Source organism: Amblyraja radiata, chromosome 23 (genome assembly GCF_010909765.2).
Source record: "Amblyraja radiata isolate CabotCenter1 chromosome 23, sAmbRad1.1.pri, whole genome shotgun sequence".
Taxonomy (NCBI): Eukaryota; Metazoa; Chordata; class Chondrichthyes; order Rajiformes; family Rajidae; genus Amblyraja; species Amblyraja radiata.
Window position 1 is genome coordinate 25,361,742 of NC_045978.1, and position 144,179 is coordinate 25,505,920.

The 144,179-nt window shown below is 44.9% G+C and overlaps 2 protein-coding genes across 4 annotated transcripts in view; both read left to right on the plus strand.

Annotated features, from left to right (window-relative positions):
* Nucleotides 1-368: 368 nt before the first annotated feature.
* dhx35 (DEAH-box helicase 35) lies at nt 369-69,081 on the plus strand. Its single transcript, XM_033041871.1, has 22 exons — nt 369-411; nt 12,324-12,457; nt 16,588-16,680; nt 20,000-20,077; nt 23,212-23,316; nt 25,015-25,076; nt 28,851-28,920; nt 31,484-31,543; nt 34,433-34,545; nt 35,612-35,708; nt 39,603-39,761; nt 42,039-42,249; nt 45,482-45,606; nt 48,739-48,793; nt 51,033-51,128; nt 53,443-53,537; nt 57,018-57,095; nt 59,552-59,681; nt 63,539-63,620; nt 65,442-65,513; nt 65,616-65,727; nt 68,219-69,081. Exons 1-22 carry the CDS (start codon nt 372-374, stop codon nt 68,255-68,257), a joined length of 2,106 nt encoding a protein of 701 aa, XP_032897762.1. The 5' UTR covers nt 369-371; the 3' UTR covers nt 68,258-69,081.
* A 13,629-nt stretch (nt 69,082-82,710) lies between these two features.
* The window catches only part of zhx3 (zinc fingers and homeoboxes 3), a 71,212-nt gene continuing 9,743 nt past the window's right edge, over nt 82,711-144,179 (plus strand). The window contains exon 1 of one of the 3 annotated variants that reach the window (XM_033041869.1): nt 82,711-82,781. The gene's annotated coding sequence lies outside the window, so the exon portion shown is untranslated. Of the gene's footprint in view, nt 82,782-82,880; nt 82,953-83,117; nt 83,775-144,179 lie in introns of those variants that run through there. The other 2 variants (XM_033041870.1, XM_033041868.1) reach the window with 2 other exon arrangements.

Genomic DNA, 144,179 nt, shown 5'->3' on the forward strand with positions numbered 1-144,179 from the left:
CTCGAAGGGCCGAATGGCCTACCCCTGCACCTATTATGTATCTATGTTTGTGTATGTAGAAGTGTGTGCATGTATGTGTTGTACATATATATGTACATACATATGTACATGTACGTATGTACATATATATATATATATATATGTATATGTATATATATATATATATATGCTGTTTTTATCCATTTATTATACTGTTTACAGAATACTATGTACATATACAGAGTATATATGCAATGCACAGAGTGCATGTCTTGGTGGTGCTGCACTAATGCTCCTGTGTGGGACATTCCTGCCTGTTGCAAAGTTGCAGCTGCCCGCTCTCGGTGACGCGCCGGTGACGGACAGCTCCCCCCGTGACCTTTCACACCAAGATGGCGGCGCCCATGACCACTCCGAAGTTTTGGAAACCAGGTAAAAATAAAGGCAGCCTGAGGGGAATGAAATGACGCCGGGGCCTGGAGCGGCGGGGGAAACCACTCCGGAATAACCGCCTCCCCGTACAGGGGACGAGGAGTTAAAAAAATAAAACGTCGCGTTTTATACCCAAGGGCAGCTGCGGGCGGGAGGGGAAGGCGATGGCGAGAGTGGCCGCATAGTGTCCGGGGAGACGGGCGCAGGCACATCCATTCTCCCTATTTTATATTTAAAGCGCCTTGTGTCATTTTAAAATGCATTTTTTATCGCCGTGAAGCGCGTGTGGGCGGCTCCTGTGCCGAGCACTTGACCCCGCTGCCTGCAATAAAATCCATCCCCCAGAGGCTGCATTTACACCCAGGGCAACATCTCACTCTGCCCCCCAACTCCTTTCAAATAGAAATAACCCCTCAATTCCTTGGCGTCACCCCCCAGTTTATCTGTGCGCTAGAAGACACCCACACACACACACACACACACACACACACACACACACTGAGATAAACGACTGTGACATCAAAAGACATGAACATTGAATTCTCCAATTTTTAAAAACATTACCCTCCCTCCCCAAGTGCACATCTATTTATCACGTTATCCCACCCCACGTTGTCCCCATTTGCCCATACCCCCTATCTCCTTATCCCCTATCCCTGACCCTTTATTCCCTTACTCCTTATCCCCCAACGGCTTCCCTCCCCACCCCATAATCTCCCACTCCTTATCACCCCTATCCCTCTTCCACATAAACCCCTTCCCCTGCCTTTATATTTCCCTCCTTTGCTTTTATCTCTTCTAACACCCTTTTGTTCCGTTTTCACCTCGTCTTTGGCATTTACTCCACCCATCTGCCAATCACTCTGACTCCCCCCCATCTGTATCCACCTATCACTTTGCCAGGAAAGGACAGAAAGTGCTGGGGTAACTGGATCAAGCAGCATCTGCGGAGGGAAATGGGACAGGCAACATTTTGGGTCAGGACTACTTCAGACTGAAGGAGAGTCCTGACCCGAAACACCAACTGTCCATGTCCTCCAGAGGTGCTGCTTGACCCGCTGATTTACTCCAGCACTTTTGCTCCAGTCTTACTGCTTTTCTGTAAACCAGCATCTGCAGTTCCCTGTTTTTTTTATCACATGCCAGACTTTGTCCCACCCCCACCTCTCTTTAACAACCTTCTTCCCGCATCCAACATCAATCAATATGATGAAGGGTACCAACGAGAAATGTCGTTTGTTCATTTTCCACCACAGATGCTGCTTGACTCATTGAGTTACTCCAGCACTTTGTGTTTTGCTCAAAATATTGCAGATGTTGGAAATGCTCAGTAGGTAAAGTAGCCTCTCGATGCATTTTAACATTCTGGGTCACAGCCCTTTCATCGACAAGTGGTTATAGAGGAGGAAGTGGGAAGGGGCAGAATGGCCACAAAGAACTTTCTATGATAGAACGTTTAGGGTATTTGATCTTCCAGTGCGGATTGAAAAGAAACACATAAGTACAGTAGAGAGATACTTGATCCTCTTCTGATGATAACTTGGATTTCTTATAGTACTCAAGGGAAGGCTGCAGGGATGAAAAATAACACTTCTGACAATGCTGTTCTTTCGAATTGCTCCACACTGTAATTCAACGGTAACCTAGAATTTTTATTCAGCTACTCACAAGGGAAACCCAAAACTTTATAATGAGAAATAAAATGTTCCACTTGGCCTTAATGACACATGAATCATGCTGGAGATAATTTGCTATTCCATAAGACAGAGCAGATAAATGTATCAGCTCTTTGACGCAAAGTGTTTGCTGGCTTCATGTAAACCAGAGCAGCTCCACAAATGGGTTTTCAGCAAGCCTTCGCTGCAATGATAAAGTGGCCGCTGTTTACCATCTGGACTTGTGGAATTCTCTGCCTCAGACAGCTATGAGTCATTAAAGATAGACACAAAGTACTGGAGTAACTCAGCGGGTAAGGCAGCATCTCTGGAGAAAAAGGATGGATGACGTTTCGGGTCGGGACCCTTCTTCTGACTGAACATAGGGGATGGGGGCAGGGAGGACGTGAGGAGCTGGAGACGAGAAAAGACCACGGTCCATCAGGGCCAGTTATAAACCACCTCAAGCAGGGTAGTATTTGGCAAGCTCATTGTTGGCTTGGGAAGGTGTGATCTCAAGAGGGAAACAATGTGGAGAAATGTAAAACTGGTAAAACAACTGGGATGGAGAAGGAAAGGAAGGAAAGTCAAGGAAAGGAAAGTCTTTGTGTCCAAGTCTGAGATAGATACATTTAGACTACAGTGATTAAGAGGATTGGCAGACAAATGGAATTAGGTACCAAATCAGATCAGCCATGATCATTGAAAGCCGAGTCTAAAGGGTCCTGACCTGTAAGGTCACCTAGTCAATGTACTGCAACGATGCTGCCTGACCTGCTGAGTTACTCCAGCACTTTGTGTCTTTTTTGTAAATCAGCATCTGCAGTTCCTTGTTTCTTCATTGAAAGGTGGAGCAGGCTTGAATGACCTTGTATCCTCCTCTGGCTCCTAGTTTTTACGAGGTTATGAGGTGTGTGTGTGGGTATTTTAGCAGATGTTACTGTTTGTTTTCTAAAACCAAAGCACCACGTGCTTGGCGCTGACTACTGATTATGTCAGGCAGAGGATAGATCCAACAACTAGAGCTCTACACCGGCCAGTGCTAAACTGCGCAATTGATCGACGCCCAATTAATTCCCCTCCCCAGACATTCATTCCCAACACCAATGGTGTAGAATGCACTGCAGCAACTCCCAAACTGATAAACACAAAAAGATAATGGCAGCTGGCACCAAAGTCTGCAAATTCCACTTTAAGGGCAGCATGGTGGTGCAGCGGTAGAGCTGCTGCCTTACAGCGCCCGAGACCCGAGTTTATTCCTGACTACGGCTGCTGTCTGTATGGAGTTTGTTCACTGTGCCCGGGTGAGTTTTCCAGGTTTCCTCCCAGACGCCAAATACGTACAGGTTTTTTAGATTAATTGGCTTCAGTAAAATTGGACATTTTCCCTGGTGTGTAGCATGGTGCTAATGTACTAGGTGGTCGCTGGTCGGCGGGAACTCGGTGGGCCAAAGGGCATGTTTCCGTGCTGTATCTCTAAAGTCTAAAGTATAGTCAAACATCACTCTGACCAGGAAGTAAATTATTCCTTCATCGTCACTGGATCTAAGTATTGAAGCTCCTTGCCCACCAACTCTATGCTAATACTTTCACCATATGGGCTGCAGTGGTTCAAGAATGCAACTAGCCACCTTCTCGGGGGTTGGAAGGAACTGCAGATGCTGGTTTATATCGAACGTAGCCGCAAAATGTTGGGGTAACTCAATGGACCAGATAGCATCTCTGGAGAAAAAGAATAGCTGATGTTTCGGGTCGGAACCCTTCTTCAGACTTGGCAATTGAGGAATCGTGGTGGAGAAAGTCTCTTTCTCTTTCCCAGAGATGCTATCTGGCTGAGTTACTCCAGCATTTTGTTTCTACCTTCTAAGAGGTAGTTAGCAAAGGTGGCGATTTGCATTCTTTGGCACCTATATCATGTAAGGACAGCGGACATAGGTTTAAGGATGGTGGGTGTATGGAACAAGCTGCCAGAGTTGAGGCTACAGGTTTGGAGGGATATGGGCCAAACATAGGCAGGTGGGACTAGTGCAGCTGGGACATGTTGGCTGGTGTGGGCAAGTTGGGCCGACGGGCCTGTTTACATGCTGTATCACTATGACTATAAATGAATAATCCACTGTAACAGTCTGCTTATCTTGTTACCATACTTATTTATCACTTTGGCCGATATAATTTTCCGAAGCTTGCTTGTATTTGTTTCCTGACTGGTACAGCATTTAATGAAAGAATTGCCTGAGATAATTGCACCTCCAGGGTTTAGTTAAGGCCGAAGCATTAGCCTTCCCTTAGTGGAAACAAAGAACTGCAGATGATGGTTAATACACAAAAGGTCACAAAGTGCTGGAGTAACTCAGCAGATCAGGCAGCATCCCTGGAGAAAAAGAAGGGTCTGGACCTGAAACGTCACTTAACCATGTTCTCCAGGGATGCTGCCTGACCAGCTGAGTTACTCCAGCACTAGTGACCAGGAGAATATTTATTCCTCAATTCCCATTCCATTACAAGTAGAACCCAGTTTGATATCAGCGTGCTGCATTATATTAAGACAATAGGGCACTATTTCCCCCCAACCCCCTCCTCTTTAGACGGTTCCCATGATAATCAGTGGAGTTAAGCCTAGCAGTAGAAGACACAAAGTGCTGGAGCAACTCAGCGGGTCAGGCAGCATCTCTGGAGAACATAGATAGGTTCCTGCACTCTATAACTTAATGACTATGCAGATGGAGCAAGTCACGGAGCTGTCGTCGTGGGCAAGTCAGGTTGAAGGGCCTGTTCCCACGCTATAACTCTAGGTGATGTTTCAGGTCAGGACCCAAAATTGCATCTGCAGTTTCTTGTTTCTACAGTTGCATATAGCACTTCTGTTAAGGCAGAGTTTTAAAAACATGTATAATAACCATAAATAGATGTAATCTGGTCAATACAATTACTTGGCATCTCCACCTCCCTCTGCAATTGGACACTGGATTTCCTCACCAACAGACCACAGTCTGTTAGGGTCAACAACCTCACCTCCTCCACTATAACACTGAACATCGGCGTGCCACAGGGCTGTGTGCTCAGCCCTCTCCTCTACTCCCTCTTCACCCATGACTGCATCCCTAAGAATGGATCCAACGCCATCATTAAATTTGCCGACGACACCACGGTGGTAGGACTGATCAGTGACAACGACGAGTCAGCCTACAGGGATGAGGTCCAGCACCTGACAACCTGGTGTGCCAACAATAACCTCGTCCTCAACTCCAAGAAGACGAAGAAAATTATTGTTGACTTCAGGAAGATCAGAGGGGGCAGACACACCCCCATCCATATAAACGGGACTGAGGTGGAGCGCGTCTCCAACTACAAATTCCTCGGGGTACACATCTCGGAGGATCTGTCCTGGTCCCTCAACACCTCCAAGCTGATCAAAAAGGCGCAGCAGCGCCTTTACTTCCTGAGGAGGCTCAAGAAAGCTCACCTGTCCCCACAGATCCTGACCAACTTTTACCGCTGTACCATCGAAAGCATCCTGACCACCTGCTTCACGGTATGGTACAGCAGTTGCACCGTAGCGGACAGGAAGGCACTACAACGGGTGGTGAAAACCGCGCAGTACATCATCGGTGCCCCGCTCCCTGCCATGGATGCCCTCCACCGAAAACGGTGTCTGAGACGGGCCGGGAAGATCATCAAAGACCCCTCCCACCCCAACCATGGACTGTTTGCCCTCCTCCCATCAGGGAGGCGGTACAGGAGCCTCAGGTCTCGTACTAGTAGGATGAGGAACAGCTTCTACAACAACACTATCACATTGCTGAACTCGGAGTCCCGCCGATAGATTTCTCCAGTCTCTCCGTCCACATTGTTTGCTTATTCTGTATTTTTATTTCTATATTGCACTATTACTACGGACTGACGCTAAACTGCATTTTGTTGTACCCATACTTGTATTTGTGCAATGACATTAAAGTTGAATTGAATTGAATACCACTTTATTTGCAGCAGTTTGCTGTTTGGTAAAGCATTTGCAATATTATTACTATGACAACACTGTGACTGTACTTTATTAGCTGTGAATAACTTCTTGACATCCTGAAATATTGGAAGCCTTTATATAAATAGAAGCCTATGTATTTGAAAACTGGAATGACAGATAAATATTGGAAAATGTCCACTCGCAGTTTATACATTCTCTCTCTTCTATTTGTGTTTCTTTGAGAGGTTGGAATGTGCAGAGCTCATTGCAAACTGATGCTGATAGATGTACAGGAGCAACACTAGACTTGCTGCTTATCTCCTTAGTCCCATGTGACACCCTGTAGGTAAATGCCCTAGATCTACTTTCCACTAGTGATTGATTGCATAACCATGAAGCTGATTTCTTTGTGGAATTTTATGAGGAGGATAACATTCCTCTTCTTCTATCCGAGGCTGTCCCCAGTGAGTTTGGTTGCTGAATTTCTAAAAGAAGATCTGTCTGAAATTGCCATTGTTCTGACTGGCTGTGAACCTTGGTGCGCACAAGTGAATTAGAAAAAAAGAAACAAGGAACTGCAGGTGCGGGTTTATAAACAAGGACACAGGCTGCTGGAGTAAGCGATCCGACCCAAATCATCACCTATCCATGTTCTCCAGAAATGCTGCCTGACCCACTGAGTTACTCCAGCATTTTGTGTCTGGAAACATGGAAACATAAAAAATAGGTGCAAGAGGAGGCCATTCGGCCCTTCGAGCCAGCACCGCCATTCAATATGATCATGGCTGATCGTCCAAAATCAGTACCCCGTTCCTGCTTTCTCGCCATTTCCCTTGATTCCTTAGCCCTGAGCTAAATCTAACTCTCTTTTGAAAACATCCAGTGAAATAGCCTCCACAGAATTCCACAGATTCACAACTCTCTGGGTGAAAACATTTTTCCTTATCTCAGTCCTAAATGGCCTACCCCTTATTCTTAAACTGTGACCACTGGTTCTGGATTAACCCAACATGGGGAACATTTTTCCTGCATCTAGCCTGTCCAATCCCTTAAGAATTTTATATGTTTCTATAAGATCCCCTCTCATCCTGATCCTTCTAAACTGCTATCTGCTGAGTAACTCAGAAGGTCCGTCAGCATCTCTGGAGCACATGGATAGATGACATTTTGGGTTGGGTCAGTCTGAAGAAAAGGTCCTGCCCCGAATCGTCGTCTATCCATGTTCTCCAGAGATGGTGCCTAGCCCAGTTGTTCCCAACCTTTTTTAGTTCTTGGGCTCTTTAATTTTTCTGTGGTCCCCCCTGACATTATTAGCGTAGAAATGTGGCCCCCTTCATCGAACCTGTGGCCCCCTAAATCCCCAATTTTTTCTGTGCCCCCCCCCCCTGAAATTTGCCATGGCCCCAGGTTGGGAATCACTGGCGTAGCCCACCAAGTTACTCCAGCACTTTGTGTTATTCATTATGAAATAACTTGGGTACATATACCTTTCATATTCTCAGCAACACCTTTAGTGTTGAAATGTTGTAATGAAAGAAAGAAATCAGTCTAGCTACCCACAGCAAGTTCCCTAAACCAGCATTGCTTATGAAACATTTATTACTATGTTTAAGTCACTATATGATAAAAACTGTCCAATCAAAGAATATAACAGAAAACCAATAAATACTAAATGTCCATGGATTACAAAGGGATTACAAAATGCTTGCAAAAAAAAAAATGCACTATACAGAGATTTCATAAGACAGAGAACTAAAGATGCAGAAAATAAATATAAAAATTACAAAAATAAGTTAACTTATATTATAAGAACAAGCAAGAAAGATTATTATAAGAAAATATTAGATGATAACAAAAACAACATAAAAAGAATATGGAGTATACTTAATAGTATTATCAGAAATGGCCCGGGGAAAACAAACTACCCGAAGTATTTTATTAATAAGGACAATGAAAATTATAATATGGAGGATGTAGCTAATAGCTTTAATAATTTTTTTGTAAATGTTGGACCAGACCTGGCTAAACAAATCCCTGATCCAGGGACATCTGGAGAAACTCCTGAGAATTTATTGGAGAGAAATCCCTGCTCTATGTTTCTTATGGCAGTAGATGAAACAGAACTGTTGGACATTGTTAAAACATATAAAAACAAAATGTCTACTGATTTCAACGACATTGACATGTCGTTAGTTAAGATGGTCATTGAGGGGATTTCCAAACCTCTAACATTCATCTGTAATTTATCTTTCCAAACCGGTACTTTTCCAATCAAAATGAAAATAGCAAAAGTCATACCAATATACAAAACTGGGAACAAGCATCATTTCACAAACTACAGACCTGTTTCTTTACTCCCTCAATTCTCCAAAATACTAGAAAAAATGTTCAACAATAGACTAGACATATTTGTAGAAAAGCATAAACTAATCACTGAAAGTCAATATGGATTCAGATCAAACAGATCAACATCACTTGCAATAATAGAATCAATTGAAGATATCACAAACGCTATTGACAATAAACTATATGCAGCTGGGATATTTATTGATATAAAGAAAGCATTTGATACGATCAATCATGATATTTTATTAAAAAAATTAGAAAGGTATGGCATCAGAGGTCTAGTACTGGATTGGATAAAAAGCTATTTAAGTAACGCAACAGTTTGTGAAGCTGGGCAGCTACAGTTCTACATGTTTGGACATTGCTTGTGGTGTCCCCCAGGGGTCAGTGTTGGGTCCAAAACTATTCATCATGTATATAAACAACATTTGTAATGTGTCCAATGCCTTGAGGCTGGTCTTGTTTGCAGACGACACAAATATTTTTTGTTCTGGGGAGAATTTAAAACAACTACTGGACAAAATAACAAAAGAAATGGGCAAACTGAAACATGGTTTGACAGGAACAAAATATCATTAAACTTGAGCAAAACCAAAATAATGTTATTTGGTAATTACAGAACAAATACACAAGCAAATATAAAGATAAATGGGGTTGAAATTGAACGAGTTCATGAAAATAAATTTATTGGGGTTATAATGGATGATAGAATCAGCTGGAAATCACACATTAAACATGTACAATCCAAACTGTCAAAAAGCATTTCTGTATTACACAAAGTTAAGCAGGTTCTGGATCACAAATCACTCCGCATTCTCTACTGTTCACTAATCTTACCCTATTTAAATTACTGTGCAGAAGTCTGGGGCAATAACTATAAAAGTTCGCTACATTCATTAACTATTCTACAAAAAAGAGCAATACGTATTATTCACAATGTCAGGTATCTGGGTCACACTAATCCATTATTCTTACAGTCAAAATGATTAAAATTAGCAGATTTGGTTGCATTTAAAACAGCACAGATAATGTTTAGGGCCAAAAATAAAAACTTACCTGGAAATATACAAAAATTATTCAATGAGCGAGTGGGGGGTTATAATTTAAGAAGAATATTTAATTTTAAGGTACAAAGAGTCCGCATGACCAGGAAAACCTTTTGTATTTCGGTCTGTGGAGTAGGATTGTGGAACAGTTTGAATGTGGAGTTAAAGCAATGTCCAAACATGAACCAGTTCAAAATGACATACAAAAAACTTTTTTTCACAAGGTACAGGGAAGAAGGGGATGGTTGACAAACAGGGGTTAATGTTTATTTATTATTTTATTTATTATTTATTTATGTTTTTTGGTTACTTCATACATATTACTTGTATGTGTATATCAGTTGTATGTATATATATGTTTGTATGCATCTCTAAAAATTGTCTGGGGTATTATTATTATTAATTAATTAATTATTAAATATGGAAGAAGGGTTTAGGGAGAAGGGGTGAGATTAAATAAGTTATTCTTCTTCTCACTCCTTTTCGAGCTTGTAAAGAAAAAGTGTTGGACATTTAAATTTTGCTTTAAGCTTTTCATTGCTTTGCAAATATTGCCTGGAATGTCCAATTGTTTGACTATTTCGATTTTGTTGTTGTTATTTATTCCTATTTATGTCTTTACTTCTTCGGAACAAATAAATAAATAAATAAATAAATAAATAAATTGGTGATGAACCGATTTAAAAAAACACAAGTAACAGCACAGCATCTCTGGAGGATATGGATAGGTGATGTTTTAGGTCCAGACCATTCTCCAGTCTGTCCCGACCTAAAGCATCAATCTGAAGAAGGATCCCAACCTGAAACGTCATGTATCCACATCCTCCAGAGATGCTGCCTGTCCTGCTGAGTCAATCGAGCACAAAATATATATTTTTGTAAACCATCATCTGCAGTTATTTGTGTTATAATGGTCAATGGTCCCTTTATGCTGTTTCTGTACACTGTGGACGGCTTGATTGTAATCTCATGTATAGTCTTTCCGCTGACTGGATAACATGCAGCAAAAAAGCTTTCACTGTACCTCGTTACACGTGACAATAAACTTAATAATCTAATCAAACTAATCTAAATAATCTATTTCAGCAATTTAATTGAGTTAGGTAGTTGCGGTTGCATTGAGAAAACTTTCCAGCTCTTCACATAATAACAACGGGATCTTTTCAGGCATCTTTTATGAAAGATGTCGTCAAGCTGGAAAGGGTGCAGAGAAGATTTATGATGCTGTTACCCGGATTTGAGCTGTAGGGATAGGTTGAGCAGCCTAGGACTATATTCCTTGGAGTGCAGAGGATGAGGGGTGACCTTGTAGAGGTGTACAAAATCATGAGAGGAATAGATTGGGTAGTCTTTTGCCCAGAGTATGGGAATGAAGAACCAGAGGACATTGGTTTAAGGTTTGAGGGGAAAAATTTAATAGGAACTGGAGGGGTACCTTTTTTACACAAAGAGTGGTAGGTGTATGGAACGAGCTGCCGGAGGAGGTAGTTGAGGCAGGTACTATTTCAATGCTAAAGAAACATTTAGACAGGTACATGGATCGGACAGGTTTAGAAGGATTTGGGCCAAACGCAGGCAGGTGGGACCAGTGTAAATGGGACGTTGGTCGATGTGGGTAAGTTGGGCCGAAGGGCCTATTTCCATGCTGTATGGCTCTATGACTTTGTGACAATTAACTAAACCAATCTAATCTAAGTATTCTAGATTATCTATTTTAGTAATTTAATTGAGTTGGGAAGTTGTGGGGGCATGAGGAAAGCCTCCAGCATTTCACATAATACATGGGATCTTTTAAGGCCAGACAGGGGTCTGAAAGGGTCTTGGATGGATGTCACATCTGAACAATGACAGCTTCTTTAGTGCAGGTCTCCCTCAGTGCTGCACACACAGAATGTGTCAGCATAGATTTTGAGCTTGAGGACTCTGAAGTGGGACTTGAACTAAAAACCTACTGACGCAGAGACATGCAAATACCAACTGCACTTCAAATAATTATCTCTAAAGGATTCCTGTCATCCACTTACCATCCCCAGTTGACAGAGTGCAAGGCTAGGCTGTTAAATTAAAAAATCTGGGTTCATTTACTCTCCTGGCCGAAGGAGTATTAAAGTCTAGGCCTGTTTCTGAACTGTGACTACGGGTGGTTTGTGTGAATGCGAGATAAGAATGGAATGGCCTTCTGTCAACATTAATTTTCCACTTTATAAGCCAAAGACATCCATGTAGATCCTTACTTCAACACGACTCTGAAAGGAAGCCCATGGAAACGAGAAGGCATTCATCAACTTCTTGTATCCTTCCATCAGAGTCACAGATGCTCCCACTGGCGAGCACAATAATAGTTGGTGAAATAATATTTTTGGACTGTAAAAATTGCAGAATATTTATTTTAATTTCAGGGGCGGCACAATGGCACAGCTGGTTGAGTTGTTGCCTCACAGTGCCAGAGACTCGTATTCGATCCTGATCTTGGGAGCTGCACGTGTGGGGTTTGCACGTTCTCCCTGTGACCACGTGGGTTTCTTCCGGGTGCTCTGGTTTCCAAAGACTCGTGGTTTTGTAGGTCAATAGGACCTCTGTAAATTGCCCCTAATGTGTAGAGAAGTGGTTCTTAACCTATGGGGGTCGTTTGGGGCTTTGCCGGGGGTCGTGAAGGGGACACAAATAACATGTCAATTTGTTGAGCCCATGTTTAGGAACCTAACAAAGGTACATACCACATACAGTATTTTGTTCACGTATGCGCGTACTGGTGCCAAAGAGGTTAAGAACCACTGAGAGTGGATGTGCAAAGCGGAATAACATAGAACTAATGTGAACTTGGTGGCCTGAAGGGCCTGTTTCCATGCTACATTTCTAAATGAAAGTAAGCTAATGTTTATTTTGCTGCATCTTATGCTTCAGGCACTGAGGGTCCTGGTCTGGGTATATCCGAAGAAAGAATTAGTTCTGCAGAAGCAAGTGGAACTGCAGTGATTCACAATCGATATGCTTCCCTCTCCATAGAGCAGCAGAGGCAAAAGCTGCCAATCTTTAAGGTACAAGTACATTGATTTTATTTGCGTATATTAATGATTAAGTTTCTTGTTATTAGTCTCATTCTTTATACCTTTTCTGTGATCTTTTATTTATTTGATTTTAGGTTATTTTCCTCAATAAGGTTGTATATTTTTCCGTGATTTTTCAGCAAGAGTAAGTTTATAATGTTATGTAAAGATAATTTTTTTTAATAAAACATAATATACTCATTGCTTCTGATCTAATTCAATTTTTTGGATGTAATAACAAGGAACTGCAGATGCTGGTTTACAAAAGAAAGACACAAAATGCTGGAGTAGCTCAGTGGGTCAGGCAGCATCTCCGGAGAACATGAATAGGTGAGGTTTTGGGTTAGGACCTTTTTCGGACAGATTGCAGGGGGATTGGGAAAGAAAGCTGGAAGAGAGGAGGGGCAGGACAAAGCATTGCCAGTAACAGGAGAACACAGGCAAAGGGGTTTATTGATAGGCCGATTGTTGGATAAAGGTCAGAGATGAAAACAACGTGTAAGCTAATCGGATAAAGAGTTGCAAATTGTGAAGTTCAAGGATAGAAAATGTGAACATTTTGAAGCTGGAGGAAGGAATGGAGGGGAGGGGAGTAACCGATGCAAGGTCAACCAGAGTTCAAGGGAGAGGAGTGGGGGAAGAAAGCAGAGAGGGAAGAGAGGGGGGGGGGGGGTTTGTAGAAGTTACCTAAATTTGGAGAATTTAAAAGTGGAGAATTCAATGATCAGTTGAACACCTACACTCAGTCCGTCTTGGCCTATGCAATCTCCCAGTTGCCAAACATTTTAACTCCCCTTCCCATTCCCACACTGACATTTATGTCTTGGGCCTCCTCCACTGGCAGAGTGAGGCCACACGCAAATTGGAGGAACAGCACCTCATATTTTGCTTAGGCAGCTTAAAACCCAGTGATATGAATATTGATTTATCTAATTTCAAGTAACCCTTGCATTCCCTCTCCCTCCCCCATCCTAATTGTTCTGCTAGCTTCACTGTTCGTATCCCTTCGTTATCACCTCTTCCACGGCCAACAACAAATCATTGTGCGCTCCGCCTTTCCTTGGTCATCAGTGCTGGCTCTGATTTGTTCGGAACCTTCTCATACCTCCAGTTTCCCTCTCCCCTGACTCTCAGTTTGAAGAAGGGACTCGACATGAAACGTCACCTATTCCTTTTCTCCAGAGATGCTGTCTGACCCAATGAGTAACTCCAGCACTTTGTCTCTATCTTTGGCGTAAACCAGCACCTGCAGTTTCTTCCAACTCAATGATCATACCATTAGGTTGTGAGCCAGCCAAGCGGAGATTTTTAAAAATGTCGATGCCTAATCAGTGTTCTATATAGAGGTGTAAACAACAAGCTTTGCCTATGTGCACAGCAGTTTAACAATCAATGGTGAGATTGCTGATATTAGTATGGAAATTAGGAGAATTCCCTGCACTTCAAATAATGCTTTAGATCTCAACCATTTGACTGATCGGAAAGACCTTGACTCAACATTTAATCTGTTATATTAATTAACCTAGAATCTAGATTAAAGGTGCCTACTCTGGTTCACCTGGTAGCACCCACATCTCAGAATGTTGTGGCTTACAATTCTACTCCAGTGATTTGACCAGAATATTCAAGGCTGACACTTCACTGTGCTTCTGAGAGTGTGCTACCATTTTGTTGAGACGTTAAACTGACTCTTACCCATTGAAGTGCATGTTAAAGGTGTCACGGTATTATTTCGAAGAAGAGTGGGAAAATTATCTCCAATGTTCTAGATCAATTTACATCACCAGAACAGTTTATCTAACCATTATCACATTATTGTTTGTAGTAGCTTGCAGTTTGCAAATTGCTTCACATGTATCCGTCATAACAACAGTGATGCAGAAATGGTTTTGTTTGCTCCACCCTGGGTCATTCTGAGGCTATGAAAGACACTAGATAAAAGTCGTTTTTTTCCTCTTGTCCTCAAATCCTAGATTAGCATCTCAAAACTACCAGTGAGCCCATTTCAAAATGTAAGTTTGAAGATTCATTTCAAGTGGGAGACTAGATTTGAATGCATTCTTTGCAGTGATTGTGGCCCTTTATGGAGTGAAAGAAAATGGTGCAAAGTGTTCTCACATTGTGACGCAAGTACTGGCTCTCTGAGGGACTCTGGTGGGAGATTGTCAATGCTGCATTGATGGATTGATTCTGGTTATGTTTTTACATCATATATTTGTTTTTGAGATAATTGTGTTTATATTTTTTTTTTAAAAGAATATAGAACAGGAGCATAGAACATACATCACAGGAACGGGTCCTTTGACCCACAATGTTTGTGCCGAACGTGATGCCAGTTCTCATCTGCCTGCATATTATCCATATCCCTCTATTGCCTGCACTTCCATGTGCCTATCTAAAAGCCACTATCATATATCTGCCTCCATCACCGCCCATGGCAGCACGTTCCAGACCCCCACTACTCCGTGTAAAAAAAAATGTGTCTCACACATGTCCATTAAATGTTCTCTCTCTCACCTGATAGCTATGCCCTCTTGTGTTGGAAAAAGGTGCTAACAGTCTACTCTATCTAAACCTCTCAATTTCTTATATACTTCTCCCCTCAACCTCTGATGTTCCAAGTCTATCCAAACTCTTAATTACATGTTCCGAGTTCCATTTTAGAATCTATCTCTCTGCTAATGCATGTTAATATCCTAACTAATTGCATATTTCCATGTTTGATGTAGACATGGTCTGTCGAGTCCATGGGTGCTCAAAGTGCAACTTCAATCCCCCAATTATTTCCCTGTAACTTATTCACTGTTACATGCCCCACCTCCAATACTTCTGTCACCCATCTATGTGCAGCGGTAGAGTTACTCCCTTACAGCGCCAGAGACCCTGGTTTGATCCTGATTATGGATGTTGTCTTTTCGTAGTTTGTACGTTCTCCCCGTGACCTGCACGGGGTTTCTCCGGGTGCTGCGGTTTCCTCCCACACTCCAAAGACGCACAGGTTTGTAAGCTAATTGGCTTGGTGAAATTGTAAATTACCCCTAGTGTGTGTACGGGGATCGCTGGTCAGCACGGACTCGGTGGGCCGAATGTCGCTTTACCTCCCCCCTCTTCCTTTCTCCTTTCTTCTCCCCCCCCCCCCCCCCACCCTACATCAATCTGAAAAAGGGTTTCGACCCGAAACATTGCCAATTTCCTTATCGTTCCATAGATGCTGCCTCACCCACTGAGTTTCTCCAGCACTTTTGTCTACCATGGCCTGTTTCTGTGCTGTATCTCTAAACTAAACTAAACTAAACTAATCTAAAGTCAACTCTGGGAAATTTATAGTAGCCCATGAACTTATCAAACAACACAATTCTGAGTATTGGTAGCCACTGAAACATCAGGGGGAAACCCATATTGTCATGGTGCTCATTCCATGCAGAGTCGGAAATCGCATTAGTAGAGAGATGGATTCTAAAATGGAATCCATCTTTAAAGTCTGGAGTAAAGTAACGGTCATGATTGAACCGTGTTCGCTTGAGTTCTGAGACAGATGCAGCACTTCAGTGACACTGCTGCCATCACTGTCATTTCTACATCAGCACTGTAATCCTTGAAATAAGTACATTTTGTCAAAAAAATGTAAACAGAATACTATGGAGAACCTCCAGATGCAAAATTTCACCCCACTTTTCATGTTTGTGTTTCTGCGTCTTGCTGGGTTCTATGGATCTTTATTATCACGTGTAGCAAAGTACAGTGAAATTATTTTTTAAAATACAGATCAGTAAGATTATTGCCACACATATGTACGGTAGTTTTAATTCTGGGAAGCAAACCAAGCTTGGCCTGAAGATGGCAACCTTTGTTGAGCTTTCAGAGTATGAATTTGGGCCATGGGTCCATTAATTCTCAGGCTACCACAACTGAACAAAGTGTAGCCCCCCCCCCCCCACCCCACTTCCTACCCCTCACACAAATCTCCATAGATGTAGAAACAAAGAACTGCAACTGCTGGTTTACAAAAGAAGACACAAACCTGAAATTGGATTTGCACGGGTCGCAAATCTTTGCAGTACAGGTTGGGTTCAATAATGAAGGAAACGTGATGATTTATTGTTTTGCTTTGCTTTTTTTAGCACAGAAATCATGTTCTTTACTTGGTCGAGAACTATCAGACGCTGGTGATAGTCGGTGAAACAGGCTGTGGAAAGAGCACTCAGATCCCTCAGGTTAGTACCAGCATACTATCGCATTTCTATCTTACTTTTCAATTTTAGTAAATCATAAACATGCAAGTAAATGACACCTAGTCCTGTGAAACACTAATCAGTGTTGTTTCATTTCAGTGAAGTGTTGTCAATGATAACATTCTGTTTTAATTGCCCTTGACTGTTGTGGAAGCCATTTTGGAACAAGTGATGTATATGCTTAGAAACTGATTAGTTCCCTGCTTTAGGAAGTTTAGGCTGAGAGGAAGTTTAGGCAGTCAAAATGGGAATCAAATCCTAGATGATGAAGCAAAAAGGAGTGAAGGACTGCTGGTGGCTTTAAAAAAAGGGGGGCACAGTGGCGTGGTTGTAGAACCACTGCCTTACAGCGCCAGATACCCGGGTTCGATCCTGACTCCAGGTGCTGTTTGCACTGAGTTAATGTATTCCAGAACCAGGGGGTCACAGTTTAAGGATAAAGGGTAGGCCATTTAGGACTATGAAGAGGAAAAACATTTTCACCCCCAGAGAGTTGCGAATCTGTGGAATTCTCTACCACAGAAGGCAGTGGAGGCCAATTCACTGGATGTGTTGAAGAGAGAGTTAGATTTAGCTCTTATGGCTAAAGGGATATGGGGAAAAAGCAGGAACGGGGTACTGATTTTAGATGATCAGCCATGATCATATTGAATGGCGGTGCTGGCTCCAAGGGCCGAATGGCCTACTCCTGCACCTATTTTTTCCATGTTTCTACTCTCCCTGTGACCGTGTGGATTTTCTCTGGGTGCTCCGGCTTCCTCCAATGCTACAAAGATGTACAGGTTTGTTGCTTAATTGGCTTCGGTAAAATTGTAAATTGTCCATAATGTGTCGGTGTCATGATCGCTGGTCAGCGTGGACTCTGTGGGCTGAAGGGCCTGTTTCCACACTGTATGTCTAAGCGCTAAAGTAAAATATAATGTTTTGTTCTCGGGCAGCAGTGTAACAGGGATTTGGTCGACAAACGACCATGACCCAGGGTGTGTTGATGTCCTTGGTCAGAAAGCAAGGCTGTGGTTTGAGCTTTGCCTCCATTCAAAACAGGGAGGCTTATCTCTTTGTAAATATCTGTAGCATTCAGAGAATTTAAAAACGAGTACATTTGATAGAAATAATTTAAATAGTTTGTATCTTTCTAAAAATTATAAACTACTCTGAAAGACAAGTGGGGGGGGGGGGGGTGGGGGGGGGGGGGGGGTATCCATTCCCTCCATAGATGCTGCTTGACCTTCTGAGTTCCTCCAGCACTTAGTTTTTTGTAACCTTAGACAACCTTCTTTATTGTCCACTATGCCACCAATGTTGGTGTCATCGGCGCACTTACTAACACTGGTCACATGCCTTCAGTCTAAAAAAACTACCCTCTGCCTCCTACTACCAAGTCCCATGCCATGTCCCTTCCCTCGTCCTTCCACCTTTGCTCCCTGCAGTCGACCTTGAGAGTGCAGTAGGCCAGACCCCGGATCCCGCTCCTCTCCTTGCCCATTGTCAGCGGCTCCCTCCTCCAGGTCTCTGGTCTCGGGGAGGGGGGGATTAGGAGGGCTCCTCCCCATCCCAGGCTGGCAGAAGCCCAAACCTTTGTGAAACTTAAAGGGTAGAACATCGGCAGTTTGGATTTGCTCCCATAGTGGGACAGTTAAAACTGGCAATGCCATGGAAAAAGAGCAAAGGTGCAGAACAAATTGGATATAGACACAAAATGCTGGAGTAACTCAGCCCCAACAGACAGCATCTCTGGAGAGAAGGCGTGGGTGGCGTTTTGGGTCGAGACCCTTCTTCAGGCTGAATAGTTCTGTAAAAGAGCTGGCACAGCCACAAACGGTCAAATAGATTGATGGAGTTACACAGCATGGAAACAGGCTCTTAGGGACAATGTGTCAATGTTGACTAGGTTGGCCATCCAAGCTGTTCCCACTTACCTGCACCAGTCACATATCCCTGCCAATCCATCCCATCCATGTACCTATCTAAGTGTCTTTAACATGTTGTAAATGGACCCACCTCTGCACTTCCTCATACACTTCACGCCATCCACACACTACCCTCTGTGTGAAAGACTTTCCCCTTGGCTACCCTTTAAATCTTTCCCCTTAAACCTATGCCCTCTAGTTTTAGACACCCCTGCCCTATAGAAAAGGTTGTGCTATTCACGTTATCTATGCCCCTCATGATATAGGTGTCCCTATATTAGGTCACCCATCAGCCTCCTAAGTTTCAGGAAAAGAAAACCCAGCCTCTCCTTATGGGTCAAAGGCTCCAGTCCAAGCAAAATCCTTGTGCATCTTTATTTGCACCCTCCACCCTCTCCAGTTTAATGACATCCTTGATATAGCAGGGCAACCAGAACTGTATGCAGAACTCCCAATGTAGCCTTTCCATTGTCTTGTATAACTGTAAATGGCCCCTTTCTCTGCACTCTAAGAGTAGAACTTTACAGCCCTTTTAAGGTCTCCAAACTAAATTGAATCCTGAAGATTTGCCAAATTTGGGCCTCATACCCGAGGAAGGATATGCTGGTGTTGCAGAGGGTCCAGAGGAGGTTTGGGAAAATGATCCCAGGAATGATTGGGTCAACAATGATGAGCGTTTGATACCAATAGGCCTGTACTCGCTAGAGTTTAGCAGGATGAGGGAGGACCTCATTGAAACTTACTGATTAGTGAAAGGCTTGGATAGAGTGGATGTGGAGAGGTTTTTTCCACTAGTGGGGGAGTCTAGGACCAGAGACCATAGCCTCAGGATTAAAGGACGTACTTTTGGAAAGGAGATGAGGAGGAAGTTCTTTTGTCAGAGGGTGTTGAATCTGTGGAATTCATTGCCACAGAAGGCTGAGGAGGTCATATCAATGGATATTTTTAAGGCAGAGATTGACAGATTCTTGATTAGTAAAGGTGTCGGGTGTTATGGGGAGAAGGCAGTTAAGAGAGAAAGATAGACCAGCCATGATTGAATGGCATAGAACTGATGGGCCAAATGGCCTGATTCTGCTCCCATAACTTATGAACATGAAAATAATTTGATATTAATGTAATGCTACAGGACAGAGGGAATTTGTGGCAAAACTTAAAGTTTGGGCAATCGACTCTGCCTTGAAATTCTGGCAGCATTGAGTTACAGTTAATGAGTCAGTGATTGTTTAAAGGGAGGAGGATATTGATTATTCAATTGGGTAATGATTTTCATTGGGGAAGCTTTCGTTATGCCTTCCACAGTAAGTCATCAAAGTGCATGTAAAGAACAATCTTTCACAGAGCTGTCATTGTAATGGCAAATCTTACTCACTTCTCTCCTTTGTACACAGTACTTATTAGAAGCTGGTTGGACAGCGGAAGGCCGAGTGATTGGTGTGACACAACCTCGTAGAGTGGCTGCAGTTTCGGTAAGATGATGACTTGTGCTTTTTTGGGTTACATAACTACAGACCTTTATCAGAAAATATAGATTTTACCGTATGATACCTCCAGTAAACTCGCAGACACCATCTCACTGGCCCTACACTCATCTCGATAACATCTATTTCAGATTCCTACTTAGTTTAGTTTAGTTTATTGTGACATGTACCAAGGTACAGTGAAAAGCTTTTGTTGCATGCTACCTAGTCAGCGGAAAGACAATAAATGAGTACAATTGAGCCATCTCCAGTGTAATGATACATGATAAAGGGAATAATATTACTGAAAGATAAAGTCCAGTAAAGTCCGATTAAAGATAGTCCGAGGGTCTCCAATGAGGTACATCGTAGTTCAGGACTTCTCTCTAGTTGTTGGTAGGATGGTTCAGTTGCCTGATAACAGCAACGTATTGATTGTGGCTCTGCCATCAACTCCATAATCCCAACAAACTCAATTCAATGCTGATGGAACTAGAAAACAGCTCCCCGCTCTGCCAATGATTCCGTGACTGCCTTGACTGAAAAGGTGACAAAACATTTTCCTCGATAATTCTCAACACGTAGTTGCACAACGGTAGAGTTGCTGCTTTACAGCACCAGAGACCCGGGTTCAATACTGACTATGGGTGCTAAGTTTGTATGTTCGTTTTGTACGTTCTCCCCCTGACAGCGTGGGTTTTCCTGGGTGCTTTGGGTTCCTCCCACACTCCAAAGACATGCAGGTTTGTAAGTTAATTGGTTTTGGTAAAGATTGTAAATTATGTCTAGAGTGTAGGATAGTGTTAGTCTACAGGGATCACTGGTTAGCGTGGACTTGTTGAGCAAATTCCGCGCTGTGTCTAAAATTAAAAACTAAAATGAAACAATCAGTGCCCACAAAGATGTATTCTCAGTCCCTTACTATATTCCCTATACACTCACGACTGTGCGGCCAAATTCTGCTCACTCCATGCACATGTTGTCAGCTGATGCCATCATAATGGACCGGTTCTCAAACAATGACAAAACAGAGTATAGAAAGGAGATAGGGAGCTTAGTAACATGGTGTTAAGACAACAACCTCTCCCTTAATATCAGCAAGACAAACAAGCTAGATATTGACCAGGAAGTGAGGTGGAGTACCGGCCCCAATCTGCATCAATGGTGCCAAAGTGGAGATGTTCAAGAGCTTCAAGTTCATAGACATAAATATCACCAACAATTTATCCTGGACTAACCACACTGAAGCTGGGCCAAGAAAGCACACCAATGCCTCGAAGACAAAGGAAGTTTAGTTTAATTTAGAGATATTGTGTGGAAACAGACCCTTTGACCCACCAGGTCTATGTCGACCAGCAATCACCCATACACTAGTTCTATATTACACACTTGGTACAATTTACAGAAGCCAATTAACCTACAAACCTGCATGTCTTTGGTATGTCTCAAATGACTCTTATGAACTTCTACAGATGCCCTGTAAGAAAGCATCTTATAGGGATGCATCACAGCTTGGTTTGGCAACACCTCTGCCCACAATCGCAAGAAGTTGCAGAGAGTTTTGAATGTAGCCTAGTCCAACACGAAAACCAGCCTCCCACCATCAACTCCATCCACACAACACATTGCCTCGGGAAAGCAGCCATCATTGTCAAGGATCTTTTTCACCCTGTTCATTCCCTCTTCTCCCCTCTCTCGTCAAGCAGAAGATACAAAAGTTGATAGCACACACCATCTGATTTAGGAACAGTTGCTTCCCTGCTGTTATCAGGCAGCTGAACTGTCCTCCCATAAACTAGGGTGTAGTTAAGATCTTCCAACCAAGCTAATTGTGAACCATTCCAACCGACTAACTGTAATGCTATAGTGCTGTAACATTATATTCTGCACTCTGGTATTTTTCTCTTTGTACTTCTGCATGGCTTGATAGTTCATGTAAAGTGTGATTTGACTGGAAAGCCCACAAACAAAAATATTTCACTGAACCGCAGTATACATGATAAATATAAACCAATAACAATACAATAATCTCTTGGGCTGAAATCTTACAGATTTGTTAGGTTTCATAAGCATCAATGGTTTTGTGCATTTATAAATTGCAATAATGTCTCTGAAAATTTAGCATTTAAAATGTGCTGCTGCTTATTATTTATGAATAAAGCCTTGCAGTCGTGAAGTGCAATATAAAAGTTTATGGGCGGCAAATACAGTTGTTTCCTTAAAACTGAGGATATTAGTGACAGCAAGATATTATGCATTGCCTAAAGGGTGGTGGAAGTAGATTTAATAACAATTGAAAGGGAATTGGATAAATACTTAAAGGAAAACATATCAAGGTTACAAGGGAAATAGAGAGTAGGATGTATTAGATGGCCTGTTTAGTTTAGAGATATAGCACTCAAACAGGCCCTTCGGCCCACTGAGTCTGCGCCGACCAGCGATGCCCGCACACTAACACTACCCTACACACACTAGGATCAATTTTCAATTTTACCAAGCCAATTCGCCTACAAACCAGTACATCTTTGGAGTGCGGGAGGAAACGGGAGCTCCCGGCGAAAACCCACGCATGGAGAACGTACAAACTCCGTACAGACAGCACCTGTAGTCAGGATTGCACCTGGGTCTCTGGTGCTATAAGGCAGAAAATCTACCGCTGGGCCACCAGGGCCAAATGGCCTACATTTATGCGACATCATTCATGCAAATACATGTGCTATTTGACCAAGAAGTGGGGGACTTAACACCGATTGGGGGAAATTGAACAGAGATGACCATCTCTTAAATGCTTTGGAGACCTGCATCCTCATTTTTAATCTGACTTCTGTTTTACTCGGTCAATGCCTTTCTCGTTGGTGACATGAAATTATTTGTCTGATGAAGTGCCTGTGAAACATTAATAATCATTTTTTTTTTAAACTATTTGCACTACAATATAATTGCCTATATCGGCCTAGATAACAACTTACAATGGAGTGACTTAGAGCTGGGAAAAAAAAGCATCTTTACCAGTAGAGTGCCAAGGAACTTCCTGAGAGATTCTGTATAAATGCATCTTTCTTTAGATATTGTGAAGTTGCACCTTGGAGAGTGAGACCTGCAAGCAGTTTAATCCTGTTAATCTTTCTTCCTTTCATCTCTAGGTGGCGGGACGGGTGGCAGAGGAGCGAGGTGCAATGTTGGGTCACGAGGTCGGATATTGCATCCGTTTTGATGACTGCACAGATTCCCAAGCCACCAGAATAAAGGTACAATTTACTGTCAATGTGCGCCATTGAGATTGTAGCCAAGGCAGTGCCGCACGATACCAGAATATTCACAGGTTTGGTGCATAAAGAGTAACTAGGTCAGTTAGCATGACTTTGAATGATTAGGGGTGGCACAGTGGCGCAGCAGTAGAGTTGCTGCCTTACAGCACCTGAGACCCGGGTTCGAGCCGGACTATGGGTGCTGTCTGAATGGAGTTTTCACATTTTCCCTGTGACTGTGGGTTTTCTCCAGGTGCTCCAGTTTCCTCCCACACTCCAAAGATGTACAGGTTTGTAGGTTAATTGACTTCGGTAAAATTGTAAATTATCCATATTGTGTAGGATAGTGTCAGTGTCGCGATCACTGGTCTGTGCGGACTCGGTGGGCCAAAGGGCTTATTTCCACGCTATATCTCTAAACTAAGCTAATCTAAACTAAAGCCATACGGCATAGAGAACTATTGCTATCCCATATGTGTAGGAAGGAACTGCAGATGCTGGTTTATTCCAAATATAGGCACAAAATGCTGGAGTAACTCAAAGGATCAGGCGGTATCTCTGGAGAAAGGAATTGGTGAAGTTTCGGGTCCAGACCATTATTTAGACTCGCGTCCTGATCCAAAACGTCACCCATTCCTCTTCACCAGAGATACTGCCTGACCCACTGAGTTACTCCAGCATTTTGTGTCCATCATTGCTACCCCATAGTGCATGACATTTCTACATTATATTTACCTTACAGGAGTTCCACTTCAGTATTGTTGTAATAAATCCTAATTGTCCAAGAGTGTCCAATGACTGAGATTCCAGGGAAAGTCTGGTCAAATTTCCAGTAGGACACAAATAAATCTGGAGTTGATGGGAATATGTGGAGAATTTAATGGGTTAGGGTAGACTTAGTGTTAAATTGGCATATGATGGTTGGCATGGACTCAGTGGGCTGAACACATCTTTCTGTGCAGTGTCTCTTTGGTACTGTTTTACGTTCTACAGGTTGAACTCCGATCTTCCAGCAACTGATGGTTCTTCCCCCTCCCCATAATCTGGACAAAATTACAAAAGCCCAGTTATAATTCCCTGAGCGGCCACAGATGGCCTGGTAAACAATGTAAATGGTATGACTTGTCGACCCATCCCCGGCTCCCACCATCTCCCCGGCCGTTTAGAGCCACGGCTTCCGACCCCACTCCCAACTCGCCAGGTGCACCAGAGAGCCCCTCTCACCTGCTGCTGCTTCATGCTGTCGGCGGTGGCTTCATCCGCTCCCCGCTCGACCACCGTCGCCTGCTTCTCCCGTCGCTCGCTCTGTCCAGTCGCCCTCTTCTCCTCCCCTCCACCGCCTCCTCCTTCTCCCCCGGAGATGCCCACATACTCCACCTTGGAAGCAGCAGCAGGTGAGAGGGGAGGGAGCCCCACAGTGACCGGTCCTAGTTTTAAAGTGCTGGAGTAACTCAGCCAACAGAATCAGTCTGAGGAAGGTCCCGATATCACCTATCCATGTTCTCCAGAGATCCTGATCCGTTGAATTACTCCAGCACTTTTTGTCCTTTTAACCATAATCTGCAGTAATCAGCAATAACGGACACCACTCCCTCGACTATGGTCCATTATCACAATGGTTTATTGTGCCGGAAAATCGGCGTTCAACCAGTCTTAGTCTGAATTAAAATATTGAATAATCCTGTACCACTGGCTTAGTTCCTTACAGATGGGATGCTCGTCAGGGAAATGATGGCTGACCCTTTATTGAAGAAATACAGGTAAATACTAACAGAATATTTCAACAATGTTACTGTAACTCAAACTTCTTTTAAAATACCAGTATTTATTACATTTTACTGCAAGTAAAATGAAGCAAAGCCAAGCTGCTTGAACCTTGCTGCTTTTAAGGTGACTCTGTCTGATGTATATTGGTCGTGAAGTTGTTGGCAAATGCTCGTAGTTAGTTCAACCAACTGAGAATTATATTGAGCTAAGCACAATTTGGATCAAATTTCCGTGCACCATTGAAGTGGTATAGAATGTAACATTGCCCGGCTGTGAATAAAAAAACAAGAGAGGAATCTATTCCAGATTTATTTTTCAAAAATCTCGCTCACAAATAAGCAGTGACGAATAAGAAGAAGTTATCTTGCACTAAACATTATTCACTTTACCCTGTATCTGTGCACTGTGGACGACTTGATTGTAATTGTGTATAGTCTTTTGGCTGACTGGATAGCACACAACATAAAGCTTTTCACTGCACCTCGGAAAACGTGACAATAAACTAAACTTATCTAAATTAAACTAAATTAAATTAAAAGAGAATGTGGTACATGCTGTAATTTTCTTTTCTCTATTGTGTATTTTTTTGTTGAGGTATATTCTGCTGGTAATTAACAATATTTGATAAAAAATACTAATTATGTTCCAGCTGTTCAACCTTAAATGTCAAAGACAGCACATAGTGACAGGAGAATGTAAGTCATGTTATTGGAGCTTTACAGCAAATTATGTAAACTGAAAATTGATCTAAAACCATGCCTAGCTGTGAACATTAAGAAATGTTCGATCCTGACTACGGGTGCTTGTCTGTATGGAGTTTGTACGTACTCCTCATAACCTGCATTGATTATCTCTGAAATCTTCGGTTTCCTTCCACACTCCAAAGACGTACAGGTTTGTAGGCTTTTTGGCTTGGTATAAATGTAAAATTGTCTCTAGGGTGTGTAGGGTGGTGTTCATGTGCAGGGATCACTGGTTGGTGCAGACTCGGCGGGCTGAAGGGCCTGTTTCCGCGCTGTATGTCAAAACTAAACTAAATGTAGGTGAGGCTATATTCGTTTAGTTTAGAGATACAGCATAGAAATAACCCTTCAGACCTCCAAATCTGACCATCGATCACCTGTTCACACTAGTTCTATGTTATCCCACTTTCTCATCCTTGGGATGTGGGAGCAGGTTGGAACATATTGTCGGCATATTGGCGTAGTTGATAGATCCGCTGCCTCATAGCATCAGAGACCCGGGTTTGATCCTGATCTTGGGTGCTGTCAGTGTGGAGTTTGCACGTTCCTCCTGTGACTGCATGGGTTTCATCTGGGTGCTCTGGTTTCCCCTCACATGCCAAAGACGAGTGGGTTTGTTCGTTAATTGGCCTCTGTAAAATTGCACCGACTGTGTTGGGAGTTGTTGCAAATGTAGTATAACATGGAACAAATTTGAACGGGTTCTCCGATGGTGGGTAGGGACTGGGTGGGCCAAAGGGCCTGTTTCCATGCTGTCTCTTTCAATTAAAAAAATAAAATAAAAAATTAAATCAAAACCCATATAGGGAGAATGTGCAAACTCCACACAGACAGCACCCATGGTCAGTGTCGAACCTGGGACTCTGGCACTGTGACTCAGCAGCTCTGGCAACTGAGCCATTGTGCTGCCCCTAGATGGAAGGATCAAAAGTTCTCAACCTGGCAGAGTGTCATCAAAGAAAGACATTCTAGGTGGTGTAGGAGAGGGGGGAAATGCCAATGAGAGTCAAGAACAAACTGCTATTAAGTTCATAAGTTATAGGATCAGAATGAGGCCATTCGACCCATTGACTCCACCATTCAAGTATGACTGATCTATCTTTCCCTCTCAACTCTATTCTCCTGCCTTCTCCCCCACCCGTACTAATCAATTATCTGCCAATCTCTGCTTTAAAATGTGAGTGGACTTGGCCTCCACAGCCTTCTGTGATAATAAATTCCATAGATTCATCACCCTCTGACTAAGAAACATCCTCCTCGTCTCCTTTCTAAAGGTAGGTCCTTTTATTCTGAGACTATGCCCGCTGATCCTAGTCTCCCACTAGTGGAAACATCCTCTCCATATCCACTCTATTCAGGCCTTTCACTATTAATAGCGATTAATAGCTGGAATAAACTTCCTGAAGATTTAAGACTTGCCTCAACTTTGACCACTTTTAAAACAAGACTGAAAACTTTTATGTTTACTTTAGCTTTCAGCTAAATCTTAACTACATTGCACTTTTAACTTTTGCACTTTTTATAATGCATTTTTAATTTTGCTTTTCTTTTCTTTTAATTCTTCTATTTTATTTCATTTTATTATTTCATTTTATTGTATGACATGTTTTTATGTGAAGCACTTTGAGTCTGCCTCGTGTATGAAATGTGCTATATAAATAAAGTTGCCTTGCCTTGCCTTGCCTATTTCCTGTTCAAAAGTGCATAAACTTTACCATTAATTCTGCACATTTCTCATGCAGTGTCTTGTGAAAAAAGACCATATCCTTTGCTGCACTGTAACACTGATACTATAATATATTTGAAGCTGTGATACTCCCGCCACTTGAGTTCAGTTTAATTTGTCTACCGAGGTACAATGAAAAGCTATTGTTGCGTACTATCCTGTCAGCGGAAAGACAATACATAATTACAATTGAACCATTTACTATATATAGAAACATGATAAGGGAATAACGTTTAGTGCAAGGTAAAGCCAGCAAAGTCCGAACAAGGATAGTCCGAAGGTCACCAATGAGGTAGATAGTAGTTCAGGACTGCTCTCTGGATGTGATAGGATGATTCAGTTGGCTGATAACAGCTGGGACAAAACTGTGCACGAAGGAACTGCAGATGCTGGTTTAAACCGAAGATAGACATAAAAAGCTGGAGTAACTCAGCGGGACAGGCAGCATCTCTGGAGAGAAATAATGGGTGACGTTTTGGGTCGAGACCCTTCTTCAGACTTCAGACCCGAAACGTCACCCATTCCTTGTCCCCAGAGATGCTGCCTGTCCCACTGAGTTACTCCAGCTTTTTGTGTCTATCTTGGGAAGAAACTGTCCCTGAATCTGGTGGTGTGCGTTTTCAGGCTTCTATACCTTTTGCCTGATGGGAGAGGGGAGAAGCGGGAGTGGCCAGGGTGCGACTCTTCCTTGATTCAGCTGCTGTTTGACGACAAACAGACTTAAATTGTTGAAATTCGCAGTTCAGATTCTGTTTTGCTTTGTTTTGTTTTTAAATTTATTTTATTTTTATTCTTATTTTATTATTATTAATTTTTTTTTCTCTGTAGTTTAGGGGGGTTTTGTTTTTTCCTTTTTTCTTTTTCTTTTTGTCTTTTTATCTTTGTGGTTTTTTTTACATTTATAAGTTTCCTTTTAAAGATTTAACTATATTTACATAGGGACCGGGGAGGTCTATATTCATTGTGTATTTTGACACTGGTCTCATATTAGGTTATACCTGTTATTAATGTAATCCTGATCCCTTTATATCAATATCATTGTTATGTTTATCATTATTCTTGTTGCTCTGTTTTTTATGTTTTATTTTTGTTTTTTTGGGGAAAAAAACAATAAAAAGATTGTAAAAGAAAGAAAGATTAAGCTGCTGGCCTTGCTGAGGCAGCGTGAGGTATAAATGGAGTCAATGGAAGGGAGGTTGTTTTGTGTGATGGGCTGGGCTGCGCCTGTGATCAGGAAACATTGGTAGTTTTACGAGCTTGCCTGTCTAATGAATTCTGTTCTTATGCTGCTATTTCAGTGTTCTTCTCCTCGACGAGGCCCATGAAAGAACTCTGTACACCGATGTGGCCATTGGTTTACTAAGAAAGGTGTGTAATCCTTGTGCACTTGTTTGTCGAAAGAAAACTGCATGATGCTTTCCTTTTGAAAGATGAAGTCTGGGGTTGCAGAAGAAAATCCCAGGAATATTGCATTCGCATTCAAAAAAGAAACACCAGATGCCTATTTTATGTGCTTTCTCAACATTTGCAATTTTACTTTTATACCGCTGTTATTTCCTGATGCTTTTAATGCCTTCCACAAACCAAGCTTTCTCTGATATGTTTGAGTGGTTTTATTTCTGGCTGTATTTTTGCATAGTATTTAGCTCTCAACATCTCCCGTCAATGATTTAGAAATGGTCTATTGGCAATGGTTCTCCTCAATCTGTGCCACTGCGAGCTCTTTCCTGGTTGTATTTAGTTTAGTGTAGACCGTTTGGCCCACCGAGTCCACATCAACCAATGATCACGCATTCACACTCTTTCTGTGTTATCCCACTTTCTAATCCACTCCCCACACATTAGGCGGGATTTTACAGGAGGGCAATTAAACAACAGCCCCGCACGTCTTTGGGATGTAAACCAGGTACATCCTGGAGGAATCCCCACACGATCATAGGCAAACTCCATACAGACAACACCAGAGGTCTGGATCGAACCTGGGTCTCTAGCGCTGTGAGGCAGTAGCTCTACCAGCTCCGCCACTGTGCTGCTGCCCATGCCATGTCCTCTGAAAGCTTACCTTGTCTATCGCGTCCACTTTGTGTTCCCTTCGCCCCCTTAGCTCCTGAAAGGGTGGAAAATATTTTCTTCCTTGTCTTAGAATCTAGAATCAGTGGCCGTTGTTTGAAAATAACAGGACTTGTGAAACATTGCCTGCCTGGGGTGTCCTTTTTTATTCTCTCAGCTGGTCTTTGGATGTGGAAGCAGAATCTTCAAATATTTATTAGGCAGAGATAGATTAATTATTGATAAGCAAAGGGGTGATATGTTATGTGGGGTAAATGGATAACCATGGATGATCAGTTCAACCATGATCTTATTAAAGGGAGGAAAGGCTACAGTAACAGACTGACCTAATTTTGTTCCCAACTCGCAAGTTCACGTTCATTCCTTATTAAACTCCAGTCCAATTCACTTTGTTTTCAGCCCATAGTTCACCTTATATTCTTTACATTTACTCATAGAGTCATACAGCATGGAAACAGGCCCTTCAGCCCAACTTGCCCCTGGCAACCAACCTACACTAGTCCCATCTGCCTGCTTTTGGCCCAGAATCCCTCTAAACCTGTCCTATCCATGTACCTGTCCAAAATGTTTCTTAGAGTTGTGATAGTACCTGCCTCAGCTACTTCCTCTAACAGCTCGTTCCATACACCCATCACCCTTTGTGTAAAAAAATACTCCTCAGGTTCCCATTAAATCTTTCCCCCCTCAACTTAAACCTATATAGAAACATAGAAACATAGAAATTAGGTGCAGGAGTAGGCCATTCGGCCCTTCGAGCCTGCACCGCCATTCAATATGATCATGGCTGATCATCCAACTCAGTATCCCGTACCTGCCTTCTCTCCATACCCTCTGATCCCCTTAGCCACAAGGGCCACATCTAACTCCCTCTTAAATATAGCCAATGAACTGGCCTCGACTACCCTCTGTGGCAGGGAGTTCCAGAGATTCACCACTCTCTGTGTGAAAAAAGTTCTTCTCATCTCGGTTTTAAAGGATTTCCCCCTTATCCTTAAGCTGTGACCCCTTGTCCTGGACTTCCCCAACATCGGGAGCAATCTTCCTGCATCTAGCCTGTCCAACCCCTTAAGAATCCTCTGGTTTCCGATTCCCCTACACTGGGCAAAAGACTGTGCATTTACCTGATCTACAGTAGTCCTCTCATGATTTTGTATACCTCTATAAGATCATCCCTCATCCTCCTGCAGTCCAAGGAATGCTCAACTTCTAGCCTGCTCAACCTCTCCCTATAGCTCTTCAAGCCCTGGCAGCATCCTGGCAAATCTCAGAACCCTTTCAAGCTTGACAACGTCTTTCCAATAACCTGTTGACCAAAATTGAACACAATGTTCCAAAATGACCTCCCAACTTCTATACTCAATACTCTGAATGATGAAGGCCTTTCTCCTGAGAAACTGCCTCAGACCGTACATTATCACATGCGCACACAATCATCATCTTCAAAGAAAATTTCATGTCTGAGTGGTCCCGTCCCAAAATGTCGCCAGTCCATTCCCTCCACAGATACTGCCTCACGTGCTGAGTTTTTTTCCCAGTACTTTGTGTTTTGGTCAAGATTCCAACATCTGCAGTTTCTTGTGGTTCTCATCCATGACTGCCTTATTCTTGAAAACTGCTTTTCCGTCTGAAATTTCTGTTTCCTCACCAAAGTACTTTAATGGTTTTTTCTCCTCTCCCCAGTAAAAGAAATCTAGTTGGTTTAGTGTCGAAGGAAAGCTGATGAAAAATGGGGAACTAAAGCAGATTTTTGTTTTCTTTCCAAGAGAAATGAAACAAAAGTCCTTGCAAAAATGAAACAAAAGTCCTGCGCTGTGTGCTACCAAACAGCATTATATTGTCAACATTTTTTACTTTCTTTTAGATTCAGAAGAAAAGAGGCGATTTACGACTGATTGTATCTTCTGCTACACTGGATGCCGAGGTTTGTACATTGCCCACGTCATTGTTGTGCTGACGAGCTATCTGAATTATGGCCACCCATCATAATAGTGCAGATACACACAGAGTGCTGGAGTAACTCAGCGGCTCAGGCAGCATCTCTTGACAAAAAGGATGGGTGACGTTTTGGGTCGAGCCCCTTCTTCAGACTCTGAAGGGTTCCGATCCAAAATGTCATCCATCCTTTTTCTCCAAAGATGCTGCCTGACCCGCTGAGTTACTCCAGCACTTTGTGTCACTCTTTGATATATATCAGCATCAGCAGTTCCTTTCCACACCATCATAGTGCACTTGCTTTGTTGTGGGATCTTGTGCTTGCACTTATCTCTGTTATCTTTCAAATTTGCAACTTTTAAAGAACTTCACATTGTTTAAACTCTGGCTTCTTCTGCGTATCACTACTTTTCTCCACATCATGATTGCCTCTTCCAAGGCCACAAGAGGTGGAGATGCAAGGAACTGCAGAAATCTGTTGGAATCTGAGTAAAACACAAAACGATGGAGTAAAAGGCTTGTCCCACTTTCCTGAGTTACTCACAAACTCTCCCGAGTTTTCCCTTTGATTCGAACTCGGAGAATGTCGGGGAATGTCGGTAGCGAGCTTGTAGAAGGCCGTAGGAGTCCTTAGATGTTTCGTAGCAGCTCGTAATACCAGCCGTAGGAACTCGGGGCATCAGGTAAGTCGGGACTTTTTTCAACGTTGAAAAATGTCCACGATTTTAAAAAAATAGCCCCGAGTACCTATGAATGGCTATTCTGTAATTCTCCTAGTTCGAATCAAGGGGAAAACTCGGGAGAATTTGTGAGTAACTCGGGAAAGTGGGACAGGGCCTTTACTCAGCGGGTCAGGCAGCATCTCTGGAGATCGTGCATTGGTGATGTTTTGGCTTGGGACTCATCCTCAGGCTGATATTTGGGGTTGGAACCCGTCCTCAGATTGAAGAAGGATCCCGATCCGAAATGTTGCTTATCCATGGCCTCCGGAAATGCTGCTTGACCCACTGAATTAGTCCAGCACTTTGTGTTTCGTATAAGTTGTGGAATTTGCTGCCAAAATCTGTCTGTCTCCCAGCCTCACCCGCCTCCTTTGAGATGCTCCTTAAAACCTACCTCTGATCGAGATTATGATCTCTTGTTCTAATCTCTTTGACTCGTCTACAAATTAACATTGCTATGACAGATTACTGAATATACATTGTTGCATTTCTGGAAAGGGGCTGGTCTCAAACCAGAGTCACACATAAGGCAACGACAGCAGGGTCATTATTTTTACATGCTCCGAAGGTGTAGTAGCAGTGCAATGAAATACTTGGTTTTGTCTTATTTAGATTCTAGACTTTAGAGATACAGCATGGAAACATGCCCTGTGGCCCACCGAGTCCACGCCGACCAGCAATCACCCCAGACACTAGCACTATCCTACACACTAGCACTATCCTGCACACCAGGGGCAATTTACAATTTACAGAAGCCAATTAACCTACAAACCTATTTGTCTTTGGAGTGTGGGAGGAAACCAGAGCACCCGAGAAACCCACGCAGTCACGGGGAGAACATACAAACTCCATCTCAACAGCACCCGTAATCAGCATCGAACCCAGGTCTCTGGCGCTGCAAGGCAGCAACTCTACCTCTCCACCACCGTGCCACAGTAGTTATTATGAAAGAGAATTATGGATAGTTCATTCCGCTGTATTCATCAGTATTCTCTGCGTATGGAACCTATACTTTACGTGGTTGAAGTTTCATGGGAGTTCCCCTAATCATCAATCTTAACCAGCAGAAACTCTGAAAAAATACTATTAGGGGTTTTGTGGAACTTCACTGAGGTTACAGCAGAAATGCGATTCCATCTGATTTTGAGTATCCTCTGAGCTTGCTCGGGCAGCATAATAGCACAGCTGCTGTTTCACAGCGACAGAGACCCGGGTTCGATCCTGACCCTGGGTGCTGTCTGTATGGAGTTTGCCCATTGTCCCTGTGACTGCGTGAACTTTTCTCTGGGTGCTCCGGTTCCCTCCCACACTCCAAAGACTTACGGGTGTGTAGGTTAATTGGCCTCCATAAATTATCCCAAGTGTGTAGTGGGATAACTAGCGTGAACGGGTGATCAATGGCCAGCATGGACTCGATGGGCTGAAGGGACTGTTTCCATGTTGTATCTTTAAACTAAACTAAACTTGACAAATTCACCTGGTAGATCATTAAATAGCCACAAAACCTCTGAGGGGAAATATCACTGCAGCTATTAATAGTCATAACAATGATTTCACCCCACTATGAAAAATATTAATGGCAAAATGTTTCACAATATTTAATTTTGAAAGATTCCGGAAAGCTTTTGTTCATCTCTAGCAAAACACAAAGTGCTGGAAGAACTCAGCAGATCAGGCAGCATCTGGGGAGGGACACTTCCGATTAACACGGATATCGCCCGTCCATTCCCTTCCTGGATACTGCCTGACCTGCTGAATTCCTCCAGCAATTTGTGTTGTGGTCAAGATTTTAATATCTGCAGTCTCTCTTTAGTTGAGTTTAGAGATGCAACGCGGAAACTGGCCTCAGAGCCCACCGAGTCCGCACCGACCAGCCATCCCAATACACTAGCACTAGGGTTAATTTACAATCTTTACAGTTAATCTACAAACCTGGATGTCTTTGGAGTGCGGGAGGAAACCATAGCACCCGGAGAAAACCCACGCAGTCAGGGGGAGAATGTACAACACCCGTCGTCAGGATTGAACCCGGGTCTCTGACGCTGGAAGGCAGCAACCCTACCGTTGCACCGCTGTGCCACCTTCTATGTTCATCTGCAGTCGGTTACTCTTTTGGGTCCATTTTGATCTTTTTTTTCTTACTTTTTATCTTGCAGAAATTTCGAAATTTCTTCAATCTGAATGAGACCAAGGACCCCAGTAAGGACACATGTGGTATCCTCACCGTCGAGGGCCGGATGTTTCCTGTTGATATTTTTTATACATTAAGGTACATTTAAGCTACTCTCAGTAATGGTGGCACTATGCTATATAGGCTTATGGCAAAAAAAGTCTTGGCGAGAACAATATTGACAAGCCTTACCTGTGTAGGGTGATTGTCCCCACAGCACTGTGGCTGAATCTTAACAGGCACTTGAGTGAACCAATCATTGAAATGAGGATTAGGAAAGGTTATTACATTTTGGTTTTGTCTGTGAGTTACTGTCTTGGGCTATAGGGGTATCTGAGATTGATTAGATAGATCCATCCAAAAATTTGTACCCGCATGGTAGTCTGATTGCCCTGTTTCCTTGTAAAATCATTCTGTAAGTATGTTTTTAAGAGCTTATTATGTTCTACTAATTTGAGGTTCATTAATTTATTGGTATTTATTTTCAATAATCTTGCTGAAATATTTTTTCTCTCACATGTTCCTTTATCCCCCAACTTAGGGCGCATGGGAATGACCCATCAATCCTCTTCTCTCCCTCTCCCTCGCCCTCTCCCTGTTCCCCTCCCTCTCCCTTCCCCTCCCCCTCCATGCACACACACGCACTCCCTTCCTCCGTCTCGCCCTATATCCTCCCTCTCTCTCTCCCTTCCTCTCACTCATTCTCTCACACTCATTCTCTCTCTCTCGCACACACACACACGCTCAATGCACAGTGAAGCATAGTGAACCGTGAGGAGGATGGTGATACACTTAAAGGGAATATTTGACTCGCAAGTGATCAGATGTTGCAAAAAAAACAAAAAAACTGCAGGAACATCAGGTCTGAAGAAAACACGACCTGAAATATTGCCCATTTCCCTCCACTGATGTTGCCTGACCTGAAAACCTAACCTGACCTGGCCTAAATAGCATTCCATTCCATCCATTCCATTTAACCTCTCCTCTGGCTCTGTCCCTTTCCAGTTCCATAACCCAGAACAGAAATCTCACATGGGGAAGGCGGGGAGGCAGGGACTCAGGCATATCAACGGCATAAATTGTTAATTTTTTCCATACTGTCACTAAATTTCATGTACAACTCTTCAAAGCTTCGCTGACAATGTTGTCGCTCTGTTCCTTTCAGCCCAGTTCCTGATTATCTGAAAGCCACAGTTGACACGGTTACAAAGATCCACCAGAATGAGGCCGATGGGGATATCTTGGCGTTTCTAACAGGACAGGTTTGTTTCCCTGCTTTATCTACATAATAACAAGCTAGAACAAAGAATCAGTTGGTGTGAGTAAGAATTACAATTGCTACCATTGGCTTTACGGTCCCTAAATGATTGGCAGTGTTGTGGCTGGAAAGGAAAATGAGAGGAATAGATCGGGTAGATGCACAGAGTCTCTTGTCCAGATTAGGGGAATCGGAGCCAATCAACCTACAAACCTGCATATCTTTGGGATGTGAGAGGAAATTGGAGCATCCAGAGGAAACCCACGCGGTCACAGGGTGAATGTGCAAACTCCGCTCAGACAGCACCTGAGGTCAGGAATCAAACTGGGTCTCTGGTGCAGTGAGACAGCGGCTCTACCAGCTACGCCATTGTGCCACTTACTCGGTTTAATATTTCATTTGATGGATGATGTCCACAACACCAGCATTGCCCCAGTACTGCATGAGAATGATGGTCTGGATGTTTTTCTGTGGCGTGTGTTTGGTATCCAGATTCTTGGGCGGCAAGGTGGCGCTGTGGCAGAGTTGCTGCCTGACTACGAATGCTATCTTTACAGAGTGTGTACGTTCTCCCTATGACCACGTGGGTTTTATCCGGATGCCCCGGGTCCTCCCACACTCCAAAGACATACAGATTTGTACATTAATTGGCTTTGGTAAAATTGTAAATTGTCCCTTGTGTGTTAGAATTTACAATCGCTGGTCGGCGCGGACTTGATGGGCCAAAGGGCCTGTTTCCGTTCTGTATCTCTAAACTGAACTAGTCTAAACTAATTCTTCTATCTGTTAGAGAGACACTTTTAACGTGACTGTGCTAATCACGTAAGGATACTATTGACCTCTTGGACTTGTTTTTCTAATTGCAGTTTGCACTCATATATTTTATTTTGTATTTATATGGAGAGATTTATCTATAATGTGTGTGTTATCTAAATCTATGTGTCTGCGATGCTGCTGCAAGCAATATTTTCATTTTGCTTTGACTTGATTTGAATTTTCACAATGTAAACAGAAATTCCGGAAATATTCTTTATCTGCACACTGTGGATTGTGATCATGTCTAGCCTTTTCTTTGACTGGATAGAACGCTATAAAAGCTTTTCACTGTACCTCGGTACGCGTGACAGTAATAATAAACTAAACTAATTCGGCAGTTTAGGCAGCATCAATGGAGAGAAGCAGAGATAACATTTCTGTTGTGATCTTTCATCAGAACTAGGAAACGGTAGAGATAAAGAAACTTAAAGAGAAGCACAAATTTTAAGAGACGCACAAAGAGTGTGTGATAATAAGTTCAATTGCCAACTCAGCCTAAAGTCTACAGAGCCCATTGATTTTTTTTCACTTGTGCAGACTGGTTGGGGAAAGGTGACTAACAATATTTGTTGCTAGGCAACTAGGTGGTATTAGCCTCTAGCCTCCATTAAGGTGAAGAATGGATCAAATGGCATTTTTTTTGCCGCTTAAAGGTAGCTTTAACTCTGCGGTAAATATTATTTGACAGCGCAATTGTTCCTATTAGTCATCGTAGGCCTGGGTGTAAATACTATTTGAGTCATCTTGTAATCCTCATATTAACTTCCTTGAAATAAAATAGCAAGTGGCGCAGCAGTAAAGTTGCTGCCTTTCAGCGCCAAAGACCCAGGTTAGATCCCGACTACGGGTGCCGTCTGTACGGAGTTTGTACGTTCTCCCTGTGACCGCATGGGTTTTCTCCGAGGTCTTTGGTTTCCTCCCACTCTCCAAAGATGTACAGATTGGAGGTTAATTGGCTTTGTAAAGATGTAAATTGTCCCTAGTATGTGTAGGATAGTGTTAATATGCGGGGATCGCTGGTCGTCGTAAACTCGGTGGGCCGAAGGGCCTGTTTCTGTGTTGTATCTCTAAAACTTAAAACTAAAACCAATTTATATAGCAAGCTCCCAGAGATATATGTTAATAAACATTTTTGCTAAAATTAATAGTTGCTTAATTGCTCTTAATGTTTGAAGTTAGGCCAACGTGCTTGTATTCAGTTTAGTTTAGATATTCAGTGTGGAAACAGGCCCTTCGGCCCAATGAGTCCGCGCCGACCAGAGATCCTCGCACACTTAAACTAAGAGGGAGAAAGTGGAAAAGAGGTGTAGGCCGGACAAAGCCTGGCAAGTGACAGGTGGTTACAGGTGAGGAGGGTTTTTGATGGCTGGGTGGATGGACAAAGACTAGAGGAGAAAAGGAGACAAAGGGGGGAATAAAGGAGACAAAGGGAAAGAAGAGGTGTCAAATGTAAAACCAAAGGGAGGGATGAAGGTGGAAGGGAATTGCCCCAAGTGTGTAGGGAGTCGGGGCGAAAGTATGATAACATAGAACTAGTGTGAATGGGTGATCAATGTCGGTGTGGACTCGGTGGGTTGAAGGGTCGGTTTCCATGTTGTATCTTTACTTCAGAGATACAATGCGGTAACAGGCTCTTCAGCCCACCGATTCAGCGCCAACCAGCGATCACCCCGGACACTAACACTATCCTACACACTCGGGACAATTTACCATTTTACTGAAGCCAATTACAAACCTGGAACTCTTTGGAATGTGGGAGGAAACCGGAGCACCCGGGGCAAAACCCAGGGAGAATGTGCCAACTCAGTACAGACGGCACCCGTAGTCAGGATCGAACCCGGGTCTCTGGCGCTGTGAGGCAGCAGCTCGATTGCTGCACCATTATGTAGCCCCTTGTGCAATAAAACTCTATACCCCGAACTGTATCTCTATACGAAATAAACTAAATGCAACAGGTCATCTTCTATATGATATAATTTATCTTCATGATAATAGGTTTCAGGATATAAAGATAAATTTTAATCAGCATTTTATTGAAGCATATTGCAACTGCCTAGTTGTGATGAAATGTGTATTGTTTCGATAATCGCAGTACACTTGCTAAACATGCATATTTGAGTCTCACTATCTTTACTTATTCGTCTTTTTAACTGCCACTTTGTGGTAAAATTTAACATAATGGATGTTTATGCTTTAGCTTTAATTCCCTTGATACTATTTTTAACACAGTTGTTTAAATTTATGTTAATGCAATTGTTGACCGGCTTATTGGGAATGTTTGAGTTGCCCGGACTGAAAGTATTGCAGCTGCTGTACTTTTAGCTATTTGCCAAAAATAGAGCATAGAGTCATGGAGGCATACAGCGTGGAAACGGGCCCTTAGGCCCTTAGGCTCAACTTACCCACGCTGACCAACATGTCCTGTCTACACGAGTCCGCCAGACCACCTTTCGCCCATGTCTTTTTAAACCCATCCTTTCCATGTACCTGTCCAAATGTCTTTTAAATGCTGTGATAGTACCTGCCTCAACTTCCTCCCCTATCAGCTCATTCCATACACCCACTAGGTGTTGCCCCTGTGGTTCCTATTAAATATCCCTCCCCCCCACCCCCTCTCAGCTTAAATCATTGCCCTTTGCTTTTAGATTCTCCTACCCTGGATAAAAGGCTCTGGGCATTCACAATATCTATGCCCCTCATGATTTTATACACAACATAACATAACATAGGAAGAAGTAAAAGAACCCGCACCAAGGGAAATTATAAAAAATAGCTGAGTATTTATGTTTCGGACCCTTTTCTGGGTCATCGTTCCAGCTCTGATTTGCTCTGAACCTTTTCATACCTCTGGTTTCCGTCAAAACCATGCTCTCGGTCTGAAGCAAGGTCTCGACCCAAAACGTCACCTATCCCTTTTCACCAGAGATGCTGTCTGACCCGCTGAGTTACTCCAGCATTTTGTGTCGATCTTAAGTGTTTATGTCGGTGTGAATTGTTTTGACATAGAGGAGCAAGGGATTGCAGACCAACATTAGCAACTGCACTGAAATTCCTTTTTAACCAGTATTTTCTTTTTTTGCAGGAGGAAGTGGAGATGGTGGTTTCCATGGTGATCGAGCAAGCCCGTGCTCTTTCCCGCAGTGGGATGAAAAAGCACCTCCGTGTTCTTCCTATGTATGCAGGGTTGCCTTCCAGTGAACAGATGAAAGTCTTTGAAAGAATGTCCCCGAACTGCAGGAAGGTGGGACACAGACACACTTCTCTTGTTAGAAAGTGTCAGCTACAGCCAGTTCCTCCACTACCTCCCCATTAGTGCTGAGGGCATTAATCGGTAGAGTTACCTATTAATGCTCCAGTCAGGGTGAAAGTCTACCTCCCCTATCAGCTCGTTCCATGCACCCACCACCCATTGTGGGGGGAAAAACGGTTGCCCCTCAGGTTGGTCAGGGTGAAATATTGTAGTCAAGAGTGTTTGTCATTTGCATGGGATGTGAATTGGAATAATGAAAGACTTACCTGCCGCAGCTTTACAAGCACCTCAGACGCTAAAACAAATCAACACAGTAAACCCTCGTTATAATGGACCATCGAAGGGGGAGAGAGGGGAAATGTTGTCGGTTATTGCCAATTGACTACTATAACCCTTTGATATCATGGCCCAGTGTCCAGAATTCTGGAGCCATGTCACAGAGAGCACAGTGGGACCTCGATCACCACATGGAGTGCAGCGGCCCAAGATGGCTGCCTGGCACCATCTTGTCCAGCGCGGAAGGGGAACGCCAATAGCCGCTGCCCCTTGCTGCTGATACTCAGAGATTGAGAACAAAATGGGAGGTCTGTGGCGCAGCAGTGGTAGGATGAGGACCCATGTTCAGCTTGATGTGAGTCCTCCCCCCGCCCCCCGACTACATTCAGTCCCGACCCACAAGGTCACCTATCCATGTTTTTTCGAGATGCTGCCCAACCTGCTGAATCACTCCAGCACTTTGTGTCCGTTTTTGTAAACCAGCATCTGCAGTTCCTTGTTTCTACCTTAATTTGTTTTGTTTTTTTTATTATTTTCTTTCTTGACCAAGAATTGTGAACCGTTTCCAGCTACAATAGGTCAAGGAAAATTAAAATGTAGAGGCAGGAATAGGTCACTCGACCCTTGCAGTTACTGCGTCAATCAGTAAACGCATAGTTGTTCTTTTACCTCAGCAGCACCATTGTGTACTAACTCCATATCCTTTAATCCTCTTATTCTGTTGCAAAGTGTACCGTTGTAGTAGAAAATGGTGCAGTACCTTTTAATCCTTAAAAATATTAACAGAAGAAAACCATCAGAGAATCGTAAAGTTGCAGCACAAGAGGAGAGTTTTTTTGCCTAATGTGCCTGTGACAGTTTTTTTTTTAAAGAATAATCCAATGTCCCATTCCCATGCTCTTTCCTTGTAGCACTTCAATATACTTCTTCCTTCACAGTCATACAGCGTGGAAACAGGCCCTTTGGCCCAACTTGCCCACACCATCTATACTAGTCCCACCTGCCTGCGTTTGGCCCTTATCCCTCTAACCCTATCCTATCCATGTACCTGTATAAATGTTTCTTAAACGTTGCGATAGTACCTGCCTCAACTACCTCCTCTGGCAGCTCTTTCCATATATCCTTTGTGTGAAAAATGTAAGTATTGCATTTTGAAAGTTGCTCATGAATATGATTCCATCGCTTCCAGACATTGCATTCCAGGTCAACAACTTGCTACGTAAAGAAAACTCTCTTGGCAATTCGCATTAATCTCTAAAACATTTTCTACTTATTTATGCCATCAAAATCCTTTAAAAATTTGAACACCTCTTTGAAAACCTTCTCTTTGCTCGAGGGAAGGTAACTCCAGTTTCTCCAGTCATTTCACGTAGCTACAGCCACTCATACTGGTACAATGTTATTAAATTTCCTCTGCACACACAGTAACACTGCATTACCTCCTTCTTGTTTCTGTTTGTCCCCCTTTTGTCTTCCTTTTGTCTCCTTTTCATCTGCACCCCTTGTCCACCCTTCTGCCAATCAAACATCCTCCTCACCTGTAACCACCTATCACTGGTAGAAACAAAGAACTGCAGGAGTAACTCAGCGGGTCACAAAGTGCTGGAGTAACTCAGCGGGACTGAGGTCTGAAGAAGGGTCCTGACCCGAGGCGTCACCCATCCTTTTTCTCCAGAGATGCTGCCTGACCCGCTGAGTCACTCCAGCACTTTGTGTCTACCACCTATCACTTGCCAGGCTTTTTTTCTACCACTTTGCTAGCTCTCTTTCCCCTACTACAATCAATCTGAAGAAATGTCCCAACCTGAAACATTGGCTCTCAATGTCCTCCAGAGATGCTGCCTGACCCGCAGAGTTACTCCAGGGCTTTCATGTGTTACTGCAGTAAACCCAGTGAATAGATTTTAAGGTGGAGTATGACTTTATGGTTTGGCATTCTTTGCTCTTATTTACAAAGGTACAACACTAGTATATTTTCATTTCTCAATCCAGATAGTGGTGGCCACGAACATAGCAGAAACCTCGATCACTATCAGCGGGATTGTTTTTGTCATTGACTGTGGCTTTGTGAAGCTGAGAGCCTACAATCCCAGGACAGGTATCGAGTCTCTTGTGGTAACTCCTGTATCCCAGGCATCTGCAACCCAGCGAGCGGGTCGTGCAGGTCGAAACCGCTCGGGGAAGTGCTACAGATTGTGCACAGGTAAGGAAAATACCCATGGGCACCATCCATTTCCACTAATACCTTTACGTGTAGGTTTTAGCTTAAACTTAACGGGGTAGGTTTATTATTATCACATGTACCAAGCCACAGTAAAAAGCATGCTGTCCAATCTGATCAGATAATACCACACAATCAAGTCACACTCAGGTACGATAGGTAGAGCAAAGGGTGCAGAATATAGTTCCCAGCATTGTATGGCAACTGTTCCAGAGGCCAAGTCCGATGTCCCAAATGGGGTAGAGGTGAATCGGACAGATCCCTGTTTTATGGAAGGATCGTTCAGAAGCCTGATAACAGAGAGGCCCACCGAGTTCATGACGACTGGCGATCACCCCATACACTCACACTATCCTACATACGGTGGACAATTCACAATTTTATAGAAGCCAATTAACCTACAGACCTGTAAGTTTTTGAATTTGGGAAGAAACCAGAGCACCTGGTGTAAACCCACGCGGTCACACGGAGAATGTACAAACTCCGTACAGACAGCACCAGTAGTCAGGATCGAACCCGGGTCTCTGGCGCTGTAATGCAGCAACTCTACCCGCTGTGCCACCGTGTTGCCCCATATATCACCGTGTCTGATGATATATGCTCTCAAGTTTCTGCACCTCTTGCCTTACGGGTGCAAGGAGAAGAAGGAATGACTAGAGTGGGACAAGGTTTTGATTATATTGGCTGCTTTTCCGAGGCAGCTTGAAGTGTAGATGGGGGTCAATGGTGATGAGTCTGGTCTGAGTGATGGTCTGGGCTAGATCTGCAACTCTGCAATTTCTTGCAGAGAAATATTATCTATGGATAACAACAATTCTGAAGTTCACTTAATTTGAAAGTTGAATGGTATATTGGGTAATATAAGCCGGCAGGTTAACAACGACAAATAAGATGTTAAGAAAAATCTATTGATAACAAATGAAAAACAAAAAAAAGATTCACTCATTGAAACACACCTGAATTATTAAAAATGACATTAAAATAAAGATTTGGAGGATTTTTTTTGAAGGAATGTCAACAATCCCTTTCAAATGAACAAACACAGAAGAAAGACACAATGGAGTAACTCCGTGGGTCAGGGAGCATCTCTGGAGAAAAGGAATAGGTCATGTTTCGGGTTGGAACCCTTCTTCAGACTGAAAGATAGAGAAGGCCAGAACAAAATAGGGCCGGCAACAGATGACTTCAGGAAGGGTGGAAGTCCATAGTAGCCCATTGCTGGCTGGGGAAGGTGTGCTAATGACAAGGATACAAGGATACGAAGTGGAACTAGTAGAACGACTAGGGTGGGGGAAGGGGGTGAGAGAGGGGGAGAATAGGAATGCAGGAATTACTTGAAATTAGAGAAACCAACATTCATAACACTGGGTTGTAAAGATTATGTGTGATCATGCAAACCAATGTAATGCTTTTCAGACTGATCACAGTGTTCCGTCTGCAGCTTTGAAGTTAACAGGTACACCTTGTGTCGTTTCGGTTGTACTTGGTTCAGTAGCTCAGTTCAGTATGATGAAAGTTCCTGCCTCCACCCCACATTTAGGAAGTGAGTTTGAGATCTCTGCTGTTATCTCTACAATATTGTATATAATATTAAATATCTGTACTACATTTAATGTAGTCCGTTCTCCTCAATGACCTCAAATCCGTGCAACCTAGTTTTGGCCACTTTGTTCATGTTCATAGGTTATAGGAGCAGAATTGGGCCACATGCCCTATCAAGTCTACTCCACCATTCAATCATGGCTGATCTATCTTTCCTTCCCAACCCTATTCCCCTGCATTCTCCCCAAAACCCCTGGCACCCGTACTAAACCAGATTCTGTCAATCTGCCATAAAATATATCCATTGTCTTAGCCTCCACATCCGTTTGTGGCAATGAACTCCACAGATTCACCACCCTCTGACTAAGACATTCCTCCTCATCTACTTTCTAAAGGTACGTCCTTTTATTCTAAGGTCTGGTCCTAGACTCTCCCATTAGAGGAAACATCCTCTCCACATTCATTCTATCCAGGCCTTTCGCTATTCGGTAAGTTTCAATGCGGTCCCTCCCATCCTTCTAAACTCCAGTGCCGTCAAGCACTCATCATATGTTAACCCAATCATCGCTGGGATCATTCTCGTAAACCTCCTCTGGATCCTCTCCAATGCCCGCACACCCTTCCTCAGATATGGGGTCCAAAACTGCTCACAATACTCCAGTTGCAGTCTGACCAGCGCCTTATTAAGCCACAGCATTACATCCATGTTCAGGGAATGGGTTCTCCATGTTCAATCTATGCAGGCCTATCCTACTTTTATATACTTTGATGATTACATTTCCAAACTGATCTATGGCAACTTACCCCAAAGTAGCCAATCTCTCTACCTCACTTAAGTGGAGTAACTCAGCGAGTCAGGCAGCATATCTGAAGAAAAGGAATAGGTGATGTTTTGGATTGGGACCCTTCAGCAATCCCAGGGATTTAAGTGCAAGGTTATGAATTTTTGATATCACTTGTTCGCCTCTACTCTTGGGGAGTGTATCAGGCTGCTGAATGTATAAAGTACTACACAGTTCCCCTACACATTTCTGTGTACATCATTCAATTTTCTTAAATAGGTATTGAGATTAAAACAATGAAGTAATTCACTTTGGTGAGAAAACAAACCAAGTCTGTCCAACCTCCCCCCTGTAGCTAATACCCTCCAATCCAGGCAACATTCTAATAAAACTCCTCTGCAACCTTTCCAAAGCCTCCACAATCTTCCCATAATGGGGCGACCAGAACTGCATACAATATTCCAACTGTGGCCTAATCAAAGTCCTCTAGGGCTGCATCATGATAACATAATCTCAATGCCCTGATTTATGAAGGCAAGAATACCATATGCCTTCTTTATCTATCTACTTGTGTTGCCACTTTCAGGGTGCTATGGACTTGGACCCCAAGACCCCTCTGTACTTCAATGCTGTAGATTATTCATAAATTGTACATTAAACTGCAAAGCAGTGAAAAGAAAAAGACAAAAGTGCAAAAGAAACAAAACATTAATGCTAAAATACAACATTAAACAAATTCATGATAGCTGAGGTAGGGTTAAGGCCATGATAACAAACACTTCATAGAAAAACTTGTTGTTATTTCACATCTTGAAGAATGCAACGTGGCAGAGTTTGAATTGCAGTCTTTAGAACATTAACTGTTTTTTTTCTTTCTTGTGCAACTTTAGAAGAAACATTTGAGAAGCTTCCGGAATCCACAGTGCCAGAGATGCAACGCAGTAATCTTGCCCCAGTCGTACTTCAGCTGAAAGCACTGGGCATTGACAATGTGCTGAGGTTTAATTTTCTGTCTGTAAGTAATTACCGTCTCTCAGCCTAACCCGAGACCAACTCGGGTTCAATCCCGACTACGGGTACGGAGTTTGTACGGTCTTCCTGTGAACTGCATTGGTTTTCTCCGGGTGCTCCGGTTTCCTCCCACACCCCAAAGACGTGCAGGTTTGTAGGGTAATTGGCTTTGGTAAAATTGTAACCGGTCCCTAGTGTGTGTAGGATAGTGCTAGTGTGCGGGGATCACTGGTCGACATGGACCATAGTGTGTCGGATGTGAATGTAGAATAGGTGATCGACGGTCAGCGTGGAGTCAGTGGGCCGAAGAGCCTGTTTCCGTGCTGTATCTCTAAACTAAACTAGGTGAACATAATGTGTATGAAGGAACTGCAGATACTGGTTTAAACCAAAGATAGACACAAAATAACTCAGCGGGCTAGGCAGCATCTCTGGAGAGAAGGAATGGCTGACGTTTCAGGTCGAGGCCCATCTTCAGTCTGAATAAATGAATAACTTCAGTCTGAAGAAGGGTCTCGACCTGAAACATCACCCATTCCTTCTCTCCCGAGATGCTGCCTGTCCCGCTGAGTTACCCCAGCATTTTGTGTCCATCTTAGGTGAACATAATGCTGTGCATGAGGCCTGAAAACTGAAATGTGAAGCTCATGGATTAAGCTCCGATAAGGAATTTGTTGCAGCTCGGAAGATTAGCTTGGGAGCAGCCTGCTGCATTTCCACTGGCTGATTGTACAAGATGGCTTTGACAGCTAGGAATCAGGAAATATTCTAAGAAGCAAGAGCCCTATTTCGAAGGCAGCCGTGTCTTTAAACTCTGGCAGAGGCCATTATAAAACTGCCCTCTGATATTAAGGTGTTGGCATTGGCACTTCTGATGTGCCAATGTGTGTTGAAATCTTGCAGTCTGTAGGACCGAGGAATAGCTAAATATAAAATGCTCTCACTGCAGATTTGTGAATACAGTGAATTCAAAAGGGTTTAATGTGCTGGGAAAAAGAAATAGCATTTAGCAGCAGTCAGTCATTTTAAAGAAGGTAATGAAATACAATTTTGGATAACAGTCAGCATTAGGGCAGTGGAAAAAAGGCTGTACCAGATAGAGGTAGGAAGCAGCATTGCCACATAGGGATTGAAGTACAAGGTTAGGAAATGTAATTGTCATTTGTTGGACCCTGTCCTTAGGAGATAGTCTCAGGCTGCTGAATGTATAAAGTACTTTACAGTTCCCCCACACCTGGAAAAACACCTGGTGGCGCAGCAGTAGAGTTACAGTCTCACAGCGTCAGAGACCCAGCTTCGATCCTGACTAGGGGTGCTGTCTGTACGGAGTTTGCACGTTCCCCCTGTGACCGCCTAGGTTTTCTCTGGGTGCTCTGTTTTCCTCCCACATTCCAAAGACGTGCAGGTTTGTTGATTAATCGGCTTCTGCAAATTGTCCCTGGTGTGTAGGATAGAACAAGTGTAACTGGTTCACTTCCTACGCACTGGGGGCAACTTACAGAGGCCAGTTAACCTACAAACCTGCACGTCTTTTGGATGTCGGAGGAAACCGGAGCGCCCGGAGGAAACCCACTGCAATCACAGGGAGAATGTGCATCCACACAGACAGTACCCGAGGTCAGGATCGAACCCGGGTCTCTGCTCTGAGGCAGTAGATCTATCAGCTGCGCCACCGTGCTGCCTCATTTCCACGGAGAAAGATAGACCAGATAAGAAAACATTGCTGAGTGGTATAGATTATATTTGAGACGTATTATAATGAAAAATGTGAGGCTGATAGTGATGTGCCCTAATGAGGATGAAAGGCACTTCGTCATTGAACAGTGAGACTGACTCCTCTCCTAACGCAAATTGCAGCAAGCCAGGCTTGCAGAGAGAGAGGCAAGTTATATCAGAGGGTGCTGGATGTGGGAGCCATATCAATTGTAGGGTATATTGCAGGGTGTTATAGCAGTGGATACAAAGCATACCAGAATATCACAATGAAATGGGTGCTGTGTTAAAAATGAAAGATTTGGTGCAGATTACGATCTCACAGTGAGAGGTGCAGGAGATATCACAATGTTGTGGTGAAATATGTGGTGTCTATCTGCTACAGGTCCACCACCAATTTTCCACCAATCATATCCAGACCAAATCCCCCCTCCCCCCCCCCTCCCTTCCTGGCGGTCCCCCCCGAAATTATGGCACATGGGTCGGGTGAGATGGTCGATCTCATCGGGACTTCCACGCCGATTGAATATGCCCCCTGCGGCCAGGGCTCTGGAACCCCGGACCGGCTGGGGCTGGCAGTTCCGTTCCCATAGTCGACTTCCACGGCTGACCCCTGCGGACCGGTATCTCAGCACCCACCAAGGCCGTGACCTCAGCACCCACCAAGGTCCGGCAAAAAAGGATAATCCAGAAATGCGCTGAAACCAAAGGTGTCGGAAAATCGGTTGGACCCGTATTATGGGAGGTCCATTGTATTATGCTACATTGCGGACTATGATGCAGATTATAGCATGCTGAGGGGTTGATGACGTTATTATTCACTACAAAAAAAGTTGTTACCACTCTTATGTTTGGCTGCAAACATGAGAGTTCTGCTAATTAGTATAGCTGACTTTAAACATGGATGTACTGCTATATTACTTGTCAGGTAGTAATAGCCACAAAGCAAGGCAAACATCAGAGTATTCACCACACCCCTGCTCCTGCTCCCCCTCCCCCCGAATGGCCTACTCCTGCACCTAATTTCTATGTTTCTATGTTTCTTTCTGCCCCAACTGGTTTTGCATCCATTTCTCCCCTTCCCTGTCACCCCCCCCCCCCCACAACCCCGTCTACCTATATCCCCTCCTCTGGCTTCACAATTCATTCCTCTTCTATCCTTATCTCACACTTACTGTCTTTTCAATTCTGGCCTTTGTTCAATCATCTGCCTCACTTGTATCCACCTATCACTCACCAGGTTTTGTCCTGCCCACATCTCTCTTCCAGCTTTCCGCCCCCATTCTGCAATCACTCTGAATAATGGTCCCGACCCGAAACATGTCCTATTTTATGTTCTCCAGAGATGTGGCCTGACCCACTGGGTTACTGCAGCACTTTGTATCTTCTTGTTTTATTAGAGTATTCTTTGTTCTGTTCACAGCCTCCTCCAGCCCAGTCAATGGTTCAGGCTCTGGAACTGCTCTATGCGCTCGGAGGTAAGGATATGCTTGTATTCAGAATATCGCCTTCACCATCAATAATTTTGATAAAGAAATACAGGAGGAAATATAGAAACAAACAACTGCAGATACTGGCCTGAAGAAAGTCCCGACCCGAAACGCCACCTAACCATGTTCTTCAGAGATGTTGCCTGACCCGCTAAGTTACTCCAGCACTTTGTAATTTGTACTGACGGAAATATGCGACTCGATATCATTCAGGGTAGTCATTTAGTTCTTGCACCTTGGAAGTCTAATAAACTGCAGATGCTGGATTTCTGAATTAAAAACACAAAATGCTGGAAAATTCAGCAAACAAAACAAAATCTGTTCTGACAAAGGGTTGTAGACCTGAAATGTTAACTATTTCTTTCCACAGATGTGTGCTCGAATTGCTGAGTTTCTCCAGCATTCTCTGTTTTTGTTTCAGCTTTGGTACCTATCTGTTAACTGCTGGCCATTGAATCATCTTCTCGAGGTGCGACAAATAGAGTCTGTGATAAAGTAGAGTGGCTTTTACTCTGTTTGATTATCAGTTGGTTTATTTATTACTGTCCACGATCTGATTAAAACCTGATTGATTCCTGGGATAAGGGAATTGAACTGATGTTGAGTCAGGTTGGCCTACATCCACTGGTGTTTAGAAATGATCTCATTTCATAGATCAGTCTTCACAGCCACTGATCAGTTGCATCCTTCTGAGTTACAATTTTATGGCTATGCCCTTGTTCAGTGAGCAGATTGATACTCCATTGTAGGAGAGAGAAAGTACAGCATTGCTGGATAAACCGAGACACTATCTGATCCAGTGGAAAAGATCCCATGGCACAATCTTGAGGAGAAGTAGCAGTCTTATCATTGCTATTCTAGCTGTTATTTATCCCGCAATCAGTATTGCTAACAGAACTGACTATCAGATCATCGTCACATTGCAGTGACTACACTTCCAAAATGCTTCACTGGCTGTAAAGCACTTTGAGATGTTCTGAGCTTATCAGACAGGCTGTATAGCCCCTAAAGGGCCTGTCCCACGAGCATGCGACTGCATGCGGCAAGCGCGACCAAACCGGAAGCGGGGGCCGCGTGGATGTCGAGTGATCCCGTACGAGTTGACGTGAAGTTCGAGCGAAGTCCGTGGGAAGTTCGCGCTAGGCGTAAGCCGTCAAGACGCTGCGTTGCGTCGTGCGTTTACGGCCTCAATGCGGCTGCGGGCCGACAGGCCGTTGCCGCGCGGAATTTTTGAACTGTCAGTTTTTCGGAGCCCCGCGCGATATAGGGACCAGCTCCGCACAACTCCATACGGCTCTGGCGATCGAAGTGGGACCGGCCCCGCGAGGCCGTACGGCTCAAGCGACCATTTTAGGTCGCGCTTGCCACATGCAGTCGCATGCTCGTGGGACATGCCCTAAAGTCTTTCTTGAACGTTGTTTCTAAAAATTCAGTACAGGAACATGGGCTTAGTTAAGTTTAGCTTAGAGATACAGCCCAGAAACAGGCCCTTTGGCCCACCAAGTCCGCACCGACCAGCGATCACGTCGTATACTGTACTAACACTATCCTACACACTAGGGACAATTTACAATTTTTAACTTACAAACCTGTAAGTCTTTGGAGAGTGAGAGGAAAGCAGAGCACCCAGAGAAAACTCACGCAGCCACGGGGAGAACATACAAACTCCGTACAGACAACACCCGTAGTCAGGATCGAACCCGGATCTCTGGCACTGTAAGGCATCAACTCCACTGCTGCGCCACTGTGCTACCCTGAACTCATTTAAGTTTATATCTTAATGCCAAGACACTTTCTGGATGGAACGAGGATCCCAGAAGTCAGTAGTCTGTCATGTTGTCATGTTAATAGGGTCAAACGAAACTGTAGATGCTGGAGTCTTGAGCTAAACACACAGGGTCTCGACCCAAAACGTCGCCTGTCCATTCCCTCCACAGATGCTGCCTGACCCGCTGAGTTCATCCACCATGTTGTGTTTTACGCATTGTGATGCTGTTACATGGGGCGAAGGGAATATCCAAAATCTGTTTACAAGGCTACACATACTTCTCATATGTCGCACTTCTGCCAAATACAAGGGAATTGGAAGCTAAGTTATTATTTTTCAGGGTGTTTCGAGAACCCCTACATAGTTGAATATAACAAATGTTGGCCACATAACCTTCGATATGTTTGTGGGTTGTGAATCGTTTTATTAATTGCAGGATTTTTCTGTGCCTGTTCACAGGTTTGAATGATCAGTGCTTCCTCACTGACCCCCTTGGTCTACGCATGGCTGAATTTCCTCTAAATCCAATGTTTGCTAAAATGCTGCTGGAATCAGGTAACCTTCTGGGTCAGAACAATTAAATGTGTTTGAGTAATTTCCAGAAGAGTGTAGGGATAGAATGGTGGTCGGTGAGGATGGTGGAGAGTGGTTAGCGGTGGGAAGAGGAAGAAACGCTAGTTCAAAGTTCTCGTTCTGAATGAATACGTTATACTTTTCCTGCTCATTGTTCTGAGTCTTTTGCCCAGAGTCGAAGAATCGAGATCCAGAGGACATAGGTTTATGGTGAGGGGGAGGAAAGATTTAATAGGAATCTGAGAGTTAATTTTTTCACACAAAGGGTGGTGTGTTTATGGAACGAGCTGCTAGAACAGGTAGTTTAGGCAGGGACTATTTCAATATGTGAAAAATAATTAGACAGGTACATGGATAGGGCAGGTTTAGAGGAATATGGGCCAAACACATGCAGGTGGAACCAGTGTAGACGGGACATGTTAGTCTGTGTGGGCAAGTTGGGCCGAAGGGCCTATTTCCATGCTGTATGGCTCTATGACTGTGTTGAGTTGCTGGGCCTGTTTCCATTCACTATGACTCTATACAATTCAGCATTATTTTCTATCCTTTTATGTCAGTTCTTCCATGCAGTTCTGTGTCATAGAGTCCTACAGCACGGGAACAAGGCCTTCCAGCTAGTCTATGCCTATCATGATGTATCATCTAAGCTGGTCTTATTTTCCCATGTTTGGTCCCTATCTCTCTCAACCTTCCCTATCCATGTATCTCTGGCTGATTTTACTTTATTTTGAAAGATCTCTAATGATCTCCTGACCAGCCTCCCCCCTCACCACTCCATAAAGTTCCCTCACCACTCCATAAAGTTCAGCAAAAGTAATTCTGTTCCCCATCAAGTGATGCACAAATTCCTGGCCCCTTGGGCGTACTGGTCTACATTGGCTTCTGACTCAACAGGTCCATGAACTTAATCTTCATCCTTTCCGTACCTTCACTCTGTCACTTTCCCCTCTGAGACAGCTGCACTCCTCCATTTCTGATCTGGGACCAATCCCAATTTACATTGCTCATTCATCAGGAGACATGAATTCAACTAGTGATACCTCAAATTCCCCCTTGAGCGCGCCTGCTCATCACCATTTTACCTCTTTTTAAGACTTTCCATAAACCTCTAACACTTTAATCAAGTGTTTGGTCACCTCTGGGCTTCTTTGTATCCAGCATTCAACGTCCAGTATTAGATAGGCTAAATGTTTCCCCAAATATTGGGTGGACTGGTTATTAATTTCAGAATGTGACACAATCCCCAACCTGCTGGCTATCTCCTCCTTGGCAACAGATTGGTCAGTTAAGTTTTATTGTCACCTGTGCCAAGATGAAAAGCTTTTCTGTTGCTTGCTATCCAGTCAATGGAAGACTATATGTGTTTACAGTCATGCGTCCACTGTGTACAGATACAGGGTAAAGGGAATAACTTTTAGTACGACAAAGTCCAGCAAAATCTGATTAGAGATGGGCCGTGGATCTCCAGTGAGGTAGATGTTAGATCAGAACCGTTCTCAAGTTCGTGATATGATGGTTCAGTTGCCTGATAACAACTGGGAAGGAAACTGTCCCTGAATCTGGATGTGTGCGTTTTCACACTTCTGTACATCTTGCCTGATGGGAGTGGGGAGAAGAGGGAGTGGCCGGTGTGAGACTCGTCCTTGATTATGCTGGTGGCCTTGCCGAGGCAGCGTGAAGTGTAAATCACGTAAATGGAAGGGAGGTTGGTTTGCATGATGGTCTGGGCTGAGTCCATAATTCTGTGCAATTTCTTGCAATCCAAGAAAACAGCTTTCCCAAACCATGCTGTGATGCATCCCGATAAAATGCTTTGTATGAGATTGGAAGTGAAGTTAGCTATTGGCGGCTTTAGCTGTCATATTTGACACCATTGCTAGATCAGGAAAGCACCTTGGTTGGCGTGGACGAACTGGGCCGAGGGCCTATTTCTGTGTGTATACCTCTGACTCTATGCAGTTTCTGTCAATTGCCACGTACTTACAAATTAACACCATTTCGCCTTAAGCTGTTTTTTTTTTTAATCTGCAATCAATTAATTCAGAGAAATTGTAACACACATGTTGACACACACATGTTGCACATTTTTATTGGACTGTTCTTCCAAATGCAATTGATTAATACATCCAGGAAGAGCTAATTATATCTGGCACTGGTTCAGCCTGGTGATTGCATTGAAGAGCAAAATCTGATGTTATTTTTAAATGGATGCATTTATCGTTGATTAATTTGTAACATTATTGTCTAAATAGAAAAAGTAGCTATTACTAATCATGTTTATTTCTTTTAATCTAAGGGAATTTTGGGTGTTCGCAGGAGATCTTGAGCATAGCGGCCATGATGCAGATACAGAATGTGTTTGTGGTACCCCCAAACCAGAAAAGTGCTGCGGTAGGTTTAGAACATTTCCAATTTGGGTCACAACCACCTAGACATCGCTCCTTCTTCACGGGAGAAGTAGATTTTACACTAACGATGCATTACAGGTAGTTCTGCTATAATGCACATTCCCGTGCACAAATTCGATATAACTCAAGTGATAAAGTAGGGAACCCTTCATATTACGTGTGTCAAATTAGTTATAACGTGATTCCGATCAGTAACTAGAGAAGCACTTAAAAATTACTTTGGAAATAAAAAAATGGAAAAAAAAGCTGTCTTGGGACTAAAAACAGTCTGGGGGAAAAAACTGTCCATGTTACCTACCCACAGCACTGTATCTTAAGAACACTGCTGCTTTTTAACTAGGGGTGGCCCATTGGAATTGACATGTTGTGAGGCAGCAGCCACAGTGCCGCCCTCTTGACTCTCTCTTTGACTCTTGACCTTGAGGTCGTAATGCCCTTCCAATAACACACTATGTGCTGGAGTAAAGATTGGTTTCTCCTCCAGTACCTTGTGATCATCTTGGTGGTGATCATCAACTGGCTATTTGACTGTGAAGAGCATTGCAGTCAATTCCGAGCTACAGTGAAAAGCTTTTGTTGCGTGCTAACTAGTCAGTGGAAAGACAATACCTGATTACAATCGAGCCATCCACAGTGTACAGATACACGATAACGGGAATAATGTGAATAACGGTTACTGCAAGATAAAGTCTAGTAAAGTCCGAGCAAAGATAGTCTGTGGGTTTCTAATGAGGTAGATAGTAGCTCAGGACTGCCTTCTAGCTGTTGGTAGAATGGTTCAGTTGCTTGATAAAAGCAAGGAAGTAACTCTCCCTGAATCTAGAGGCATGTGTTTTCACACTTCTATACCTTTCGCCAGAGGGGAGAGGGTGGCCGGGTTCCCACATGCTTGATTATGCTGGTGGCCTTGCCGAGGCAGCGTGAGGTGTAAATGGAGTCAATGAAAGAGAGATTCTCCCTTCATTAATGAGGCCCAGGTTTATATCAGGACACTTATTGCATTCCCAGCTTGAGATCAGTGGAAGCAGCAGTTTCCTTGAACCAGCTACTCACTTGAATTAAGCATCAGTGAATCCTCTCAGTTACTCTAATGTGACGCAGAAGCTTCAAATCGTATTGCAGTCAATGAGCTTTATAAATATTTGTTCATCTGATTTGCTAATTACCAATTGGATCATTATTATAATTTATTTTTTGATTTTATGCAAATGTGTTTGGAGTTATGCAGCGTGGAAACAGGCCCTTCGGCCCGACTTGCCCTCGCCGACTAATATGTTCCACCTGCACTAGTCCCATCTGCCTGCGTTTGGCCCGTATCTGCACATCTCGTATGTGTATGTGACAAATAAACTTGACTTGACTTGACTTGACTCTAAACATGTCCTATCCATGTACCTGTCTAAATGCTTCTTAAACGTTTCGTGAGGTTTTTCACTTTCACTTGTCCCAATCATTATTAACCAGAAGCAGGCTAGCATATTAACATTACTGATTTTCATTCGGCTAAATTTTCAACAGCTCTCTTGAAAACATCTTTTTGGCAAACAATGAAGAAAAGATAAACAAAAAGATTTATTATCACGTGTACCAAGATAAAGAAAAACAAAACGAATCTTAAAGTCATAGAGTTGTACAGTGTGGAAATGGGTTCAGTGGCCCAGCTTGCCCATGCCGACCAACATGCCCCTTCTACACTGGTCCCACCTACCTGTGTTTGACTTGTATTCCTCGATCCCAATCCTGCCCAGGTACCTGTCTAAGTGTTTCTTAAACGTTGTGGTAGTACCTGCCTCAACCACCTCTTCCAGCAACCACCTCTTCCACACACCCACCATCCTTTGTGCAAAAAAGGGTTATTGGTGCATTTCTCCCATTATCTTGCCCCCTCTTTCCCTTCCACCCATCCCCATCCACCTATATCCCTCCCTCTGGCTTCACATTTCACCTCTCGTCACTCTTACATCGCACCCTTTTGTCTCTTTTTCATCTCTAGTCTGCACATCTGCCAATGAACCTTCCCCCCCCCCCCAACCTGTATTCACCTATCACTTGCCAGGCTTTATTCTGCCACCACCTCTTTTCCAGATTTCTGCCCCCCTACTCCAATCAGCCTGAAGAAGGGTCCAAAATGTTGCAAATCCATGTCTTTCAGAGATGCTGCCTGATCCGCTGATCCAATCTAGCCCTTTTATTTATTTATTTTTGTCAACCAGCATCTGCAGTACCTTGTGTCTCCTTGTTCCCTTCTCTTATGCTTGCCATTAATTTTTCAGTTGCTAAAAAAAAGGCAGGTATTGTGTTTTGAGTTACGTTGATGTAACTTGCTGATGTCCCCTTCATTATAAACAGCACAGGTTGCAATTTTTATTTTATTTTATTTTTTATTTTTTTACTTGTGTTTTAATGTTGCTTTTTTTACCTGCACTTTTAAAAAAAACTATTCGTACTGTTTTTATCAGGAACTGGATTGTTTTTATTTATGCGTGAAATGTTTAAGTTTTTATGTGCGATGCACCGGTATTCCCTGAGAAACGTCTTCTCATTTTGCACTGTACAATTGTTGCTTTGCATGATGACAATAAAAGGATGATAATGATCATGATAAGGTTGGTGGTTGTTTATTGTGAAAGGTTAAAAGCTTACGAATGGAGTGTTTTCCAGCAAACAGGGTGAGATAGTTCTGATTGTTTTATAAGCCCTGGGGACATAGATTTAAGGTGAGAGGGGGAAGACAGATAGACACAAAATGCTGGAGTAACTCAGCGGGTCAGGCAGCATCACTGGAAAAAAGAACAGGTGACATTTTAGGTCAGAACCCTTCTTCAGACTGACCTTTCCAACCCGAAACATCATCTATTCTTTTTCTCCAGAGATGATGCCTGACCCGCTGAGTAGCTCCAGCATTTTGATATCTGTTTTTGACATAAACCAGGTATATGGGTATATTGAATGATCTGCCAGTGGATGTAGTTAAGGCAGGTAGTATAACAACATTTAAAAGACATTTGGACAGGTACATACATGGATAGGAAAGGTTTGGAGGGATATGGGCCAAACAGGGGCAAGTAGGACTAGTGTAATGGGGCATCTTAGTTGGCATGGGAAAGTTGGGCTGTGGGGCCTATTTCCATGCTGTATGGATATGTAACTATGAATCTATTTGCATTCAGTTATACACTATTGTGAGCTTGCACAGGATATCTCAACCCATTTTTCAATTAATTACATTTTTATTACAAAACCAAAACGTCTTTCAATAAAAAAAATAAACAAAGTGCTGCAGGAACTCAGCAGGTCAGGTAACATCTCTGGAGAATATGAGTGGGTGACATTTCAGATCGGGATGCTTCTTCAGACTGTTTGTAGTTGGGGAGGAGACCAGGTTTTGTCTATTCCTCTGGTTGATTTTGGTTCAGCTGTTTGCTCTATATCTTATTGTGTTGTTTTAACATTCCCTTTCAAGGCAAGAGAACACAGGAAGTTTGCTGTTGCTGAGGGTGATCATCTCACAATGCTCAACATCTATGAGGCCTTCATTAAGGTTTGAATCCAATGATCTCATCAAGATCAAAGCAGTTACAGAATTTCTTTCCTACCGTTTATGAAACCAATGGAAATTGATTACTGACCTATATATTGTATTAAATAGAACTGCACAATTTGTACATAAATACCACTTATTATAATGTAACAAAGTCACTTTCTAGAAGGATCAATAAAAGCTGAAAAGAAAAATCTGAGTTATATAAAAGAGAAATTAGGACAGGACACCAAAAGCTTGGTCGAGTAAGACATGTTTGAAGAAGCAAGTTGAAAGAGAAAGCAATTGTAGAGTTTCAGGGAGGGGTTTCCAGATGTGAGGGGCTGAGCAACCTGAGGCAAGGTTGTTTAACGGTTCTTTGTTTCATTTATTATCACGTGTACCAAGGTCCAGTGACATTTTTTTTTGCACACCATATTATTGCCAAACATAAGTACAATTCACAATTAAGTACCAAATGCAAAGAAACAGCCCACTCAGTCTATATGCAAGAGTGCCCTGAGTGGCACGGTGGCTTACAGTGTCAGAAACCCGGGTACGATCCTGACTGTGGGTGCGTTCTCCTCGTGACCTGCGTGGATTTTCTCCGGGAGTTCCGCTTCCTCCCACACTCCAAAGACATGCAGGTTTGTAGGTTAATTGACTTTGGTATAATTGTAAATTGTCTCTAGTGTGTCGGATAGTGCCAGTGTATGGGATGATCGCTGGTTGGCGTGAACTCAGTGGGCTGAAGGGTCTGCTTCCACACTGTATCTCTAAACTAAGCTAAACTAATCAGCTGAGGTAATGTCAGAATTCATTGACATTTCAGAGGCGGAAATAAGTAGTGTTAATTATAGCACAGATAGCCTAACTATTATTAAACCTTGCCCAAGAGTAATTGTTGCGTAGGACTAGCCGAGCAAGTTTGCAGCCCTTGCAAGGAATCGTGTCAAAGCAATTCCCAATAAGTTCATAAGTGATAGGAGTAGTATTAGGCCATTCAGCCCATCAAGTCTACTCCACCATTCAATCACGGCTGATCTATCTCCCTCCTAACCCCATTCTCCTGCCTTCTCCCCGTAACCTCTGACACCTGTACTAATCAAGAATCTATCTATCTCTGCCTTCAAAATATCCACTGACTTGACCACCGCAGCCTTCTATGGCAAAACATTCCACAGTTTCACCATCCTCTGACTAAAGAAATTTCTCCCTAACTCCTTTCTAAAAGAACGTCTTTTAATTCTGAGGCTATGACCTCTAGTCCTAGACTCTCTCACTATTGGAAACATCCTCTCCACATCCACTCAATCCAAGCCTTTCACTATTCTGTATGTTTCAATATTGGAATATGCTTTGAGAATTACCCATTTTCTGGGAATGTTTTACAAGTAACTTGTTCCCATCGCATGCTTGTTGCCACCAAGACCTTTCCTGAAAAGTGCACAGCCAGGGTTCAAAGGTTGAATAGCTTTCCCACGCTCACTGACTCCCTTGTACACTGAATGAAAGACAGGATGTCTGTGGGTGTCTGCGGGACCATTGATCAGAAAAAGACACAAAGTGCTGGAGTAACTCAGCGAGCGGGTCAGGCAGCATTCCTGGAGAACGTGTTTAGGTGATGTTTCGGATCATGACACTTCTTCAGATTGTGCAGGGTGGGGGGGGGGGGAGAGAGGAAAGATGGAAGAGCACTGGGATAGGGGGGCAGAATTCTCCAATTTTAGTTAACTTGAGTGACACAGACACATCTTACTAGATAGATGGAGAATTTGGGCCCCATATCTGAAGAAGGATGTGCTGGCCTTAGAATGGGTCCAGAGGAGGTTTATCAGAATGATCCCAGGAATGAACTCCCTGTACTCATTGAAACTTACCAAATAGTGAAAGGCCTGGTTAGAGTGGATGTGGAGAGGATGTTTCCACTAGTGGGAGAGTCTAGGACCAGAGGGCATAGCCTCAGAGTAAAAGGACGTATCTTTAGAAAGATGTGGAAGAATTTCTTCAGTCAGAGGTTGGTGAATCTGTGGAATTCATTGCCACGGATGGCTGTGGAGGCCAAGTCAATGGATATTTTTATGGTAGAGTTTGATAGATTCTTGATTCGTATGGGTGTCAGGGGTTATGGGGCAAGGCAGGAGAACGGGTTTAAGAGGGAAAGATAGATCAGCCATGATTGAATGCCGGAGTAGACTTGATGGGCCGAATGGCCTCATACTACTATCACTGATGAGAAACATGATCCTGCAGAGAGTGTAGGGGTTACAGGTTTGCGCGGGCAAAACATGGTCAAATTTAGAGATGGGTTTTATGACATTTAAATTGCTGTTCCTATGTAGGTTATTGTTATTGATGTTGATCATTTTAGGCAATATTTCTTTACCTGTTCCTTTGTGCATAATGTTTTTATTTTGGAGGTACCTGGGGTGAGTCAAAAGATTAACACTAAGTATCTCTCTGTCTGTCTGCTGCAGCACAATAAGAACTCGCAGTGGTGTCAGAAACACTTCTTAAATTACAGAGGACTTGTCAGAGCCACAACAGTCCGGGAACAACTGAAAAAATTACTGTCAAAGTTCAGAGTGCCAAAGAAGTCAAGCGAAGGTACGGATGGCGGAAGCATTTGAAATTTGCACAAATGAGTTTCATGATTAAAGGCCTGCTTTTATTTGGTTTATTTTGGCGATGCATAGAAACATAGAAAATAGGTGCAGGAGTAGGCCATTCGGCCCTTCGAGCTGATCATCCAACTCAGTATCCTGTACCTGCCTTCTCCCCATACCCCCTGATCCCTTTAGCCACAAGGGCCACATTTAACTCCCTCTTAAATATAGCCAATGAACTGGCCTCAACTACCTTCTGTGGCAGAGAATTCTACAGATTCGCCACTCTCTGTGTGAAATCTGTGTGCAACATGGAAACGGGCTCTTCTGCCCATTGACACAACTGCCACACGTGATCACCTGTTCACACTTGTTCTATGTTATCCCACTTTCACATTCACTCCCTACACACCTGGCGGCACAGTGGCACAGCGGTAGAGTTGCTGCCTTACAGCGCCAGGGACCCGGGTTAGAAACATGGGAACATAGAAAATAGATGTAGGCCATTCAGCCCTTCAAGCCAGCACCCCCATTCAATATGATCATGACTGACCATCCAAAATCAGTACCCTCTTCCTGCTTTCTTCCCTAATCCCCTGATTCCGTTAGCCCGAAGAGCGATATCTAACTCTCTCTTGAAAACATCCAGTGAATTGGTCTCCACTGCCTATGGCAGAGAATTCCCACAGACTCACAACTCTCTGGGTGAAAATGTTTTTCCTCATCTCAGTCCTAAATGGCCTAACCCTTATTCTTAAACTGTGACCCCCTGGTTCTGGACTTCCCCAAAATTGGGATTTTTTTTTCGATCCTGACTACGGCTGCGGTCTGTATGGAGTTTGTACGTTCTCACTGTGACCGCGAGATCATTTCCCTGGATGCTCGAACTTCCTCCCACACTCGAAAGACATACAAGTTTGTAGGTTAATTGGTAAGGATTGTAAATTGTCCCCTAGTGTGTAGGATAGTAGATAGATAGATAGATAGATAAATACTTTATTAATCCCCTTATTCAGGGGAAATTCTGATGTCTATAGATTCTGATAGTGCTAGTGTACGGGAGTTTTCGCGGGTCAGCATGGACTCGGTGGGCCGAATGGCCCCTTTTTTCCTCGCTGCATCTCAAACTAAACTAAACTAAATTAGGCAAATTTACAGAAGGCCAATTAACCTACAAACCCACACGTCTTTGAGATGTGGGAGGAGACCTGAGAGCCTGGAGGAGATCCACGTGGTCACAGGGAGAACGCTCAAACTCCACACAGATAGCACAAAAGGTCAGGATCTCTTGGGCTGTGAGGCTGCAGTTCTACCAGCTGCTCCACTGTGCCGTCCATTTTTAGACATCGCTGGTGATGACACCATTGGTTCTTCATCCTTAATTGCCCTCGAACTGACTACAAGTGAACCAGTCTGAAGTCTGAACCTGATGAAGGGTCCCGATCCGACCTTCAGAGTTACTCCAGCACTTTGTGTCTACCAATGAACCATATTGGTTTGCCTGGAGTCATATCTGTCAGGTTCAGAGGGTTTGTCTCCATCTCTGAAAAACATTGGTGAACCAGATAGTTTTTTTTAAATAACCAACCAATATTTAATCTTGATCAAAAGTTCATACGTTCTAGGAGCAGAATTAGGCCATTCGGCCCATCAAGTCTACTCCGCCATTCAATCGTGGCTGATCTATCTTTCCCTCTCAACCCCATTCTCCTGCCTTCTCCCCATAACCCCTGACATCCTTGCTAACCAAAAATCTATCAATCTCCGTCATAAAAATATCCATTAACTTGGCCTGCACAGCCATCGGTGACAATTAATTTTACAGATTCTCCATCCTCTGACTAAAGAAATTCCTCCTCATCTCCTTTCTAAATACGTCCTTTTATTCTGAGTCTATAGTCTCTGGTTCTAGACTCTCCCAATGGTGGAATCATCCTCTCCACATTCATTCTATATAGGCCTTTCACTATTCGATTACTGTATCATTACTGTATATTCTAGATTAATTTACTGTTAACTGTAATTTAAATTCCCCAGCTACCTTAGTTGGATTCAGGCTTTGTGTTCAAATCAGTGAGACACCTCTGGCTGTTACTCCAGCAGTTTAGCCAGTTTGCTTATTATACCTTTAGCTGACTGTGCAGAAACAGCTTGCTGTTTGTAGCACATTTGGCAGTCAAGGCAATCATTGCGGCCTCTTTCAGCAACCAAGGGCCTCTCCTGAATGCATTTATTCAGCCTTGGAATTGTGCAGCCCACAGTCCTTGGCTTAGATTAAATAGTAAAAACATCTCCCATTCCAGATTGTTGCTCCTATCAACAGTGCAGAGTGACCAGTTGATGGGAGGGTTGTACAAAAGCTCCAGCTTAACATTTTTTTCACACTCATGGGACACAGCTGGTGTTTGTCAGCTTCCTTTCCCTCCCTCAGCCCCTACAGCTGACTTGCCTCAGGAATTTACTGTGTGTCATGATTTATAGGTGCAGTGCCTTGTTGTATCAGTTTGTGATACAGCTCTGAAAGCACTTGAAATCCCAATAGACCCCTGCCTCGCAGCGCCAGAGACCCGGGTTCAATCCTCACCACGGGTGTGGTCTGTACGGAGTTTGTGCGTTCTCCCCGTGACACCCGGTTTCCTCCCACACTCCAAAGACGTGCAGGTTTGTAGGTTAATTGGCTGGAACTTTCGCTATTGTTTAATTTAGAATTGTGAGATAATATGATTATAGAAAATAGAAGAGTTCCAAGATAAACTCATCTCATCTGCCTGAACGTGACACATATCGCTCCATTCCCGTCTGGCAGAAGGTACAGAAGCTTGAAAGTGCATACCACCAGACTCGGGAACAGCTTCATCCACTCAGTCATCAAGCTTCTGAACGGTCCTTTCATAAGCTGGGGTACTGTCCAATTCACCTCTACCCCGTTGCAGTTATTGCACGTTGTCTATAGAACTGGTGCACTGGGAATTACATTCTGCACTATGTATGCTTCCCATTGCTCTATCTATTGTACTTGAGTTTGACTTGATTGTATGGATGTACAGCGTAGTATAGTAGCTTTTCATTGTACCTCAAGACACGTGACAATAATATACCTAAACTGGGAGGGCAGCGGAGCAGTATTTAAAGAAACAGTAAATTAATTTTTGAAAGGTTTGCGAATCTTTGGCCTTGGGAAAATGGCACAGAATTGGCGATTATTATCGCCACGTATGGTGTGTGTTATCAAGTCAAATCTGTAAGTACAATCAAGCCACATACAAAGACAATATGTAGTGCAAAGGGGAAAATAACCAAGCCGATTCATATTGTGTTACAGAGTTGTAGCATTACTCGATGGCGTCTTGGACAGATCAGTTGTGATCTGCCCAAGAGAGATGGCGATGAAAGCCGAGTCATTGGTTATTGTTAAAGCACAGATTGATAGATTCTTGATTAGTATGGCTATCAAAGGTTACAGCGAGAAGGCAGGAGAATGGGGTTGAGAGGGGAAAATGGGCTCGATGGGCTGATTAACCTAATTCTGCTCCTATGTCTTATGAACATCATCGCATTGAATGGTGGGGCTGTGTGGCCTACTTCTGCTATTATTTACTTGTGTAACTCTGCTTTGGACCTGACTCTAACCCAGCCGATACCACTGATCTCAGCCACAACAGACCACCACACCAGACCGGGTGTATAGTCCCCCCAGTTGTGTGACATGCCATCCACCAGCTCTCGTCCCTTCCCAGCCCCATTCCTCTCCACACCACTTGCTTAACGTTGACACTTTAACTGAAATTCACTGCGAATAAGGGAACCGCTGCATGACCATCAGAATGGAAAGATGACCTGCGATGATTTCTTCCCCAGGTGACCCAGACCCCATCCTCCGATGTATTGTTTTGGGCTTCTTTGCGAATGCAGCAAAGTTTCATTACAGTGGATTCTACAGGTAATGATCATTCTTGATTCTTTTCTGTCTTTCCTTTGTAAACCTCTTTGCATGTAAAGTGTTCTAATATAATATGCACTCTCCTTCCAGTATTGTGTGTGTCACTACTCACACCATCTTAGAGTCATAGAGATACACTGCACAGAAACAGGCCCGTCAGCCTCAGTTGTGCATGCCCCATCCAAGTTGTGCATGTCCCATCCAAGCTAGTCTTATATACCCGTATTTGGACAGACACATGGATAGGAAAGGTTTGGAAGGATATGCACCTGTATTTGGTCTGTATCCTTCGAAATCTTTCCTATCCATGTTTCTGTCCATATGAAGTTTAAATGTTGTTATTGAACCTGCCTCAACTATTCCCTCTGGCAGCTCGTTCCATATACACCTTTTGTGTAAAAATAATTGCCCCTCAGGGAGGCAGGGTGGTGCAGCGATAGAGCTGCTGCCGTACGCTGGAAGCTAAGGGGACACCTGATAGAAGTATATAAAATTATAGAGGCAAGAAATGACAAAGACTAAAGGATATACATTGTCCTCCATAATGTTTGGGACAAAGACCCATCATTTATTTATTTGCCTCTGTGCTCCACAATTTTAGATTTGTAATAGAAAAAATCACATGTGGTTAAAATGCACATTGTCAGATTTTATTAAAGGCCGTTTTTATACATTTTGGTTTGATGTCATTTGCTGAGAGAATGGAGCGACAGGGCTTGTATACTCTGGAGTTTAGAAGGATGAGAGGGGATCTTATTGAAACATATAAGATTATTAAGGGTTTGGACACGCTAGAGGCAGGAAACATGTTCGCGATGTTGGGGGAGTCCAGAACCAGGGGCCACAGTTTAAGAATAAGGGGGAAGCCATTTAGAACAGAGACGAGGAAACACTTTTTCACACAGAGAGTTGTGAGTCTGTGAAATTCTCTAGATACATTCAAGAGAGAGATAGATAGGGCTCTTAAAGATAGCGGAGTCAGGGGATCTGTGGAGAAAGCAGGAACGTGGTACTGATTGGGGATGAACAGCCATGATCACACATTGAATGGCGGTGCTGGCTCGAAGGGCCGAATGGCCTACTCCTGCATCTATTGTCTATTATCTATTGTCGAGAGGCAGAGAATCACCGGAGAAGACGCCCAGCAACTGGTGATGTCCATGAATCACAGACTTCACGCAGTCATTGCATGCAAAGGATGTGCAACAAAATACTAAGCATGACTACTTTTATTTACATGACATTGCTGCGTCCCAAATATTATGGTGCCCTGAAATGTGGGGACTATGTATAAACACTGCTGTAATTTCTACATGGTGAAACCAAAATGTGTAAAAAGGGCCTTTATTAAAATCTGACAATGTGCACTTTAACCAAATGTGATTTTTTTTTTCTATTACAAATCTGAAATTGTGGAGTACAGAGGCAAAAAAATAACAGGTGGGTCTTAGTCCCGAACATTATGGAGGGCACTGTAGCTTTAAGGTGAGAGGAACTAAGCTTAAAGGAGCAAACTATTTCTACAGAGGGTGGTGGGTGCCTGGAACATGGTTATGGTGGAAGCAGATACAATTGTGGCATTTAAGAGACTTTTGGATAGGCGCATGGATGGAGAGAAATGGATCATGTAGTCTAGTGTAGATGGGACATGTTGGTTGGTGTGGGCAAGTTGGGTTGAAGGGTCTGTTTCCACGCTGTATGACTATGGCTCTATGTGCAGGCTTGAGATTAATTTATTTTAGCATCATGCTCAGCAACAACATGGTGGGCTGAAGGGTCTGCACCTGTGCTCACAAAAATACTCACTTTTTTTTTTAAAAGGACCATTCGAGATGATTATGAGCTCCACATTCATCCAACATCGGTGCTATATGGGGAAAAGGAGCCACAGTGGTGAGTAAATGAATATCATTTTCTTCTTTAGTATCTCATGTAATGAAAATTGTTAGCTATTAAGTCCTTATTATTGCGTTCCATCTGCCTCCACCACTTCAGGGTTGTATACAATGAGATCATCCAGACGTCCAAGTACTTCATGAGGGATGTGACTGCAATCGAGTCTTCATGGTTGATAGAGCTTGCCCCACACTTCTACCAGCAGAAAACCGTAAGCATTGCCTATCACTCGTTCTGTTTATTACCTCGCACTGAAAAATGGGCTGTAAAAGTAGTGCCACAGGGAGAAGGCACAAACTGCACACAGACAGCACCCAAGGTCAAGATTGAATCTGTTTCTCTAGCGCTATGAGGCAGCGGCTCTACCAGCTGCACTACTGTGCCAATTACTCAGTTTAATATCGCATTTGATGGATGATGTCCACAGCACCAGCATTGCCACAGTACTGCATTAGAATGTCGGTCTGGATGTTTTTCTGTGGTATTTTGGGTTGGGTATCCAGAATCTTAGGCTGCATGGTGGCGCAGCGGTAGAATTACTGCCTTACAGCGCCGGAGGCCCCTGGTTCGATCCTGACTGCGGGTGCTGTCTGTACAGAATTTATACATTCTCCCTGCGACTGCGGGAGTTTTCTCCGGGTGTTCCGGTTTCTCCCACACTCCAAAGGCATGCAGGTTTGTAGGTTAATTGGCTTCGGTAAAATTGTAAATTGTCCCTGGTGTGTAGGATCGCGCTGGTGTACAGGGGGTGGCCGGTCGGCGCGGACCTGGTGGGCGCTGTAACTCTAAACTGAACTAGAAAAAAAGAATGATTACTGTAGACAGCAAATTCAAAACTTATTACAATTGAGGAAGCTCTGTGGTTGCCAACTAGTATGGATAATGGAGACAAAAGGAACCGCAGATGCTGCTTTACAAAACAAAACACAAAGTGCTGCAGTAACTCAGTGGGTCAGGCCGTATCTCTGGAGAACATGGATAGGCAACGTTGGATCATTAATGATGACCCTCATATTATCAGACTTTCTTGTCCATTATCATCCTCCAAGAACAAAAACTGGCAAAGATTACCTAGTCTGGCCCATGCCAATATGGCCGACTCTTGGCTGCTCTTTGAAATGGCCAGCAAACCGTTTCTTCAGAGACAAATAACGACACAAAGTGCTGGAGTAACTCAAGAGGGTCAGGCAGCATCACTGGAGAACATAGGCAGGGGACGTTTCAGGTCCCGACCTGAAACGTCACCTGTTCATGATCTTCAGGGATGCTGCCTGACCGTCTGAGTTACTCCAGCACTTAGTGTCTTCTTTTGTAAACCAACATCTGCAGTTGCTTCAGTGACAAATAAAGACACAAAATGCTGGAGTAACTCAGCAGATCAGGCAGCATCTTTGGAGGACACGGAAAGGTGACGTTTCAGGTCGGGACCCGTCTTCAGTCTATTTCAGCGAAGGAAATAGGTGACGTTTCGGGCCGAAACCCTTCTTCAGACTGATAGGGGGTGGGGGGGGAGAAGGGAGGAAAAAGGGAGGAGGAGGAGCCCGAGGGCGGGGGGATGGGAGGAGACAGCTCGAGGGTTAAGGAAGGGGAGGAGACAGCAAGGGCTAGCAAAATTGGGAGAATTCAATGTTCATGCCCGCCGGTCGCAGGCTACCCAGGCGGAATATGAGGTGTTGTTCCTCCAATTTCCGGTGTTGCTCACTCTGGCAATGGAGGAGACCCAGGACAGAGAGGTCGGATTGGGAATGGGAGGGGGAGTTGAAGTGCTGAGCCACCGGGAGTTCAGGTAGGTTCTTGCGGACTGAGCGGAGGTGTTCGGCGAAACGATCCGCAAGAACCAAATTCAGTCTGAAGGATCCCAACCCAAAAGATTACGCTCCTCGCCCGCTGAGTTCCTCCAGCACTTTTATTTTTGCTCAGGATTCCTGAATCTGTATTCTCTTGTATCTCCAATTCACCTTTAACTTGTTGTTTGTGGAGGGAATGGTGTTTTTTTTGTTTTGATCTGTTGTTCCTCTAAAATGGCAAAGCCACTGTATTCAGCAGAGAAGTGGATAAAAACTAGCAAATGGAGATACTCCTTGAAAAGTAAATCTCCATGCTTCTGATGCTATGAGGAACAGCACCTCATGTTGATTTCTGTCATTTCAAGTAGCTCTTGCATTTCCCCAATCTACGTCCCTCCCCCACCCTCCTCGTCTTGCTAGTCTCACTGTTAATATTGATTCATTATCACCTCTTCCACACCCAACAATGGACTATTTTGGGCTCCTAATTTCTTGAGTCATCGGTGCTGGCTGTAATTTCATACCTCTAGTTTCCCTCTCCCCTAAAGGGCCTGTCCCACTTGGCGATTTTTTTAATTGCCTGACGTATCAGGTCACCGAAAAATTCCCGGCGTGATGACATATGACGCGCGGTATTTTTTCAAGTGTCGCAACATTTTTTTTGTTGCCGCTGGATTTTGAAATGTTCAAAATCTTTTGTCAACGCTGATATGACGCCGGCAGTCGCCGAAAAAAATCGGCAAGTGGGACAGGCCCTTAACTCTCAGTCTGAAGAAGGGTCCGATGCGAAACATCACCGATTCCTTTTCCCCAGAGATGCTGCCTGACCCGCTGAGTTACTCCATCTTTTTTTCGTGTCTATATCTGTGCATCTAATTTTGTTTCTTTTGTCTGTTTTTTTTTTTCTGCTTCCAGTCCATTTCACAGATGGCAAAGAAATCTCGGATTACCTGATGTTTTGGTCTGCAATTCCACTCACGCCTGCAAGTGACAAGCTACACGCAAAGCCAGATTGTATTCTTTTCCCCCATCTGTGAATGAACTTTGATGCCACCCATGTCATCAGTTTATTTATTGGGTAAACTTAGAAAGCCAAGATCACACTGGAATGCCTAAAACCACAGGGCCAGATCGCTGGCAGCACAGCTTTGGAAAGCGAGGAGTTCAGTTGTACGTAAGCTTTATTCACTGGTTAGTCCAGTTTGATTTTATTCGGCCTGAAAACCTGGAGAAGGCTGTGTTAGCACTGCTTCATCTGTGCGTTAGTTCTAAATCTGAACGCCAAGATCTGCTATAATCAGCAAAGCGAGATATGTATTAATAAATCGTGGGCATGGATTTGAACTTAGTCAGTTATGCTTCCAAGATGCTCACTTTTCTCATTAGTAGGATAAATAGCTTTAGACAAACCTACCCAACTGTATACCTTGTACATAGTCGAGTAACCCACTCCCATTGCCAGCCTGTGGACCTGAGAACACTGTAGATTATAGTGAGAAGCAACTTTCACAAATAGTATCTCTTCAGAAATAAATAAGACAGCCACTAAAGTCAGGGCATCCAGGGCAATCCATGCGTATTTGCAGCCACAGAAAATGCACATTTTCTTGTTCATTGTGTAATCTTCAGCTTCTTCTGTGAAGAATAATGCTTCCAACACGCGAGTGGAGTTGATGTGCTTGTACCTTGGTCGTTGTGTGTTATCACCATTCCTGGCTGTACATGTTGCCTCCTATCATTTTTTTTTTTAAATACAGCAAATAAATCCATCAAGTTAAGATCTTGTGCCGATTTTTACATTTCTTTTACTTCAGACTTTAGAGATACAGCACGGAAAGAGCCCCTTCGACCCAGCGAGTCCACGCCGACCAGCAATCACCCCGTACACTAGCACGGTCCTACACACACACACACACTGGGGCCAATTTACTATTTCACCGAAGCTAATTAACCTACAAACCTGCGCGTCTTTGGAATGTGAGAGAAAACCCACGCGGTCACAGGGAGAACGTACAAACGGAGTTTGTACGTTCTCCCTGTGACCGCATGGGTTTTCTGACACCCTAGTCAGCATCGAGCCCGGGACTCTGGTGCTGTGAGGCTGTAACTCTACCGCTGCGCCTCTGCGCTACCCACTGTGTTGTCCTTTAGGTTGTTTTCCGTCGCTGGGACCAACAGTACTCCAGAGTCCAAGAACCAAAATTATCCTTAGTTTGGCTTATTATTGTCACGTTTACAGTGAAAAACTCTCTGTTGCCTGTCCTCCAGAACGCTATCCAGTCAGCAAAAAAATGTATGCATGATTACAATCCAGCCATCCTCAGTGTGTAGATACAGGATAAAGGGAATAACGTTTAGTGCAAGAAAAGTCCAGTAAAGTCCAATTGAAGATAGTCTGAAGGTCTTCATCCCAACCCCCAACACTTTTCCAGCTTTACCCCCCTACGACAGGCATTTCGAGGAAGGGTCCCGACCCAGAACGTTGCCTATCCACATCCCACAAAGATGCTGTCTAATCCGCTGAATTACTCCAGCACTTTGTGTTCTGTCCAGATCTATTTCTACCTCTTGAAAAACATAATTTTCGGATAAGTTGTTAAATAGAACATGGTGACCATTGTCCTCAGGACTGCTACTCAGGGAGGTTGTGACTCACCTGTGACCGAATTCCACATCCTGATTCCTTAATCAGGGTTAACGAAAACCTCAGATTTATAATTGGGGCTAATGTCAATTGGTGATTATAAATGAGAATTCTAAACTTGTACAATCCTCTACACAAAGATGTGAGTACCAATTGTTCCTGACAGCCCTGCCACGAGTTTTAGATAATTGCTTATTCCACTGATTAATCATTGCAAACTGTTTCTCACGATGTTTTCCTGGAAACCTCAGCTCTTAACTCTATGAATTCCAGAGTATAAAACTCTGGTTTATGTCTTTCCCCATATAATTTAAATATTGGAGAACAAATACCTCTGGTAAATTTACACAATACTTCCTCCTAAATATGCTTCCTAAAATGGGGTGTTCAGGATTGATCAGTATATCAGATCTGCTGTAAATAACATGGGTGGCCAGTGGGCCTGCGCGCACACACATACACCACCAACCCCCATTTGAACCATTTAAGACAAGAGAATGGGGTTGAGAAATCGGATTCAGGTGCAGAGGGACTCGAGGAGTGCAGGTGCAGGATTCCCAAAAGGTTAATTTGCCAGTTGTAAGAAAGGCAAATGCAATGTTAGCGTTTATTTCACGAGGACTAGAATATAAATAACAGGGATGTAATGCTGAGGCTTTATCAGGCACTTCTCAGACGACATCTGGAGTATTGTGAGCAGTTTTGGGCCCCATATCTGAGGGAGGATGTGCTGGCGTTGGAGAGGATTCAGATCAGGGTTACAAGAATGAACCCAGGGATGATTGGGTTAATGTATAATGAGCGTTTGACGGCACTGGGCCGGCCTCTACTCGCTGGGGTTTAGAAGGATGAAGGGCGGACATTGAAACTTACCAAATAGCGAAAGGCTTGGATAGAGTGGATGTGGAAAGGATATTTCCATGAGTGTGGAATCTAGAACCAGAGGGCACAGCCTCTGAATAAAAGTACGTACCTTTAGAAAGGAGGTGAGGAGGAATTTCTTTAGTCAGAGGCTGGTGAATCTGTGGAATTCATTGCCACAGATGGTTGTGTAGGCCAGGTCAATGGGTATTTTTAAGGCAGAGATTGATAGATTTTTGATTCATAGCGGTGTCAAGGGTTACGGGAAGAAGGCAGGAGAATGGGGTTGAAGATAGATCAGCCGTGATTCAATGGCAAAGTAACCTTGATGGGCCGAATGGCCTAATTCTGCTCCTTTGACATGAAATCATGAGAGGGAATAATAGATCAGCCAAGATTGAATGGCGGAGTAGACTCGATAGGTTGAATGGCCTAATTCTGCTCTTATGTCTTATACTTTTCCTATTTTATATTTTAAGATATTTGGATTCTGTAGCCCTGGAAATGTAAACATATAGGTGGTTGAATCGTACCTGGAATATCAAGATGTGATGTGAGTATCAGGAATAATTAACCATGATTTGCCGGCTCAAAGAGTATGATTTCTGAGCATAAAAAGGTCATAAGGCCATAAGTGATAGGAGCAGAATTAGACCATTTGGCCCATCAAGTCTACTACACCATTCAATCATGGCTGATCTATCTCTCACTCCTAACCCCATTCCCCTGCCTTCTCCCCATAACCCCTGACGCCTGTACGAATGAAGAATCTATCTATCTCTGCCTTAAACATATCCATTGACTTGGTCTCCACAGCCTTCTGTGGCAAAGAATTCCACAGATTCACCACCCTCTGACTAAAGAAATTCTTCCTCATCTCCTTTCTAAAGCTTCTAAAGGCTCTGGGATTACTCTTTAATCACCCCCTGTAAAACGATCCTAGGCTTTTCCTGTTGGCTCCTACAATCCTCTGCCATATCTAACCGCATTAAAGCCTTTTCTGTTCATTCCCTTTCCTTTCCACCTCGTATGTTGGGGAAGAATAATTGCCACTGTTATAAATAGCTCTTCTGGTATCAAACTAAATTAGAATCTAAAGCAGATGGTTTGCACTGTGTCTCATTTCACAAGTCCTGCAGAGAGAGATGCTTAGAAGAGGTTGTCTTGGGAAAACCATGAAAAGAATCAGCAGTACTCCACAAAGAGGCAGTAATTAATTCTGGAAATATTTGAGTGTGGTTGGTAGGGTTGGCTGTGCCATTAGTATCAGCCAGCATTTGAAATAAGGAAACATGGTCTGTATCATATTATACATACAAAAGATAGGATTTTAATTTTTAAACTGGTGTGATCATCTCATGAAGAGAGAAACAAGGAATCGAAGAGACAAAAATGAAAGTGACGTTTGCTTGGTTAGCTTACAAACCTAACGGTATGAACATGGCATTCTCCAATTCTGTGTAGCTAACCTACAAACAACCACTCTTGTCTGTCTGTCTGTTTGTAGACAACAAAATGCTGGAGTAATTCAGCGGGACAGGCAGCATTTCTGGATAGATGGAATGGGTACGTTTTGGGTCAAGACCCTTCTTCTGAAGAAACGTCACCCATTCCTTCTATCCAGAGATGCTGCCTGTCCCGCAGAGTTACTCCAGCGTTTCATGTCTATCGTCAGTGCAAACCAGCATCTGCAGTTCCTTCCTACACATATATTTCTGTTTATTTGTTCTCCCTTTCCCCCTCTCTTCCCTGTGCACCACTTCGATTTGCACCCATTTCTCCCCTTTCCCTCCCCTTCCACCTACATCCCTTCCTCTGGCTCCGCAGTTCACACCTCTTCTATCCTTATCTCACACATTTTGGGGTTTTTCCATCTCTGGCCTTTGTCCAGCCATCGGTCTGTCAACCCCTCCACCATTCTCACCTGTATCCACCCATCACTCGCAAGGCTATGTCTTGTCTGAACACGCTTCTGAAGAAGGGTGCCGACCTAAAACGTCACCTATCCATGTTCTCCAGAGATGCTGCCTGACCCGCTGAGTTACTCCGGCACTTGGTGTCATCTTGTTCAGTTCTGTAATCCTGTCACTAAACCACATTCATGGCCAAGTTAGATTTATTTATCTTCCTTTCAACAGGAAACTAAGTGCGTACCGCCTGTTAGAGCAGGAGTACAGCAGTCAATATTTTAACCATGCTACTAATCATTGTCAGTGTGTTCTTATGTTATCTGCTTTAAATGAGATAGAGCATTAGACTTGGTGTACCATCAGTTGCTGTACAGATTCACTGGAATGATGGCAAGGTTAAACGGACAACTCAACTCGTTGCAAGCACGTGTGCTTTTGTTCAATTAAATAACCCCTTCATTTTCTAAATTTAAGGTGTTTAATAAGATTTTTTAAGTTTTTGGGAAACAGCACAGTGGCGCAGCGGTAATGTTGCTGCCTTACAGCTCCAGAGACCCGGGTTCGATCCTGACTATGGGTACTGTTTGTATGATATAGGCTCAGAGAGAAGAAAGATTTAATAGGAACCTGAGGGGCAGCTTTTTTTTACACAAAGGGTGGTGGGTTTATGGAATGAGCTGCCAATTGAAGCAGGTACTATTACAACATTTAAAAGACATTCGGTCAGGTACATGGATAGGACGGGTTTAGAGTGATCTGGGCCAATGAGGCAGGTGGGACGAGTATAGATGGGGCATCTTGGTTGGTGTGGGCACATTGGGCCGATGGCCTGTTTTATGCTGTATGACTCTATGTAAATATAAAAATTAAGATCTTAATTTTTAAAACTGCCATAACCATCTCATGGAAAGTGGAATGAAGGATCACATTTCACAGGTGAATGAAAGTGACATTAATTGTGAGCATTAATGTAATTTCTCTCATCACAGATGCTGCTTGCAGAGTAAATCCATCGGTCTCAGTCTTCATTTAGTTTGGTTTAGTTTAGACATCCAGCATGAAAACCCACTGAGTTCCAAACTTCAAAACGATGTATCCTTATTGGGCCCCAGCCAACAATCAGCCTCTCAGGGAACCACCCTGCCTGTGTTCATCTGTTGTCGGCCCTGAGTTGTCCTGGTCTTTTCTTGCTTCCAGTTCCTTCACCCTACCACCAGTCTGAAGAAGAGTCCTGACCCGAAACGTCGCCTATCCAATTTCTCCAGAGAAATTGCCTGACCTGCTGAGTTACCTCAGCATTTTGTGTCTATCATTGAAATAAGCCAGTAACCTGATTATGGGTGTGTCACTATACGGAGTCTGTACGTTCTCCCTGTGACCGCGTGGGTTTTCTCCCACATTCCAAAGATGTGCAGGTTCGTAGGTTAATTGGCATTGGTAAAATTGTAAATTGTCCCTAGTGTGTGTAGGATAGTGTTAGTGTGCGGGGGATCGCTGGTCGACGTGGACTCGGTGGGTCAAAGGGCCTGTTTCCGTGCTGTATCTCTAAACTAAACTAAAGCATCTGCAGTTCATTTTTATTAGAACTAATTGGATCGTTTCCCTTGGCCAGCTTTCCATCTCCTATTTTATTATCTTCAAGATGCTGCTGAAAACATATATTTCAGTTGAAATATTTGGACCACTATGGCTTGCTTTGCATTTTTGTCTAATTAAGTTCCTGTGAGGTGCCTTGGGATATTTCACTGTGTTCAGCACTAATCATTGTTTTAGTTCAAGTGAAAACGATATGCATTTTGTTGTAATAATTTTGCCTATTTGGCACTTTTGGTAGTATAGTCTTGTTTGTTTTATTGAATCAACTCTCAACAACTTGCTCGAAATTAGATTCCAACTCAACATATTATGAAGGTAATGTCTTAGCAGCCTATTGACTCTGATTTAGGCAGCATCTCTGAAGGGAACGGATAGGTGACGTTTCAGATCGGGACATTATTGCCTGATCTGCTGAATTACTCCAGCACTTTGTGTTTCACTCAGAATTGCAGCATCTGCAATTCCTTGTGTCTCCATTAAGCAAATTTAGTTTAGTTTAGTTTGGTTTATTTTGTTTAGTTCGATTTAGTTTAGTTTAGTATAGAGATAGTGTGGAAACGGGCCCATCAGCCCACTGAGTCCGCGCCGATCAGTGATCCCAGCACACCAGCATTATTCGAGACACCAGAGACAATTTTTAATTTTTACTGAACCCAATTAAAGTACAAACCTGCACATCTTTGGAATGTGGGAGGAAACCGGAGCACCCGGGGAAAAAACACATGGCCACAGGGAGAATGTACAAACTCCGTGCAGACAGGATAGAACCCAGGTCTCTGGCGCTGTAAGGCAACAGGTCTCTACCGCTGCACCACAGTTCCACCCTCATGAGTCCTCATGATGTGTAGAACCAACTAACTGCAGATGCTGGTTAATGCACAAAAGGACTCAAAGAAAGGACACATTCTGAAGAAGGGTCTCAACCCGAAACGTCACCTATCCATGTTCTCTAGGAATGATGCCTGACCTGCTGAGTTACTCCAGCACTTATGATGTGTGATCACCATTGTAACATATGAACACTGCAGTAATTTTGTGTCCAGTAAGTACCCACCAACAGCAGTGAGATCATGACCAGATCATCTCTATTCTGAAGTGGACTGGAGCATTAACGATGCCCACAACACTGGCAATAACTCAAAGCTACTTTAATTGTCACATGTACCTAGGTCCAGTGAAATGCTTTGCCTTTGCATACAAGCCGGTAGAATCAGACAACAGACCTCACCTCACCTAGGCAGTACACAAAGAGTCACCATATTTCTGGCACTAACACAGTTACAAAAAGTTAATCGAACAGTCTTATTTTCCCTTACATTCTCTGCAGCCCCCCCACTGGGACCCCCCCCCCCCCCCTTATTGTTGGCGGATCCCACCATGTCCCCCTATGGACTCGGCGGCCCCACCACTGGGATACTCTTGGCAGCCCTCCGCACCCCTGGTCGGTTTGGCAGTACACCCCGAGAGCCTTCTAACTCTGCACGGTGCAACCTGGCAGTCGTCTGGGATGTTTTCATGGCCAGCTGGGCCCTAGTGTAGACAGGGCCCTAGAGTCAAGTCTTTAGACTTGACTTTACTGTAGACTTTAGAGATACAGCGTCGAAACAGACGCTTCGGCCCACCGAGTCCGCTCTGACCAGTGATCATCCCGTACATCTTACACACTAGGGACAATTAACACTTTACCAAAATAAAGTGCAACATGTAACAAGTTTACTAGTATAATGTGTAAATTTACACTTTACAAAAGTCAATTAACCTACGAACCTGTACGTTTTTGTCGTGTGGGAGGAAATGGGAGCACCTGGAGAAAACCCACATGGCCACAGGGAGAACGTGCAAAACTCCATACAGACAGCACCCATAGTCAGGATCGAACATGGGTCTCTGGAGCTGTAAGGCAGCAACTCTACCACTGCGCCACTGTGCCACCCTAAGTCGAAAAGAAAGCATCTCTAAAATGGCAGCCCTCTCCAGGAACTTCACTAAAATCTCAACCTTGATTTATTTCTCTTCCTCAAGTCTTCAGCTTAGATCTTAAAACCAGAGCCTTCTGACTCAAGAAACTACCTACACAACCTTGCATGTCATTGGTGTATTACAGCGCTGGAGTGATGAAAAAAACAAATATAAGAGACCTCCTATGAGTGCGGTCTGTACGGAGTTTGTACGCGCTCCCCATGACCACGTGGGTTTTCCACGGATGCTCCTGTTTCCTGCCACACTCCATAAATGTACAGGTCTGTCGTTTTTTTTGGCTTCAGTAAAAATTGCAAATTGTCCCTGGTTTGTATGATAGTGCTGGTGTACAGGGTGATCGCTGGCCGGCACGGACTCAGTGGGCCGAATGGTCTGTTTCTGCACTATATATCCCTAAAACTAAACTAAACTAAAAGTTTACTTTCTTTAACTACAGTAATATGCAGATAGCAGACACATATTCCACTCAGCCGGCAAAGAAAGGAAATTAAACGTTCTCTTTACAACAATTGAGGAACACTGTGCTGTCATAGAACTGGAATGCAAGTTCGAACACTGCCAGGAACAACATGTCAAAGTTCACAAAGCCATAGAATTAGAATCAAGTAACCGTGACAAGAGATTGTGGTGATTTTTCTCATTAACATTGTGATTTGGTTCAGGGAATACTGTGGTTAGCACTGTACATTGGCATGTCCCCCAACAACTCTCACCAACTTCTACAGATGCACCGTGGAAAGCATTTTATCAGGATGCATCACAGCATGGTTTGGGAACAGCCCCATCCAAGACCTCAAGAAATACGCAAGTGTGTAGGATAGTGCCAGTGGTACGGGGTGATCGCTGGTCGGCGTGCACTTGGTGGGCCGAAGGGCTTGTTTCCACTCTGTTTTACGTCCAAAGTCTAAAGTAGCAGAAGATCCAGAATCTGGCAGGGAGACTGAGGAGTGCAATGATGTTGGATGGTTCTAGGGCTGGAGGAGATTCTAGGGTGAAACCTCGAATGGTTCCAGGGTGGACGAGGCTGCAGGAGAATTTGTAAACGTCGATGTCAATTTTAAAACCGAGAAGCTGCTTCCTCAGGAGTCAATGGAAGCTGCGGAGAACAGGATTAAGGAGAGGTGAACGGGATGTATTAAGACAAACTTGAATTGTTAGTTTGTGCAAGGTCCCAGTTGGTTACACCACATTCTAGGCAGGAAGCACTTGCCAAAATTACTCTTCACAAATTCCATCCAGTGAAACACTGTTGAATGAATATTCGGCAAGGACAATGACAGGCATATCTATGGTGTTCCAACCCTCTACAATTGAATAACCTGCCAAAACACAATCTCACACATTGCCCATTGGGTGAGGTAACCTAGTTTATCAACGCCATCCACTGAAGTGATGTGCATTTCAAACAACTGAGCATGTTATCAAATAGTCGCAGAATTAGTTCATGCTCGAATGCAATTAACTTTGTTCTATGACATTTGATTTTTTATAGACAAAGCAGGTGGGACTAGTGCAGATGGGGCATATCGTTCGGTGTGGGCAAGTTGGGTGGAAAGATCAGTTTCCACGATGTATGACTCTATAACGCTAAAGCCAACACATTTGGAGACACTAGGAACTCCAGGTGCTGGTTTACAAAGAAAGCCACAAAGTGCTGGTGTAACTCAGTAGGTCAGGCAACATCCCTGGAGAACATGATTATGTGACGTCTTGGGGTGGACCCTTAGACTCATACAGTGTGAAAACAGCCCCTTCAGCCGAACATGCCCATGCTGACCATCGTGCCAAATCTACACTGGTCTCACCTGCTCGCGCTTGGCCCACATCCCTCTAATCCTACCCTATCTATGTAGCTGTTAAAATGTCGCTTGAATGTTATGATTGTACCTGCCTCAACTAGTGTATCTCCTCCAGCATCTCGGTCCATATATCTACCTCTCTTTGTGTAAGAAAGATACCCCTCAGCTTCATATTAAGTTCATGTTCATAAATTGTTTGTGTAATTCTCTGCCTCAGAGGGCGGTGGAGGCAGGTTCTCTGGATGCTTTCAAGAGAGAGCTAGATAGGGCTCTTAAAAATAGCGGAGTCAGGGGATATGGGGAGAAGGCAGGAACGGGGTACTGATTGGGGATGATCAGCCATGATCACATTGAATGGCGGTGCTGGCTCGAAGGGCCGAATGGCCTACTCCTGCACCTATTGTCTATTGTCTATAAATTATAGGAGTAGAATTTGGCCATTTGGCCTATCAAGTTTACTCCTCCATTCAATCAGGGCTAATCTATTGTTCCCTCTCAACCCTATTCTCCTGTCTTCTCCCCATAACCTCTGACATCTGTACTGATCAAGAATCTGTCGATCTCCGCCTTACAAATATCCAATGACTTGGCCTCCACAGCCGTCTGTGGCAATGAATCCCACAGATTCACCACCTTCTGCCTAACGGAATTCCTCATCATTCTGAAGCAGTGGCCTCTGGTCCTAGACTCTCCCACTAGTGTCAGAGGTCACGGGGAGAAGGCAGGAGAATCGGTTGATTGGGAAAGATAGATCAGCCATGATTGAATGGCGGAGTAGACTTGATGGGCAGAATGGCCTAATTCTGCTCCTATAACTTATCAACTTTTGAATTTAGTGGAAACATCCTCTCTACATCCACTCTACCCAAGCCTTTCACTATCCGGTTAGTTAAATCTTTCCCCCCTCTCATCTTAAACTTCTTGGCCCGAAGAAGGGTCCAGACCCCAAACGTCACCTATCCGTGTTCTCCCAAGTTGGCATGTTTGTTGACTTGAAAGTTGACCATTGACAATAATAAATAGTAACCGTCTCCACTGCAATAGAAAACTGTGCTCCACTGATGTTGATGATGCAATGTAAATGAAGAGTTGTTATGTCAGCTGTATAAAGGAAGCTTTATTACCCGAAAATGCTCAAAGCTTGTGATTTTTAATTACATTTTCAGTCACGGGCCAGAACTAAAATCTGCTTTTAACAACCATAATAAGGAAATGCTCACTAGAAAAAGACCTGGTGCATAACCCTTACTCCAGAAGGTTTATAAAAACTTCCACATTTATGACTTCCCCTGTGATTCAGTGAGTAATAACATTCCACTCTATGGGACTGAGATTAAAACGTTTGCAATTACAATGACCATTTGAATTAGCTGGTCAACAGAGAGGGGCAGTTGCACGGGTTCCACACAATAAGGTGAACCATATAACAGTGGCGCAGCGGTAGAGTTGCTGCCTTACAGCTCCAGAGACCCGGGTTCGATCCTGACTACGGGTGCTGTCTGTATGGAGTTTGTGACCCCGTGGATTTTCTCCAGATGCTCTGGTTTCCTCCCACATCCCAAAGATGTGCAGGTTTGTACATTAACTGGCATTAAGTGGGCCAAAGAGCCTGTTCTCACACAGTATATCTAAACTAAACTAAACTAAACCAAAGGAACTAATAGGTGACTCTTATGACGAACATTTCATAATAGTCTAACAGCCCAGCTTTTTATTATAACCCTTCAATAATATCTGTTATGCACCCAAATCATTTAAAAAAAAACTTTAGACAATAGGCAATAGGTGCAGGAGTAGGCCATTTGGCCCTTCGAGCCAGCACCGCCGTTCAATGTGATCATGGCTGATCACCCCAATCAGTATCCCATTCCTGCCTTCTCCCCATATCCCCTGACTCCACCATCTTTAAGAGCCCTATCTAGCTTTCTCTTGAAAGTATCCAGAGAACCCGCCTCCACCGCCCTCTGAGGCAGAGAATTCCACAGGACTCACAACTCTCTAAGGATTTCTAAGGATAATGTATAGAAGGTGATGCAACCTCACAGCTCCACTTTCACTACTGTATAAATCTACACCTATCCTATTCCATTCTCTCCACATGCCCACCAACTTCCTGAGATTCTACCACTCACCTACTCACCGGGGATAATTTCCAATGGTCAACTAACCCATCAACCTGCATTTCTGTGGGATACTGTATGGGAGAAAACTGGTGATACCCCATGTGGTCGCAGGGAGAACTTGCTAACTCCACACAGACAGCCTGAGAGATTGGGCTTTGAGTCGGAATCTTTGTTCAGACTGATGGGAATATGGGCGAGAAAGATGGAAAAGAGGTGGGAGTGGGTCAGGCCTAGGTGGATACCAGTGGGGGTGGGGTTGGGTGGTTGGCAGATGGGTTGAGATGAAAAGGAGTGTGTCTGGTTATGGGGAGAAGGCAGGAGAATGGGGTTAAGACAGGAAGATAAATAAGCCATGATTGAATGGTGGAGTAGACTTGATGGGCTGAATGGCCTCATCCTGCTCCTATCATTTATGAGCGTGAGGTTCGAGATGGGAGGGTGGAGATGAAAAGGAAACAAAGGTGTCAGATAAGGAGATGTGTGGAATGATGGTGGGTGGGGGGTGGGGTGTGGGTTGAGGTAAAGGGTCAGGGTAGTGGGAGAAATGGTTATATGTCCTATCTCCATCCGTCTAGCTTGAGTTGACCAGAAACATCACCTAAGGTAGACACAAAATGCTGGAGGAACTCAGCGGGACAGGCGGCATCTCTAGAAAGAAGGAATGGGTGACGTTTCAGTCTGAAGAAGCATTTTGTGTCTACCTTCGTTTTAAACCAGCATCCGCAGTTCTTTCCTACAGAAACATCACCTGTATCCATGTCCTGGAGAGATGCTGCCTGACCAGCTGAGTTACTCCAGCACGGTGTGTCTTTTGGTGCATTAACCAGTATCAGCAGTCATTTGTTTGTGCATTTAATTTCACTCCTCATCTCTTCTTATCTGACACCCTTTTGTCTTCTGTTTAAGAAAGAACTGCAGATGCTGTAAAAATCGAAGGTAGACAAAAATGCTGGAGAAACTCAGCGGGTGAGGCAGCATGTATGGAGCGAAGTTTCGGATCGAGATCCTTCTCGCCTGTTTCATTCTCTCCATAGATGCTGCCTTACCCGCTGAGTTTCTCCAGCATTTTTGTCTACCTCCACCTATCACCTGCCTGGTTTTGATCCTCCCCCACCTCTCTTTTCCCGCTTTCTCTCCCCCTACTACAGACAGGCTGAAGAAAGGCCACCACCCGAAACGTCACCTATTCATTTTCTTCTTATGTCTGAAGAAGAGTTCTGACCTGAAACGTCGCCTGTCTATTTCCCTCCACCCGCTGAGTTACTCCAGCATTGTGTGTTTTGCTGAAGATTCCAACACCTACAGTTCCTTGTGTCCAAACCACTGGAGGGAAATCAGTGGGGTGGAAGATTGCAACCTTCACGTGGTCCGCCCTGTTTCGACTAATGCAATCAACTCGACGTGCCCAAACGGAAGATCAAATAGAACAAGTTGTCCAACAACTTTAGGCTGTGCACGCCACACGAAAGAAGAAGAAGAGAGAAATCAGCGGGTCAGCCGGCATCTGTGGAGAAACAAAAATGTTGACGTTTCGAGTCGAGACCCCCTGTATTAGGGATGGCTTCAGGTTGTTTTTTTCTCTCGCAGATGTTGAAGATAGTAAAAAGCAAAGTGCTGGAGGAGCCCAGCTGGTCAGGCAGCATCTGTGGAGGGAATGGACAGACGGCGTGTGGGTCGGGACCTATCTTCAGACTGATAATGCAGACCAAGATTAAGAGAGTGTGCAAGCTTTTGATTCTGTGGCTGTTTCTTAGCTCTGGTTAATAGTTTTTGTTTAGTTTGGTGAGAGTGGACAACACTTTATTTACAGTTGTAGACTGGATCAATTTAGCATCAAGAGTAAAATATCCAGAAGATTGTGGAAACAATGAACTGCAGATAGACACAAACTGCCGGAGTAACTCAGCGAGACAGGCAGTATCTCTGACCCGCTGAGTTACTCCAGCACTTTGTGCGTGTCTTTGGTATAAACCAGCTTCTGCAGTTCATTGGTACACAAAAATGCTGGAGAAGCTTAGCGGGTGCAGCAGCATCTATGGAGCGAAGGAAATAGACGACGTTTCGGGCCGAAACCCTTCTTCAGACCAACACAGTTCATTATACTGGTTTCCAAAAATGACACAAAGTGCTGGAGTAACTCAACTGGTCAGTCAGCATCTCTGGAGGACATGGATAGGTTTCGGGACTCTTCTTCAGTGAAATATCCAGCCAACGATTTTGTTTAAAGGAAGGCTGAGATTGTTTTTGCACAGAAGTCAAAGCTCTTTTATACACAAATAACTCAGGCAAAAACAAACCTCTCGCTTGTTTAAATGTGTTTTTTTTTCTGCACGTTGATACATAATACGCTCGTAACAATATTTCCCCCCCTTTGATAACGATTTCCTGAGCTCATAGCTCTAGGATCTTTGCTGCTAACAATCCTTCAGGTCGGGGAAGGAAGCGAATCAGTGCGGCGGGGAGTGGGTGGGAGTGACTTCTGGGAGGGGAGGAACAGATAACACTCGCGATTACCGAGGAATGTGGAGGACGAGCCTGTGTCAGAGGGGATCCCCGCAGTTAATGGTGAGTTTAAAGTCGTGGGAGAGAGAGAGAGAGAGAGAGAGAAGAGGGGGGGAGGTGGAATGAACAATACCGTAGCAACCAGAGAGAGTGAGACATGACCGTCAGCCACTTGGAGAGAAGGCGATCACCAGCCACTCAGCTGGAAGGGACCATCGGCAAGAAGAATACCAGGTACAAGGCGCTCATTTCAAACACACAACACGCTCTCGGATCGGCGCACTCAGCACTCACGCGAACGCCACCTTGACTCATAAGCGGTTATGACACGGCGGGCAATTTGCAACTCAATTGACATGTTTATGTTTTCAAAGACGCGGCGTGTCTTGACATTTCACTGCCAGAGAGAAGTTACTTTGGCATGCAGCAGTACAGTCGCGGCGTTTAATAAATCTCGGGATGGGCATTTGGCAGGAGGTTTAAAATATCATCCCGGATGGGGATTTGATTGAAATTAAGAGTTTTTGGACTTTTTGTTGGGTTGAAAGACGTGGATTTAAGAATGGGTAGAGGTGTAGATAGTCTGGGGGGTCGTGTATCCAGCCCATAACAGACGTCCCGGATTCTCCTCCACTTAAAACCCCCCCAAGAGTGAAAAACTTCCAAAGTATTTTGCATCGTTCGCAAGACGGTGACGTTGGTCATCACGTGTGTTGGCGTTCTGGCGTCCGATGGGGTTCATTTGGTTGTATGTGTGAATCGTATCGTTTTCGTTTCGTCCTTCGCCCTGAGAGAGAGGGAGAGGGAGGGAGAGAGCGAGAGCGAGGGAGAGGGAGAGAGAGAGAGAGAGAGAGAGCATGCATGCCTTGTGAAAAAAATTGGAAAGAAAATTAAAATCGTCAACTCGTTTTATGCGGCGAGATCCAGAAAGCACAGAGGAAGGGAGCGAATCCAGCAGCGATCGGATCAAAGAAGGGTCCCTCTCTTATTGAAGAGGAGAGGGGAGGGGGACTGTTAAATCCAGGGCAGGAGCCCCAGCAAGGAGGCGGAGACTGGGTGAGTTTCACTGGGAAGCGCCGCCGATGTTTGTTACTTTCAGTCGCTACATTGTGGCCCCGATTGTTGCCACGTTCTAGAACGCGCTACAATGTTGCCATTTCACCCCCTGGTCATTTCCCCTCCCCGTCCCGCGTTTAATCCGCTTCAATACATTTCTCTCTCTTTTTAAAAAAAATATATATATATATGAGCTTATGAGACCCAGGGTGAAAAGTAACCCAAATAAAATGGCGGCACGTCCACAACCGGGGGAGACACCGACAGGGTAAAAGGAACCGAAGGGGGTGAAACGAAACGCACTGTCTCCCATTTGCCTGACAACTTGCGAATGCATGTGTGAGGCACCGCACTAGGCCCGGCCCTCCGCAATATCTTTATTTCTTCTTCTTCCCTCTCCCCACACCCCATAGATTTTTGTTTTGGGGAGAAAAAATGAGAAACAAATTGCACTTATTAAAGTGCACAAAAAAATCCGCATGACTGTCCATTTAGGATTTGACACTTTTCTCCCTCACCCCCTCCCCTTCCCTCACCCACCCCCTTCCCACACTCCCTCCCCGCCTCTCCCTTCCCTCAATATCCTTCCCTTACCTCAACTCCCCTCCCCTCAACCCCTTTCCCTTCCCTCAACCCATTTCCCTCCCCTCATCCCGTCCCGTCCCCTCGCCCCCTTCCCTCACCCCCCCCCCCCCCCCCCTTCCCCTTTCCCTTTTTTAATTGAGACTGTGAGAAGGGAAGGGTTGAGAAGGGAAGGGTTGAGAAGAGAAATTAAAAGGCAGCTAGCGATGTTGATTGGGGATGGAGCTGGCCAGTGCTGGGGTTGGCCGTTCAGTCAGTCGGTGATGTGGGGGTTCTGTATGCGGATTGCCAGTCGGCTCCAGTCCAAACACGCAACATTTTCTGTTGCACAGTTGCGATTAACAGCGCTCGTAACTACATGAAATGCTACAGTTGCTGCTGAACATTGTAACCATTGACCGACACTGCATGTGTCTAAATATTGGTACTGTGTGTGTATGTGTAAATCCTATACACGCTACTAAATAACATATTGGTAAAACCTTTGAAAACATACCAATGACTTTGATTGTCCAAAATAGACACAATTCATTTTGCATGCCCTACTTTTTAATAAGCTGGTTCGTGGATTTTTCAAAACAGTCAGCATTCTATTTGCTACTTTTATTTAAAGGGACAGGGTCTGTTTCTTTGTTTTGCTTTTTTTTTACTGCGTTGGCCTACTGTAAATCAGGACGGAGAGGGGTTTCTGGTAACTGCACATGCGTCTTAAAGTAGCAGTGACTCATGAGGCGGTTGGGCAGAAACCTCACCAGGCATTAGAAAAGTGCGGTGAGAACGGATGTTTGCAGTAACTCCTGAAGCTTTCATTTTAAGTAGCGCACGTCGAAACTTTTTTTGACAGATGAGCAAAGATACTGAAATAGCCAGCCCCTCGTCTTTTTTTTTTTAATTAAACAGTTTCTATAAATAGACTTATTTGTTGATAAACAGAGTCTTCAGTCTTCCCATCTAGCCCAGTCTGCTACACTTAATTAAAACAACATAAACCAGTTAAGTACTTCCTTTTTGACTGGAAATCGGACTCCTTAATGGAGACACTTCACAAATGGGTCACGGGTTATGGGAAGAAGGCAGGAGAATGGGGTTCGGAGGGAGAGAGATAGATCAGCCACGATTGAATGGTGGAGTAGACTTGATGGGCCGAATGGCCAAATTCTGCTCTTATCACTTATGACCTTATGACAAATGTGTTTTTGAATCGGAAGAGCTGGGCGCCAGTTGAGATCTTTTTGATGGTGTACAGGAAGGAACTGCAGCTGATGGTTTACACCGAAGATAGACACAATATGCTGGAGTAACTGACTCAGCGATGGAGTGTCTCGACCCGAAACGTCACCTATTCCTTCTCTCCAGAGATGCTGCCTGACCTGCTGAGTTACTCCAGCGCTTTGTGTTGATCGTTTGAGGGTGTGTGCTTTTTAAGTCGTTGTTTGAAACACCCTGACTGGTTAGACTTTGCTGGTGGGAGAGATATGCTGTTTGTTCTCACCACCTCCACCTTTAACAGTGGCTCATGGTCAGCAGACGTGGATAAGGCAATCCAGCCGGTTACCATGCCTGATCAGTTGCCCTGCCTCTCCCTGTCTTTGGCCCGATCTCGTAATAAACCATTCCATCTGTGAGAGGCAGAGTGGAGTAGGATCTCATGGCTGACATCAGCCTCTTCTTCTTTCATGCACAGCCTAAAGTTGTAGGACAACTTGTTCTATTTGATCTTCTGTGTGTGCACGTCGAGTTGATTGCATTAGTCGAAACAGGGCGGACCAGGTGAAGGTTGCAATCTTCCACCCCACATCAGCCCCATTTCCCGTGGAAAACCTAAATGCAATGTGCATTTTCAAAAGTTATAGGAGCAGAATTAGGCCATTCGGCCCATCGAGTCTACTCTGCCATCCAATCGTGGCTGATCTAATTTTACCTCTCAACCCCATTCTCCTGCCTTCTCCCCATGACACCCATACTAATCAAGAATCTATGCATCTCCGCCTTAATAATGTCAATTGGCTCGGCCCCCACAGCCGTCTGTGGCAATGAATTCCACAGATTCACCTCCCTCTAACTAATGAAATTCCACCTCATCTCCTTCCTAAAGGCTTAGTAGTGAACGAAAACTAAAACGCTGGAGGTACTCGGTAGACCAGGCATCTGCGGAGAGACAAGAATGGAAGTCATGTTTTGCATTTAATGCCCTGAGACGCTAAAATTGGAAGTAGGAAACGTTTTTGAAAGATCAGTGAATTGAAGACTTTGGGGGAACCTGAAAAGCTGTAATCATATTGAATAGTGGGTAGACAAAAATGCTGGAGAAACTCAGCGGGTGAGGCAGCATCTATGGAGCGAAGGAAATAGGCGAACGTTGCCTATTTCCTTCGCTCCATAGATGCTGCCTCACCCGCTGAGTTTCTCCAGCATTTTTGTCTACCTTCGATTTTCCAGCATCTGCGGTTCCTTCTTAAATATTGAATAGTGGGATAGGTTTGAGGGGCCGAGCGGCCTGTTTCTGCTCGTATATTCCTCAATTCACTGTCCACAGATGCCGCCGGGCACTGACTAGTTGGAGCATTTTCTGCTTAATGTCTGTGTATGATCTAAGATGGCGTCCAAGCCAGGCGACTCTGTGTGGGCGGGTCACAGAAGTGGATCTGCAATCACGCATTACAATCGCTTGCTCCACCCTTTTAAACCTCGACTCCAACAGCAGCACTTCTTACTTTAGCTGTGCTCTCCTTAATCTCCTGTACGTGTGTACACTGTGGATGGCTCAATTGTAATCATGTATTGCTTGTCCACTGACTGGTTGGCACGCAACAAAAGCATTTCACTGTACCTCGGCTCACGTGACAATAACGTCAACTCAACTCAAACGTAAAGTTTGCCGTTTAAGATATGACACAAAATGCTGGAGTAACTCAGCGGGTCAGGCAGCATCTCTGGAGAAAAGGAATAGGTGGCGTTTCGAGTCTCCAGACTGAGTTGTTTTCCGTTCTCCACCTCTCGTTCTCTCTCCCTCCCTCTCAGCCTCTCACCCTCTCACCCCCTCCCTCTCCCCTCTCTCTCTCCCTCTCTCTCTAATAACTGTGTGAATAAGTGCCACTGACAATATTCACAAATGCCTGGTTCTAATTTTAAAGTGTCATAGAGGTGAAAGTTCCGTTGCATTTTGTCACGTGTGTTTCCGGGCGTTAGTTCATGTTGTCTATAAACATGTATTGCAGCTGTTAGAGGACCAGGGTTTTTAGAAAGATTTAATAGGAACCTGAGGGGTAACTTTTTTTTAACGCAAAGGGTGGTGGGCGTATGGAACAAGCTGCTGGAGGAGGTAGTTGAGGCAGGTACTATCGTAACATTTAAGAGACATTTGGACAGGTACATGGATAGGACAGGTCTAGAGGGTTATGGGCCAAGAGCAGGCAGGTGGATGGGGCATGTTGGTCGGCGAGGGCAAGTTAGTTAGTTTAGTTTAATTCGTTTAGTTTATTGTCATGTGTACCAAGATACAGCGAAAAGCTTTTGTTGTGTGCTAGCCAGTCAATGGAGAGACAATACATGATTATAATCAAGTCATCCACGATGTACAGATACACGATAAAGGGAATAACGTGAATGACGTTTAGTGCAGGATAAAGCCAGTAAAGTCTGATCAAAGATTGGTCGAGTGTCTCTAATGAGGTAGATAGTAGTTCAGGACCACTCTCTGGTTGTTGGTGGGATGGTTCAGTTGCCTGAAGTTAGGCTGCAGGGCCTGTTTACACACTGTATGACTCGATGTAGAAACATGGAACTGCAGATACTGGTTTGCAAAAAAAAAGACAAAGTGCTGGAATAACTCAGCGGGTCACCTATAAACCAGCACTTTGCAAAAGAGTCTGTGCATTAATCTGGTACATTTCTCTCGTGATGTTATACATGGTGGTGGGTGTATGGAACAAGCTGCCAGAGGAGGTAGTTGAGGCAGGGACTATTCCCAACATTTAAGAAGCAGTTAGACAGGTACATGGATATGACAGGTTTGAAGGGATAGGGACCAAAGACTGGCAGGTGGGACTAGTGCAGATGGGACATGTTGGCCGGTGTGGGCAAGTTGGGCCGAAGGGCCTGCTTGCACACTGTATCACTCACTCAATGACCTCTATAAGATCACCCCTCATCACATAGTAACTGACAGCTCTGCTTAAGGCACTTGTTTGAGGCCCATTTGTGCTTGTGGACTGAGATTGAGTATCTTGTTGCAGGCATGACCTCTCCGGGTGACTGCTGTAGCGCCTTGAGGCGTGTTGTTGTTGTTCTTGTGCTATCTCCATTCACGATGGAGATCATTGCTTTTGGCCTTGGCCCTTACTTTTGTGACAGATTTGTAATTCTTTCAGAAAGGTTACTTAAAAATCCCAGCTGCTGCCGTAATGTGTGCAGATTTCATTGATTCATTCCAGTTACATAATTAAACGCACTTCCAGCTGTTTTGTATTTCATGGAACATTTTAAATCACTACAGAGATGACATAAGACTCAAATTGCTTTCGTTAAGTTTCACTAGTTAAGATTTCAGATCTTCATGGAACAAGGCCAAAACTTTTTTCTAAGGAGAAAAGAAAAGAAAATGGTTTAGGGAAGAGTTTTATTCTCTATTAATCGCCATGTGTCTACTTAGTGAGAACATAGTGGCACGCAACATGCAAGTGGGCCCTTTAGACTTGACTTCAGACTTTAGACTTTAGAGATAACAGTGTGGAGACAGACTTACCGAGTCCACACCAACCAGCGATCGCCCCGTACACTAGCACTATCCTACACATTAGGAACAATGTACAATTTTACCGAAGGCAATTTACTTACAAACCTGTACGTCTTTGGAATGTGGGAGGAAACCAGGGCACCCGGACGAAACCCATGCGGCCACAGGGAGAATGTACAAGCTCTGTACAGACAGCACCAGTGGTCAGGATCGATCCCAGGTCTCCGGTGCAGTGAGACAGCAACTCCACTGTTGTGCTACCCCACAGATAGTTTTGTTATATAATGTTGGGTTAATCCAAACAATGGATGAAACGCTTAAAATCAACCAGGAGCCAGTGACAGCAGGATGGCACTGAAGCATTTGTTGCATAGGGTGGGTTGCCCTCAGTACGGCTGCTATGGAGAGGAGACAGTTGCTCATCTCCTTGCAGTGTGGGGATTTGCAAACAGAGTCGATAGAATGAAGCAAGGGTCCTTGTCACGGTTTATCCCAAACAACTCCGTAACTGAGGACTCTCTGAAGGTCATCAGCTCTTTGGTCTGCCTGAGCCTTGTTGGTCTTCCAGCAGAGTGAGATGTCCATCCGGGAATGTTGCTGACTGGCCCGCTCCAGACTGCAGGAGTCCGTGCTGAGGGATTCGCTGAAGCTCAGTGCAGCCAACGCCAAGGCTCGGTGGGGGAGGACCACAGTCTAGGGTCCTTCCGCTGCTGGACATTGGGGGGCAGGGTGTGGTGGAGACGCCCCTCAAACAAGGGAAGGGATATCACCCCAGGGGGCCACATGAGTGGCAAGGATGCCCTGTACAATGATAGTTCTGTGAACACTACCAAATATAATGCTAATGAATGTACGTACAGCCACTGAGAATGTCAGAAGAGTTTTTGCACCATTCTTGTTTTGTATATATTTATTATTCTGATTTAAGTTTACTTTTGGGGGGGAAAGGAAATTAAAAAATAAAGGATGGGTTGAAGTTGGACAACATTGGTTCACACCACCTCCTACACAAACTGTTGTGGTTCACCCTCAAACCTGTTTCATATTATAATATTCTGTTTAAGTAATGTTTCTAGGCTATTTAACCCACTCTCAGTACATGTAATTATTTGCTTGTGATGCCCATCATTAAGAAGGGGACAGTTAGAATGGCCAGAGGAGGAATTTCTTTAGCCAGAGGGCGGCGAACCTGTGCAATACATTGCCGCAGATGGCTGTGGAGGCCAAGTCATTGGGTATTTTTAAGATGGAGATTGATGGGTGCCTGATTAGGAAGGGTGTCAAAGGCGATGGGGAGAAGGCAGGAGAATGGGGTTGAGAGGGAAAAATAGATTAGCCATGATGGAATAACAGACTGAAGAAGGGTGTCATCCCAAAACATCACCCATTCCTTCTCTCCAGTGATGCTGCCTGTCCTGCTGAGTTACTCCAGCATTTTGTGTCTATCTTTGGTGTAAACCAGCATCTGCGGTTCCTTCCTACACATTGAATGACAGTGTAGACTCAATGGGCTGAATGGCCTAATTCTGCTCTTATGTCTTATGGTTAGGACCTGGTTTTATTTCAAGAGTGTAGTTTAGAGATACAGCGCGGAAATAGGCCCTTCGGCCCACCGAGTCTCCACCGACTGGCAACTCCCGCACACTAACACTATCCTACACACACTGGGGATAATTTGCACTTGTACCAAGCCAATTAACCTACAAACCTGTACGTCTTTGGAGTATGAGAGTAAACCGAAGATCTCGGAGAAGCCCGCGTGGTCATGGGGAGAACATAAACTCCATACAAACAGCACCCGTAGTCGGAATCGAACCCGGGTCTCTGGCGCTGCAAGCGCTGTAATGACCCTGCCCCACTTATGAGACCTAAACAGCAACCTCTGGTGACCTTGCCCGCCACCCAAAAAAAAAAATCAAGGTCGAGGTGACCTGCAACCTCCTACCACCTCCCACACATATGTTGAAAACCTTCCTCGACTATGAAGAAAACCGGCTTCGACTAGACCTGCGACTAAAAAATTATCAATTTTTAAAACGGCAACCTATTTTTAGTCGAGGCCGGTTTTAACCATGATGAAAAAATAGCAGCAACCTAGATGAAGCCTTGACCACGCGGAAACCACTTTCGACCATTAGGGAGAGTGACCAAAACCTCCGGTGACCTCATGGAAACATTGGTTAGCGGGCCAGGTCACCAGAGGTTGCTGTTTAGGTCTCCTAAGTGGGACAGGGGCTTAAGGCAGCAACTCCACCGCTGAGTTTTTCCGTTTGGGCCAGGTTTTGGTGAAACCTCTGTAAATGTTTAACCGTGTACAAATCATATGATACAATATCCTCTTCAGGTACAAAGGGTCAACCATACTGTGCCCTGTAAATAGGAGTCGGGCCAAATATCTTTAACCAGCTACTTTGCTCTTGAATGAAGCAATTGTAAATGTGTTTAACCTTCTCTTGCTGTATTTCACCAAAGTGCTTTAGACTTGGGTCTGTAACCGTTGGTAAAGAAGCCGACTGGTGTCTGGTTTGCAGTTTGGCCTGGTTGGAGCCAGGGTCCGACAGGACAGAGGAGGTTGGAGTACTTGGAATACTACAAGCAGTTCCGGTCGCCCCCGATACAGGAAAGATGTGGAGGCTTTGGAAAGGGTGCAAAGGAGGTGGATGCCTGGATTAATACGTATGAGCTACAGGGAGAGGTTGGACACACTTGGATTGTTTTCCCTGGAATGCTGGGAGACTTGATAGAAGTACATAAAATGATGAGAAACATAGATAAGGTTTGCTTCTCATCCCAGGGTGGAATCGTCAATTTCAAGAGGGCACAGCTTTAAGGCGAAGGGGGCAGAGTTTAAAGGAGATGTGTGGAGTAGTTTACTAGCACAGAGTGTGGCGAGTGCCAGGAAAACATTGGAAGGTAAATTGGTGGTGGAGGCAGGTATGATAGTGGCATTTAAGAAACGTTTGGATAGGTACATGGATATGCAGGGAATGGAGGGATATAGACTATGTGAAGGTAGATAAGAGTTGCTCTTAGCAACATATTCGGTACAGACACTGTGGGCTGAAGGGCCTCTTCCGCTGCTGTACTCTTCTCCGAGAGGAGAAAGTTTATGGATGAGGAAAACACTAGTTTATGTGTTATTGAGCAGTGGGAAAAAATGCCTGTTTTCTGCAATGTCCTTTGGAGAAATGCACAACAATATCAATCAAAGTGCCAATTTAACATCTATGTCGATTCTGCATTCCTTGTCTTTGAAAATAGTCGCTAAAATCACATGTTGATCAATCTCGCCTAACTGCCATTTGTAAGGTCACATTCCACTTTATGTCTTTTTGCCATTAAAAAAAAATCATATATTATCGGAGCAGAATTAGGCTGAAGAAAGATTCGGAACCCGAAACATCGCCTGTTCATGTCCCTCCGGAGATGACCTGCTGAGTTACTCCAGCACTTTGTGTTTTGCCTTTAAGCGGAGGCGGGTTCAGACCACAAGAGGGAAAGTGATCGGCCAGTTGGCAGGGATGAGATAGAGTGAGAGGCTGCCCATAAAATCCAGCACGGACAGACACATTTGGCTGTTTTTCTGCTCCTAAGTTCTATGTAAACACCTTTAGAGAAAAAAAACTAATTTTGGACGGGTATTTTAAGATTAACTGTTAAAACGCAGCGTCGGAGAATGGGCACGAAGCAGGGCCAATTTCGGACTGATTTTTGGAAGGGTTATGAGTTGGAATTGAATGGTCACGGGGAATAGATTTTCATGAAGGCTCGTGAAGCAAAAACCTCACAGCACCAGCGACCTCCGTTTGATCCCGACTACGGGTGCTGTCTGTACAGAGTTCGTACGTTCTTCCTGTGACCACGTGAGTGCTCCGGTTTCCTCCCACATTCCAAAGATGTGCAGGTTTGTAGGTTAACGAGTCAGTCGTGGAGTTATGCAGTATGGAAACAGGCCCTTCAGCCCACACCGACCAACATGTCCCATCTGCACTGGTCCCACCTGCCTGCGTTTGGCCCATATCCCTACAAACCTGTTCTAGCCATGCACCTGTCTAAATGTTTCATAAACATCGCAATAGTACCTTCCTCAACTACCTCCTCCGGCAGCTCGTTCATACACCACTTTGTGTGAAAAAATTACCCCTCAGGCTCCTATTAAAATTTTCCCCCCTCACCTTAAACCTGTGTCCTCTGGTTATCAACCCCCCCTACTCTGGGCAAGAGACTCTGCTCATGTACAAGATCTTTTCCTCTCATGATTTTGTACACCTCTATAAAATCGCCCCATCTCCTACTTCTTGCATATGGCCTGCACAGCCTAAAGTTGTAGGACAACTTGTTCTATTTGATTGTGCACACCAGCTTGATTGCATTCGTCGAAACAGGGTGGACCACGTGAAGGTTGCAATCTCCCACCCCCTCATCCTACTGTGCTTCAAGTAATAGAGTCCTCGCCTGCTCAACCTCCCCCGACAGCTCAGGCCTTCGAATCCTTGTAACATCCTTGTAAATCTTCTCTGCACACTTTCCAGCTTGAGGTTCATTGACTTCTGTAAATTGCCCCCGGTATGTCAGATGTAAAAGTGGGATGACATAGAACTAGTGTGGACGGGTGGTTGATGGTCAGCGTAGACGTGGTGGGCCGAAGGGTCAGTTTCCATGCTGTATCTCTAAACTGTAAACAGAGTAACATCGGGTTAATGTCATCAATCTAGTGGTGACTGGTGTTAGAAAAAAAACGGTTGTGCAATAGACCAGGAGACTCTGTCGACTGTGAGTCAGTCGTGATGTTTGTTCAGAGACTTGCGTCATGCACGGTTGGGCAGCGGCATTGTTGGCTTCGGGGAAAATTGTAAATTGTCCCTGTCTGAGTCGGTGCCGACCAGCGATCCCTGTACATGAGCACTATCCTACACACTAGGGACAATTGACAGTTTTTACCAAAGCCAAATTAACCCACAAACCTGTACGTCTTTGGACTGTGGGAGCAAACCGGAGCACCAATTCTCCCGCTGCACCACTGTGCTGCTCAACTGCAGATGCTAGTTCATGCACACACGGACACAAAGTGCTGGAGTAACTCAGCAGGTCAGGCAGCATCTCTGGAGAACATGGTTAGGTGATGCTTCAGGTCACACACTAGTTCTTTGTTGACCCAGTGTTCAAGAAGGAACTGCAGATGCTGGAAGATCGAAGGTACACAAAAATGCTGGAGAAACTCAGCGGGTTCTTTGTTGACCCATATTGGCGCTTTGTCCTGCCTCTTCCCTCTCGCAGATTTCTTTTCCCCCTCTGTCCCCCTCCCAATCAGTCTGAAGAAGGGTCCTGAAATGTCACCTATCCATGTTCTCCAGAGATGCTGCTTGACCCGCTGAGTTACTCCAGCAATGTGTGCCTTTTTTTTAAACCTAGAGAATTCCTGTATCATATTGTAAAGCAACCTCCCATGCAACACATTGCTGTTAGCTGCGTAAAAGGTGCAAGCCAAGCAAAGTGGGGTTTATTGCCATGGGCATTGATGGTCGGTGAGACAATAGACAATAGGTGCAGGATTAGGCCATTCGGCCCTTCGAGCCAGCACCACCATTCAATGTGATCATGGCTGATCATCCCCAATCAGTACCCCGTTCCTGCCTTCTCCCCATATCCCCTGACTCCGTTATCCTTAAGAGCCCTATCTAACTCTCTCTTGAAAGTATCCAGAGAACCGGCCTCCACTGCCCTCTGAGGCCGGAGCAATGAAAATCTTGCTTGCAGCAGCATCACAGACACATAGACTCGGACAACATACAACTCCATAAATTATACATGAATTCTGCAAGACAGCAAAAAGCAAAAACACTGTGTGCAAAGACACAATTAAGACAATGTTATTTCAATGTTCGGTTACATATCTGTCCAAATGTTTCTTTAAACTTTCAGATAGTAGCTGCCTTGACTACCTCCTCTGGCAGCTCGGTCCGTATACCTACCACCCCTTGTGTGTAAAAACAAAATCTGGAAGGGGCCTGGTCTTAACCCAGAGCCACATGTGATGCAGCGATGGAAGGGTCATGTTCTCCAGCGTGGAAATGGGCCTAACTTGCCCGCACCGTCCAACATGTCCCATCTACACTAGCCCCACCTGCCCATCTTTGGCCCCTATCCTAAACAATCCTATCCATGTACCTGTCTAAATGTTCCTCAAACGTTGCGATAGTTCCGCACTTTCCACACACCCACCACCCTTTGTGTAAAGATATTCCCCGCAGGTTCCCATTAAATCTTTTCCCCCTCACTTTAAACCCATGTCCTCTGGTTCTCGATTCTCCCTATTCTGGTTAAAAGACTGTGCATTCATTCACTCCACTGCTCATTTCAGGGCTAGCATGGGATGACACTTAGTGGAAGATTTTGGGCTTTGGCCTGGTTTGTCAACTGTCGCAACCACAGTAACCTCGGCTTCCATCATGCCTATGGGGTGGGCATGGCCAAACATTTCAGCTACTTGAGCAAAAAAAACCCAAAGTGCTGGAACAATTCATTGGGTCAGGCAGCCTCTGTGGAGGGAATGGACAGACGACGTTTCTGGTGGTTATGGAGGGTTATGGTCTGAGCGCAGGTATATGGGACTAGGGGAGAATATGTGTTCGGCACGGACTAGAAGGGTCGAGATGGCCTGTTTCCGTGCTGTAATTGTTATATGGTTATAAGTGCCCCGCCCCTGAAACGTAACCCATTCATTTTCACCAGCGATGCTGTCTGATCCGCTGAGTTACACCAGTATTTTGTGTCTATCTTTTTTCTATCTCTCAGATTAGTTTAGTGTAGAGATATAGCATGGAAACAGGCCGTATGGCCCACCGAGTCTGTGCTGACTAACGATCACCCGTACATACTAGTTCTATGCTACACACTAGGGACAAATCCACAGCAGCCAATTAACCTACACGCCTGCACATCTTTGGAAAGTGGGAGGAAACCAGGAGCACCCGGAGTAAACCCAGGTGGTCACAGGGTGAACGTACAAACTCGTGGTCTCCGGCGCTGTAAGGCAGCAGCTCTACTGCTGCGCCACTCCGCTGCCCATAAATGAACGGAAACGTCATCTGTCCGTTCGCTTCATCGATCGTGACTGGCCTGCTGATTTCTTCCAGCGTTTGTTTTTTTGCTCGTGGTTTCAGCATCTGAATCTTGAATCAGCTACTTGTCAGGCAGAGACTGGAGCTTCACAGCATTGATCTCGAGAGGCTAGTGATCACTGCGCACAGACCAAGCATCACAACAATTAGCTCCTTCTCAGTTTGAACATATCGCACCTCCTTGTCCGTCAGAGTTTTATATGTGGATGCCGTTGCTCAACCCTCCTGGAGATCGTTGCTCCAAAAATCCTTCATCGGAATCGCCTCTCTCTGTCTGGTTAGGTTCTCATTAGACTTTAGAGATACGACATGAAAACAGGCCCCGCGGCCCACCGAGTCCGCGCCGACCAGCAATCTCCACGTACACAACCTACACACACTAGGGAATTAACCCTAGTGTTTTTGGAGAGTGGGAGGAAACCAGAGCACCCGGAGAAAACCCACGGGGTCACAGGGAGAACATACAAACTCTGTGTAGACAGCACCCGTAGTCAGGATGGAACCTGGGTCAACGGCGCTGAAAGGCAGCAACTCTACCGCTGTGCCAGCCTAATTACTGTCCAAACATTACAAAATGGGCTCTAACATGGCCATCTTCTTCATTTAGAAACAAAGAACTGCAGATGCCGGCTTACAAAAAAGGACACAAAATGCTGGAGTAACTCAGCGGGTTTGGGATCCTTCTTTAGACTGGGGAAGAGTCTGAAGAAGGGTCCTGACCCGAAACGTCACCTATCCACGTTCTCCAGCGATGCGGCCTGACCCACTAAATTACTGCAGCAGTTTGTGTCCCTTTATTATCTCCTTAAGTTGTATGACTGCATGCCCTTGAGATTATATATCCAAAAATATTACCCAACAAAAATAAACAAAGTGCTGGAGGAACTCGGTGGGACAGGCAGCAGCTGTGGAGTGAATGACATTTTGGTTTGAGACCTTTCCAGGAAATTAATTATTGCCTGCAGTTTGATCCTTGAAATTCCTTTTAGTAGAAATTGTACCGCAGGTCCACCTGTGCATTGTGAGCCGGATTAATTTGACATCGGTGTGGGTTGGGTGTGGAACTCCACACCAGTACACAGTAGAATGTTTGTTCTCACCTGCTGCAAGGCCACCAAGGTCTTCATTGTGGCTGTAACTCGCTGTACTTATGCTCATGACAATAAACCCGACGACCTTCTTGAGGCCTTGGCAAAGACACAAACATTGGCACACTGCCATGTTTAGTCAGGGCGTTATAGGTTGTAGCTGGAGTTTAGATGAGGGAGGATCTCGTTCAAAGTTATCAAATAATAAAAGGCCTAGATAGAGTGGATGTGGAGAGATTGATTCCACTAGTGGGAGAGTCTAGGACAAGAGGGCACAACCTCCAAATATAAAAGGGCGTAGATTTAGAATGGAAATGAGGAGGAATTTCTTCAGCCAGAGGGTGGTGAATCTGTGGAATTCATCATCGCAGATGGCAGTGGAGGCTGTAATTGGGTATTTAAAAAGTGAAGATGTTGTTGATTGGTAAGGGCACTAAAGGTTATGTGGAGAAGGCAGGAGAATGGGGTTGAGGGGGAAAATAGATCAGCTATGATCGAATGGCGGAACACAATTCATGGGCCGAATGGCCTAATTCTGCCCCGATGTCTATGGTCTTATGGTTCAATAGGTAGCTGCCAAAAACATTCAATATGGATACTTCTCCACTTTAGTTTAGAGATACAACGTGGAAACCGTTTCCGCCCACCGTGTCCATGCCGACCAGCGATCCCCGCACACTAACTCTATCCTACACTCAATTTACAATTTTTTTGCCAAAGCCAATTAATCTACAAATCTGTACGTCTTTGGAGTGCGGCAGGAAACCGAATCATTCAGAGAAAACCCAAGCTGTCACGGGAAAGAACATGCAAACTCCGTACGGACTGCACCCGTAGTCATAATGGAACCTGGGTCTCTGGCGGAGCGCAACACCAACTGTACGACTGTGCCACCGTGTCACCCTCTTGTTATGGTCTTATGTTTTAACGGATAACCACCAACAAACATTCAATATGGACATTTCTCCCACTTCTAAAAACAAGTGGCCTATTCTATTATTTAAATACATTTGCATTGAGGTGCGAGTCGACTGGGTATGGGCAGGCGGGTTGACTGTGAATTTCATAGACAGCCACCACTGCGATTTTGCTCTCTATCTACCTCCCTCATGGTTTAAACTGAGCTGTCACTGTATAACACTTCACAGTGGGACTGTTCATTCTTCCTGGCCTCTCTGCCCAGCTCGGGCTAAGAACCCGGGGACAATTGGCGCGGGTCTCGCTGAGGTTGGCAGCGCCAGCGAGCTCCCGATCTTTGAGCCTTAAATGGGCAGCGCTCGCACCAGGGCTCAAGTGCCAGCCGGCCCGGGCTGCTCGGCTGCTCACTAGTGTGATCACCTTTTATTTTTAAAACCGGGTTGTCTTCCAAATCCGCTTTAGCGAAGCGGGCTATTTCGGGGGTGGGTGCGTGAGACTTGTTCGTTGAGCATGTGAAGCTAGCAGAAGGCTCGGCCTGGAGAGAATGGATGCGGAGAAGATGTTTCCACCAGTGGGAGAGTCCAGGACCAGAGGTCACAGCGTCAGAATAAAAGGACATACCTTTAGAAAGGAGATGAGGAGGAATTTCTTCAGTCAGAGTTGTGGTGCATCTGTGGAATTCTTTGCCACGGATGCATGTGGAGGCCAAGATAATGGATATTTTTAAGGCAGATTGACAGATTCTGGATTAATACGGGTGTTAGGGGTTATGAGGGGAAGGCAGGAGAATGGGGTTGAGAGTGAAAGATAGATCAGCCATGATTGAATGGTGGAGTAGACTTGATGGGCCGACTGGCTTAATTCTGCTCCTCTAACTTATGAACTTGCAATGGAAAAGTAGCGTAGAACTCCAAGGGTTTGTATCCGAGGCCTTTCCGCATTAAATGGTAATCGGGCGAAGCAGTGTTTTGTTACAACAACGTATTGCTAGTCAGTATCTAATCCATTGGCTGGTTTCCCATTTTGCACTCTCTGAACTCATCGTGATTTGTACTAACTCCAATTTGTACATCATCCATACATCGGCCTCCCCACCTCCTGCACGACTCCACTGTGTAATGAAAGGCCTGGGTAGAGTGCATGTGGAGAGGCTGTTTCCACTGGTGGGAGAGTCTCGGAATAGAGTGTTTATAGTTTGTTTGGTTGTTTGTTTGTTTGTCTTTTTGCACAATGTCCGCGAGCATTGCCACTTTTCATTTCACTGCACATCTCGTATGTGTATGTGACGAATAAACTTGATTTGACTTGACTTGACAGCCTCAGAATAAAAGTATGTTCCTTTAGAAAGATGAGGAGGAATTTCTTTGGTTAGCGGGCCATGAATTTGTGGAATTCATTGCCGCAGATGGATCTGGAGTCCGAGTCATTGTGTATTTTTAAAGGGGGGGATCGAGAGGTTCTTGATTATTAAAGGTGTCAAAGGTCACGGGGAGGAGGCATGTGAATGGGGCTGAGAGGGAAAAACGGATCAGCAATGATTGAATGGCGGAGTAGACTTGATGGGCGGAATGGCCTAATTCTGTTCCTGCGTCTTATGGTCCACTGTTTAATGGGCTTGTCCCAATTGGCGATTTTTCCGGCGACTGCCGGCATCATTGACTGACGTATCAGGTCACTGAAAAATTTGTGGCGTGATCACGTATGACACGCGGTGTTTTTTCAAGTGTCGCAACATTTTTTTTGTCGCCGCTGGATTTTGAAATGTTCAAAATCTTTTGGTGACCCTGATTTGATGCTGGCAATCGCCGAAAAAAATCACCGAGTGGGACAGGCCCTTAAGGTTATCTCCAGGGTCTGGGAACATGCCTTTTTGTTTCAATTGTTCATCCCTGTTTCAAACCGTTTCCATACCCCCGTCCCTTTCTCTCTGTGTCCACCACGGTTCTCCAGAGTTTCTCTACCAACTCTACACTTCGCACTTCCTCAGGAGAGCAGCCAACTTAATCAAGGAACCTTTTCAGGGTGGACTGTGCTGAAATGTTGGCAGCTGTTGGCTTGTTATATAGATACGGTGCATTGGAGTTGGATGTGTTGTGTAAAACACAAAGTGCTGGAGTAACTCAGCAGGTCAGGCTGCAGGCTGCATCTGTGGAGGCAATGTTTAGGCAATGTTTTGGGTTGGGACTTTTCTCCACACAGAAAATAATTCTGTTTACGTGTTCTGTTGCAGAGTCGTTGACCTGAAACTTTAACTCGTTTTCTCTCATCCCTGATCGGCCGACTATCTCCTACACTTTCTGCTTTTATTATAAATTTTCTCTTTTAATTATCGGTGTCTGACATCACATTGACTTCGCTCAGGTCACCCTTTTGTTTCTATGTAGTTTGCAGCAAACTTTCCAATAGGCTGGAAACATAGAAACAGAGAAAAATAGGTGCAGGAGTAGGCCATTCAGCCCTTCAAGCCAGCACCGCCATTCAATATGATTATGGCTGATCATCTAAAAATTAGTACCCCGTTCCTGCTTTTTCCTCATATCCCTTGATTCCTTTAGCCCTAAGAGCTAAATCTTAGGGCTAAAAAGAAGAACCTCATTAGTGATACAGCAAGGAAACAGGCCCTTCAGCCCACGCCGACCATTGTTCACACGTTCTATGCTTTCCCACTTTCACTTCCACTCCCTACCCACAAGGGGCAATCATGAGATCATAAGTGATAGGAGTAGAATTAGGCCATTCGGCCCATCAAGTCTACTCCGCCATTCAATCATGGCTGACCTATCTCTCCCTCCTAACCCCATTCTCCTGCCTTCTCTCCGTAACCTCTGACAACTGTAACACAAGGGGTAATTTACTGGGCCTGTTTAATCTACAAACCCACACATGTTTGTGACTTAGGAGGGAACTGGAGCACCTGGAGGAAACCCATTCGGTCACAGGGGAGATGTGCTAACCCCACACAGACAGCACCCGAGGTCAGGATCGAACCTGGGTCTCTGACGCTGTGAGGCAGCAGCATCACCAGCTGCGCCACTGTGCCACTTATAACGCTGTCCTGTTTGGATATAGAAGCTCTGTTGATTAGCAGTAGGCATAGTGGATAGACACACCGTCTCACAGCGCCAGAATCCCGGGTTCGATCCTGACCTCGGGTGCTGTCTGCATGGAGTTTGCACGTTCTCCCTGTGGCCACGTGAGTTTTCTTTGGGTGCTCAGGTTTCCTCCCACATCCCAAAGGCGTGCAGGTTTGTAGGTTAGTTGGTGTCTGCAGGGAGTGAGCGCGAAAGTAAATGGGATAACGTAGAACTTGTGTGAACGTGTGGTCGGTATGGACTCGCTGGGCCAAAGGGCCTGTTTCCGTGCTGTATTGTTAAACTAAACTAAACCAAACCACCTCACTTGGCGGCAAACACCTATTGCAATCTGAAGAAGGGTTTCGGCCCGAAACGTTGCCTATTTCTTTTGCTCCATAGATGCTGCCTCACTCGCTGAGTTTCTCCAGCATTTTTGTCTACCTTCGATTTTCTGGCATCTGCAGTTCCTTCTTAAACATTGCTGCCTTTTTGTTTGGTCAGGTCCAACACACTCACACACACACGCACACACACACACACACACACACACACACACACACACACACACACACACACACACACACTCACACTCACACTCACACTCACACACACACACACACACACACACACACACACACACACACACACACACACACACACAGTGGAGATGGGCGGGGGTTTTCCTGTGAAAGACTCAGCTAATTGTCGTGCTGCCTGCTACTTTGGGAGGCAGGCGAGGGTGTTTGCTGCAGCCAACTCATGGGGAAGGAAGCCACAGGCCTTTTTGTTTGCCTGGAATTATTGCCCAGTTTGATGAGTTTTCCGAACCATATCTCCCCCCTGGTTTTAGTTACTTGTTATTTAAACACTCGATTGCTGTTAGCTCCCTCATTAACAGCCGGTCATCAAGTTGACAATCAGCAATTTTATTTGAAAGCTTGATGACTAACGATTACAATTTCCAAACTACCTCTGCCCACTGTTGCATTCGCTCCAGACCAGGGTCACATCTTGCGGCCAGAGTCCAGCGATGAATTCCGCTGAAAACAAATGTATTTTTGCTCCCGGCGAACACTGGCCTATCTGATGATGTCACCTGAGCTTCGGCCTGGCTGCCAGCCTGCATTTGAGTTTAGGCCCTATTGTGAGAAACTCTGGGGTTGCGATTAATACCACTTTGGCCAACGTGTGCTGAGGGATTTAATTGCCATCTGAAGTAACTAATACCTCTTTTTTGTTTGCCATCCACGCATACCTTTTTGTATTATGTAAAAAGGAACTGCAGATGCTGGTTTAAATCGAAGATAGACAAACAGCTGGAGTAACTCAGACGGACAGGCAGCATCTCTGGATTGAAGGAATGGGTGACGTTTCGGGTCGAGACTGTATTTCTGAAGAAAGGTCTCGACCTGAAACGTCACCCATCCCTTCTCTCCAGAGATGCTGCCTGTCCCTCTGAGTTACTCCAGCTGTTTGTGGCTACCTCTTTGTATTGCTGGGTGGATTAAAGTTATGATTAGTTTTGAGATGCAACATGGAAACAGGCCCTTCGGCCCACCGTGTCCACACCAGTCACACTAGTTCTGTAACATCCCACTTTCTCATCCACTCCTTACACACTCGGAGCAATTTACAGAGACCAAGTAACCTACAAATCCACACTTCTTTGGGATGTGGGAGGAAACTGACGGGTTTACAAGGAGAATGTGCAAACTCCACACAGACAGTAGCCAAGGTTAGGATCGAACCCGGGTCTTTGACGCGGTAAGGCAGCAGCTCTTCCAGTTGTGCGACTTGTGTTTAATTTTAAAATGTAGCAAGGAACTGGGCTCTTCAGCTCACCGAGTCTACGCCGACCAGCGACCGGCTAGTCGGGGTAGACTCGTTCTATTAACAGCGATACACTAGTTCTATTCTACATTCTGACCACAATTTTACAGAAGCCAATTAACTTACAAACCTGCTGTCTCTGCATGAATTCAACAGCAACAAGATTTATCCCTCATGCTCTAGAATAAACTATTTTAAAGATAATGGAACGTAAACAATGATGTGAGGTGCAGTACTAGATACAGTAGGCCAATTTACTATGGACACAAACACAGTAAGTATATTTGTACTATACTTAATAGCGACGAGAAACATGTTCAACTTTGTGTCAACACTAAAGTTGTTGTACATATCCCCAGTTAAGGCCCAACGACCTTGAGAGAATTTGCACAAGAGGCTCTAGCAAATGACTTCTCTGCTCGTTTCCATGCTGCCCCTGTCTAATGCATGCACTATGAAATAAAATTGCAGTTCAATTAAATGATGTAAGACGATTCTGAGAAATTACCTCAATATCCTGATCACTTTCTGGCGCTGATGCGTGATTCATATGATTGGGTGGTGTAGCCATTGTTATGGTCACCATCTAAGCTTTGAAAAGCATCGAAGTTGAGAATAGTTAGATATTGAACTGTTTGACTGCTTTAAGTTCAGCCTAAGTAATGAAACCATTTGTGGCCTGGATGAGAGGTGAATGGGTATTACCTGGCCTAGTAGTGAACTAAAAATATCCAAATATAAATATGCGTTATATAAATGCATATTTATATAATGCCACAGGAGACAGTGGAGGCCAATTCACTAGACGTTTTCAAGAGAGTCAGATTTAGCTCTTGGGGCTAATGGAATCAAGGGATATGGGGAGAAAGTAGGAACAGGATACTGATTTAGGACGATCAGCCATGATCATATTGAATGGCGGTGCTGGCACGAAGGGGCCAAATAGCCTACTTCTGCACCTATTTTCTATGCTTCTACCCGGAGAAAACGCATGTGGTCACAGGGAGATCATGCAGACAGCACAGGATCGAACCCGTGTCTCTGACACTGTAAGTCAGCAACCCTACCGCTGCGCCATCCTGCAGCTCTATGTTTAGAAAGAACCATTTTGTTTTGGCATAGAGATCACTTGGTCGCCATTTTGCTTTGGATTTGGAGGATTGTGGGCTCATATCCTACTACAGGGATTCGAGCACAAGAGTTGAGTGTGTGACCTTGAAACTGTGCCAGTGGATTGTAGCACTCGGAGGTGCAGTGTTTTGGATGGGAATATTAAATCAAAGGTCTGCTCCTGAATTCTCCAGACAGGGGGAAAAAACAGATCCACCTCCAGTGGATATTAAGCCATCGTTTCAGTCAATGCTTCTCTCTTCTCCAGTGTAGATTATCGGGTTTGTGTGTCGGAGTGATGCTTGCAGTAGCTTGTGTTATGCAAACAAGCTGCTATGTTTTCTACAGTGCAGCAGCTATGAAAATGCACGAAGGGGAGGTCCGAAGGCTATGAGTCTGCTCCTTAACAGTAATTCCAATTGATCTGCATCTATATGAACATGCCTCGGGTTATTAGAAGAGATTAATTGTTAAAGGAAATCTTTGCAATGACGCCTATTACACAGTGGTGCAGCGGAGAGAGCTGCTGCCTCACAGTAGCAATGTTACAAAATTTTGAGATTTTAAAAATCAAGTCTGTAATTTATCCCATCACATAAAGCATAAAAATAAGTTTAATTTGACACCTAATTCACTTTCATATCTCAAGTATTTAAAAAGTTATGGCCATTTTCATACTCGGAAATGAGCATCTTGTTCCCTATTGATTTTCTATGGACATAACAAAAAAGCTGTGATCGTGAACAGTCAAAAGCCCATAACTTTCTTAAAAATTAAGAGAACTGAATGAAATTTTCAGTTATCATAGATTGAAGCATTCTGAAACAAATATAAAATAATCTTACTTGGATGACCTGAAATTAAAGCATATAATTAGTTAGTTACCTAATTGTAGCTAATTTCAGACTTCAATTACTAGATCTAAACATCTATCCATTTCTTTATAAATGATTAACATTTTTAAATAGCCTAAATGTCCAAATAATATTCACAAATAATTCACAATAAAACATGATTTTTAAATCTCATTTACATTAATTTATAGGCCAAATGGAAGGAATTTAGTGTTTAATTGCTGTAAATAAATGCCCATTTAAATCAGCTTTCCAGTGGGTCCCTGTGGAACGCGCTGGTTTAGAACGTTCACATTGCGGTAGATTTGTGCCCCAAATGCCGAGAAAAATACTGCGCGATATAATGGGCCCAAATTGAGCTACTCGCAATATTAAACTTAGTATAAAGGGATCTTTAGAAGCCCTTTTTAATGTAAAAATATACAACCTAACTTCTGCTATTTGCTTTATGAGACCCTGCGGTTGCTGACGGTCGCGGGTTTAGAGATTGATTTTTAAACTACTATAACTATTATTCAAGGCCTTTAAACCTAATAATAGCTTTTGCGACGGGGTTTTCCAGCGATTTTTCGTTAATAATTAACTAGGCTGAACATTTTCGATTGGAACAGCTTAGAGAAAATCGCGTTTTAAACCCGCCCCCTCTAAACGGCGCCAAAATCGCGCACACCCTCAGCAGCAGATCTTCAACGACGCTTCAGGTAGGCTTTGCAACATACCTACTCACAGTGCCAGAGACTTTAGACTAGAGAGATACAGCGCAGAAACTGGCCCTTCGGCCCGCCGTGTCTGCGCCGACCAGCGATCACCCCCCACACTCACACTATCCTACATATTAGGGAGAATTTCCAATTTTACCAATGCCAATTAACTTACAAACCTGCACATCTTTGGGGTGGGGGAGGAAACCGGAGCACCTGGAGAAAACCCACGTGGTCACAGGGAGAACATAGAAACTCCGTACAGACAGCACCCGTTGTCAGGGTCGAACCCAGATCTCTGGTGCTGTAAGGCAACAACTCTACCGCTGTGCACTGTGCCGTCCAAAAAAAGTATGGAACTTTTTAGGAATTTGCTCGTCATCCTTGCGTAGGGTTCGATTCTAACCTCGGATGCTGTCTGTGTGTGAAAATGCCGTGATCAATTTTGCTGCCATTTTGATTTAAGCTCTGTGAAATGTCACATTTATTTGCTTGGGTCTCATTTTTTTCAGTTCGTCTATTTAAGGTTGAAACTTTTCTCTCACACTTTCTTTCATCGAAATTTCATTGAAATACGATCAGCCATGATCACATTGAATGGCGGTGCAGGCTCGAAGGGTCGAATGGCCTCCTCCTGCACCTATTGTCTATTGTCTATTGTCTATTGAAACGAAATAAGGCAGTACAGTGGCACAGCTGCTTAGGCTGCTCTCTCATAGCGCCAATGACCCGGGTTTGATCCGGACCTCAGGTGCTGCCTGTGTGGAGTTTGCATGTTCTCCCTGTGTCCGCGTGGGTTCTCTCCAGGCGATCCGGTTTCCTCTGACATCCTGAAGACGTGCGGGTTTGTAGATTAACTGGGCTCTGTAAAATTGCTCATAGTGTACTGGGAGTGGATGAGACAATGGGATAACATAGAACTAGTGTGTCAACGGGTGATCGGTGGTTGTTTTTGGACACCATGGGCCAAAGGGCATGTCTCTGTTCGCCACCTCTCCAAACTGAGAATAGCAAACTCTGATTGCCATCCCACGGTGCAATAAACTGCCTCGGCATGTTTAGTTTAGTTTAGTTTAATTCAGTTTATTGTCACGTGTACTGAGGTACAGTGAAAAGCTTTATTGTTGCATGCTATCCAGTCAGCGGAAATACTAAACATGATTACAATCAAGCCATCCACAGTGTACAGATTCACATTAAAGGGAGTAATGTTTAGTGCAAGATAAAGTCCTGTAAAGTCCGATTAAAGATAGCCCGAAGGTCTCCAATGAAGTGGATGGGAGGTCAGGACCGCTCTCTAGTTGGTGATAGGATGCTTCAGTTGCCTGAAAACAGCTGGGAAGAAACTATGCCTGAATCTGGAGGTGTGCGTTTTCACACTTCTGTACCTCTTGCCTGATGGGACGAGCAACATTGCTGCTTAATCCTGTACTTGGTGGGTCCAGTTTTATAAAGAAAAATGGATCGTTTGTGGAAAATATGGTTTTGCAATAAATTGAATTGTTGTTGTAATTGTTGTTGTTGTTGTAAATATCTTTCCTCAAAGGACGTGTTGTAGTAAAGACCCTGAAAAAACATCCAAACTGAAAAGAGGACTGAACAAATGAAAGGCATTATGCAGAATGCAGTGGGATGAGAAAATCTTACTTAGCACGGTTGACGTTTTGATGCAGAGAACTGGCATTTAAGAGAGAGGGAGAGAGATGCAGCATTTAATCAATCCTAGAGTGTCTGAAGAAGGATCTCGACCCGAAATGTCATCTATCCATGTTCTCCAATGACGCTGCCTGACCCACTGAGTTACTCCAGCAATTTGTGTCCATTTGTGTGTTAACCGGCATCTGCAGTTCCTTGTTTCCACAATGAAACAGGCCCATTGGCCCACTGAGTCTACACTGATCATCAATGATTCAATGGGTACTTTACTGGAATATGCGTGAAGTGCTACCACAGTGAAATTCTTTATCTTACACACAGTCCATATCATCAACCACCCAATTACACTAGTCCTACACTTATCTAATCCAACTTTATTCTCTCCATACTATCAAAAATTTCCCCGCAGATTCTCCAACTCACCTACGCACCACACAGCAATTTATAGCGGGCCACTTCACCTACCAATGTTTACTGAACAATTTATGGTAATAGTTAGGGCAGATAATAAGAGTTAACGATTTCCTTGAAACAGAACAGCAGGAAGTTGACCATTAAAGTCTGATTAGTCAAAAGTAGCGATTTGAGATAAAGATATCCACATCAGCCTACATTGTATGTTCTCAGTGCTCTGCGCAGAGAGGCAGCATGGTGGTGCAGTGGCAGATATGATGCCTTATAGCCCTGTCCCACGGTGCGAATTCATTCCAAGAGCTCTCCCGAGTTTTAAAAAAATCAAACTAGTGGTAAGCACGGAGAACGGGTACGTCGGAGCTCGGGGACGTCTCTTAGCGCTAACGGCAGGTACTCGGGAAGACTCGCTAATGGCAGGTAAGCACGGGAAGACTCGAGAAGATTTTTCAACATGATGAAACATGTCCGACGAGAGCCCTGAGTACCGACGAGTGGCCATTACCGTAAATCTCCGAGTTCGAATCAGGGCAAACTCGGGAGAAATCTTGGAATGAACTCGTACCGTGGGACAGGGGGTTAACATCACCAGAAACCCGGGTTCAATCCCGGCTACAAGCCTGTGTGGGTTTTCTCCAGGTTTCCTCCCACACTCCAAAGACGCAGAGGTTTGAAGGTTAATTGGTTTCTGTAAATTATTAATTGTCCACAGTGTGTAGGATTGTGCTAGTGTAAGGATGATCGCTGGTCGGCGTGGACTCCGTGGGCCGAAGGGCCTGTTTCCACGCTGTATCTCTGAGGTCTAAAGATGGGTGAAAGGGAGAGTGAATTCCCTGGAATTTTCTCAGTGATGATTGAAAATGTTAAATAAACGATTTCAGACTGCGCCTTAAATATTAAGTGGCCATTTCAAGGGTAACTCGATGTAACTCAACTCTTTAATGCCATATGTTGTAAAAGCAAACACCAATCCATCAGTTATTCAAAGAACAAAATAATTTTCACAAATAATTGTGCCAAATGTATTTCCCTCTAAACACTGTAATGTGAATTCCTCACAGACAGCACCCAAAGTCAGGATCGAACCTGGGTCTCTGGCTCTGTGAGGAAGAAGTTCATGTCATCGGAGCAGAATCAGGCCGTTCAGCCCATCAAGTCTAATCCACCATTCAATCATGGCTGATCTATCTTTCCCTCTCAACCCCATTCTCCTGCCTTCGCCCCATAACCCCTGATACTAGTGGGAGAGCCTAGGACCAGAGGGCACTGCCTCAGAATAAAAGGACGTACGTTTAGAAAGGAGATAAGGAGGAATTTCTTTAGTCAGAGGACGTTGACTGCGGAATTCATTGCCACAGATGGGTGTGGAGGCCAGGTCATTGGGTATTTTTAAAGCGGAGATAGACGGGTTCTTGATTAGTGAGGGTGTCGGGTTATGGGAAGGCAGGAGAATTGGGGTTGAGAGGGAAAGATAGATCAGCCATCATTGAATGGCAGTAGACAAGATGGGCCAAATGGCATGAACTTATGAGAATATCAGATATTTATTTGCATTAATGTGCAAAATGTCTGGCATTTTTCCAACTCTGCTTGCCTGCATAACAACAAATACTGCAATTATGTTTTATTCTGTGGTTTGCTTCTCAAGGGCAGTGTACAGCAAGCTTTATTTCTGCTTGCAGCAATGGCATTGTAAACATTCTCCCTTGTGTAACTATCTCCCAAAGGTTATAGAGGGAAGGCAAGAGAATGGCAGATCAGCCATGATTGGCTGTAACGTCCGCAGGGAGCTTGCTTGTTCTTCTGTGCTGTAAAGGTCCTTGATTCTATGATGCCTGATGATCATACGCAGGCCAGATCATGAGAAGCAAAATGGACATTCTCTCTCTATCTCTCTATCGCCCTCTAATTTCTCTCTCTCTCTCTCTCTCTCTTTCTCTCTAGATTCTTCCTCTCTAGATCTCTCTCTCTCTTTCTAGATCTCTATCTCTAGATCTCTATCTCTCTCTATATTATCTCTCTCTCTAAATCTCTCTAAATCTCTAGGGCTCTCTCTTGTGATCTCTGCTTGAAAAGGTTCAGTGCTGGTGTATTTGTACCCACAGGACGTCCGTTGCCAATGGTAAAACACTTCAAGATGTGAAAAGAGGGTTGATAGGATTTAGACTGCAGTCTCATTTTTGTGGTAAGAACATTGATCATTCAGAAGAAGGGGCCGTTTTGGGTAGATCTGTTTTGCGTTAGGAAGCCCATATTGAAGTGACTGCACCATTGTAATCCATTTGGGCACTCAAAAGATTGCATAGTGTGTCTGGCTCATACTGGCTCTGTGCAGAGAAACAAATAATGTTGGAATAGCACACTGTGGTCTGGCATATGGGAAACCTTTCATGTTTAGATAAACCTAGAGGGACGTTGAAATCCCCCAGTTTGTTCTGGGGATTGACCCATTAGAGAGGACCTCTCTTCTGCACAGCTCCACGTCACTCTGGGAGTCAAATACCACTGTAATCCTGCAATTGGAAGCATTGTTTTGTGTTAGAGTTTGGAACAGATCTGGATTCTTCGGCCCAACTTGTCCGTGCCAACCAAGATAATCCCATTTGCCTGTGATTGATCCCGACACCTCCAAACCTTTCCCATCCAAGTTACTGCCCAAACGCCCTTTGAATGTTGTCATTGTACCTGCCTCAACCACTTCCCATGTCAGCTCGTTCCACATCTTTGTGCAAAAGGTTGTCCCTCGGGTTCCTACTAAATCTTTCCCCTCTCACGTTAAAACAATGCCCTCCAGTCCTTGATCCATCAACCATGAGGATAGACTTTGTGCGTTCATCCTCTCTATTCCCCTCACGATGATATACATCTCTATAAGGTCACCGCTCAGCCTTCTGCGCTCAAAGTCCAAGCCTGCCCAAACTCTCCCTTTAGCTCAGGCCCTAGAGTCCGGGCAACGTTTTCATAAATCTCCTCTGCACTCGTTCCAGATTAATGGCATCTTTCCTTTAGCCGGGTGAACACAATACCTACCATTGTCTTCTACAGCTGTAACATAATATCCTGACTTCAATACTCAATGCCCTAATTGGATTTGGGCCACTTTGAGGCAAAGAGAAATAACCCTGTGAGTAACTGAGGGTTTTGCACCCCTGCATCTACCCCCATATCCCCAGTCATTCCTGACCTGCCAATTCCTGGTTAAAAATCTGTCACCCATGATATCAAAGCCCATCGGTGCCTTTCTTCCCTTTATCTCCGCAGCTTCTTCCTGCTTCATTACAACAGCTGCTTTTATTTGTACGACGTATGAGGAACTTCAAAGCAGCTCTAACACCAAAGGTACGACCCAGAGCGCAGGAACGGAGATGGTGAGGACAATGAATCCTTTGTGATCTCTGCCTTCCATTAACCCTGTCCTCTTAGATCCATGCAACACGAAACAAGCCCTCTTGCCCAACTTGTCCATACTGACCAAGATGTCACATCTCAGCTGGTCTAATTTCCCTGCATCTGGCCCATATCCCTCTGAACCTTGGGTCTGAAGAAGGGTTCCGACCCAAAACGCCACCCGTCCTTTTTCTCCAGAGATGCTGTCTGACCCCCTGAGTTACTCCAGCACTTCGGTATCAACCAGCATCTGCACTTCCTTCCTGTACGCTGCTTTGGGATGATCCTTAAAAACTACTTTCCCTACTGTTGATCAGTGTGTTCATTGGCCCAAGTTTGGTTCGAAAGCTCATTTGTTAATGTGACATTTTGCCACAATAAGCAGACTAAATAAACAGAAGCTGTTGCTGAGTCTAAAAATAATAATACATGGTTATCTTTTGAAGTTCGGCCACTCCACAAGGCAAACCATTGTCTTTAATTGAATGTGACTTGGGTAAACTGGTTTTGACTACGGTAACATAAGAATGAGTCTGAGAAGAAACACATTGGTGTCGATATTTAGTTTAGTTTATTGTCACGTGTATCAAGGTACAGTGTTTTGTTGGGTGGTATCGAGTTAGTGGAAAGACTAGGCATGATTACAATCGAGCCGTCCACAGTGTACAGATACATGATAAAGGGAATAAAGTTTAGTGCCAGGATAAAGTCCGATCAAAGATAGTCCAAGGGTCTCCAGTGAGGTAGATAGTAGCTCAGGTCCACTCACCAGTTGTGAATAGGAGAATTCAGTTGCCTGATAACAGCTGGGAAGAAACTGTCCATGAATCTGGAGGTATTCACACTTCTGTACCTCTTGCCTGAGGGGAGAAAAGGGAGTGACCGGGGTGAGACTCGTCTTTGATTATACTGGTGGCCTTGCCACGGTGGCATGAAGTGTAGATGAAGTCAGTGAAAGGGAGGTTGGTTTGTGTAATGGTCTGGGCTGTGTCCACAATTCTCTGCGGTTTCTTGTGGTCTTGGATGGAGCTGTTCCCACACCATGCTCTGATACCTCCCAACTTATTTCAACCAGTGGGAGAGTCTCGGACCAGAGAACAATACCTCAGGATAAAAGGGCGTACCCTTACAATGGAGATGAGGAGGAATTTGTTTAACCTGAGTGTGGTGAATCTGCGGAATTCATTGCCACAGACGGTGGCGGAGGCCAAGACTCTGCGTATTTTTAAAGCGGAGATTGATAGGTTCTTGATTAGTAAGGGTGGCAAAGGTTATGGGGAGAAGACAGGAGAATGGGATTGAGAGGGAAAAATAGATCAGCCAGGATTGAATGACAGAGCAGAACTGATGGGTCGAATGGCCTAATTCTGCTCCGATATCGTAACGTCTTATGGACATGGAAGTGAAGGCAGATTGACAAATTCCTTCAAGCCAGATCTGATTCCTTTTTCTGGCATGCCAGCTAATGTCTTTCATAAGGCAGGCACCATATAACATTAACCAGAACCCAGCAGACAATACTGGCCAAATTTGGTTACATAAAGGAATTGGATTAAAAAAATGTGAGATTTTAGTGCTTTGTTTATCCATCTCCCGGTGGATGAGACGGTATGGAGTGTGTGTATAGTGTTGCATGTGGAATTGCAGAGCCGCCTGAAGGATCAAATGGGTCGTCTCCCATCTGCCAGTATGCTGGGGTGGGGGAGATCACCAAATCCCAGAGGACTTTATGCTCAGCAATGCTGAGTGCCGTTCTTCCTCTCCTGCCCTGTTCTTTGCAAAATGGTTCACTTTGGCAGCGATTCCAAGTGTTGAAAGAGCCAGACTCCGTCTGTGAGTGGTTAGGCGCATATTCCAGCAAGAAAACTAATTTGTTTTGAGAGTAAAAGTGATTTGGACCCTATCCTAGTTGGCAAACGCACAAGGCAGTAAACTGACCAAACAACATTTCTCTGTTGCAATAGACGTGAACAGAATTGCAGCCGAGAAAGACACGAAATCTGATATAAAACCTAAATATTTCAGGTGAATCCTATTGTCAAGATCTATGATGGGTGTGGGGGACAAGTCAATGGGTATTTTTAAGATGGAGATTGACAGATTCTTGACTATCAAGAGTGTCGGGGGGTTATGGGAGAATGGAGTTGAGAGGGAAAGATAAATCAGCCATGATTGAATGGCGGAGTGGACTCGATGGGTGAAATGCTATTCTACCCCCTTCCCTGTGCCCTACCTTGACATGCACCCATTTCTCCCGTCCCCTTTCCCTTCCACCTACATTCCTTCCTCTGGCTTCACTATTTGCTCTCCTTCTATCCTTATCTCACACATTTTGTCTGTTCACCTCTGGCTTTTGTCCACCCATCTGCCTATCAACCCCCCCCCCCCCCCCCCCCCCCCCCCCTCACAGACCCCTTGCTTGCCCGCATCTATCTATCACTGGCCAGGCTTTGTCTTGCTCTTCCAGCTTACCCCCTCCCCCTCCCCCAGCACTACAGCGGAAGAAGGGTCCCGATCTGAAACGTCACTCATCCATGTCCTCCAGAGATGCTGTCTGAGCCGCTGAGTTGCTCCTGCACTTTCTGCCTTTTTTGTAAACCAGCATCTGCATTTCCTTGTTTCTCTGTAAAGATTTTATTTGTTTCTAAACCGATTGTCATGTAAACCCTTTCGTAGTATTGTCCAAATAGGGGACCACAGGCAGGTTGAGTGAAATTCAACAAGAACTTAACTGTGTATTGTTGTGGATCTTTTAGCTGAATCAACTACAAATTCGCAGTATTTTTCCTTCCTCTTTGTTCTGTGATTTTTGTTGTTGTTTCACTAACTGTGCCAATGGTGACGGGCGCAGTTTTCTACGTTTGGGATGCTCCAACTATTAAGAGCCTAGATAGGGTAGACAGTCAGAACCTTTCTCCCAGGATGGGAAAAAAATCAAATACTGGAGGGCAAAGCTTTACGGTGAGAAGGGCAACGTATAAAGGAGATGTGCAGGGGAAGTTTTTGTACACACAGGGTGCTGGGTGCCTGGAACGTGGTAGTGGAGGCAGATTTGTCACTGTCATTTAAAAAAACATTTGGTTAGGCATATAGATAGGCAGGGAATGGAGGGATATGGGTTATGTGCAGGTGCGTAAGTGATGGTCTTGGCATCATGTTCGGCACAGATATTGAGGACCAAAGAGCCTGATCTTGTGCTGTGTTGTTCTGCATTCTGATGTGATGGAAAGGGAGTCCATACTGGAAATGGCTACTGTGTTTCTTGCTTCAATTCCAATCAACTCATCATTCCATGCAACGGGACGCCTCCTGCATCCAAACTCCGAACACCCAGAGCGCCTCCTAGGGCACGGGAGGTGAGCTCGCAACCCACTCACCAGCACCGACCCTCTCCTCCGTCCACCACTGCCACCATCTTGAAGAGATCTGGAAGATCTGAAGAACCCGACCGGAAACGTCACCTATCCACGTTCTCCAGAGGTGCTGCCTGACCCACTCAGTTTACTCCAGCAGTTTGTGTCTATCTTTGGTAAAAACCAGCATTGTTTCTTTGTTTCTGCATTTTGGAAGATATTCTTGTTTCCTGCCCAAACTGGGCAGTGGCCAGTAGGTTGTCAGTGAGTGGGTGCCACATGATAGCACTGTCGACATGGTAGCAAGGATAGCCACGGTGGCGCAACGGTAGAGTAGCTGCCTACAGCACTTGCAGCGCCGGAGACTCGGGTTCGATCCCGACCACGGGTGCTGTCTGTGCGCAGTTTGTAGGTTCTCACCGTGACCGCGTGGGTTTTTTCCGAGATCTTCGATTGCCTCCCACACTCGAAAGACATACAGGTATGTAGGTTAACTGGCTTGGTGTATGCGTAAATTGTCCTGAATGTGTGTAGGATGGTGTTAGTGTACGGAGATGACTGGTCGGTACGGACTCGGTGGGCTGAAGGGCCTGTTTCCGCGCTGTATTTCTAAAACTAAAAAAATAAACTAAAACTACCAGTCATCACTTAGTTACTGACTATGAGTAAACTGGGCAGTAGTCCGTTGGAGAACGTTGTCCCGAAACGTTAACTGTCTCTCAGTCCCCATAGGAGCTGCCCAGCCTGCCGACCATTTCCAGCACTTGTTTTCATATTAACATCTGCGGTTTAAAAAAAAAAATTGTTAATTATCTGGATGTTCACAAATTAGCTAGAATGAACTTGGCCTGTGTTTTGAGAGCAGGACATACCTGGGCAATTTTCCCAGTTGTCTGGTAGATGCCAGTATTGTAATTGTACTGGAAAAGCTTGGCTGGTATCTCAGCTAATTGTGGAGATCAGGCCTTCAGTGGCACTGCCTGGCTGTTGCCTGGTCCCATACCGTTGCTGAATCTAGTCATCTCAGCCGTTTGCAGGACTCGGGAGTTTACAGTCCTGTCGTGGGTATTATGGGATTAGTGTAATAGGCAGAAGGGTCGGCATAGAGATGATGGGCTGAAAGGCCTGTCTCAGTGCTGCACAACTGGATGGCTCTGTGACAAGTTGTGTGAATAGAATTGGCTGAAGGTTGACGTCACTGATGAATGGGGATTTCAGGAGGATGTCACAATAAATCATATTTTAGACTTTATACTTCAGAAATACGGTGCAGGAACAGGCCCTTTGACTAACCGAGTCCGCGCCGACCAGCAATCACCCTGTACACTCGCACTATCCGACACAATAGCGACAGTTTACAATTTCCCAAAGCCAATTGACTTCCAAGCCTGCACGTCTGTGGAGTGCAGGAGGAAACCGGAGCGCTTGGAGAAAACCCACGGGGTCATGGGGAGAACATACAAACTCCGTACAGACAGCACCCATAGTCAGGATCGAACCTGGGTTTCGGACTCTACCACTGCGCCACCGTGCCGTCCACTCAGCACTTCGGGCTGAATGTGGTTGTGAAAGGTTCAGCTTCATGATGGACCTTTGCATCTTTTGCGGATGGAGCTGTCCCCTGGTTGCAGAGTTCTGCTGTGAGTTGCCTTGATTAGTATGGGTGTCAAGAGTAAGGGAGAAGGCAGGAGAATTGGGTTGAGAGGGAAAGATAGATTAGCCATGATCGAATGTTGGAGTAGACTTGATGGGATGAATGGTCTAATTCTGCTCCTATGACTTATGAACCTACGTCCCCACCCTACCCCAATACTCCCACCAGAGCTTGCAGTGTTTGGATCAGTGGTGCAGCGGGTAGAGCTGCTGCCTCACAGTGACAGAGACCCAGGTTCAACACTGACCTTGAGTGCTCTCTGTGTGAAGTTTGCTTGTTCTCCCTGCCATCGTGTGGGTTTCTTCTGGATGCTTCCTCCTACATCCCAAAGACGTGCGGGTTTATAGGTTAATTGGTCCACTGTAAATTGTCCCTAGTCTGCAGGGAGTGGATGTGAAAGTGGGATTACTTTGAACTAGTGTGAACGGGAGATCGATGGTCGGCGTGGACTCGGTGGGCCGAAGGACCTGTTTCCATGCTGGATCTCCAAACTATTCGGAGCTAGATGTGGTGTTGCCAAGGTGCCGCGGCCCCGGTGCCCAACTGGAGGACCCGAAGGCTCGGCGGACGGAGGAACCAGGAGGGAGCCGCTAGAGACATTGGACGCAAGGAGCAAGGGCCAGTAGGAGGGTGAACCAGGGTACGGCCTCCACTGCCTTCAAGGTCGGCTGCAGGAGTTGCCCCCGGGACACAACGATGGCCGGGAGAGGAGAGGGGCGTCGGTTCACGGGCCGATCCGGTCGAAGGCAACGGAGGAGGCCCTTTAGGAGCCTGGGGCTTGCCTGGATCAGGAACTGCTCCAGATGTTGTCAAGCTGGAAAGGGTGCATAGAAGTGTTTAAGAAGGAACTGCAGATGCTGGAAAATCAAAGGTAGTGCTGGAGAAACTCAGTGGGTGCGGCAGCATCTATGGAGGGAAGGATATAGGCAACGTTTCGGGCCGAAACCCTTCTTCAGATGTGCAAGGATGTTGCCAGGACTTGAGGGCCTGAGCTATAGGGAGAGGTTGAGCAGGCAAGCAATTTACCAATTCCTTGGAACGCAGGAGGACAAGGGGCGATCTTATAGAGGTGTACAAAATCATGAGAGGAATAGATCGGGTAAACGTAAAGTCTTTTGCTTAGTGTTTAAGAAGGAACTGCAGATGCTGGACAAATCAAAAGTAGACAAAAAATGCTGGAGAAACTCAGCGGATGAGGCAGCATCTATGGAGAGGAGGAATAGGCGACATTTCGGGTCGAGACCCTTCTTCAGACTGATCAATAGGCGACGTTTCGGGTCGAGACCCTTCTTTTGCTCAGAATAGAGGAATCGAGAACCAGAGGAAGGGCCTGTTTCTATGCAGTATGACTGCATGGTGCTACCAGATGTCAAAGGGGGAGAGAGAGATTGGTGGATTTTCTTGCTATTTCCTGTTTTTTTTTAACATTCATTTGAAAGTATTCTCAGCTCTGAGTCCACAGACTTTAAAGTCAAGTGCCACTTAATATAAAGTGATTTGGACTGTGCTGAGAAGGTGTTAGTTACCTTGTTAAGAGTTGCTTTCTCGGACGGAGACCATCTGTTTTGTCAAGTGTACCTACAACTTCCCAGAAGAACAGGCGAGTTAGCTCTGGCGCTCTGGCCGATATTTAGTTTAGTTTAGAGATACAGCGCGGGAACAGGCCCTTCGGCCCACCAGGTCCGCGCTGACCAGCGATCCCCACACATTAACACCAGCCTACATCCACTAGGGACAATTTTGACATTTACCAATTAACCTACATACCTGTACGTATGTACGAGTGTGGGAGGAAACTGAAGTTCTCGGAGAAAACCCACACAGGTCACGGGGAGAACATGCAAACTCCGTACAGACAGCACCCATAGTCGGGATCGAACCCGGGTCTCCGGTGGTGCATTCCATGTAAGGCAGCAACTCTACTGCTGCACCACCGTGACCGCACACAATTCAAACTCTCAATTGGGGGAACAGAACGCAAATGTGCAGTTGCTGGAAATCTTCAACAAAAACAGGAAATGCTGTAAACACTCAGTAGAGAAGTCGGCACCTGCGGGGAGAGAAGTGGCGCGAGCAGTTCAAGATGAAGACTTTTCAACAACTGGGAATTACTAGAGATAGCAGAAATGTTGTATATTTTGAGAGAAATATGGCACAGTGGTAGAACTGCTGCCTTACAGCGCCAGGTTAGATCCTGACTACAGGTGCTGTCTGTGCGGAGTTTGTACGTTCTCCCTGCGACTGCATGGGTTTTCTCCAGGTGCTCCAGCTTCTTGCCATACTCCAAGGACGTACAGGTTTGCGTGGTCACAGAGAGAACATGCAATCTCCACACAGACAGCACCCAAGGTCGGGATCGAACCTGGGTCTCTGGCGCTGTGAGGCAGCGATTCTACCAGTTGCACCACTGTGACGCCTGCTATCCACAACTAAAACTCTGATCTTGTGCTCTTCCGGTTTGCACGGGTTTTCTATTTGCGCAAAAACGCTACGATTTTTCACCAGCTCACTCACCGTTCTCCTGTGCTGCAAGTTTCGTTCCGATCGGTGGTACATTGTAAAAGTTAGAGGTTTCAAAATCTTAAAACCAGCTTGTGCGGTTTCCTCTTCTGCCAGTCAGCACCGCGCGGATTGGTCTCTTCTCCTGTCACTCCCCGGGACGGTCCGCCCCTTCCTGCGCCATCGCGTCTTTACTGGAGCTGAGTGAGGGATGCTGTGGGTGGCCGGCGGAGGTCTCCAACTGGACGCAAATTTCGGAGGGACCGGAAGCGGGGCGGAGTCTGAGATGTCGCCAAACGGAGAGCGGAGAATCTGATCCCGGTGGAGGAGAGTGTCCAGCGCCCGCTGTGAGTCCCAAATGCCCTGCCATCGCAAAGCCCCACAGCTCCAGCCCCTTCCCCTCTGGTCCCTCTCGCCGGCTCCTAGCCCCCTCCCCAGTGATACCCACCGCTCCCCCATGGCTCTTCCCCAGTCTTTTCTCCGAGCTCTTCCCACCCTCACCCCCCCTGCCCACACACCGGCGCGGCAGTAGCTACTGGTGCTGCCGAGCTGAGGATCCGCGCCCATAGCTGATGCTCCTCCAGGGCACGCAAGAAGGGAGAGGAGCGGCAACCTCGAGATCTTGGGGGTAGCGGGGGGGGGGGGGGGGGCAGAGAGTGGGGGAGGAGAGGGGATAGAGGAAGAGGAGGGGTGAGTAGAGGAGGGGTGGGGTATGGGGGAGGTAGGGAGTGGAGAATAGAGGGATAGGAGGGGGGTAGGGACGGGAGAGGAGTTATGGAGGGAGGGGGGAGTGACTGAGGGTAGGGGAAAGGAGAGGGAGAGAGAGGTGAGGGAGAAATTGGGGGAGGGGAAAGAAGAGGGTGGAGGGGGAGAGAGTGCTAGGGATGAGCTGCGCCTGTGCAGTTGGGGCCTATGGGTGAGTGGTGGAATATTGCGTTGGGGGACCAAGCCTCCTGTGTGACAGGGACCCAACGGGTCCCACTTAGTCTAGTATAATATAAAATGCACCAAACAGCATGCTCATGATTAGCTTAGTTTAATTTACTGTTGTCACGTGTACCGAGGTGCAGTGAAAAGTTGTTTTTGTTGCGTGCTATCCAGTCAGCAGAAAGACTATACATGATTACAGTCAAGCTGTCCACCGTGTGCAGACGCAGGTTATTGGGAATAACGTTTATTGCTTATGATGCATTACAATAGAGATGGCATACCTAAGGTACTTCATAAGCAGCAGACCATCTGATAAGGGATGTGAGGAGGCATCGAGGTCATTGTGTTATCTACAGTCAGTGAGGGTCCTTTGTGTGGTCTCAGTGTGCAAAGGCAGGGCACTGAGCCATGCTTGCAGCGCTGATGCACTTCCTCATCGAGGGGGCTGTCCTACTTTCTATTTTTAGCTTTTGCCCTTCAATTTCCACAGTGCAATTATTGCAGATTTTTTAAAGAAGTTCCAATACGGAATGTGTGAACTGGAGTGGCCTCTCTCTTGAAATGCTATCCACCCGTGCAATATCTTTGGTTGGACTGTACTGGACTTTATCCTGCACTAAACGTTATTCACATTGTTTCCCTTATCATGTATCTGTACACTGTGGATGGCTCGATTATAAACATGTATTGTCTTTCTGCTGACTGGTTAGCACGCCACAAAAGCTAGACCTCGGAGCACATGACAATAAACTCAACTCCAATCGACAACAAGGGGCGGCACAGTGGCGCAGAGGTAGAATTGCTGCCTTACAGTGCCAGAGACCCGAGAGCTGTCTGTGTGGAGTTTAAACCTTCTCCCTGTGACCGCTTGGGTTTTGTCCCGGTGCTCTGGCTTTCTCCCACACTCCAAAAATGTAGATTTGTACGTGAATTGGCTTTGGTAAGTTGTAAAATTGCCCCTAGTGCGTGGGATAGTGCTAGTGCCCATCAAGATGCAGTACAGAACGCCACAGGATATCCTTTTCCCCTGTGGCTATTAAACTGTGCAATTCCACCCCCTTTTGTCATGGGGTAGACTGACTCCCCCCACCCCCCCCCCGCCCACCCCCAATCTTTGCACATCCCCAATCCTGAACTTTCCACTCGTCACTTTAATTTCATGTTTCAAGTATCTTGCAGACCAATTTCCCTCCTGAGATTAATAAAGTTCTATTGTATTGTGTACAGGGTGATTGCTGGTCAGCACGGACTCGGTGGGCCGAAGGGCCTGTTTCTGTGCTGTATCTCTAAAGTCCAAGTTTAAAGACTGTCACCATGACAGTGCAAATATAAAACTGCACAGAGCAGTAGATCCTGGGTTCCTTTCCGTTTTTGAGGTGGTTGATAACAGCTGGAGCACCAACAATTAGTCGCAAGAGTGCCTGTGCCTCAAAGTTATAATTGGCTAGTGCGTCCTCTCTGTTCGCTATCAGGAGGTTTGCTGTACAATTGCCCATCTGTCAGTGCTGGGTATGTGACTGAAATAAAGCTGCATGCAGTGCTGGCTCCCTCGGATTTCCGCGCGCTCCTACCTATCACAGAGGCTGCACATACATAAATTGACCCGGCTGTCATATCTTAGAAACATAGAAACATAGAAAATAGGTGCCAGGAGTAGGCCATTCGGCCCTTCGAGTCAGCACCGCCATTCAATATGATCATATCTTGTGCTTTTAATCTAGTGGCGGTACAGTGGCGCAGTGGTAGATTGGTAGAGTTGCTGCCATTACAGTGCCAGAGATCCGGGTTCGATCCAGACTATGGGTACTGTCTGTAAGGAGTTTGAATGTTCTCCCTGTGACCACGTGGGTTTTCTTCGGGTGCTCTGGTTTCCTCTCACACTCCAAAGACCTACAGGTTTTCAGATTAATTGACTTTGGTAAAATTGTAAATTGTAAATGTGTAGGATAGTGCTAGTGTACGGGGTGATCACTGGTCGGTGCGAACTTGGTGGGCCGATAGCCGATAGGCGTGTTTCCGTGCTGCATCTCTAAAATCAAAATCTAACTTGGCTACAAATACCTACTTTCATCCAAAGACAGAACAAGGCTCATATATGCAGATAAAAAATATTGAGGTTTAGGGTTATTATTGTCACGTGTACTGAGGAGCAGGGAAAAGCTTTGTTTGTGTGCTGTGCAATCTGATCAGATTATACCACACATGAATACAATCAAGTCAAACCCAAGTACAATAGATAGAGCAAAGGGGAAGGAAGATACAGAGTGCAGAATATAGTTCTCAGCATTAATTTAATTTCAGGCGCAAAAGTTCCACAGATAAAGTCCAATGTCGGAAGCGCGGTAGAGGTGGTTCGGACCATAACCATAGCTTGTGGACGGCCTTCCTATTTCTTATACGTTTTTATGCAACTTTAGTTTCTGCATATCCCACCCCTTAACCTCTGCTTCTCTCTTGGGATGTCCTGTTGTGTTGTTGTGTTTTGGGAGAGCCTGTTAAAATTCCACTGGTATTTTTATTTTTTGGGAAAAGAATGAAGTTTGCAATGTGGTCGGAAACGTTCTGTGGGTCTGTGGTCAGTGCTGTTCACAGTGACGTGGGAATCGGTGCCTCTCTCTCCATTGCATCCAACCGCATCTGCTCTCTGGGAAGGGTCTTTGTGTGTCAGTGGGGGAGGGAGGGAGCGCTTGACGCCTCTTACAACGAAGAGCGCAGTGGGGCGGGAGATAGACACAATGTGCTGGCGTAACTCAGAGGGTCAGGCAGCATCTCTGGAGAAAAAAGGATAGGTGACGTTTTGGGTCGGGACCCTTCTTCAGACTGAAAGTAGTGCGTGGGAGGCAGGGGAACTGGAACTCACACCCTTTCGAGTATAAGTTATCGCTGTTTCCTGGGGTTTACAAGTTTCTTGTGGTCGCTGTTGGGTTGATTCCTGCAGTGTTTTCAATCCTATGTTTTAAACACAAACTCTAGATGCCCCTGTTAAATTATGAAAGGTCTTCTCAAAGGTTTATTTTTCGGGCTACAATTCTGGTTCAATAATGCAGGCTCTAATTTATATTTGCCAGAAAGTTTCAGGATAACAATTAGTAGAGAAATATCAGAGATAGACACAAAGTGCTGGATAACTCAACATCTCTGGGGAAAAAGGATGGGTAACGTTTCGGCTTAGGAACCTTCTTCCTGCACTTATCTGTCTATCTTTGGTGTAAACCAGCATCTGCAGTTCCTTGTTTCTACATCTAGACTTTAGAGATACAGTGCAGAAACAGACCCTTCGGCCCATCGAGTCCGCACCAGCCAGCGATCACCCCATACACTAACACTATCCGACACACTAGGGACAATTTACAATTGTACCAAAGCCAACTTAAGGGGCTGTCCCACTGCGGCGACCTAATCTGTGAGTTTAGAAGAGTTTCCCCTCGACTCAAACTCGCAACATGGTCGACACGTGGTCCTTGGAGGTCCTATGAGGTCACTGGAACTCTCCTTCATGCTTGAGGGAAGTCCCCGCATACTCACGGCCTCAGTTTGGTCGAGGTACATTTTCAGCATGTTGAAAAATTTTCTACGAGTGAAAATTGGTCGGCATGGTTCTTTTGAACTCGTTGTGCAGTGGAGTGGGGGGTCGCTATTTAGTTACAGGCAGTCGAGGGCAGCCGTAGGCAATCTCCTTCGCTGAAGGGCCATTTTGATTGGCTCATTGGAGTTTTCAGGACCAGGGAAAACCGACCGGTAGGTAAAATGGCCGCTAAACTTTATTATAAGTTGTCTGGCTTCTTAAAAGTGTCTCCACCCCTTCTCCCCCCCCCCCCCCCCCCCCCCCCCCTTCTCCTCTCTACGCTCTCTAAAGTACTTACCGTAAACTATGCAGCCGTCTTTTACCTTTCTGTTCATTGTGGGTGTGAATTTCAGACAGCGTTCCCCCCGCTTTCCCTGGCCCCCGCCTTTGCGATGTGTTTGTGTTTCGGTCGATCCAGCTCGCGGTTTCATCGCTGACGGTCGATCCAGCTCGAGGTTTTCCAGGCGAGTGCCCTCGAGCTTGAAGGTCGAAGACAGTCGCTGGAAGGTCGCGTCAGTGGGACAGGCCCTTAACTCACAGCCCTGTACATCTTTGGAGTGTGGGAGGACACTGGAACACCCCGAGAAAACCCACGTGGTCACAGGGAGAACGTACAAAATCTGTACAGGCAGCACCCATTGTTGGGATCTAACCCCGTGTGAAGCAGTAACTTAACCACTGTGCCACCCCCAGTACTTGAGTTTGACGATTGTATTCATGCATAGTATTATCTGATCTGATTGAATAGTCTGCAAAACAAAGCTTTTCACTGTACCTCGGCACGTGTGGCAATATTAAACCTAAACACAAATGCCAACTTCAGCTGAGGTGATCACTGCCAAGGAGTCCCATTCAGAGCATTAATTTTTTTTTTAAATTATGTAATATAAAAGTTTGTTTAAACAAAGTGACTCCTTTACAGCAGAAATAAAAGGCAAGGGAATGTACATGGTTCCTGACATGAAAGGCCCATGAGATATGCCAGCCGGTGATGTTTAAACGACTCCTCAAGTCTGGCTTGTTTACCGCAGGCAGCCATTTTAAATTACCTTTGCTTCCTGCAGGGAGACAAACACGGAATGGCAACTTCAATCCAACACTCTAGAACCAGGAAGCCAATCTAAGCCACATAAATCAGACCTAGAAGAATAATGTGTGGTTTTCTGAAACAGGAAACTAGTTTCCCTTTTCCTGTCAGATTCTAAAAGACAAAAACCCTGATTTGATCAAAAGTGAGTGTGGTTGAGGTTCCAGTTTCCTTTTTTATTTTAGTTTTATTTCCTCCCTAGAACACCATCCTCTTTTCCCCCCCACCTCCTTTTATACATTCTCCAAATAACTTTCCCCCTCCTTCCTGGAGTATATTCCCGCCTACTGGGCTGCGTTTCCATGGCTACTGGCTGGGCATGGTGGCGTGCTTAGAAGCTGATTGCCAGTGGGCTAATCGAATGGGGGAGGGGAGGTGGCTAGTGTGGGAAAGTGCCAGGTAGCCATTACAGTCTAAGCATTGGACAATCTCTCAGAACTTCTCATGCAGATAGCCTTGAATATCACAAAGGATGAAGCGACCAGAACTGGTCTTTTTGTCATCTGCACCATTCTTCATTGTGCTTATGTCCACAAAGTTTCCTCCAGGGACTTGCTTCCGCCACTGTATTCAGTTAGAAACATAGAACATTGAACAGTGCAGCGTCAGGCCAGGCCCTTCGGCCCACAATGTCTGTGCCGAACATGAACATGTCAAGACCATCTCCGACCTGCCTGCACATAATCCATATCCCTCCGTTCCCTGCGTATCCATTTGCCGATCCATTTTTTATCTGCCTCACTCACCACCCCTAGCAGCGCATTCCAGGCACACATCACACACTGAAAAAAGTTGTCCCACACCTCTTCTTGAAACTTGGCCCCTCTCACTGTAATGCCATGCCCTCTAGTAGTTGAATTTTCCATCCTGGGAAAAAAAGGATGCGTGCCTTTCATAATTTTATATACTTCTATCAAGTCTTCCTGCAACCTCTGGCGTCCCAGAGAAAACAACTCAAGACTTTCGAACCTCGACCTATAGCTAATACCCCCTAAACCAGACATCATTTTGGTAAACATCTTCTGGATGTGTTTGGGGTGTGTGGAAGTGAACAGTACTGGGGTGGGTAGTACTGGGGTGGGTAGAAGCAGATCCCCTTGTTTGAGCGGGGAGGTCGGGTATGGTGAGAAGAAGGGGAGTGGGGGAAGGTTTGTTACGCAGCTCCTAAACTGATTCTTCCCAGCTGTTATGGGGTAACTGAAGAGTCCTCTCATCAGCTAGAGTGCGGTCCTGACCTCCTATCTCCCTAACTGGAGACCTTTGAACTGTCTTAAATCGGACATAATCAGACTTCAATGTTATATCTGAATGTTGTGCCTTATCTGTGCATTGATGATGGCTTGATTGTAATCATGTCTAGTCTTTGACTGGATATAGACAAACAAAAGCTTTTCACTGTACCTCGGCACACGTAACAACGGCAGACTTTGCTTTAGGCTGTGGAGGTACAGTGTGGAAACAGGCCCTTCGGCCCACTGAGTCCGCGCCGACCAGCGATCACCCCGCACACTAGCGATATCCTACACAGTTGGGACAATTTACAATTTACAGTAGCCTATTAATAACCTATAAACCTGTACATCTTTGTGTAGTGTGGGAGGAAACCGGAGCACCCAGAGGAAACGCACGTGGTCACAGGAAGAATGTATAAACTCCGCACATGTAGTCATGATCCAACCTAATTCATGGCGCTGTAAGGCAGCAACTCTACCCTGCCCCTCCCCCTCCCCCTCGCTCACGCTCTCTCCCTCGCTCTCTCCCTCCCTCTCCCCCCCTCTCTCTCTCCCTCCCCCTCTCTGTCTTTCTCCCTCTCTCCCCCTCCCCCTTCCCCTCTCTCTTTCCCTCTCTCTTTCTCCCTCTCCCTCCCCCTCTCTTGGCTGGGTGACAAATCAGTAGAGCCATTCAATCCAGTTGATTTTTATAATCCAGTTTTGCTGATCACCAATGTGGGAATTGCTTGGTCTTTCTGCATAAAAAGTGGCAACTTCATTTTTGACCTACTCCTGCTACATTCAGGGATGCATACACACGCTTGCGTTTATTATTTTTGACTCCTTGCTCTTAATTTACTTTTCTTATCGCTTCATTTCCACTGTACAAAACCAGTTTGAAACCCACTGAAGCAGCTACGATAAGCCTGAGGGAGATTGTTGTTGACCTTTGTTACCATGTTGTGATGTCATGAAACTTGCTGTTAGCTCCAGTTATTGTGGAGTGTCGGCAGATCTGCCGTTGCTGTGTTATCTTCTCTCCATCGTCTGCTACGTTACGATACGGTACGATAAATCTTTATTCATCCCCGGAGGGAAATTAGTCTGCCAACAATCGCAACACACAAGGTACACAATAACTTGAAATTAAAAGTGAAAACAAAAAGAAAAAGGCAAGCAACTGTTGGCTGGCTGCCGTGTGCACAGCGCCTTATCTGGAACGAACGAATGAACAAACAAACAAACAAACACAGGCTTATCCCCTAGGCAGAGGATTCAAAGCTAGAGTGCCCCCGCCCCCTCCCCCACACCGGGTCTCCTTTTGTTCTCCCACCGTCCCATACGACAGACCCCCACGCCGGATCTTCCATTATTTTCCCCTCCCCCTCACGCTCATAGACCGCGGGGCCCCACCGCCACCAAGGCTCCCGCAGCCGCCAAGTCTCACGCTGCAGCCCCGAAGCTCCCATCGCCACCACCGCTGAGGCTCCTTCGGCCCAGACAGTCGCTCCGTACTGTTTAGTTTCGATATACAGCATGGAACCAGGCTCTTCGGCCCACCGAGTCCACGCCGACCAGCGATCACCCATTCACGTTAGTTCTGTGTTATGCCACTTCCCCATGCACTCCTGACAATTTACAGAAGACCAATTAACCCGCAAGTCGCACATCTCTCATTTGTGGGAGGAGGCCTGAGCACCTGGAGGAAACCCATACGATCACAGGAAGAACGTACAAACTCCACACAGACAGCACCTGAAGACAGGATCGATCCAGGGTCTCTGGCGTTGTGAGACGTTGTTCTACCGCTACGCCACTGTGCCGCCCAAATGTACTGATGTACAGGTACATTAATTCTGGCCATAATATATACAGAGCCCTTCTGCTGGAAGAAGGAATTTATATTTAATACACTGAGCCTTAACTGGAAATAACGTTGATACAAACCATGATTTTATTCCGTCTATACCATGTTTAGGGGGTTGAGAGGGAAAAATAGCTCAGTCGGGATTGAATGTCGGAGCAAACTCCATTGGCCAAATTACCTAATTCTGCTCCAATGGCTGATGGTCCTAGGGAAGGATATAATAGAGCTGGAGAGGGTGCGGAGAAGATTGACAAGCATGTTGCTGGGTGTGGAGGGCTTGACTTCTAACGAGAGGCTGGATCAGTGTGGACTGCTTCCCCTGTTGTGAAGGAGGAAGGTGGGCGGCACGGTGGCGTAGCGGTAGAGTTGCTGCCTTGCACCACCAGAGACGCCGGTTCGATCCTGACTCTGGGTGCTGTCTGTGCAGAATTTGTACATTCTCCCCGTGACCTGCGTGGGTTTTCTCCGGGTGCTCTGGTTTCCACACACACTCCAAAGACGTACAGGTTTGTAGGTTAATTGGATTTGGTAAAATTGTAAATTGTCCCTCGTTGGAGGATAGTGTTAGGGGGCGGGGATCACTGGTCAGCGCGGGCACGGTGGGCCGAAGGGCCTGTTTTTGCTCTGTATCTCTAAACTGAACTAATTAGGACGTGCGATTGAAGATTGAAGATTGTGGCCACCTGTAGTGGAGTGATTAAATTCAGTGATTTAAAAATAAGGCCAGGATTAGTTTAGATTAGATTAGAATGTCCACATCAGAGGTTTATCGAGCCAAGAGGATATTTCAGAGAGAGGGAAACATGAGACAGGACATAGACAGAGTAGGGGAGTCAAAACAAGAGGGCAAAAGTTTACGATCAGTAGGGGAAAATTTAAAGAGTAACTGAGAGGCAAGTGTTCACCACCGGTATAAACCACCAGTTGAAGCGGTAGAGGCAGATGGTGTCATACAGCATAGAAACTGGCCCTTCGGCCCAACTTGCGCACACTGACCAACAAGTCCCATCTACTCTAGACCCACTTGCCTGTGCTTGTCCCATATCCCTCTAAACCTGTCTTATCCATGTATCCATGTCTAAATGTTTCTTAAACATTGCGATAGTACCTGCGTCAACTACTTCCTCTGGCCACTCGTTCCATGCACCCACCACCCTCTGTAAAAAGGTTACCCATCAGGTTCCTATTAAATCTTTCCTCCCTCACCCTAAAAGCGATGTCCCCTTATTCCCGATTCCCCTGCTCTGGGCAAGAGACACTGTGCATTTACCTGATCTATTCCTCTCATGATTTTGTACATCTCTATAAGATCACCCATCGTCCTCATGTGCTCCAAGGAATAGATCAGCCATTTCTCAGCCCACCTGCCCAACCGATCAAGATCCTGCTGCAATTTTTGACAACTATCTTCATCTTCACCATCTACAATACCACCCATCATTTTGTCATCTGCAGTCTTGCTAATCCTGCCATGTATCCAAATCAGGCCAGATACAATTGAGAGTTTTGAAAAGAGATTTGGACAGCCTCATGAAGAGGAAGGGTTAAGATGGAGAACCAAGGAACGGCAGATGCTGGTTTATACCAAGGATAGACACAAAATGCTGGAGTAATTCAGCGGGTCAGGCAGCATCTCTGGAGAAAAAGGATGGGTGACGTTTTGGGTCGGGACCCTTCTTCAGTCTGAGTTTTAGGTTCGCAGGGAGTTAAATGAGAGAAGGCCTCCTGGCAAGGATTTGAATAGTTAAGCAAATTTGTCTAACACTGTGCAACTGTCTGAAGTCAGTCAACTGTGCACAGATCGGAGAGCAAGCCTCAACGATGTATTCAAGAGAGAGTTAGACATTGCGCTTAGGGCTAATGGAATCAAAGGATTTGGGGAGAAATCAGGAACAGGTGTTGATTTTGGATGATCAGCCATGATCATATTGAATGGCGGTGCTGGCTCGAAGGGCCGAATGGCCTACCCCTGCATCTATTTTCTATGTTTCCATCATCAGTACTACACTTAGCAGAGCTGCTGCCTCACAATCCAGTGAGCTGCAGTGCTGTCTATGTGGAGTTTGCACGTCCTCCGTTCTTTTGTCAGAAACCTCAAACCCATATCGACGACAAGAACGGCACATTGGTGAAGTGGTTGGGCCGCTGCCTTACGGCACCAGAGACCTGGGTTTGATCCTGACTGCGGGGTGCTGTTTGCACGTTCTTCCTGTGACCGCGTGGGTTTTCCCCGGGTGCCCAGGTTTCCTCCCACATTCCAAAGACGCGCAGGTTTTTAGCTTCATTGGCTTCTGCAAATGACCCCCTCGTGTGTAGCTGGTCGGCGCAGAATCGATGGGCCGAAGGGCCTGTTTCCACATTGTATCTCTGAACTAAACTAATTGAAGATCAAGCACGCTACCCACTGACTTCCCTTTATTACGGCCTTCAAAATGTTAAATCTATATCGGTGTACAGGCCTCCTTTAATGATTCACACCCGGCCTTGATTCATCGATGCTTTTCCAAATGTGCGCTTCCCACGTGTGCTCTAGATTCCCCCCTCACCTAACGATGTATCGGTTTTGTAGGTTAATTGGTTACCGTAAATTCCACCCAGTGTGTGAGTGAGTGGTGGAGTCTGGGGGGGGGGGATTGATGGGAGAGTAGGGAGAATCAAATCGTATAAGTTTAGTGAAAAAGGATATCAAGGGCCAACTCTTTGGGTGGAGCATAACTCAGTGTGTCAGCTGTATCTCTGGAGAATACATTTAGGTAATATGCACCCACCTCTCCATCACGTCACCCATTCCTTCTCTCCAGAGTTGCTGCCTGTTACACTGAGTTGTTCCAGCTTTTTGGGTTTAAACCAGCATCTGCAGTTCCTTCTTACAGTCTGAAGAAGGATCCTGACCCGAAACGTCACCTATCCGTGTTCTCCAGCGATGCTGCCTGACGTGTTGAGTTAGTTTACGTTAGTTTGGTTTATTATTGTAACGTGTCGAGATACAGTGCAAAGCTTTTGTTTGTGTGCTATCCAGTCAAAGAAAAGATTATACATGAATACAACAAGACCTCCACAGTGCACCTGAGTTTGGATTGAGATTTGAACCCACTACCTTCTACCCCAAAGGTCCGAGTGCTATCAGTGTGCCAAGACCTGTGATATGATATAGAAGATATGGATGAGGACTTTTTTTTAATGATGTCGTGGCAATTAAAATACCCATTCACTCGTGCTCGCATTCCCACAAAACGTGTTGCTAGATTAAGGCTTTCCCCCACCCCCAATGCATCTATCAACGCAGCAGTGATGCATGATTTAACCGTGGGCAATTCATCACAAGACGACTTGACTTGTGGCTCAAGAACAAAGTTAAACCATCCAATGAATGAGCCAGCCGGCACAGGGATGAAAGAGGAGGAAAAGATAGGCTGTTGCAAAGCTAATGAACCATAACACCAGATTTGGGAACGTTCCTTTTGTGGAATAGGTGATATGTAATCGATCCGTGAGAATGTTCTTGGCGCAGAGATGAGGCAGCCAAGCAACATCACAGCAGAGATGTGAGGTCACAAAACGTCACTGACTAGGTCAAGGTGGCCAACCTGGCTCCGGATCTACAAAGAACGGTCATGACTTGCGATAGAGGGAGGCCCTTGTAGAGGTGAGAAAGTCACCTGGTTCTAACGTGGGAGGTAAATGGGAGGTAAAAATGCTTAACTTACAGAAAACACATGGAAAATAGGGTTACAAGCAAAAAAGTTATTTATTAATTTCAGAAACTATGTACTTATCTAGGGAAGTGTCAAGAAAGGGGGTAGCTAGTGCATTTCTATCAGGAGAGAGGAAGTTTTTTGTTTTTGTTTTAGAGATACAGTATGGAAACAGCACCTTCAGTCCACTGAGTCCACGCTGGCCTTCGATCACCCGTACACTAGTTCTATGTCCGACACACTAGGGACAATTTACAGAACCCAATGAACCTATAGACCTGTACATCATTGCATTGTGCGAGGAAACCGGAGCTTGTAACCCTATTTTCCATGTGTTTTCTGTAGGTTAAGCAGATGAAAATCTTACTTACAGCAGATGTAACAGGCCTGGAAGCGCAATACATATGCATAATATATAGTAGACAAAGCAATGCAATAAATTTATTGTGGTTATTAATTTATCAAATAGATTTGTTTAGTTTAGTTTAGAGATATAGCATGGAAACAGGCCCTTCGGCTCACCGAGTCCACCCTGCCAATGAACCCCACTCACGAACACTATCTCACACACACTAGGGCCAATGTACAATTTTACCATGCCCATTAACCTACAAACCTGTACGTCTTTGGAATATGGGAGGAAACCGGAGCACCTGGAGAAAACCCACGTAGGTTACGGGGAGAACGTACACACCCCGTACAGTCAGCACCCGTAGTCAGGATCGAACATGGGTCTCTGGCGCTGTGAGGCAGCAACTCTACCACTGTGTCGCCCATATTTGTTTATTATATATTTGTGTTCATTGCATTTACAGGCCTGTTGTGTTGCTGTAAGTACGAACTTCAGCGTTCCGGTACATATGACAATTAAATGCTCTTGTCTCAAAAAGGCAGCCAGCATCATCAAGGGCCATTTTATTAGTACAGGGGGTCCACCACCAATTTTCCAGCACCCTTGGTTCCAGAGCCTTGCCATATTATTTGTTTAGCCGGACCAACAGAGATCTCGGCCTGGTGGGGGGGGGGGGGGGGGGGGGGGGGGGGGGGGGGGGGGGGGGGGGGGGTGGGGGGGGGTGGGGGATGTAAGTGATGTCTATAAGACCTCAATGACTATTAGCTGGAGAGTTTTCATTCAGGGCTAGTTTTTGGTTCCTTCCCGATTTTGTTTGGTGACGTCCATCCAGTTTATCCTTTCCCAGGGTGGAAATATCAAAGACTAGAGGGAAAGCTTAAAGTAAATATGTCAGGACAAGGATTTAGGGAGCGGTGGTTGCCATGGGTGGTGGTGGAGACATATACTATAGTGACATTTCAGAGACTTTTAGATAACTTTGAAGGGAATAGAAGGATATGGATCACGTACAGGCAAAGGAGGATAGGTTAGTACCGTGGTGCAGTGGTAAAGTTGCTGCCTTACAGCGCCAGAGACCCGGGTTCGAGATCCTGAATATGGGTGCTGCCTATACGGTGTTTGTACGTTCTCCCTGTGTCCTCCGTGGGTTTTCTCAGAGATCTTCGGTTTCCATTCCACACTCCCAAGACATACAGGTTTGTAGGTTAATTGGCTTGGTATAAATGTAAATTGTCCCTTGTGTGTGTAGGATAGTGTTAATGTGCGGTGATCGCTGGTCGACGCGGACTTGGTACGTCGAAGGGCCTGCGTCCCTAAACTAAAGTGATTAGTTAGTTTAACTTAGTGTCATGTCCAGCATGGACATTGTGGGTCAAAGGGCCTGTTCCTGTGTTGTGCTGTTCCATGTTGTTTGTTTGCTTATTCTATTGTATGTGGCTCACCGAGAACGTTTAAATCTTCCACTTGGCAAGCGGGGAGATGCTGGCAGCGTAGAACAGAATGTTTTCCACAGTTGTCATCAACCACCCCCAGGTCAAGTGTGGAACAGGTCGGAAAATGGATAAATCTTTCTCTCTACTTTTGGTCCAAAATTGTGGCCTTTGCACCAGTCTCCAACTCCACAAACTATCAGCCAAACTTTCGACTTTACACTTTAGAGATACAGCGCAGAAACAGAGTCTACCTTCGGTCCACTGAGTCTGCGCCGCACTAGCGATCGCCCCGTACACGAGCACTATCCTGCACACTAGGGATAATTTACAATTTACAGAAGCCAATCAACCTACAAACCCGCATGGAATGCGGGAGGAAACCGAAGCACCCGGAGAAAAGCCACACGGTCACAGGGATAACGGGCAAACTCCGTACAGACAGCACCCATGGTCAGGATCGAACCCGGGTCCCCGGCGCTGTAAGGCAGCAACTCTACCGCTGCACCATTGTGAGGCCTTGTAGGGAAGAAGCTCCTCCTGAACCTGGATGTACAGTTTTCAGGCTCCTATACCTTCTTCCTGATGGCAGGAGTGAAATGGCCAGGGTGATGTGGGTCTCTGACGATGCTGGCCACCTTTTTGGCGCAGTGACGTCCATGTTTGTTAACCAAACCGGTGACCTGATCAAAATCCAGAAATGGTGCCTGACCCGTTGCATTACTCCAGCACTTTGTGTCCATCACGAGAACATATCTTCTCTTTCCCAGATCCTTCAGGGAATATTGGAAGACATCGGTGGTGTTGATTACAGTTGGAATGATAAACAACCCGCTTCAGCCTCACAACCTTCTGCCATTCTGCAATTACAGTTTCCTGTGCAGCCCACATTTTTATCATTCAACCATTGGTATTATGGGCTGAACCTTGGAATCTCCTCTCTAAACCTCTCGTCACATGTTCTCCTGTAGGATGGGCCCTACGATTTATCTTTTTTTTGTTTAGATTAGTTTATTATTGTCACATGTACCAAGGTACAGTGAAAAGCTTCCTTGTTGTGTGATAACCAGTCAGCAAAAAGACTATATATGATTACAATCAAACTGTCCACAGTGTACAGATACAGGATAAAGGGAATAACGTTTAATACAAGATAGCATCCAGTAATGTCTGATTAAAGATAGTCTGAGGGTCTCCAATGAGGTAGATATGAGGTCAATTTGGTGTAGAATTATTCAGTTGGCTGTTAACAGCTGGGAAGAAACTGACTCTGAATCTGGAGGTGTGTATTTTCACCCCTCTGTACCTCTTGCCAGATGTGAAAGGGGAGAAGAGGGAGTGACAAGGGGTGAGACTGGTCCTTGATTATTCTGGTGGCCTTGCCGAGGCAGCGTGAAGTGTAGATGGAGTCGATGGAAGGGAGGTTGGTTTGTGTGATGGCGACCAAGCTTCTAACCTGACATACTCATGGAAAAGTTTATTAAGTCCATTGCATCTCTGCCAGCATCTACTAGAAACATTCTGCCAGTCCCATTCTCCCGCTCTTTCCCAAGCCCCTGTAATTTCCTCCCTCTCAGGTGTCCTTTCCATTTCTCTTCTAAAATCTCCAATTGATTTTCTTTCCACCATCCATGTGGGTAACCAGTTCCAGAGCGGCAAAGTGGCACAACATTAGACCTGTTGCCTCACAATGTCCGAGACCCGGGTTCGATCCCGACCTCAGGTGATGTCTACGTTCACGTTTTCCCTGTGACGGCGTGGGTTTCCTCCGGGTGCTCCGGGTTCCTCCCACATCCCAAAGACGTGTGGGTTTGTAGGTTAATTGTCCTCTGTAAATTGCCCCTAGTGTGTAGGACATAGAACTAGTGTATGGATCATCAATGGTCGGTGTGGACGGTGCATCGAAGGGTCTGTTTCCACACTGTATCTCCAAACTAAATAATAACTACCTTCTGTTTTTCAAAAGAAAAAAAGTCCTCGCTTTTTCCTCTTATCTTTGTCCTACAAATTTAACTCAATATCCTTCCAGTCTCCATCGATCCTTAAGCCATGCATTAATCAGAGCAGCTTTCCTTTGTCTAACATCTCGAAGCAAGTCGTGACCTTGTTCACATCCTATTAAATCACCTCTCAACCTTCCTGATAGCAAGCATGCCTGGCCCAGACCTTTTAGTTGCACCTCGTTGCTGAAATCTTCTATCCCAGAGCCATTCTAGTGAGCTTTCCAATAATTCTGAAGTTGGATGTTGCTTGAGAATATTTCTGCAAAGTGTCTTGGCATGCTTTTCATCCAAAGAGACAAAGAGGTTGTGTCAACACCATCCATTATTCCAGTCTAACGACATCTTTCCTATAGCAGAATAAAATGTTTTTAAAAAAAGATTGAAAAATAAAAAAGGAAATTCAAAATTTAAAAAAAACAAAGGGCGTAAAGCAGATTTATGAGGATGTTGCCAGGACTAGAGAGCCTGAGCTACAGGGAGAGGTTGAGCAGTCTACGACTTTATTCCTTGGAGAGCAGGAGGCTGAGGGGTAATCTTATAGAGGTGTATAAAATCATGAGAGGAATAGATCGGGTAAATGCATAGTCACTGGCCCAGAGTAGGGGAATCGAGAAGATGTAGGTTTAAGATGTGGGGGGGAAGATTTAATAGGAACCTGAGGCTTAACTTTTTTACTCAAAGGGAGGTGGGTGTATGGAACGTGCTTCTGGAGGAGGTAGTAGAGGCAGGGACTATCGTAACGTTTAAGAAACATTTAGACAGGTACAGTATGTGGATAGGATAGATTTAGAGGGATATGAATCAAATGCTGGCAGGTGGACTAGTGTAGAATGGGGGTATGTTGGTCGGTGTGGGCAAGTTGGGCCGAAGGGCCTGTTTCCACGCTGTATGGCTCTGTAACACAGGACACTGGAAGCATTATTGAATGGGTTTCACCATTAAGTGTTTTGCTTGGAGGTGATGAACTGTTTAACTGGTGCCACATTCTAGATGCAGCATTAGACATTTGCTTTGTTTCTCAAGGGTATTCTCTTTTTTATTTTAATGAAAGTCCTGTTTAGATCAATTATCGAATAAATAAATAGGTTGTTTGTGTCAGCTTCGAGCAGTGTAACGCCTAGCTCCTGCTGTGATGTCCCAAGGCTGTCTGTGGCTAGAAATTACTCTCCTTCAGTCAGTGGGCAGATCACAGATGAAGCCCTCACACCCAAATTGTTTGCAGAAAGATTATTTAAAATCTTGATTCTATCTTCTTAATCCATGTACACCTTTCTTGCATTCTCATTGCTGCTCATATCGTATCTCATTTCAATGCTGTAAATTCTTCCTAGGACATTTGTTTCTTTGACAGATTTTGTACGTTATGATAATGCACCTATTCAGTAGCTTTTCAATATGAATTCACCGCAAGGTTTCCATGGGGCATGTAACAAAGGCAAATGTGTATTTGTATCTGTTGCACAGAGACCATCTTCGAGGAACAACCAGAACATATGCATAGAGGGTCCATCACTGACTCAGTTGTTAAAGATGAACATTGAATTCATAGAGTGATGCAGTTTGGAAACAGGCCCTTCGGCCCAACTTGCACACACCGGCCAACATGTCCCAGCTACACTAGACCCATCTGCCAGCATTTTGTTTATATCATACCTGCCCTATCCCCATGTACCTGTCCAATTGCTTATTAAATGGTGGGATAGTTCCTGCCTCAACTACCTCCTCTGGCAGCTTGTTCCATACACCCACCGCCCTTGATGTGAAAATGTTGCCCCGCAGATTCCTATCAAATCATTTCCTCTGAAAAGTGCAGAAGTAACTCAGCGGGTCAGGCAGCATCTAGGGAGAAAAAGAATGGGTGACCTTTTCGGGTCGAGACCCTTCTTCAGACTGAAAGTGGGGGATTGGGTGGTGGTGGGCGGTTGAGGTGAAGAACTGGAGGGGAGAAAAGGCCCGGACCATTCAGTGCTGGCCACAAATCACCTCAGGCAGGGCATTGTGGGCCAGGGAAGGTGTGATCTCAAACAAAACAATGTGGAGAACTGTGGAACGTATAACGACTCAGGAGGAGGAAGGGGGCAAGGAGACAGAAGGGGGTAAGAGAGGGAAGGGTAGTAAGAGATGATATTAATTAAAATTAGAAAATTCAATATTCATACCACTAGGTTGTAAACTACCCAAGTGGAATATGAGTTGCTGTTGCTCCATTTTGCGTGTGGCCTCACTCTGGTAGTGGAGGAGGCCCAGGACAGAAAGGTCAGTGTGGGAATGGGAAGGGGGATTGAACTGGTTGGCAACCGGGAATTCCCATAGGCCAAGATGGACCGAGCGCAAGTGAAAACGTCGCCGAGGCTACGTTTAGTCTCGCCGTTGTACAGGGGCCTCCAATCTAGGGCAACGTCTACAAACTTCTCCCACCCCCCTCTGCTCGCTCTTCCCCCTACTCTCCCTTCCCCCACTAAAAGCCCGATAACCGGTTCTACAGTCCACAACCATGTATCCGCCTTGGGCTGCTCACTCCTGGTTCCATCCTAAATTCAGCCTATCCGGGAACCTCCTTGCCTGAGGTCACCTGTTGTCGTCCCTGATTTGTTCTGGGTTTTTCCCCCCATTCTCCCAACTACAATCAGCCTGACGAAGGGTCCCAACCTGAAACATCACCTGTCCGTGTTCTCCAGAGATGCTGCCCAACAGGGGATCAACTGGGATGTTGAGGAAAATGCTGGAGTAACTCAGTGGGTCAGGCGGCATCTGTGGAGGGAATGGATCGGTGACATTTCGGGTGGGGACCGTTCTTCAGTCTTTGAAGGAGAGGATGATAGCAGAGTGGTCACGTTACTGGACTAGTCGTGTGGACCCGTGAGTTTGAATCCCACCCCAGCTGCTAAATTCAAGTAATTAAATAGGTTTGAAATTACCAGAAGAATAATAGGTGGTCCTAGAAGCTTACTTGGTTCCTCCATACCCCTTGGTTAATGAAACCTGCCACTGTTACCTAGTCTTGTCTTTCTGTGGAATGAAATTTAAAAAAAACTGCAGATGCTGGCGGTCTGAAATAAATGCAGGAAACACCCACCTGGTCAGGCAGCATCTGTGGAAAGAGAAGCAAAGAGAAGAGTCTGTCGACCTGAAATGTTAATTTTGTTTTCTTCACCACGGATGCTGCCTGCCCCGCTGAGTTTGTTTCCAGCATTTTCTGATTTTATTCTGGCCACGTTGACTCAAATTACCCTCCCCCTCGCCTCTCTCCGCTAAAACTCCACACTTGGTCTCTCCAGGGATGTGACATCCTACATGTTTAGTTTAGTCCAGGGATACAGCATGGAAACAGGCCCTTCGCCCCATCGGCTCCATGCTGACTATCGGACACACATTCACACTGGTTCAAGAGTGTTTTATTGTCATGTGGCCCAAGACTTTGTAGTTCGGAGCTTATTTGGAGGTTGTAGTGTTTAATAGCCTGATGGCTGTGAAGAAGAAGCTGCTCCTGAGCCTGGACGTTACAGTTTTCAGGCTCCTGTATCTTCTTCCTGATGGTTAGAATGATATGAGTTTGTGGCCAGGATGGTGTGGGTCGCTAATGATGATGGCTGCCTTTTTGAGGCAGCGACTCTTGTGGATAGTGAGGAAGGTCAGTACTTGCGATGGACTGGGCAGTGATCACCCCATTTTTGCAATCTTCTTGTATGTTATCCCACTTTCGCCATCCACTCCCTCCACATTGGGGGCAATTCACCCACAAACCCAAGTAAGTAATTTAAAGAAATACGGCTTGGTGTCAATTCCAGAGGCTTCCCACGTACATGAGGAGAGACGTCTCTTTGCTCGCATGTATCAGAATGTGGTACGGATCCATTTTTGCCTTTGTCCAGTGTCGATCTTGGCAAGGAGCCAGTTGGAAGGAGCGATGCAGCACGCAGAACATCCTGTACAGGGTGATGCCGATGTACCCGCAGGGGGCTGGGCCGGAGATGGAGGAAAGGAGGCTCCGGAGGATTAAAATAAAACACGCTGTACTGAAGAGTGGGGGATGGAGCAAGGGAGCAAAGGGAAATATACTTTTAACAATGAATTCGGTACAAAATAACGTCCTTAACTGCCCTTGCTGAACGTGTTTTTGCCGGCACTGTGCCAACAATAATAAAGGATGAGGCCTACAGCTGTCACTTGTCAGCCCCGTTCTTGCCCTCTGTCACATTCACTAAGTTCTCCATGTTAGTCCCTTGGGGACACCAACTGAGCAACAATACATTGAAGTATAAAGACACTTGGACGATGAAATAAGCAGGAACCTTAATTTTTATTGCTAGGCTTTTCTTCCCTTATTGGGATGGGTTTGTTATTGACATCTCTACCAAGAGACGGCGAAAAGCTCTTGTTTACGTGCTATTCCATCAAATCAGATAATAACATGAGTAGGCGACGTCAGGGTCTGCATGGTGGCGCAACGGTAGAGTTGCTGCCTCACAGCGCCAGAGACCCGGTTTGATCCTGACTCTACGGAGTTTGTATGTCCTCCCTGTGGCCGCGTGGGGTTTCTCTGGGTGCTCCAATTTCTTCTCAAACATTGGTGTAGGGGAGAGAAAGCGGGAAAAGAGAGAGTTGGGGCCTGGCAAGTGATAGGTGGATACAGGTGTGTGGGGAGCGGGGGGGGGGGGGGGGGGGGGGGGGGGGTTGACACATCTTTTAGAAACAGGAAGTAGAACATACTCCTGATGGATGAAGCATCAATGGCTGAACCTTCTCCCTCACACTGCCTGCCCTCCTGCCCCAGCAGCCATAACATCCAACAGGTGAAAATAAAAACTGGCAACTGCAAGGGGAAACAGTGCTCAGGAAATTTCCTTTCTGATCCTCTTTAGACTATAGAGGTACAGCACGGAAACAGGCCATTTGACCCACTGAGTCCGCACCAACCTGCGATCTCCCCGTACACTAGCACTATCCTACACACTAGGCACATTTTTTTACAATTTAACCAAAGCCAATTAACCTACAAACCTGTATGTCTTTGGAATATGGGAGGAAACCGGAGCACCCAGCGAAAACCCACGTGGTCGCAGGGAGAACGTGCAAACTCCGTACAAACAGCACCCATAGTCAGAATCGAACCTGGGTCTCTGGCGCAGTATGATAGCAATTCTACCTCCGCAATGGGGTAGAGGTGAATTGGACAGTGCCCTAGATTATGGAAGGACTGTTCTAAAGCTTGATAACAGAGAGGGGGAGCTGTTCCAGAGTCTGGAAGTGCGCGCTTTCAAGCTTCGGTACCTTCTGCCGGATGGGAGCAGGGAGAAGAAGGAATGACCGGGGTGGGCAAGTCTTTGATTATATTGTGTAGATTTATTGGACATAGGTGGGAAGGGATTGGACCAGGTTGGATAGGGTGGATTCAAGGTATGTGGAAATTATTTCAGTGGGGCAGGAGCAGGCAGAAACAATGGGTGTGCCAGGGCAGTTCTGCTTATTGGTTTTGGGGAGAATGTAAAATAGTCTGAAGAAGGGTCCCGACCCAAAAAGTCACCCATCCTCCTTCTCCAGAGATGCTGCCTGACCCGCTGAGTTACTCCAGCACTTTGTGTCTATCTTTGATTATGTTGGCTGCATTCCCAAGGCAATGTGGTGCAGATGGAGTCAATGGTGGGGAGTCTGGTCTGTGCGATGGACTGGGCTACATCCATAACTCTGTAATATCTTGCGGTCGTGGGCAGAGCTGTTCCCAAACCAAGCTGTGAGGCAACCAGACAGGATGCTTTCTATGGTGCATCTATAGAGGTTTGTACACATTGTTGGCAAAGTGTAATAGTAATAGTACTTTATCATCATGTGTGCTGAGATACAGTGAAAAGATTTTTGTTGCGTGCTATCCAGTCAGTTTTTATCCAGTGTTTTGTAGTGTGCTGTCCAGTCAGTGAAAATACCATACATGATTACAATCAACCCATCCACAGTGTACAGATACAGGATAAAGGAAATAATGTTTTGTGCAAGATAAAGTCCAGTAAAGTCTGATTAAAAATAGTCTGAGGCCCTAGCTCAGGACCGCTCTCTAGTTGGACTCCAAGCCGACCAAATTTTTGCTCATTTGCCAATTTGTAACAAGTTCTCACTTCATGAAAATTAGAAATACTCTCCACATCCGCATCTTGTGAAAAGTTAATTTGAAAGGACCAGAACCGGCTCAGGAGATGACAGAGATTGTTTATGACATTAAATCATTCCGAGGCTATGCCTTCAGTCATCGTTAGTATTTTTTTTACAGCACAGATGGACCCCTCTTGGTTCTTCACATCAGTGCCAGCTCTTTCAAAGAGTCCTTGTCATTTGTTGCCCGACCAAATATCAGTTTAAATTCTTCTCTATTATCCACCTTGCATGGACTTAGCTTCTGCTAATGTTTCTCATAAAACTCTACGCATCCTGGTCCAAGTGCTAACTCTTAAATTCATCGCCTGTGGGGAAATTGTGTTAAATATCCCACTTACTGCGACTGGATATTTTGACTTGACAGGATTGTGAAGACCACCAGCAGGATTATTGGTGCTCCACTCCCTTTCTTGCTGGATATATACAGGAAGAGATGTATCAACAGAGCCATCTCCATCATCAAAGACCCCTACCACCCATCGCATCACATATTCTCCATCCTGCCATCTGGGAAGAGGTACAGTAGCATTAGCTGCAAAACCAGCAGGATGCTCCTCAGCTTCTTCCCGCAGGCTATAAGACTGATAAACGGACTTAGCCCCCTGCCAAAGTATCGCGCACCAACCATCAACCTGGACACACTGCAGCAGCTGTCGATCGGAACGCCTGTTGATGTTTAGTAGAGAGTAGAGTGTTTAATTTAATTTGTTCATGATATATGTTTTTTATTTCTAGTTATTTGTTGTTATTTGTACTGCACACTGAATGGACACTGGTTGAGCAACGTTTTTTTGTTTCCTCTGGGTATGTGAGGACTCAGGAAATGACAATAAAGATATACTGATACTGATATTGCTTTCCTAATTTACAACTTCCAGTCCCGTTGCTTATTTGATCTTTTCTCTTGCCTTGTTCATTTCTTACCCAATTGCCTCATCAAAACACGTTGACCATCTTCCCCCAGCCTATCCTCTTGTGTATACGCAGTGGCACCTTTCTCAATGTCCAGAGCTCAACAAAAAGTATTCTAATGCCCCTGTCCCACTTAGGAAACCTGAACGGAAACCTCTGGAGACTTTGCGCCCCACCCAAGGTTTCTGTGCGGTTCCCGGCGGTTTTTGTCAGTCTCCCTACCTGCTTCCACTACCTGCAACCTCCGGCAACCAGCTGCAACCTCCAGGAACCGCACGGAAACCTTGGGTGGGGCGCAAAGTCTCCAGAGGTTTCCGTTCAGGTTTCCTAAGTGGGACAAGGGCATAACTGTGAGCTGTCAAATGATTCTGCAAGATAGACACAAAAAGCTGGAGTAACTCAGCGGGTCAGGCGGCACCTCTGGAGAAAAGGAATAGGTGACGTTTTGGGTCGAGACCCTTCTTCAGATTCTGCAGGTTTGCCCTTGCTCTGTTAAAACTGCTGACCTTTTTTTTTCTTCACTAAAATATATATGTTATTTAATCATGGGATGTGATTATTGCCAGATATATATTACCCACACCAAACTTCCCCGGAATGGGTGATGCAGTGCATACGTTCACGGGAGATAGAAGCAGAATTAGGCCATTTTGCTCAACGAGTCTGCTCCACCATTCATTCCCGGTTGATCTATTTTTCCCTCTCAACCTCATTCTTCAGCTTTTACCCCATGAACGTTTGACAACATTGCTAATCAACATCTTATCAAACTCCACTTTAAAAATACCCAATGACATTTCCTTCACCGCCTCCTCAGATTAAAAGGACGTACCTATAGAATGGATTTCTTCAGACAGATAGTGGTTAATCTGTGGCAACAGATTAATCACCTTCTGGCTGAAGATATTTCTCCTCACCTTCATTCTAAAGGTGCGTCCTTTTATTCTGAGGCTGTGCCCTCTGGTCCTAGACTCTCCCACTACTGGAAACACCCTCTCCACTTCCACTCTATCCATGCTGTTCTTTATTCGGCAAGTTTCAATGAGATCCCCCGCCTCATCTTGCTAAACCCCAGCGAGTACAGGCCCCGAGCCATCAAACGCTCCTCATACGTTAATCCAATCATCCCCGGTACCAATCTCGTAAACCTCCTCTGGACCCACTCCAACATCAGCGAGTCCTTCCTCAGATATGGGGCTCAAAACTGCTCAGTTAATAGTTGACACATTCATAGGTCTTAGGTCAGATCAGGTAAGGTTGTCAGATTTCATTCCAAGGAAGGATGTTTGTGAATCTGGACATTAAACAAATCAAAGGATATGGCAATAAGGTTGGAAATGGTTGCTGAGGTAAAAGATCAGTCTTGATCTTGATGCTGGAACAAGCTTGAAGGGTCTATTCCTACACCTATTTCATTTATTCTTACGGTTGGATTTCTAGTATTTTCATGACTAATGTTACTTTGACTAACTTTTTTAAAATTCAAGATTTAAGGGCCAGTGGCAGAGCTGGTGGAGCTGCTGCCTCACAGCGCCAGAGACACGGGTTCCATCCTGACCTCGGGTGCTGTCCGTGTGGAGTTTGCACGTTCTCTCAGAAACCATGTGGGTTTCCTCTGGGTGTTCTACTTTTCTCCCACATGTAGGTTAATTGGCCTCAGTAAATTGCTCTTAGAGTGTAGGTAATAGATGTGAAAGTGGGATAACATAGAATCAGTGTGTTAGGTGATCGATACTGGATTCATTGGGCCAAAGGGCCCGTTTCCCTGCTGTGTCTAAAACTAAAACTAAAATAAAGTACTCAAACCTAAATTCCCCAGCCACTATGATGGGATTCAAATTCATTCCATGAATCAATAGTCCACACAACAGAGAGAAAGTGCTGGAATAACTCAGCGGGTCAGCTAGTATCTTTGGAGAAAAAGGATGGGTGACGTTTTGGGCCGGAACTCTTCTTCTTAGTCCAGAACCTTGGCTAAAAGAGAGGAAGTTAAGATCTTGTGTGCTTTCGATTTTTAAAAGGACTCCTAATTATAAAACTCTTTCTTTAAGGAAGGGCTGCTGATGCATTTGCAAGTTAGCTCATATGAAAATGCAGAAATAAATGTAAACGAGTTAGCCTCAGAGATATGCATCAGAACCTTCTACCTGGATACAGAGCCTGCCAAGAGAGCTCTGTGATAGGGTTGGTTTATGTGGTCAATCTGACCTCTGCTTGCAGAGTTTCCACAGCA

Bases quoted from the DNA above. Each gene is read 5' to 3' on its own strand.
- dhx35 (XM_033041871.1), top strand. From the start codon at position 372: ATGGCGGCGCCCATGACCACTCCGAAGTTTTGGAAACCAG. The intron at 45,607-48,738 runs GTAAGTAATTAC...TTCTGTTCACAG, and splicing joins TGAGGTTTAATTTTCTGTCT to CCTCCTCCAGCCCAGTCAAT. The intron at 51,129-53,442 runs GTAACCTTCTGG...TTTTAATCTAAG, and splicing joins TAAAATGCTGCTGGAATCAG to GGAATTTTGGGTGTTCGCAG.